Below are 130,397 nucleotides of genomic sequence, written 5' to 3'. Positions count from 1 at the left end.
AGAAACAATGACCAATCCAGTAGCAATGAGCAATTCTAGTACCCATTTTCTGTTTTTTAAATACCATTTACTACTAAAAGCTTCTTAGAGAAAAGACTTCATTTCAGGTCTGAAGCAAGAAATGTACAAGGATATGTATCGAAAAGCAAAGACACTATTAGCGTCTTGTCAAAAAATTTAGGAGCCTAACTGAAGAGAATCTCATTGCCAAAAAAAGAAAGAAAAAGGATTTGCGCATCAATAAGAACAATAATTTAAATGAACTGAAAATCCTCAGGGGTTTAAGTCCATAATTCATAATATGTTTTTAAATTCTTTGTTCACTTTTGGAGGATGTTGAGAAACAAACTTGGACTTTTTGACCAGTTAATGAAGGGAAGAAATCAAGCATTTATCTTGCCTTTCTTTATAAAATTTACAACAGAGTAATCAAATAGTGGGTGAGAGGAATTTCTCATTATAGAAGTATTCCTGCTAATAATAAATGAAGAAGAAATGGTAGGATTAAAATACCCTAAAAAATGAATGGATCTGGCAATGTCATCAATGGCTGTTAATTAACATCACAAAAAGGACAGTAAGATAGTAGAACCTCCTGATGGAATTATACAACACCATGAAATGGTCCTTCCAAAAAAAGTTAAGCTGTGATCAAACCACTGGACTGTTGTAACTACACTTTACTGAAAATTCGGAGGACAAGGGTATGCTAGAGGGTTCCGCAAGGATGCTGTCAGCAACGGCCAGAAACCCTGCAGACAAACAACCTGATTTCTGTATGATGATATGCAAGAAGAAAGAGAGGGATGTGCATGGAAACTACAGATTAAAACAAAAACAAAAACCGTAAGATTGGGAACTCTGTGTACTATCTTATCAACTTCTAAGTGAGCCTCAAGTTATTTGAAAACAAGTGTTTTTAAAAAGAGAGACTTAAGAAACACAGGCCAACTGCAATACAGTCTGATAAACACATTGGACCTTATTTAGATCCTGATTTAAACTAAAAAACCGGACAAGATGATTGGAGAAACCTCGACACTAAGTACCTACAAAGCCAAGTATCTGACGGTTACTGTAACTGTTCAATGAGAACATGATTACCTTTTGACCTTTTTCCCAACACAGACACAAATGGAAAGAAGTTAACCTTGTTAATTTGCTGTTTTCTTGTTTAATCTGAGGGGTGACTCAAGGGTCACAAGGATTTATGAGCTTATTTTGTGGAAAAAAAAGAATGCTTTCCAGGAAGTTACCATCACCAGATAACCAGGCCTCAGCTGCAGTTGACAACCAGAAGTCTGACTGCCCAAGGGCTTAGCTGGAGTAAAAGAAACATGGATTTACCCTTTGTTTCTCTGAAACTTGTCTTCCCAAGCTCCTTAGCTCTATAAAATCCCCTGCTTTCTTTTTCTAAGGCAGATTTGAGAGAACCTATCCTCACACCTCGTTTTGACCAATTTGAATAAAGCTTTCTCTATCTCCAAGCACCAATGTCTCAGTGACTGGGTTATTGCACTTCAGGGACACAAACTTGAGATTCAGTGGTTCTGTATCACACATTTGATGAAATTAATTGTAATCTGCTTTTCTCACATGATAATGGTATAGTGGTTATAACACATTAACAAAAAATACATACATATGACAACCTAAAATTATCCTCTTATTCATGCTGAAAATTGAAGATATTTTCTGAGAGGTGCTGACACAGATTTGAGTAATGCAGAGTTAACCTGGCAGCCACTTAAGACTTCCTGAATCGAACTGATGCATTTGTAAAAACCTCTATGAACCCAAAGCTCTGTAAGTAAAAAAAAAGGAAAAAAATCTGAAGACCACAGTGAAGTTCTGGCCCCTGGAATACCCTTAAATGTTTCATTGACCTCTGTCATTGGGGTTAGGAGGGAGAACAAAGGGTCTATTCCTGCGATTCCTGAGAACTTCTGGTGTTCCATAAAGATAAAATCACCCACAAATTGCTTTTCTTAGTTCCACTCAACTCTTCCAGGCAAGTCTCCCATTTTTGATTGTCCTGTAATGAGCATGCTCTGATGCTAGAAAATGTTTATAATTAACAGAGCTCAGCCTTCGCGTTTCAATTGGCCCTACACGTGGTATCAGTTCCTTCGGGAAACGCTTATTCTGTCTGTAAAGTGCTAGGGCCGGGTAAGAGGTGGGACCGGACGGCGACGTCCGCGACACCCACTTCACACCAGCCCTCGTGCTCTCGGCGCGCCACGTGGGCCCGGGTCCCACACGCGTGCGCACTGCCGCCTCGCCCGGCCTACGTGACACGCCTCGGGACGGCAATGGCGGCGGGCCGGAGAGGCGCTGTCTCCGCCGGCCTGAACAGGGAGGGAGACGCGTGTCCGGGCCCGAGCTGACGGGCTCGAGATCCCCGGAACGACCCCGGCTCGCCCCCTTCGGGACCATCCTCTCGCTCGCTCTGCGAGGCCGGCAGATCTCCACGAAAAGCCGCCCGGCTTCCGCGGCGTCGGGACGAGGCGGTCCACGCTCCGCCCCCACGCGCTCCAATTGGCTCCGGGGCCCGGCGCGCCCCTTCTCGGTCCTCCCATTGGCCTAGGCAGAGCCGTGCAGGGTGGAGCCGCACCGCCGTCCGCGCGCTCCTATTGGCTCAGGGGTGTGGCTTGCCCGTTCGCGGCGCTCTCATTGGCCGAGGGGAGATGCTGGGGGTGGGGCCGCGCCGGGGCGACGACAACAAAGGGCGGCGGACAGCGGGCGGCGGTGACCGCGTCTCCCGTGCTTCCTTCAGCGCGCGTCCCGGTTCCCGCCCGCCCAGCTCCAGATGAAGTGTGAGCACTGCACGCGGAAGGTGAACCCCTACGTCCCAGCCGGCGCCGGGGGTCGGTCTGGCCGGGGTCGGGGCTGCTGGGGGTTCGGTCCGGCCGGGGGCCAGGGTCTGGGTCCCGGGGCTGGGGTCAGGGGTCGCGGCCGAGGTCGGGGGCTCGGGATTGCGCTGTGCCTGCCCTCGGAGCCTGGTCCCCGGAGCGCGCGGTCGAGAGCGTGGGCGGGCGCTGGGGGCGCACCGCAGTCGTGGGCCGGGTCCGCAGCTCGAGGGCCCCTCCGTCGGCACCGCTTCGCTGACCGGAAACCTCGGGGCTCTCGGACTCGGTCCTGTGTCCACCAGCGCCAGAGGCGGCTCGATGGGTGGAGGAGGGCCGCAGCGGGGTGGTCTACTCGAGACGAGCCGCGGCGCGCACGCCAGCCGCTCCTCCCGGGTGTGCGGCGCTCCTGCGGCCGGGTCACCTTTCCGGCTGCCCTCGAGCTAACGGTGTCCTCGGGTGCGGACTGGTCTTTCTACTCCTCAGTGCGCTTGTCCAGCCTTTCAAAATATTCTTGAAGCAGAAAAAAAAAGCCGGAAGAGGTAACCTATCTCTGTTACCACTCAGAGCTGTCACAGCAAACACCATTCTCCATGTGAACGCTTGATACAACGGTCAGAAAAGTTTTTGAGGGTTTTTATACTTTCCGGGAACTTACATACCTGTGGCGACAAAACAGTGCTGAAGTGTGGGAAGGCAACGGGCAGGTCCTCTCCACGCGGGTAACCGGGCTGACTGTGATAGCCTTCCACCCTTGTTTCCAGGCTGTGATGACAACCGTGTAGTGCGTGCACAGGGGGGGTTGTTTGTTTTTCCAAAAGTGGGATCATAGCATAAATATTCCATCGCTTGTTCTTTTTGTCTTAACATGGTACAGAAGATAACTTTTCAGAGCATTACATATAATTCTGGCTCACTGTGTTTTCAGTATAGATGTGTCCAGGTAGTAGAGCATTAATTTACCTGTTGATGGAAGGACACATTGCTTCTAGTTTTAACTTGCAAACAGTTCAGATATGGGGGGCGCGGGTGTCTCCACAAGTACAGGTGTTTATGTTTCTGTAGAAGTGATTCCTAGACATAGTTAATTGGTCGGAGAGTATGTACATTTTGTTAATTGAGAAAGTCAGATTAAAAGTTGTTCTTTCATGTGTTCCTTTGCCTTTTCAAGGAATGTAGTAAAAAAACAAAAACCGATGACCAAGAGAATGCATCAGTCGATGTACCGAGTCCAGCCCAGGAGAATGGAGAGGCAAGTAGATTTTTCAGTTCTGTATCAGCCCAAAGTAAATGGCTGTTACTGTTTTTCTCCTCTTTGCGGGCTCACGTCACCGTTCACATCATTGCTCTGAGAAAGAAGTGAGAGAGCAAAGGCTAAAGCAGTGCCCCTGTCAGGGGCCAGACACATGCAGGTCAGTCGGTCAAAGGCACACAACCTTCCTTCAGGGTAAGATTGGTCATTTATTAGAAATAGTGGTGTAATATTTAAACCTACAGTTTGTTTCTAATGAAAAGTCCATTCTAGCTTACTTCCTGAACTTTTAAATCCTCCTTAGCCAGCAGTGGTGGTTTTTGTTTATTGGGTACATACCTTGAACTGGGCACTAGAGCAAGTGCTTTCTACGTGTGATCTCATTTCGTGCTCAGAACAAGCATTTCAAGTCAGCCCTCCTGTTGTCCCCGTTTTACAGAGAGGAGGGTGTGGTGGGGGGAGGTTAAAGTCCCTTCTTCCCTTACCAGGCAGTAGTACTGATTTTACAAATGGGAAATTGGCAAGTCGCAAGTTTTCTCTTTGTTTTAGTCCTAATGTGACACTTAGCCTGACAGGCATTGATTGGGTTCCCTGGTGTACCGGCACTGCTCTGCGCCCTGGCAACTGCAGGGCTTAGCAAGCGAGCCACAGGGGACGAGACCAGCACCCAGGGCGACTGGGGCCTCCCATGCCTGCCTTCTGGCTGCAGCGTTTTGGCTGGACACCTAATCCTGGGAGCCCCGGGTTTCTTATCAGTGACACAGGGAGTTGGGTTACTTCCCTCCTAGGGCTGTGGTGACAGCAAGATAACGTGTGTACACTGCCTAAGTGGGCACCCTGCCAGCACAGTGGGTGGACATCCTGTTAGGATGAGCAGGTCAGGGAAGAGGCTCCTGGAGTGGGCCCTGAGGGGTGGTGAGAGTGGAGGGTGCACAGGGAGGGTTGGTGGGAGCCCCTGAGGCTGTCTGGCCAAGGAGATAGAGCAGATATATGCTTCAGGGCAGGTGACAGAGGCAGCCGGCTTAAGCTGGCTGGAGCAGGGGGAGAATGGAAGGGAACCACTTGGGAGACAGAGAGTGTTGGGGACATCTGGGGGGGCAGTCAGAGTGGCAGAAGCAGGAAAGAGGGTTCAGTGCACTTTGAGCTCCGTTGACACTGAGCTTTTCAGGGTGTCTGTCTGGAGCTTGGGAGGGAGAGAGCTCCGCTGGAAGCAGAGCTTGGAGAAGTGCTGGGGGGAGGCGGGTGGTGGCAGCCAGGCAGCTGCTCTGGGAAGTGAGGCTGATTGGAGAGAAGGGGCGGTGGGCAGGCTTTTGCAGCATGGGTGTCTGGAGGAAGCAGGAGGAGAAAGAGGAAGGAACGCGAGGGGTGAGAGCCTGCAGAAGAAAGGGCCAGGTGGTGCACAGCAGGCCTGGAGGAAGCCCAGCTGGGTGCAGCTGCACAGAGTAGATGTGGGCATTCTGCAGGGGCAGTGGAGGCAGCATTCTCAGTGCAGCGCAACAGTATCTGTTAGGCACCAGGTGTGTGCCAGGCCACGTGCTCCCGACCCTTGGAGCGGCAGCTCTGGCCCCACCTGGGAACTTGTTAGAAGGGCAGATTTGGGGGCTGGCCCATTGCCGAGTGGTTAAGTTCACGTGCTCCACTTTGGTGGCCTGAGATTTCCAGGATTTTGCAGGTTCGAATCCTGGGTGCACATGTGGCACCGCTCATCAGGCCATGCTGGCATGGCGTCCCACATAGCACAACCAGAAAGACCTATAACTAGAATATACAATTATGTACTAGCGGGCTTTGGGGAGAAGAAGAAAAAACCAAACAAAAAGAGATTGGCAACAGATGTTAGCTCAGGTGCCAGTCTTTTTTAAAAGAAAAAGAAGTGCAAATTCTTGGGCCCGATTCACATGTCCTGAAGGTGCATCTGCAATGGAGTGAGATCCCAGGGTGAGCGCTGCACAGTGACACTCTGGCATGTGGGGAGGAGGGAGGTGACAGTATGTGCTCCTGTTCAGAGGTGCTATGGACAGGAAGGCCCACCCAGAGCCACCTCTTACCAAATCATATATGAAAGAAAAACAAATGCACACCGGTCAGGAGCTTTCATCAGTTTGTTGAAATGGCTCCAGTAGGCTTCAGAATGTTCATACGTTTATCCACCAAATATTTGTTGACCACTGTCAGTATGTGGGGCCTTCTGGAGGTGCTGAGAAACAAGACAAGGATCGCACCCTCAGAGCTGGCGTTCTCTCCGAGGAGACGCCACACATAAGTGCCAGGTGGTGCCTGGTGCTGTTGCAGTAGGTGAGGGCCAAGAGGGGAGCCCAGGCATTTACTACAGAGGCCAGTGCAGCTGGAAGTGAGAGCCAGGCAGAGTGACAGGCCAAGGGCCGCAGGCTGTCGGGGACCTCTGAGCAGAGGAGGTGTGGCTTGTGTTCTGGCAGATCTCCGCCACTGAGGGAAGGTGGCTGCAGCAGGGGAGTAGGGCACAGGTGCTAGTCAGGAGAGGACAGGATGCCAAGGTTTGTAGTCTGAGTATCCACGTGAGCTGAGTCACTTTTACTGAGATGCAGGCTTGGGCATCCACAGCTCAGTTCTGGGTGGTGTGAGGACCCTGTTGCCCGTGGAGTGCCAGAACCAGTGGTGAACTAGGCCAGTTTTGAGCCTTGCGGGGAGGCCAGCTGTAGGCTTCCATGGGGAGCCATGGGACTGAGGGAGCTCATCCAGGTTGTGCTAAGCAGGCGAGAGCAGGAGCCCCCAGAGGCAACAGAGGAGGGGATGTAGGGAGGAGGAGAAGGACTGAGCCAGTTCCCAGGACACGGGAATTTGGTTTTCCTCCTACCACATGACCGTGCTGGCCTGCTTCCACCCTGCATTGTCATCTTTGTGACTACCTGATAGCGTGGACTGAAACTCACACCCTGTGTCCATCCAGCACCTGGAGTGCCAGGCCAGGCCCCCAGATCATTGCAGTTTCTTATGTAGCATTTATGCTGTTACTCCTTAAAGAAGTGCATGTTAAAGAGTTTTTGGGGGCTGGCCCCATGGCCAAGTGGTTAAGTTCACACACTCTGTTTCGGCGGCCCAGGGTTTCACTGGTTCAGATCCTGGGCGCGGACATGGCAGTGCTCATCAAGCCACGCTGAGGCAGCGTCCCACAGAGCTCAACTATAAGAACCTACAACTGTGTACGGGGCGGGGATGCTTTGGGGAGAAAGACAAAAAAGGAAGATCGGCAACAGATGTTAGCTCAGGGCCAGTCTTTAAAAAAAAAAGTTTTTGTTCAAGAATCAGGCCAAATCATCTTTCTTTTGTAGAAAGGAGAATTCCATAAGTTGGCTGATGCCAAGATATTTCTGAGCGACTGCCTGGCGTGTGACAGCTGTGTGACTGCAGAGGAAGGAGTCCAGGTTTCCCAGCAGAATGCAAAGGACTTCTTCCGCGTTCTGAACCTTAATAAGGTATGGTGGCCTGGGCGCTCGGTGGCACTGTGGCTGGGGGAGGCAGGTGGAGGTCAAGCTGAGGCACAGTAGCCTCTGCTGGGACAGCGGGTGTGCATCTTGGCCCTGGCACTGTGTCCCCTGCCAGAGTCAACCCTGCCCAGAGCCCTTCCCCATCGGAACCAGAGTCATGCTCCCTCACTGATGGGCCACGGCTTGGCTGGCACCACTGACTAGGCTCCCCTGGCTTGGGGAGGCCTCCGCCCTGCCCGAGGTCACGGGATGTTACCAGGGCTGAGCTGACACAATTCTGCCCTTGGGGCGTCCTCAGAGGCTGGGGCAAGGTTAGGCACCTTCGGCTTGTCCATGCAGACCTCCTCACAGAACTACTCAGTCTTGCATGGCTTCCAGCAACGGCTTTCCTAAAGGGAAAGAAAGGGAAGGTGAAGGCAGATGAGGCTGAAAAGCGAACCTCGGTTTGCCCTTGCTCTCTCCCCACTTTCCAGCCAGTGTCCCAAGCCCCACTCTGCACAGCGCGGCAGAGCTCTGACCCCCACAGCCTTGCAGGTGCTGCATGAAGCCCGCGTTGCTGTCTAGGTACTATGTGGTGTGCCAGGACAAGGCAGAGTCCCTGAGAGAGGCTGGTTTACGTGAGTGTCAGGATAGAACCAAGCCGTCTTCTCAGTGTTTGCCACCCACTCCTGTGGCACATTCCTGGGTACGTCATCCAGCATTTTTCTGTCAGAACTTCAGATAGAAATATGTATCTTTCTCTTGTCAGCGTTAATTGTGTCTGAGTGTGTCCTTCCTGGTGTGTGAGTAGCTGGGCGGTCCATGAGCAAGGAGCAGGATGAAAGCTGAAGCAGGAGACCCTCACCTGTCGGTCACGATTACTGTGCACACTGTGAACGCCCATCACCACCTGCTCACCCTTGTCCTCCTGGAACAAAATATTTTTAGCTGTTTTTACTAGATTCAACAAAGTCAGCTAAATTATAACACAACTTCCTACCGCAGACTTCTCATTCTGTACTGTCAATAGTTTATGCCTGAATGCCCTCAAAGTGGCTGTTTCCCTTTATACCCCCACAAGTGATGGGTGAGAATACCCGTGTCCAGCTATCCTGACCACACTTGATAATCAAATTCACAATATTTTTCCAATCTGATGGGTAGAAAGTACCTCATTTGTATTTTCCTGATTGTTAGTGAGACTGAAGCTCTTTGACGTGTTCATTGATATTTTACATTTTACGCTGCCTGTTTGTAGTCTATATTAGTTCAAAATTGCATTCAGCTGCTGGTAACAAAACCCTGGCCTTAGGCGTTTAACAACTTGGAGGGTTATTCCGTCACATGGAGCAGTCCAGGGGTAAGCTGGCCCGGGAGGCTGCCCAGGGCCTGGGCTCCTGCTGCCCTGCACAGCATCATCAGCCTCGAGCCGCACGCCCTGCAGGTATTTTCTCCCAGGCTCTCTCTTCTCTCCTAGGGTTTGTGTCTGTCGCCTGTCACACGTGAGTTATTTAATTTCGTGGAACTATGTAGAACTCCGTCTTTTCCTTAATAGTTTTTAATTTGTATTTTTAAAAGAAAGCCTTTCTTACCGTAAGACATGCAGTTTATATGTTTTATTTTAATGGTTTTAAAGTTCTGTTTTTGAACACTCTGCAGTTTCTATTTTAGTATGGTGTGAGGTTAGAATTTATTTTTTTGCATTTGAAAAAGCCAGTTATCCCAACATCTTCCACTCTTCATTGATCTGAAATGCCGCCTCTGTCATAAACCAGATTCCCAGAGACGTGACTCTATTTCTTGATTCTTTTATCTTCTCTTCGTGTTTTTTCTCTTCCTATGCTTGTACCACACTATTTTGATTGAAATTGTTCTGTATTGTGCCCTAATACCTGGTTGGGCCCATCTTTCTCTTGTTCTGCTTTTTCAAAATTTTCTTGGCTAATCTTACATTATTCTATATTAATTGTGGAATTTTGACTGGAATTGTATTTACTTTATAGGTTAACTTGGAGGGAAATTATATTTTACCATATAGAGTCTTTTTTTTTTTGGATTGGCACCTGAGCTAACAACTGTTGCCAATCTTCTTTTTATTTTTTTCCTGCTTTATCTCCCCAAATCCTCCCCATACATAGTTGTATATCTTAGTTGCAGGTCCTTCTAGTTGTGGCATGTGGGACGCCGCCTCAGCATGGCCTGGTGAGGGGTGCCATGTCCGCGCCCAGGATCCGAACCGGCGAAACCCTGGGCCGCCGCAGCGGAGCGCACAAACTTAACCACTCAGCCACGGGGCCAGCCCCCTTATAGAGTCTTTTTATCCATGAATGTGGGCTGTCTCTCTAGTTATTGTGTGTGACCTGAAGGTCTGTAATTTTCCCCATAAGTGTTTGTGTCGGGTTATTCCTCAGTTCTCTGTATCTGTCATTTGTTTTTGATGTGATTGGGATTTTATTCTTGTTCTGTTACATACATTACATTTTATTTCACTGCATTCTATAGTGTTGACTGCTGTGGGTATGCGGAGAGCTATTGATTTCCATGTCTGTTTTGCATATGGTTATTTTGTAAACTTAATATTCTAATCGTTTCCTAGATAGTCTTAGGTTTTCTAGGTTTAGTGACTGCAAATAACAAATTTTATCTCTTCCAATCTGGATACCTTTTATTTCTTTTTCTGATTATATTGTCTAGGACCTTTTAAATCAATCTCAAGTAGCAGTGGTTTCAGACTTGTTTCAGACTTCAGTGAAAATGCTTATAAAGTTTTACTATTAAATACGTGTTTGCAGAAATATCTGGTAGATACCCATATCAGTCAGCATTTCAGCTGCAGATAATGGACATCCAGCTTAAACTGGCATAAACAATAAGGAAATGGTTATTTCATGAAACTGAAAGCTTACAAGTAAGAGGTTCTGGGTTGACTGAGAGGGCTGTCGTCAGGAAGAAAGCAGTTTCTGTTTCTCTGCCCTGCCGCCCCCAGCTCTGGACTCAGGCTGGTCTCCTCCTGGTCACAAACTGGCTCCCTCAGAGCAGGTGACGTTTGAGTGAGAATGCAGTGAGGAGTGGGCCCTGGAGGCATCCCAGGCAGGGCACCAGGCAGAGGGACAGGAAGCCCTGACTCTGGCTCCCTCAGAGCAGGTGACGTTTGAGTGAGAATGCAGTGAGGAGTGGCCCTGGGCATATCCCAGGCAGGGCACCAGGCAGAGGGACAGGAAGCCCTGACTCTGGCTCAGAGCAGGTGACGTTTGAGTGAGAATGCAGTGAGGAGTGGCCCTGGGCATATCCCAGGCAGGGCCCAGGCAGAGGGACAGGAAGCCCTGACTGGCTCCTGAAGCTGGCAGCAGACCACCCTCTGCCCTACCTCTTCCGTCAGCATTTGGGACTCACACCCCTCTTCCCGCTTCCGACTTAATGTTAGGGTGCTGTCAGCCACAAATTGCGGAAGCCCTGTCCAGCTGCTGAGAGCATCATGGGGATTTGTGAGGGCCTGCTTCAGGTTGGCACCCCAATGGCATTGTCGGCCGGGGCTTCCCCAGGCATCGTGTGAAGGCAGGCTCCCGCCCAGAGGGACAGGTGGCCTCAGCATCATCTCGCTTTCCCACATCAGCCTAGGCCTGCACGTCTCAGTTGTGAGGTGGGTCTCGGTGACTGAACCAGACCAGTCCTCAGGTAGGCCGCGGTGAGACGTTGCTGCCAAATCCTGAATCCTGCTGTTCAGGTTTCCACTTGTCCTGATCGGCCAGCAGCTTCTGACCTGAAGAGCCACTGCGGGAGAATCCTGTCTTCTCTAATATCCAGGTTAGGGATTGGACACACTGTGACTGTGGCTTTCTAACGAGAATATCCTTGCTCACGTTGCTTTCCTGGGTTATGTCTCATGTGTCTGTGATGTGTCCATGCTTCTGAACTCAATTTGTTCCTGTTTTTCTAGGGGGTTCTTGAGCTGCCAGGGTCTAGTTTTGGTTTCGGGCTGTTGATAGACTTGTGGTTTCATGCTTGTTTGTGTGGTATTTTTTTACAACAGTGTATAGAAGGTGAGAACTATCCACTCCTTAAAAATTTGCTACAGTTTGCCGCTAAGTGCTGTGGGCTTGAGGCCTCTGAGGGGACAGATCTCTGGATGCCATTTCAGGATGTGTGTTTTTTTAAATTGAGATACCTATATGTATTTTTTTTATTGTTTTTGGATCATTTCAGTTATTTATGGACCAATATTGCAATTTATGTTTTTCCTTTAAAATTATCCACCTATCGATATAAAATAGTTTTTAACTATTGGGATGTCGCACTTTTTAATCCTAGTTTCTTTCTCCTTTTTCCTTAATTGTGCTTCCCAGTGTTTGTGTATTAGTTTTTCTTAGAACATCTATTTTCTTCTCTTGGTTCTGGATTTTTCATTGTCTTGCTTTCACTCATTATATGATCACCACATCTGACATTCTTCTCTATTTCTCCTAGAAATGCAATACCTCAGAGCACAAGGTACTCGCGGTGTCGGTGTGTCCTCAGTCTCTGCCTTATTTTGCTGCTAAGTTCAGCCTCAGTGTGACTGATGCATCCCGAAGACTCTGTGGCTTCCTCAAAAGTCTTGGTGAGGCATCTTTGATGTCATTGTGAATTTGTAACTGGAGTTTCTAACCGCCCTTTATCTCTAGAATTCCATTTTCAAGGGCAGAGGGTAGATAAGAACTTCCATGAGAGTCTCATGGAACATAAGAGGACCTGCCTCTGACCCAGAGTAAGCTGGTGTCACTTACCCCCTTGCCACGCAGGCAGGTGTTTTGTTACAATTGGGGCTGGCCCCTCCAGGAGCGGCAATTGACCACTTTTTGACAGGGTGGCCAGGGACACCTGGGAGACTCCTGTACTTGCTGAGCAGTGTCATGGCACCCTGGCTCATGGGGGCCATGAGGGTGTTCATGTGATGGAGAATCACGTGTGAAATGATTGGTATCTGGTTTCCTGGGAAGCTCTCTGAAGAGCAGAACAGGAAGAGAATGGGCTGTGTCCCTTGTGTGAAGAATGAACGGTAGCCGTCTAAAACACCATCAAAGGACTCAAGTGCGAATGAACACTGGCGTGACGCTGCCTCAGATAGCAGTAGGAAAGCCTCTGTATCATCTGTTGTCAGATGAAAACTGCCCCCACCCCCAGTGGAGTTCTCACAGCCTGGGCACCTGCATGCATGTCCATCAACAAGAGAGGAACTTGAGCTCTTTCCCAAATATCAGTTTTTATTTTTCCACATTGGCTTTTTAAAGACATCAATACATTGGGAATTACTAATAAAAGAAGATGACGCTTAGAATAAACATCTGCAGTACTGACCTGCCAGTCTCGCTGTTCTTTGGCGCTCATGGTGTGAAGCTGTTTCTCAGCACACAACATGCTACAGCCGAAACTAAGCTGCAGCTACAAGCCTGGACTCATTAAATTATGCTCTGTGCTTTAGCCTTACAAAGACTACGGTTGGGCTAGTTTTACCAAAGGTCAGAGTTATTAGATGCTGTATCTTCTCATGGTGAAAGGCCCTGTTTTAGGGGAAAACTTTTAAAAAATAAACAGTAGTACTTTAAGATGACACTGAAGATATTTATAATATTTCTTTTCAATGGCTGCTTTAAGATTGGCTGCAGATATTAAAGTTATTTGCTTAATTTATTTTACTGTAATTATTGAAATTGCGTTCTTTCATCTCAAGCTTATTTACCAATAAAAAAAATTTATTAAGAAAAAGATAGTTAAAAATCAACATAAAAATTGAGACCATCATATGGAGCACTCCCTAACACATTCTATGCAGCCAACATCACCCTGATCCCCAAACCTGACAAGGACAACACAAAGAAGGAGAACTACAGGCCAATATCACTGATGAACACAGATGCAAAAATCCTCAACAAAATTCTGGCTAACCGAATACAGCAATACATCAAGAAGATTATGCACCATGATCAAGTGGGATTTATACCAGGGACACAGGGATGGTTCAACATCCGCAAGTCAATCAACCTGATACACTACATCAACAAAATGAAAAACAAAAACCACATCATCATCTCAATAGATGCAGAGAAAGCATTCGACAACATCCAGCATCCATTTATGATAAAAACCCTCAATAAAATGGGTATAGAGGGGAACTACCTCAACATAATAAAGGCCATATATGACAAACCCACAGCCAACATCATACTCAATGGACAAAAACTGAAAGCCATCCCTCTGAGGACAGGAACAAGACAAGGGTGCCCACTTTCACCACTCTTATTCAACATAGCACTGGAGGTGTTGGCCAGAGCAATCCGGCAGGAAAAAGAAATAAAAGGAATCCAAATAGGCAATGAAGACGTAAAACTCTTGCTGTTTGCAGACGACATGATCTTATATGTAGAAAACCCCAAAGAAAACTATTTCCTATTTCCATAGGAAAACTATTAGAAACAATCAACAGCTACAGCAAAGTTGCAGGGTATAAAATCAACATACATAAATCAGTAGCATTTCTGTACACTAACAATGAACTAACAGAAAAAGAGCTCAAAAACTCAATCCCATTCACAATCACAACAGAAAGAATAAAATACCTTGGGATAAACTTAACCAAGGAAGTGAAAGATCTATACAACAAAAACTACAAGACTTTCTTGAAAGAAATTGATGACGACATAAAGAGATGGAGAGACATTCCATGCACATGGATTGGAAGAATAAACATAGTTAAAATGTGCGTACTACCTAAAGCAATCTACAGATTCAATGCTATCCCAATCAGAATCCCAATAACATTCTTTACAGAAATTGAACAAAGAATCCTAAAATTCATATGGGGCAACAAAAGACCCCAAATTGCTAAAGCAATCCTGAGAAAGAAGAACAAAGCTGGAGGTATCACAATCCCTGACTTCAAAACGTACTACAAAGCTACAGTAATCAAAACAGCATGGTACTGGTTCAAAAACAGGTGCACAGATCAATGGAACAGAATTGAAAGTCCAGAAATAAAACCACGCATCTATGGACAGCTAATCTTCGACAAAGGAGCTGAGGGCCTACAATGGAGAAAAGAAAGTCTCTTCAACAAATGGTGCTGGGAAAACTGGACAGCCACATGTAAAAGAATGAAAATTGACCATTCTTTTTCACCATTCACAAAAATACACTCAAAATGGATGAAAGACCTAAAGATTAGGCCTGAAACAATGTCTTCCAGATGAGAGTATAGTCAGTACACTCTTTGACATCAGTTTCAAAAGAATCTCTTCAGACACCATAACTCCTCAGACGAGGGAAACAATAGAAAGAATAAACAAATGGGACTTCATCAGACTAAAGAGCTTCTTCAAGGCAAGGGAAAACAGGATTGAAACAAAAAACAGCCCACTAACTGGGAAAAAATATTTAACAAGTTACTTATCCGACAAAGGGTTAATCTCCATAATATATAAAGAACTCACACAGCTCAAGAACAAAAAATCAACCCGATCAAAAAACAGGCAGGGGACATGAACAGACATTTCTCCAAAGAAGATATAAGGATGGCCAATAGACACATGAAAAGATGCTCATCATCACTAATCATCAGGGAAATACAAATCAAAACCACACTAAGATATCACCTTACACCTGTTAGAATGGCAAAAATATTCAAAACCAAGAGTGACAAATGTTGGAGAGGTTGTGGAGAAAAAGGAAGCCTCATACACTGTTGGTGGGAGTGCATGCTGGTGCAGCCACTATGGAAAACAGTATGGAGATTTCTTAAAAAGTTAAAAATAGAAATACCTTATGACCCAGCCATCCCACAACTGGGTATCTATCCTAAGAACCTGAAATCAGCAATTCCAAAAGTCCCATGCACCCCTATGTTCATCGCAGCACTATTTATAATAGTCAAGTTGTGGAACCAACCTAAGTGCCCATCAACTGATGATTGGGTAAAGAAGGTATGGTGTATATATATACAATGGAATACTACTCAGCCATAAAAACGACAAAATCGTCCCATTCACAACAACATGGATGGACCTTGAGGGTATTATGTTAAGTGAAATAAGCCAGATAGAGAAAGACGAACTCTGTATGACTCCACTCTTAGGTGGAAGTTAACATATAGACAAGGAGATCTGATCGGTGGTTACCAGGGGAAAGGAGGGAGTGGGGGGAGGGCACAAAGGGTGAAGTGGTGTACCTACAACATGACTAACAATAATGTACAACTGAAATTCACAAGGTTGTGAACTATCATAATCTTAATAAAAAAAAAAGTCTATTAAAAAAATTGAGACCATCATAATGGTGTGCTCAGATTATGTACTCTTTTTATTTTTTCTTTAGAAGAGATCAAGGACTGTCACAGGCTGAAATTTAATTTAGGCAGTGAACTGGAAGAGAATGCTGCTGGTAACTTAAAATATTCCACTAATTTACGTATGGAGTACTGTAAGGTGTTTGTATAAATATACACGTAGAGAGAAAAAGAGGAAGAAAGAGAGAACAAATTATTTGATGTGAAAAATGATACATACTATTGTTTGGGAAAAAAGGTCAAGTGTGCGGTCCTATACTCAGATGCAGCCATCGGTAGAGAAGTCCCGGGTGATGGAAACAGCTCCGGAGGCTGCCTGCCACATCTCTCTTTACGTGGGTCTCTTGGAGTTTTCAGACGCTGAGAGTCGGTCCCGTGACATGTGACATGAGGCTGAACACACCCCTCTTTCCTGCAGGGGTGCACTACGTCTTCGATACAACAATTGCCGCGGACTTCAGCATCCTGGAGAGTCAGAGAGAGTTTGTGCGTCGCTACCACCAGCACAGCGAGGGGGAGCCGGCCTTACCCATGCTGACCTCCGCCTGTCCCGGTGAGCACCCAGGGCGAGCGCCGCCTCCTTAGCCTGAGGCACCCTTTCCCAGGAACTGCATTTGGGGGCAAGCTGGGCTGTGGATGAGGTCAGAGGTCAGTGGGCCTCACAGACCAGGAGGGAGAAGTTTGGGCCTGATACACAGTTTTATGTCGACCAACATGTTCACTAATTCTGGGTAGTTTGGTGAGGGAGACCTGACAGCTGAGTGTTAATTTCTTATCTTCGTTTATCCGTGTTTATAAAGTTTCTGAGACAATCATATTATGTGTTAAGAAAAGTAAATCTATGCGCCAGCCCAGTGGCACAGCGGTTAAGTGCGTATGTTCCACTTTGGCGGCCCGGGGTTTGCCGGTTCGGATCCCGGGTGCGGACATGGCACAACTTGGCAAGCCATGCTGTGGCAGGCGTCTCATGTATAAAGTAGGGCAAGATGGGCACTGATGTTAGCTCAGGACCAGTCTTCCTCAGCAAAAAGAGGAGGATTGGCAGCAGATGTTAGCTCAGGGCTAATCTTCCTCAAAAAAAAAAAAAGTAAATCTATTTTCTATTAAAAATATGACATATTTCAGACATCCAAATATGGCAATACTATTTTGCCAACTTAAAAATCACAAAATTAAAACATGTCTTTAAATTGATACTCAGATTCCATCCAGGAGCACTTTTTAAACCAGTCTTAATTGGTTTTAGTTTAAAGCGTCTCGTGCCTGAGGTATAGGGAAGATTTATCACAGGCTTTTTAATTCTTGACAAATAGAAAATTTCGGAATGAGAAAATGTTTAAAGATCCTGCATAAGGGAACAAGGAAGGAAGTGCTATACTTGTAAAGGACATTTAGTGAAAATTTATTTCTAAATACATCAGGTCTGTGAGAGCGTAGGAAAGCTACACTGTCCAAACTGGGTGTGGGCTACATAAAGTTTTTAGGTTTTTGTTCATGTTTCTATTCTGAGTTTATCCCCCCACCTCCTTCCCTCACCATGGTTCTAAATTTTTCTAGCATTTTGCATGTCACCCATCAATCATTAGGATTATGCTGTAATAAAATAGAATGTTGACATTATGGTTGCTTAGAATTTGGAAATACTTTTCATCCACTTATAAAACCATGAAGAGGAAATTCGCCATCTGTCCAAGAGGCCGCATGGGTTGACTCATTAACTGAGCCGTGTCATTCAGCCCACAGCCTCGCAGAATGTGCTTCACTTCAGATGGGACTTGTTTCCAGCATATGGTTTGTTCTCCTAGAAAAATGACTCACAAATGGATGCTCCCAACTCTGCTGGGCTTGGTAGGCAGTTTCTATATACAAGGTCTAAGTATAAACTGACTCTACATGCAGATTTGCTGTGGTGTCCGCTTCAGGATTTATGTCATTGTAGGTGTTTGTGCAGGTGCCAGCGGGTAAATGTGCACAGCTGAGGGCTCGGGGAACTGCCTGGTTCTCTCAGTGACCTTCGGAAGTGTACCTGGTGTTTGTGTAGTGGCCCTGCCTCTGGGGTCCCAGCACCAGGTCTGAGTGCTCTCCTGTGGGGCCCATCACTTGATGCCACACAGCCAGTCACTGTGGCTCAGTCCTGCCCAGCCAAGGAAGAGGCAATGTAAAATGACCCAAACTAGACCTGTGCCCCTGGAGCAGGGTTTCTCTGGTTTTCTGCCCATGTTCCTGGAAGCAGGATGGAGAGGAATTCCTGTGCTCTCTTGATACTGATGAGCAGATAGCGATGGACGCATTGTGTGGGAGGCCCTGTTGAGATGGAACCTCAGAGGAAAGCCTCCACTAGCTGATAGGAACTCACCCACTGATGTGGGTAACAAGCAGGTGGTTGATTCCCACGGAAACCAGCAAGTCCTCTGCCCGCAGAGCGATCGCAGTGCTGGTGGAGAGCCCAGGAGGTCGGTCCCAGAGCCGTATCCTCACTCAGTTCCATCTTCTGCTTCAGACCAGCTCCTCCTGTGTGATCCAGCCTGGTATTTGCTGTGTTCAGTGTCTCTTTGAGCTCTTCAGGGCTGTTTACAGTAGTCCCCACTTATCCACGGGGGACACCTTCCAAGACCCCAGTGGATGCCTGAAACCACAGGTAGTAATGAGCCCTAGATGTACTGTGTTATTTCCTATACGTTCATACCTATGATAAAGTTCAGTTTATAAATTAGACACAATAAGAGATTGATAATAGTAATAATAGGACCATTATAGCAATATACTGTAATAAAAGTTACCGTAGATCTTAGCAACCTCAGCATACAATTTTTTTTCTTTCCTTATTAAGTCAAGAACTGTCACCTTTTTACTTAAAGGAAGCACTTTACAGCTTCTCTTGGTGTATCCAAATTGCCAGCATCACTACTCTTGTACGTTGGGGCCATTATTAAGTAAAGTAAGTGTTACTTGAACACAAGCACTGCAATGCCACTACAGTCGATCTGATAACTGAGACGGCTACTAAGTGACTAATGGATGGGTAGTGTATATGGTGTGGATCTGCTGGACAAAGAGATGATTCATGTCCCAGGGGGGATGCTCAAGATTTCATCATGCTGCTCAGAACAGCATGCCATCTAAAACTTGTGAATTATTTCTGGAACTTTCCATTTAATATTTTGAGCCCAAGGTTGACCACAGGTAACTAAAACCTTGGAAAATGAGACCGTGGATAAGGGGGGACTACTGTACTTATAGGTTTGGAGCTTCTAGAACGTTCTTCCTAGGTAATGATGTATTTTCCTCCTGCGCTCTTTATATCAAAGCAGGTCAAAACTAACTATTTTTAGGTTCCTGCTACCTCTCAAGGAAGATGAGGTGAGATCTGGTTCAAAATTAAGTCTTTTCTATAATTTGGCATTATCATCTTTGCTTCCTTCTGAGAACTTAAGGAGATTAAAGCAACAGCCAGGTCAGATGATTTGACTTGGCACATGAAATTGGGACCGTGGGCCCTTCTGTGCTTGCTTGTTGGCATAGATTCCTCACACAGGGTGCCTGTGTCCTGGGGTGCAGGGCCCACCACCACCTGGTGTGCTCCCTCAGACAGATTGATGGTGATGTGTCCAGGCCAGGACTGCGACATCTGGGTGGCCCTTGCTACCCCAAAACCCATGGAATGCCACCCTGCCAGTGCATCTCTGCCCAGGCCTAGCAGAGGAAAGGGACCTTTGAGCTGCTCAGCTTCTGGATGCGACTTGCAGGCCTTGAGGGGCTTTGAGAATCTCGCAGTGTTCTCCTGACCCCGCCACGAGCACTGAGCAGAATTATGGGAGGTAACCTCTTCAACCCCAGTAGGGTGTCTGGAGAGCGACTGGGCACCTCCTGCCCGTCCACTACCCTGAGCACATGACCCTCCATGCTTTCAGAGATGGTCACTGAGAAGAGGTGAGGTGGGTGGTCACATGAGAAGTGCCAGCACCCCAGATAGGATGTGGGAGCTAGAAAGGCTGACCAGGCCACAGGTCGGCGTCTTTGCCCCTGGCCAGTGCTCAGCCACAAGTTCCTGATCAGAGGTGTCCTTGGGGAAGCGCTAGCCTGTCTCACTTCAGGAGCTGGGGACCTGTGGTCCCTGGGATCCCTGTCCCTCCTCCTCGTCCTGCTCAGCCCTCTTCCACCCTGGCCAGAGGTCTCTGTGGGCCTGGGTCCTGCCGCCTGGGATTTGCCTGATCTTGTGTGGTTCCCGTGGCCTGCAAAGCCTTCACAGCAGGCAGCAAGCTCGCCCACAGCACAGAGACGCAATCTGCCTGAGAGAGTGTCAGGAGGAGCTGGCACTGCTGCTGAGACCAGGGTGGGCAGGGGCCTTACAAGGCCAGACCCGCAGTGGGAGTGGCCCTGGACCCCCAAGTGCTCCATTGTTTTTGGTGGTTTTTCTTTTGAATAAACCGTTGCGCGCACAGATGCAGAGGCTGGGGCGAGGGGACCCTCTTCTAGCAGCGCTTCTCTCAGGGCTCCCGTGGGTCAGCATGGATGTTTCCCAAGCCTGTGTAGGCCTGCATATAGTGACGGCTGTGGTGTGAGAGTTTGCCCAGATGGGATTGTCTGTCTGACTGGTGCCTGCTGCTCCTGCCTGCCAGGAATGGGCACAGGGAGGCGGCCACCCCAGGGTCTGGCCGGCAGCTTGTCGCCAGCCTTCTGCACCACCCCAGTGGGATGTGGTGGTGTGCACGCCTGTCTGTGGGGTCAGCAGGTGTCACCAGATGCTCTCCTCACCAGGCCGTGCCCAGCAGGACAAGAGAGCAGGCCATGACTCCTGTAGGTCAAGCTGCTGGTTCTGTGCTCCGCTGACCTCTCTGACCTGTGTCCACCCCTGGAAGCCACAATAGCAGCAGTGCCCCTAACAAGGCACAGTGGGAGTCGGTGACTCTGGCCAGAAATGCTTACAGCCAAGCTGGGCACGTAGTGGGCACACTGCAAATTGTGCTGTTTATAGTTAATCACTTGAGGAGTGTGCATTTCTCATGTTTCATTGCTGTAAAAAGTAGATGGTTGTTGGGTTATTAATTTCCACTAAGTGAATAAAGCTGGGTGGGTTTCATGGCTTTCAGGTCCCATCCAAGCTGTGGCCACTTGTCCTGGCTGCAAGAACAACATTGCAAGTGGTGTTGGGGAGCTTGCACCGTGCAGCCTCATAACTCCTCCTCGGAACTCCTCTCTTTTGGGAGACCTGCTGCCCCAGCTCTTACTTTCTCATATTCTGTCCTCTCTGATCCAGGGTTCCAGTCTTGCGGGATTCCCCAGCCCGAGCTGCTTGGGGGAGGGGTCTGTTGTACATTCCTGGCAAGACCTAAAGGAGAGGAGTCCCAGATTTACCCCAGGGTGAAGGGTGGGTCTGAAGAGCTCAGAATCCCTGGCATGTGCCGGGAAGTGGGAGGAAGCAGCCATGACCAGCTGACACAGGACCATTCTCTCTCCAGGTTGGGTCCGGTATGCGGAACGGGTATTGGGGCACCCCGTCACCCCCCACCTCTGCACCGCCAAGTCTCCCCAGCAGATCATGGGCTCACTAGTGAAGGATTACTTCGCCAGACGGCAGGTAAGCCACTCTCTTCCCAGAGGGCAGCATGCAGGTCAGGAAACAGGTGGTGGTGGGGAGGGAGGGCTGGGGGAGGTTCCCATCCAGCACAGCCAGGGTAGTCTCAGCCCCAGGCCAAGTGGAAGCACTGCCCACCCTGCTCCGGGGGGCCCTGGGCCTCACCCCTGGTGAGGCTGGCACCAAGGAAGTCCCATGCGGCCTCTGCCCTGGCCTCTCCCACAGACCACAGGCCCCAGGGCAAGTAGGTGTCCGGCTCCCTTAGCCGCTTCTGTCCTCAGGACAGGAAAACTCCTAGCCCGGCTCCTAAAGGCCCCATGAGTTCTCCTTTCCACGGCCCTCAGCTGCCTCAGGTCCCCTCCTTTGTGTGGCACCCTGTTTTCAGCTGGTCGCTGTGCTGTCCCTGCTTCTCTCAGTGCCCCTACTCAGACCCCCACATGCGATCTGGGGCCGCCTCTGGGAGCTCTGGCTGTGGCCAGGCCTGGTTCCTCCTAGAGTGCTCTGACCCCCCAGTGCTGCCCATGCCATGGTCCCCGTCCTGGGGTCTGTTCTCCAGTTTTGCAGCCGCGCAGCTCCCCACAGTCCTCTACACCCGATTGAAAGTCCCTCCAGGGAACAATCGTGGCTGGGTGCTGTGGGGACGAGAGGACAGCGAAAGTGGAAATCTTCCAAACACCTGAAGCCAGCTTAGAAAGGCCACATGGGCTTTTGGAACATTATCAGTTCATGCATAGGGAATGTTTCCTTTTTGCCTGGTTGAATTGTAAAATCACCACAGTTGGCAAATTATAAATGTGATGTCAGTGTGTGTGTTCAGTATGGGGGACAGAAAAAGGAACTGTGGGAACTTTGCTCTTGCTGCACCCCCACTGTTTGGGGAATCCAGGGGTTTCTCAGCCCTGAATGCTGCTGGGCAGTCCCGCAGCACTGCTGAGGGATGGTCAGGCTCGATTCTGGGCAAGCAGTGATGTGGGGCGTGTGTCCTGAGTAAGGCCTTTCCACCCAGGCCTTGCCACCACGAACGTCACTCGGCAACTGCCAGCTCCTGGTATTGCCACTGATTCTGGCTCAGCCATGGGCACAGAGGGGGCGGCACAGGAAGGTGTCACTTGAAAAGCTTCTGGAAAGTCTGTAAGTAGACTGGCCAGGCCTTCAGTAACAGGACAGCAGTGGCTTGGTCTCACCACGTCTGATCACCTTACGCATAGGTTCAGCAGGAAACAGGCTCAGCTTTCCAAGCTTCTTCCCGCGAGGTTCCAGGCTTCTGGGCCTTACGGATTCTTGGGGTGAACCTGCCTCTACACCTCACTGGTCTGGAGTGAGGCGGTGCCGTGTGTGGACCTGATGCTGCTGTTCAGTGGGCTTGTGGGGCGGGTACAGCGAGGAGCTTGGTCTGTGGGACCCAGAGCAGCCCTGGTGCCCAAGAAAGTGCCAGGGATGGGGGTGGTGCTCTCCCACCAGGCACGTTCTGGGTGCCAACGTTAAGCTGCCCTCTACTTCTCGCTGGCCCAGAACACAGATTTTCTCTTTCTCACAGAACTTGTCCCCAGACAAGATTTTCCATGTCGTTGTGGCCCCTTGCTATGACAAGAAACTGGAGGCTCTCCGAGATGATTTTCCTTCAGCTTTGCGAAGTTCACGGGGTGCTGACTGCGTATTGACCTCAGGTGAGAGGAGGGCAGGGCTGGGCACTGGGGGCCTCCAGCTGGTCGCCAGCAGGACCTCAGGAGGTGATGGGAGGCAGTGTGGGAAAGACGCACGCAACATGGAGGGTCTCCTCTGACAAGCCGACTGCGAGACTGCTCAGACGGAGCAGAGTGGGCAGCACACGCTTACTCCTTTAACACTGCCGGTGGCCCCCACGGTGGCCCTGCCGGGGCTTGTGCAGAGAGCCTGCGGCTGGTCCTCTGTTGCTGGCGTGAGCTGACTCCTGGTGTCCGAGGGCCGTTGAGAAAACGTTGCAGTCGGTCGAGGGACAGCTAAAGTCTTTGTAGAAACCCAGGGGTTTCCTTTAAACGGGCTCTGAAAACAGGGCCCCGAAAACAGGGCCCCACAGCGCTCAGGCCAGGGGCACTTGAGGCAGAGTGGCCGGCTCTGGGCAGCCTTTGAGGGCAGCAGCTCCCCTTGACCTACGGCTCCAGCACATGGATGCCATGGAATGGCCTCCACGGCGCAGGCTCCTGGGGGACAGTATGACAGGAGGGGTGAGGGGCAGGGAGGGCCCCAGCCAACTGACCCTCCACCGCTGAGGAACGGGGCAAGGGTCCCAGCTCATCTCACATGGGGGTTTCGTAAGAATCACATTGAGTCCTTTTCTGAGTGTGGAAATAGATTTTTACTCTCTTTCACAGATGTTGAGTCACCTCTGCACACCAGACGCCACGGGTTGATTTAGAGTCACTTTTGCTCTCATGGTTTTCTCAGGAGCCCGGTGTCAAGGGAAACACAGAAGGGGCTCTGATAGTCAGGGGATCACAGGCAGATAAGCGTCTTGGACATGTGGCCGGTGGGTTGCGGTCGTCTTGTCCACCAAGCTACTATACCCAGCAGCTTCCCACTTAGGAACAGAAACGTGGAGAGATTATTTGCAAAGATCTCTCATTTTAAGGGTGGAAAGAGGAATTAGACTTTTAGGTTTTATTAGCATTTTCCATCTTATTAATGTTACTTTGCACTTGCGACAGGCTTCTGCTTTCTGTGAGAGGGAGGACCTCCATGGTCACCTTAACTTAGAATTTCCTACAGAGAAGAAAATCATTGTCAGAAACGCTCTCGAGGAGGCGTGATGTCCCACTGGCCTGGGCTGTGTGTGTCCTTTGTAGCACCTTATGCCTCCTATTTGTCTGTAGGTGAAATTGTCCAGATAATGGAGCAGAGTGACGTCTCAGTGAAGGATGCTGCCGTGGACACTCTGTAAGTCGCTTTTGCAGAGAGGGGCATCTTGAGGTGAGGCCTCCTGTGTGAGCTCTACTGGGCGTACGTCCCAGGACCTCCCTACTTTATGATGAGGCCATGACACGAGCTGCACTGAAATGTGGGCATGGGGCAGCCTCTCACCCAGGGTGCCACTTCCTGTGTCATCACACAGCTCCACCACAACCATTGGCCATTTTCCCGCCTCTTGAATCAAATGTGAGCAGGACCCTGGTGTGGGATGCCATTCACCAGGGCTGAGGGCAGTCAGGTTTCCAGGGTCTGATATAGGGGCCATCCACTTACGTACCAGCATCCTCCCATTCTGAATTTCATCTGCTCCCCACGTTCCGAGTTTGGACCTCCCCAAGGGCAGGTCACCTCCAGGGAAACAGAGTGGCTTCCTTGGGTCCCTTTGCACTGAGAGCTGCAGGCGGGGTTTCTGCCTTTGGTGGTGACCCTCACTGATGACCAGCGCTCCTGCTGCATCCAGTGCCCTCGGCCCTCCAAGAGCACGCCTCGTCCATTTGTGGGTCCTCCTAGGAGTGACATCAGGACTGCCTGTGGCCCTTTAGGGGAAGGCCAGCTGAGGTTCACAAGATGTCAGCAACTCAAGTGCCCTGGCCAAACCCTGCGCTGGGGCCCGGGCTGACCGAGCATCCTCGTCCCAGCCGTGGTGCAGACCAGCGGGCTCCCAAGTGGCCCTCAGGCTCCTAGTCTTGTCCCCAGTCATGAGGTTCAGAGGGGCACCTTGGTACACATGCAGCAGAGGAAAGGAATGACTTGTGAGCACTGCCAAGTGTAACTCCACCTGCTGTCTTGGACTGGGCCACAAAGGGTGTTTCGTGTTGATCAGTAAAGCTCAATGAGAAGATCTTTGGGGCCAAGCCCGGTGGCGCAGCCATTGAGTTCCCATGCTCTGCCTTGGCGGCCCGGGGTTCGCTGGTTTGAATCCCATGTGTGGACCTACGCACTGCTTGGCAAGCCATGCTGTGGTGGGCGTCTCACATAAAGTAGAGGAAGATGGGCACGGACGTTAGCTCAGGGCCAGTCTTCCTCAGCAAAAAGAGGAGGATTGGCTGTGGATGTTAGCTCAGGGCAAATCTTCCTCAAAAAAAGAAAAAGAATGAGATCTTTGTCCAAAATTTAAATATTTGTAAAGGATTTCATTGTTCATGTGGCAACCTCGAGTCCTAAAACTGGAAACCTGATTTACTTTTTGCTGTCATTTTTCTCTGCTGGTGAGGTTTGGAGACTGCAAGGAGGAGGAGGTGAGACGCCACGGCGGAGCCAGCTCGGATGGGTGCCTGGTACATGTCTTCAGACACGCAGCCAAGGAGCTGTTCAACGAGGATGTGGGGGAGGTCACCTACCGCACCCTAAGGTGTGCAGGATGGGCAGCCGTCTGTCTCCTTGTGTGGGCAGCGCCGCCCTTCAGGGCGGATCACTCCAAGCCCGCCACGTGTGTCTGTGTGCATGTGCATGTTGGGGGAGACTGTCCTATTTATGGAGTTTACACTAGTCAAGACCAAAAGGCCTTTTCTGTGTTTATTCACAGACTTTTTATTTCTGCTGACTTCCAAACTTAGATTAGAAAAATGTTCTCCAGCCACAGAGGAAGGACTCTATAGATCAGATCCATTTTGTTCATTTTATAGGAACAAAGACTTCCAGGAGGTCACCCTTGAAAAGAATGGGGAGGTTCTGTTACGCTTTGCTGCTGCGTACGGCTTTCGAAACATCCAGAATGTGATCCTGAAACTGAAGAAGGGCAAGTCCCCGTACCACTTTGTGGAGGTCCTCGCCTGTGCCGGGGGTGAGACATGGGGCTGGGCTGAGTAGACCCCTCCACAGCCCTGTGGGAAATGGGCCCTTCTTGGCCACCCTAAGCCTCGCTCAGCTCCAGCAGCTGTGTGGGAGCATGGACACTGCCATAGCAGTTGTAACATGACAGTCCTGCTTCTTCCCTCACACCCATGTGGTAGACAAGGGCAGGCAGTCAGGTGTCCCCTTGGAAATCCCTTGGGGACGTGGCCCTAGAGAAGAGGCACTGCTTAGGCAGTACCAGGTGAGGGCTGGCTCGTGTGGCAGCTGGTACGTGAGAGTTGAGGCACGCAGGACCTGAGGCTGGCCCAGGGGGCTCGAATGGCCACCACGCCCTCCAGCCAGGTTCTGTCCCTCAGTGACAAGGAGGACCATGTGAGAGATGGAGGCCAATGAGAGGGGCCGGGGTGGGGGTGCCCCAGAAGGACTTGCTGGTGGAGTAAGTGTGGGTGTCAGGGAGGAATGCAGCTTGTGGCCCCTGGTGGTCCATCCAGGCCCCCCAGGTGGCAATGGAGCCGACTCAGAGTGGATCAGGGACATGCCACTCTGCGTAGTGGGTGCCCAAGAGATACTCAGGTGGAAATACCAGGTGGGCAGTTCCAGGAGCTCGAGGAGATGAGGCTGCAGTGGAGGGAGGAGCGTAGGTAGAGAGGAACGGCTTATGAGCTTTTGGGGATGGTGGGTGTAGGGCACTGAAAGTAAAGAGCTGAGCGCTGGCTTTGGGGGAACACGCAGCCTTGGAGACCTCGCTGCAGGGGCCAGGGGCGCAGAGGGCAGAGTCTGGCCTGAGCAGAAGAGCGGACAGGAGGTGAGACGGGCCGAGGAGTCCACGCAGGGCATCCAGGGTGGGGGGTATCTGCATCAGCATGCCAGTCGGGGTGGGGGCTAGGTGGGAAGCCCCTGTGCCCTGTGGTTAGAGCATCCACTGGGGATCCAGGGCTGGGGTTCTTAGGAGAGAGGCAGACCAGGGAGCAGCGGGCTCACTGGGAAAGTGGGCAGAGTCCTCTGCACGGCTGCGTGTCGCTGAGACATGAGGTCAGAAGTGCAGCTCTTGGGTGCTGCTGAGGGACAAGTGGAGACAGGCTTGGCCAGGGTGGACATTTGGTCCCATTTACTTTAAATGAAGTTTTATCATATAATCATGACATCATCTAACATCTGAGGGTAAGTAGCACCAATACGTAGGAGGCATATTCTTTATTCAAGCCGCAGTGTGTGGGTGTACGGGCTCCTGGGTCTGCATCCTCCCTGGTGCCCCAGTGCAGCCCAATGGCGGCCGGCGCTCTAAGGCGTTATGCAGACGCCAGTAGTTTAGCTGGTCATTAACAGTTTCTGTGCTCTTCTGGTTTTGATAAATTTTAAGAGAAACAAATCCAGGTTTGCATAATAGCTACCTAGTTTTAAAAGGTTGGCAAGCTATTTCAGTTTTAGGTGAAAACATTTAATGGGTGATATAAATAGGTGAGAATAGGAAGCACTCGTGACGGTGGGCCTGTGACTGGGGTTCTTGAGGCCTCAGGGGGCATGAGAGTTCAGGGCCCAGCTCCAGGCTCTGGCCACACGATGTCATGCACCACTGTCATTCCTTTCCTGTTCCAGAACCATCTTCTCTTTAAGACGAAAGGAGAGAAAGAGTAAGCTCCCTGCATGTCTTTCAGGATGCTTAAATGGCAGAGGCCAAGCCCAGACCGAGGATGGGCGCGCGGACAAGGCCCTGCTGCGGCAGATGGAAGGTATCTATGCAGATGTCCCCGTGCGGGCCCCGGAAGCCAGCGCCCGAGTGCAGGAGCTGTACCAGGAGTGGCTGGACGGAGCTGACTCCCCCAGGGTCCAGGAAGCCCTGCACACTGCGTACCAGGGCCCGGGGCACCCCGCTAACAGCCGAGACATCAAGTGGTGAAGGTCAAGAAGGCTGGGAGGCAGGCCCCGTCAGCTGCCCGAAGAGGGAGGAGCCACTGAGTGTGGGCATCAGAGACTTGATACCCACCTGAAGAAAACAGCTCGGCTTTTCTTCTGTTACTTGGTGTTTCAGAATTCTCTGCTGTCCCCATTGTTGGCAGCTCCCTCACTCAGCTTGATGTGGTGCTATCTTTAAATATGTGTGTGATCGGAATATTTTAACATGAGAGAAGGATTTTCCCAGTTCGAGTAGCCTTTTATCCTAAGACTGAAAAAATCCCAAAGAGCAAGAATGGAGACAGACTACTGTCTTTTAGGCTTAAAAAAAAATCCAAAAACTGTCCTGTGAAGAGCTAAGACCCCAGAAGTTCTGATTCACGTGCCTCAGAGATTTGATGTGGAAATAAAGACAGGAAGCAGGCAGGCTGCGGGTTTGTGAGGCTGCAGTCCATGTTCTGCCCGCTTGGCTCTTATTTTTACCTACTTGTGTTGTTCTTGAAAATGTTTTTGCCAGAACATGTATAACCTGCAAACTTTTGGAATCAGGGGGCTCATACAAATCTGAATTTCCAACTTTTCTTGAAAAAAATCTGTTCTGGCAACAGTGGGCCACATTCCTCACTGCTGGAGTGGCCAGAGTGCAGCAGCAGCCACCCCCCTGGGACCAGACCCTCTAACTTGGGGCCCTGTGGGCACTAGGGACTTCGGCCCCAAACTCGCACTTTGACGTTGTCTTTAAGTTGAACTCACCTTGGGGCGGGGGAGGCCCAACAAGGGTGATGGGTAGTACAGATGAAGGATGGAGAATGGAGAGGCAGGCCACCCACTCAGGCCAGGCTGTGTGATCAGTCCCCGCTGGGTGGGGCCAGGCAGGAGAAGGTGGGTAAGACAGCTTCCTGATGGCCCAGCATCCCCCCAGCTCCTTCCCGTGGTCCTTTGCCCTCACAGTGGGCCTAGTTGCCCATCTGGGCTCCGTGAAGCCCTCTGTGCTCTGTGATGGGACCCTTCGCCCTGCTCATACTGTTCGTGTGAGCTTGCCTTAAAGAAAGAAGAGAGCAGTTTGCCCACAAATAGTTAAATGGAAAGGGCTAGCAGATGACCGAAAAGCTGCAGGATCGTGGAACTCCCCTTCAGGGCTCAGCGTGTGAAATGAAGCATCTGTGAATAGGCCTCGAGTGGGTTTTTCAAAGCACTTGGATTTTGTTATCATGAGTGATGACGCTCATCTTGAACCCCTCGATGCTGTAAAGCCTCAGCATGTTAGGTTTCCTTCATCGTATCGTATTGTACCTATCTGGGTTGATAACTGGATATATTGTGTGAAATTGTGTATTTTTTGCTTTCAATCTGTATACGCTTGTGTTTCCATCCTCTATGGTAACTGATCATGGAATAAACAGTTGAAGAGTGTGTCTGATTGTGGAGAGCTGCGTTGAGCCAGATGCAGTTCTCCTCAGCCAGGGGCTGTTGTGTGCTCTGAGACTGGATCGTCAGTATAACTTGGGCATACGAGCAGTCGGAATGAGGGGGCCTGGTGGTCAGGCTGGTAACATACACGGAGAGAGTGTCTGCTGGTGAGCGGTGCTGGGCGAGCCAGAGTGGGAGGGAGACAGAGTAAGTCCAGATTCACACCGCACCTGGCAGCTCTCTCCAGGAAGGCTGTCAGCCGAGTTCCAGTGCTGCTCGCGCCTCCAGCAGGTCATGAGCACATCCAGGTGTGTGTGTGTGTTGGCCATCTTGATGATGGCTCTGCTCTCCAGTGCCTGTTCCTTGTACCGTATCACAGCCCAGATTTCTCTATTCCATTTCCGCCTGACCTGAGAGCCTGGGCCGGTTCCAGCCGTTGTAGACACCGGTCCTTCCTTCCCAGCTTTGCCAGATGGGGTTGCAGCTCATCCACTGCCTGCACCGTCAGTCTGACACCAGCCCAGGGTGTGGAGCGAGGGCACTGCCCGTCTGCAGGCTCTTATCTTATGCCACTGACTCGAGGCTGTTCCCTGGCCCAAGGCTGAGCAGCAGGGGCTTCTGGACACCCCCTGCAGCGGGAAGACTTAGACCTTCACACCCCAGTCTAGGTCACGTGAGGGGAGCTGCTGCCCAGGCGTGCAGCTCACTTGCCCAAGGCCACGTGGCCACCAGACATGGCCTCCCTCACCTCAGGGGCCAAACCTTGGTATTTACATTGCACTTCCTTCCACACACATGTTAGCTTCGCTCCCGGTCAGGAATGGCAGGCGCTGTCTAAAGCAGTGAGCCCTCAACTCAGGCCCAGGGAAGTGGAGGGCACAGTGTCATTTTCAGACAGAGGCTGGACCCTGTACTTGAGAATAAGAAAAAAGCTGTATGTTTTGAAAACAAGGAGGGCAGGTGCCAGAACCGAAGTCTTATTTTAAAATTGAAATGCAAATTGTATATGTACACATACACACATGCAGATAAGCATATAGTTACAAATTGGTTTAGGTTTTGCTCAGTAGATGGGCAAATGACCTATAAAGTGTTGGTGTTGATGAGAAGAGTGGGCACACCTGCAGGCAGTTTTACTCTTGGACCCTTCCCCACCATAGGACCACCTCGGGCCCGTGGCGAGCCCCGGAAGGCATCCTTTAGCAGGTTTGCGGCAAGAGTCAACAGTGCGGCACCTAAGACAGAGCGCCTGTGAGCGCGGTTAAGTAATGCTATATGCAGACGGGATTTGCAGCGGTTGAAACACAGACTCGATTCCTACATTGACAGGGAGATCTCAGAACCATACATGTAGTATGAGCCCCTGTTGGTCTCCTTTTTTAAAAGCCAAACTAGAGAGAAAAAATGGACATTAAAAAGAACAAAGAGAGGAGGAAATTCCAAACGTGCTTCCTCCTAGGGAGGGAGCTGCAGAGCTGGGTCCTCACCTGGAGAGGCAGTGGGAGGGCAGGGGGCTGGGAGGGGCGGGTCTCTGTTCTTCAAAAGACCAGGCTCCACAGCCCTCCCTATAGGGGCTGGGACTGTCCCAGTGAGGGGGTCACAAAAGGCTGCAGGGCAGACAGGTTCTAGCCAAGACTTGAACTCGGATCACTGGATTCAAAGTCCAGGGTGCTGACCATTACACCATAGAACTAAGCATCACTGGAGTTATTGTGGGGCCACCCTTGGCCTGAGCATGCAGGACACAGACACACACGTAAAAGGGGGCAAAGTCAGGGGACAAAAGGAGCTCACAGATCCCACCAAGGCTTGAACTCAGGTCACAGCATTCAGAGTCCAGAGTGCTCACTATTACACCATGGAACTTGCTGCTGCTGTGTTTCCTGCATGCCCTGATGAGAACATGGGGACTGGAAGGTCTGGAGGCCAAGCCCTGCCCACTTTGCTCCTCAGGGCCCAAAAGCAGAAAAGTTAAGCTCATAGCAGAGGATGGTCTCGATCCATCGACCTCTGGGTTATGGGCCCAGCACGCTCCCGCTGCGCCACTCTGCTGCACTTTGTGGTGTTTGCCTGACTCTGATTGAGGCAGGTCCAGTGGCCTCCCTTGGGGAGGGCAAGCTGCTGTAGGGGCCCAAATGAGGTGCCTGTTTACGAGTAGAGCAGACGTTTGCTTTCCCTTGCTCAACTTCTTTCAGAGAGAAACCTCTGGATTCATGTTCTTTTCTGCTGTTAAAAACTCAAGAACTACAACCTTCATAGCCCAGAGTGTGTGTGTCCCTGGACAATGGCAACAGGTTCTGTACTGCAGTGGTGGTGGTTGGATTTGAAAGAGAACAAAAACATTTCTCCCCGGCATTTGAAAATGACTCCTAATTTGCTCAATTATGAATAAACTCTCCTTTTAATTCTTTGCTTCTCTTGACCTATTTCTTCCCAGTCGCCAAGGAAGGCATTTCTTCCACATAAAACTGTTTAAAATTAGTGTTAAGGAATCTTGCTGTTCACCTTTATAAATTGAAGAAAAACATAAATAAAACCCTACGATTTCAAAGAGGTAGAAACTGTTCCCCCAAGAACATTCTGGATATAAATCCTTTCGGGAAAAAATATTTTTGAATTCATGTTGAACCTTTTCACGTATAAAGCATCCATGGAACTTGCCACTGCAGATAGTAGGGTGTCTCCTCTTTCAAGGCAACAGAAGCACCAGGAAAAGCAGCACAGAGACTGAAACTTCAGGGGTCAAACTATGAGTATCAGCCAGGAAACTCAAGGACATGGCTGCAGGCCGTTTACTGAGCCATTTGTATGAGCAGGGTTAGAGGAAGCCAATGGGGCAGTGAGCACTCCAATACTAGCTACAGCACTGAGCGGTCAGAATTTGGAGGCCTGGGAATAGTTCCTGGACCCTTGAGAGCTGAAACTGATGGAGTGGGCACCAAACAGAAGCTGTGGCTTTCCTTAGTGGAGCATCAACCCACAGCCAGGAATGAAAGAGCTGAGGAATACCCCAGCCTTTCTCCCCTCCACCTCTAATCTCCTTGCCAGTGCCTCCCATTGGCTACAGTCACTCTGCTCTCTAGCTTCCTGTTGATCTTGGGGAAGAGCAAGATACAGGTGGATGGATTTGGAGGGCAAAGAAGTCATTCAGAACTACAGGAGATGACTATAACCCCAGATGTATGACCACAACTGCCAAGGGCATTGAAAGGAGGGTGAGGATGGTAGAGGACCTGAAGTGAAGGCCTGGGCAAAGCCAGCTGGCAGGCATTAGTGACACAGCCAGCAGGGCACAAGGGGCAGCCCGTGGCTCAGAACAGCAAGACAGACTGGTAGCTGCCGTGGAAGGTGAGGCTCCCTTAAATGCACCCATAGGGCTGCACTGTGAGCCTGAATCTCCACCACAGGGTCTAAAGGATTGTTGCTGTGCCTGATAAATCCAGGCAGACAGGCACAGTTAGAGGCAAAAATGTGACCACCAGGAGAAGACAGTGGAAACCCCTCTGAGCAGCACATCTCTTCAATGCCCCAGTGCAGGGACTTGATAAGACCAGACTGGAGGATTGGTGTCAACGAGCCTTGCTGATGAGGTGTGTAGATGGACTTCTTGGAACAGGCCCAGAATTTGAGAAGATTCACCTTCCTCGTGAAAGCTCATCAGAAGGTCTCCCCTGAGGGAAAGGCTCAATCAGGTGGACAAGGGAATCTATACATGTCCGTCACACTCTTTCTCCAGCCAACCTAGTGATGCTTGCTTAACCCTCCAACCAAAATGGCTGTGGAGACAGGGAAGGAAACTATGCCCAGGCTCAACAACATGGATTCCTTTTTTCCCCCAGAGGCTGCCCTGGTTATGACCTCTGCTTACACATTTTAGTGGCCAACTGAATTCCTATACTGGTTGTGGGGGAGAGAGAGCAGCCAGCCACCTGAGTGCAGGTGACTTCACTGATCCTTTCCCTGTAGGAGCCATGCAAGGCCACAGTGGAATAGACCTCAATTCTGGACCTGGGCTTATTTGCTTTCCCTTGGGGATCCCCACTGTCACTGAGAGGCTGAGTACCTGAGGGCACTGTAAATGTTCAATAAGAACATGACTACCCTTTGACCTTGTTCCCAACACAGACACAGATGAAAAGTTAATCTTGTTAATTTGCTATTTTCTTGTTCAACCCTTGGGGTGACTCAAGGGTCACAAGGACTTATAAGCTTGTTTTGCAGAAGAAAAAGAACGCCTTCAAGGACATTATGATCACCAGATAACTAGCCCTTAGGGGCTGTTGAAGCCCAAAAGTCTGATTGCCCAATGGCTTACCTGGAGTGAAATAAACACGGACTTCCGTTTTCTTTCTCTGAAACTCCTCCTCCCAAGCCCCTTAGCTCTACAAAAACCCCTGCTTTCTTCTTTTTGCGAATGCAGCTTGGAGAGAAAGTATCCTCCCACCTTCTCGTTTGGGCCAATTCCAATAGACCTTTCTCCATCTGCAAGCACCAGCGTCTCAGTGATTAGCTTACTGTGCATCGAGCACTCCAATTTGAGATTAAGAGGTCTGGTATCAATTGCACCCTACACAACACCGCTCCTGGCCAACTCAGGCGCGCCTTACAGTAACAGCAACAGGCAATGGGCCCCTCACTCCGGAAACTATTTTTCTCTTCAGTACCTCACCATCCAGAGGCAGTGGCCCTACAAAGGAGTGTCAGAGCCTATTTCCTCAACACAGTCTTAGAAGTGAGGTTACAGAAGCAAAGAAAACGAGCACTTTTTGCTCGCTTCTGACAGACACGGCCCCATTGCTCGTGATGAGCACGTCCGCATTTCCAGCTTTCAGTCCCGTCAACCTCGCAGGCAGGAGCCGGTGAGGCACCCGCATCCCCAGAGCCTCGCAGCCCCCTGTGCCCGTCGCGAAGACAGCAGCAGAGTCCCCACCCCCGCGACCTCGGCTCCGCCCTTCCCGCTTAGGGCAGCGAGTTCTTCCAACCGCGCGCGGCCGCCGTCCCCCGACACCGGCCACGTGGGCGACCAGTCACGTGGGCCTCAAGTCACATGCTCGTGCGTCCTTCCTGTCGCAGCGTCGGCACGCCGCCGCCCCGCCCCTCGCTAGTGGGCGCACGTTCGCGCGTGCGTACCTGGCGCCGCGGGACGCGGGGCGTGTCCAAACCCCAAGTGGTCGGTTCCAGGGAAGCGGACGAGCCGGCGGGGTCGAGGGGCGCGGCGGGGTCGAGGGGCGCGGCGGGGTCGAGGGGCGCGGCGGGGTCGAGGGGCGCGGCGGGGTCGAGGGGCGCGGCGGGGTCGAGGGGCGCGGCGGGGTCGGCGTCAGAGATGGCGCCACAGTGTCAGGGGGCGTGGCGGGTCGGGGAACGGGGCGCCATCAGGGTGCCCCCTCCGCGGCCCTGCTGATTTCCTTCCGGCTTTCCCCCCCGGGACAGCGTAGCCTCCGCGCACCCCGCAGGCCCGGGTCAGGCTCCGGGTCGGGGCGGCCCGGCTCCGGGGCAGGTGGGTGGGGTCTCAAGCCTGTGCACTTCGGAGCACCGTTTTTAGGAAGAAAAGGAAAATAGGTATGAAGTGAGTGTTGATCAGAACCAGAGAAGCAGCGCGAGCGGCTGCAAGGCCTACGGAGCTGATAACTCCCGATGAACACCAGTAACTCTCGATGAACCCAAATAACTTCCGATGAACCCCAGTAACTCCCGATGAACCCCAGTAACTACGGATCAACACCAATAATTACCGATGAACACCAGTAACTCCCCATCAACACCAATAACTACCGATGAACACCAGTAACTCCCCATCAACACCAATAACTACCGGTAAATACCAATGGACACTGATAAATACTGATGAACACCAGCAAATACCAATAAACACCAATAATTACCAACAAATACTGATGAACACCGAGAAATACTGATGAATGCCAGCAAATACCAATGAACACTGAGAAATGGTGATGAACGCCAGCAAATAGCCATGAACACCGATAAATGCTAGTAAATATTGATGAACACCGATAACCACGGATGAACACTGATGAATACCAGTGAGCACTAACTCCCAGTAAAGACGATGAACACTGATAAACACCACAGCGTCAGTCACATTTCCCTTCTGATCGTTAACAGTTCAGAGAGGCTGTCAGCCTTGCCTTCTTACTGGCACACACACTCTGAGGGTCACTCTTAGGTTGGGCTGAACCCCAATGGGCTGCAGGATTCTAGGTGTCAGAGGGCTCTGTCCTCAGCGGGACCTCAGGGTGCCCCTGGACCTGGGTCACATCAGCCGCGGCCTCCTGTCAGCTCAGGACAGAGTGGAGGCCACCCTGCGTGGAGCCTCTGAGGAGCTGTGTCTGCAGTGTGTGACCTGGCACCCTCATTCCCTCTGGGGAGGCCTCGTGGCTCCTGAGGGTTCTGAAGATGCTCATGACAGGAGTCTGTCTGTCTGGACAAAAGCCCTGGACTGGCAGTGCTTAGTCTCGGGGCAGACAACACCGGGTAGCAGTTTTCCTGTTAAAAATGATCCTTCCACCATGTTTCCAGAAGCTTCTCTTTTGTCTGCTGTACGTTTCAGTTGGTTGTCTGCACACAGGATCACAACTTTGAACAGCCCCATTTTTCATTAACCAGGGTGGGCGTTGTGTTCATGGGAACAGGCATCCTGCAGCACCGCAAGCCACAGCTAGGTCACCATCACAGCATCGGTGGTCCGGGCCCACCACCGTGTCCTGCCTGTCACACCGTGTCCTTCTCTGTGCCTTGCTGTTTAGGGATGGCCCAGGTCTCACGTCCTTCGTTTGACGCTCATTTTCATCATCCTGTTTTCCTGGGTCTCACGATTCTTCTCCCATGTGGTCTTGACCATTAGTCTTTTCACTTTCCGTCGTGTATGCTTTTGATATTTTGAAGTTTCTACCAAACTTTTTCTTTCAATTTTCTTTTTTTTTGTTCCTTCCATAAGATACTTCCTTCTGGTCGTGTTTGAATTTTGATGTGATCAATAATTCTAAAAAGTATGCGAAGTTAATCTGAATTAGAGCAGACACAAGTGCCATTCAGATGCATTTAAAATTGCCCCTGTGTTGTATTGACCTCCCTGCTTGTGTGGTAAGTTATTGTGCACCACTGACAGTGACTTACTGGGGGATGTGTCACTGGAACACGCGTTTCTTCATGCCCTTTTGCTCTGTCATTACCAAATTGAGTGTTATTCCTTCTGAAACTTCCAGATCGTCAGGACAAGGTGCTTTGGATATGCTAAGACTTGATCTGAAATGTCCGCTACGAGGATGTGACTTCTTGCACTTCATGCTTACTAGTGATGCTGTGCAGGTGTGTGCCCTGCCAGCACAGGCCTTCTGAGGAACTGTAATAAGGGGGAAAGTTTGCTGCAAGGATAGGGCTACTTGTGTGGAATACGTTCCTCCATGAGATGACTCCCGTCCCACCAGCATTCCAGGGGACAGGTCCTTCTCTCGGCTGGGATGTCTGATGTTGGGGGGATGTTGCACAGACTGGGTGCCGACTCACAGTATTTCAAAGCTCGTTTTCCCCGACCCGGTGTGCTCCTGGTGTGTGGGGCTGGAGGACAGCACCATCAGCCAGGCAAGTGCTCAGGCAGCTAGCCACAGCACAGCTGGGCTGAAGGGACTGCAGACCCCAACCTGCACCCCTACACCCTCCTCCACGTATCCCCAGGTCCACTCCAGTGCCTGCACTTCCCGGAGGGAAGGTGGATGGGAGGTGGACATAGCCCTGCCCTTGGGGCCCCAGGGTTGGGCCTTGGACCTGCCCAGCCAGCCCCCCTCAGCCAGGGGTCCAACCCCAACTGGGTGACCCCCAGCCCCAGGCTTCATCTCCCACCATGAGGGTCATCGAGTCACCGGGGGTGGCTGGGGGATTGATGTGTCAGCGCATGTGAAGTGCCCAGCACAGCATCTGGTACCATAAGAAATTAAAAAGGATGACCAAAGTGGCCTAGTGTTAGTAGGAGCAGCAGTAGCAGTAAGAGCCATAGTCTTGATCTCGCAATCTCAGCTCTTGCCATTGGAGACCCAGCTCCTCCCTCCACACCCTCCACTCCCCGTGGGAGGCAGAGACCTTGACCCCCTCACATGTCCAACCTTCCCCCTCAGCACATACGCATACATTTCTCTGATCCTGAAAACAACACCAGTGACCAAGAGACCCTTGCTTTCATCGTGGGCAGCCCAGCATCATTAGCCACTGGGGAAATGCAACCCCCTCTGGAGTGGCTGTGCTCGAAAAAGCTGACCTCACCAAGTGTCGAGAGTGTGGGGCGACTGGAACCCTCACACACGCCTGGTGGGAATGTAGGATGGTGTGGCCACTTCACAAAACAGTCTGGCAGTTTCTTAATGTTTCTCCAAGACACCTTGGTTCTTTTATTGGGGAATGGTGTTAGAAACAAGATCTGGGTGTGCTCGTGGCTACCGGCGTGTCCCTGATTCTAAGCCATCTCAGGGTACAGAGCTAGGAAACATGGATGTGTACCCTGACCAATCTTAGTTGTTTCTGTATCTATATGAAGGTTGAGATGAGTTCATACTGATGTCTCCAACTCCAGTCCAGAACCACATGGTTTCTTCCAGCCTCTCCTTGCTTATCTGTAATTTACTCTCCAGCATGAGAAACCTTTGCCCACTTCTAAAATTGTGGCATGTGTCTTTTTGTTACTCGCTTTTAGAGGCAAGACCCCTGTTTTCTCATCTTCGTGTTTGCTAAATGAAGCAGCGTCTCCTATGGATGTAGCTCTGAAATGGATTTACACTGAACAGAGTTTTGTTTAAAGCTATTTTGGGTTGTTTCCATAGCTAGTCTCTCGGATGGCTGGCTGGCAGGTCAAGGCCGTTTACATTTTTACAGCTTTGCTGGTTACCATCAGAGTCTTCTCCAGAACAGTTGCCTGTCATGCGCATGTTCCAACTGTCTGCTTTCTCCTCTTGTCCCTATCCCTAACCCGGGGACCCCCCCAGGATGAGGAGGGTTTTCATCTTGATCCTCGGAGCTTCACATAAGCTCAGAAAAGGTTTCTGCATGAGCCAACAAACAGCCACGATTGGAATAATCATTCATACATTATGTCACTTTCCCAAACTTACTCTGCATCAGGCAGATGTGAAGGCTGACCAGGCGCTTGACCTCAGGGCTGAGTCCTGGCAGGAGAACACGTGTGTGCACGATGGTTGTTCCAGACTGCAAGCTGGGAGGGAGGAGGCAGGCAGCACAGCCGCTCTGAGGAAGGAGCAATCCTCGAGGCATGGCAGGCAGTCACGGTGGCTGGTGGAGGTGCCACAGGAGCAGGGTCTTGCACACAGAGGGCTGGCATGCATGTGAGGGGCAGGAGGCCCGGGGAAGGGGGCTGGCCCTGTGTGGGGAATCTGGGCTCCATCCTACACATCCTATGTTAGACACCATTTGTAAGTAATGGGTCCCCAGGATGCACACATTTCTGTCCGACTTGGCTACAAATCAGGGGTTCCCACAACCCCCCTCCTCAGGTTCAATAATTTGCTAGAATGGCTTGCAAAACTCAGGGAAATATTTAATTATGTTGACTGGTTTGTTATAAAGGATATTCTAAAGGATACAGATGAACAGCCAGATGAGGAGACACATAGGGTGAGGTCCACAAGTGTCCCGAGTGCAGGAGCTTCTGTCCCTGTGGGGTTGGGCTGCACCACCTTCCCAGCATATGGATGTGTTCACTAAGCTGGGAGCTCTCTGAACCCCAGAGTTTAGAGATTTTTATGGGAGTTTCATCACATAATCATGATCAATTATTAACACAAACTCCAGCCCCTCTCCTCGAGGGTGGGGGATGGGGCTGAAAGTTCCAACTTCTAATCATGGCTTCATCTTTCTGGTGACGAGCCTCCATCCCCGAGCGCACCCAGAGTCACCTCCTTAGAACGAAACATGCTCCTGTCACTCAGGAAATTCCAAGGGCTTTAGGAGCTCGGTGTCAGGAACTGGGAGCAGAGACCAACTACGGATTGATTACGTCACACTTCCCTTTCCCCAGTGAATAACTTTGGCACCTTTGTTGAAAATCAGTTGATTGTATCATGGAAATCTATTTCTGGACTTTTATTCCGTTTCGCTGAGTTGTCTATTCTTTTTTTTTTTTTTCTTCTCTGTACTTTTTTTTTTTAATTAAGATTATGATAGATTACAGCCTTGTGAGATTTCAGTTGTACATTATTGTTAGTCTTGTTGTGGGTACACCACTTCCCCCTTTGTGCCCTCTCCCCACCCCCCCTTTTCCCTGGTAACCACCGATCAGATCTCCTTGTCTATATGTTATCTTCCACCTATGAGTGGAGTCATATAGAGTTCGTCTTTCTCTGTCTGGCTTATTTCACTTAACATAATACCCTCGAGGTCCATCCATGTTGCTGTGAATGGACCAATTTTGTCGTTTTTATGGCTGAGTAGTATTCCATTGTGTATATGTACCATATCTTCTTTATCCAATCATCAGTTTCTGGGCATTTAGGTTGGTTCCACGTCTTGGCTATTGTAAATAATGCTGCGATGAACATAGGGGTGCAACGGACTCTTGGGATTTCTGATTTCAGGTTCTTTGGATAGATACCCAGTAGTGGGATGGCTGGGTCATAAGGTATTTCTATTTTTAACTTTTTGAGAAATCTCCATACTGTTTTCCATAGTGGCTGCACTATGAGTTGTCTATTCTTACACCACACAATTTTGATTACGATAGCTTTATTAGCTATGGTTTATAGCTATAGATTACTATATTTTATTAGCTTCCCTTTAAAAGCTGAATTAGAGAAAGCATCTTATATTCATTTGATTACTATAGCTTTCTATTAATTTATATTCATATAGCTGTAAATCCTTCAACTCAGTTCTTTTTGGAGATCGTTTTGACTATCCGAGGTCCTTTGTATTTCCATAGGAATATTAGAATCAGCTTGTCAATTCCTACAAAAAGGCCACCTGGTGTTTTGATTGGGATGATATTGACTCTATAGATCAGTCGGCATATAATACCAACTTAGCAAATCAATATTCAAGAATATGTTACTTTTGTTTAGTTATCTATACCAACATAGTTAATTAACCCAGTTGGGGTGAACTCTATATTGACAGGTACTTCTCTGCATATACCCTGACAGTGAAAAAAATGGTATTTGTAATTATGACTATGGGCACCTCGAGACCCTGCGGTGCCTCCTGAATTGTCAGGAAGAGGAACTCGCGTCAGTAAAGTTTTAACGTCAGTTTGTTCTGACTGTATTACTATTTGAAACTTCATAATCATATGATAAATTTGGGTTTCTTTATCAAGCAGACTTCAATTCAGTTCAGTGATTTGACAAATATATTAAATACCTACAACCTGCCTGGTACTGTGGGGCTGTTGTGGTAGGAACACAAGTACAGCCATGTTCCCGCTTCAGAGACTAGGAGGTTTGACCAAATAGAGCATTTCATTCTTCTCAGAATCCTGCGTAGCAGAAAGGTTATGGTAGTATGATCCTTTTAATACTGTAGTATTTGTGTTTCTGTAAAGAAGAAAACAAGGAATGTGAAATTTATTTATTTAATATAGTGCTTACATCCATGATAATACTTTGTGAATTTATGGTACTGATTATCAGGAGGGCCATATTTTAATGACTACCTTATATTTTCTCTGAAAGCTTGGTCAAAATAAGAATATTGTCTCCTTGTCTTCCGTGCAATTGAAACTGCTACTTCCATCTCTTCCAAATGGGCAGGGTACCCACAGCAAAGGACAGAGGTGAAGCAGCACCTGACAGTCCTGAGTCAGATGAATGGAGTCACATGATTTCACGAGACACCTACGTACTGAGCGTCTATTATGGGCATGGCATTGTGAGTGATTCAAATGTATAACTCAAGGTTTCTGCTGTCAGTGTGTTTACTCATAATAGAGGCAGGGAGATGAGACATACATGTGTGAAAAGTAACAGTACAGAAAGTAAATAACAATGCAAGGAAGGCAACAAGAAACATCACAAGGCGATGCATTATTAAGTGTCAAATAACTGTTACATACACAAGTTAGGAAGTCCTGGGTCCTGGAGAGAGAGTGAGCAGAGTTGCCACAACAGGGAATACTTTGTGCAGGAAGAGGGAATGGATAGGTGGGGAAGAAGGTACCTGGGTGTAGGCAGGAGTGCTACGAACAAAGGTGGAATGCGGGAACAATGGGGCAGGTGGTGCTTGGGGTGGAGGTGGCACAGGTAAGCAGAGGGCACAGCCAAGTGGCTGGGCAGGCACAGGTCATGCACACCACTCGGGAGCAGTGGGGAGAAGCAGGGAACACTGGGGAGGAGCTGGACGGGGAGGACCCCTGTTTGCACGAAATGCACACTGCTGGGTCTGGCTTTCCTCTGGTGTATGACTATGAGCCTCTGAGGGGTTTTGAGTAGGGAAAATTATGAAACATGGTGTTATATTCTCAAGACCACAGGACTTTTAACCACAAGTTGTTCATAGTGTTTTGTTAAGTGAAACCAGTTGCAGTGCTGGATTTCATGCTGAAGTTTCTTAAAGAATATCAAAATTCACAATTATTATAACAATAATAAGCACCCCTTTTTATTGTGAGTGGCACTCAGAGGAAGCCTTATTTTTGCCTCTCCTAGTGAAGTGGTGAAGAGCAGTACTGGCTGTACTGATGCAGGCAAGTTAGTTAACCTCTCTGTGCCTCCCGCTGTAGGCAGTCAGAGCATCTATCAACTAGAGGTGTCTAGTGAGGACAGCCTGAGTCAATATCCAGAAAATCCTTAAAGCAGTGGCTGGCATGCAGAGAATGCTGCACAAGGGTTTGTTAACTGAATAACAAACAATTCTGATAACACTGTCCCCAATCAGGACAGCTCTGGCACAAACACTTATCAACTTAAAAAGCAAGTTTGCCTGTTATTTATTTCAAAATGAGTTTATTCAGGAATAGTCAAAAGAATTGCAATTTGGGATGTGCGTGCCATGGGGAACCACAGGCAGATCAAGACAACAAAGGAGGAGGTGCTTTTACAGAGGAAACGGGGGAGGGGAGGGGCTGCTCTGGAGGAAAGTCCATTGGGGGAGAGTGACAGTTCAGGGCGGCAATGCTTCTCATTGGCTGAGCTCCGATGTTTCTCATTGGTTAGGCTGTGGCATTTCTCATTGGCTGAGCTGCAGCATTTCTCATTGGCTGGGCTGTGGCGTTTCTCATTGGCTGGGCTGTGGTGTTTCTCATTGGCTGGGCTGTTGCCGGGTAGGGAGAGAAATCTTCCTTCAGTCCTAAAGTAGTTGTACTTCCTGAGAAAGATGCCACTGTCCTCTCTTCCTGTTTGGCGTCCTTGACCATGTGTGACTGGGGTGGGAGCTCCCCCTGCAGCCCTTCCCCACTCCAGTTTAGTGAAGGTTCTTTATTAATTTCCACACACTGAAGAGGTCAGGCCTTGTTTGAATCTTGTTTTCTTCTAGAAAGTGTTCTCAAATGGGGTAGCATCGCGGGCTAGCCCCCAGAGCCTCCTCAGAATGGAGGGTTGGAGCAGAAGGGCCTTCCGAGCGCAAACAGAGCTAGGGCTGTTCCCGCAGGGGAGGAAACTGAGGTGCAGCCCAGATGGTGGGGCCTCAGGCCACATCCCCAGTAGTTAGTGGAAAGACCAAGGTGGAAGCCTGAGACTCCTCCTCAGTTCCTTTTTCCTTCCTGTTCTGCCAACATATGATGCAGCAGGACTGCCAGAGAGCTGTGGTGAGGAGAGCAGGTAGCCATTTCCACGGAGCATAACCGGCTGAGTTAGTTAATAACACTGTTCAAATCCAGAGCCCTGCTGACTTTTTTGCCTGCTTGTTCTGCTAATTACATAGTGAAGTGTTAAAATCTCCACCTATATTTGTGGGTTCTTTTAGGTCTGTCAAATTTTGCTTCCAACATTTGGAAGTTACGTTCTTCAATACACTTAGGACTCTTGCGTTTTGATGAGTTGACCTTTGCACCATTATGGGCTGCTCCTCTTGTGACAGTCCTTAACTTGAGGTCTCCTTGCCTGATGTTAACGTGGCCAACTTTCTCATGACTCGTATTTGGGTGACATCTCTTTTTCTATCCTTGTACTTTCAGCTTGTCTCAGTCTTTAGATTTAAAGTGTGTGTTTTGTAAACTCATAAGTTAGGTGGTTTTTTTTTTGCCTCAAAGACTCCGACTTCCAATTGCAGTGTTCTATACACTTACATTTAATGTAGTAATTGACACAGTTGGGTGTGAAGCCACCTCCTTGCTATTCTATATTTGTTCCATCTGCTTTATTCCTTCTTTCTTGCCTTCTATTGGATTACTCACCTATTTTTAAAATTCCAGTTTATCTTTTCCACTGTATTTTTTGATATATGTATATTGTATATAACAATATATGTAATATATATTTATACTTATTTATGTTAGTGGTTGATGTAGAAATTATATATAATTTATATATATAATTTATATATAATTATAGGAATTCTATACCCTTCACTTATTCACAAAGTCCACTTTGAAATAATATTGTATCATTTCATCGACGATGTAAGAACCTTAAAACAGTGAAAAACATTGCCTCCCCTCCTACTCTGTTCTCTTCTTGTCATGTTTGTTATTTCTACAGGTCGCAGTGTCCAATTTGGTAGCCACTAGCCACATGTGGCTGTTTAAATATAAAGTTATGCTACAACTAGAAGGACCCACAACTAAAAAATATATACAACTATGTACCAGGGGGCTTTGGGGAGAAAAAGGAAAAAAAATCTTTAAATATAAAGTTAAATTAATTATAATTAAGTATAACGTTAAAATTCAGCTCCTTGGCTACACTAGCCACATCTGAAGTGCAGAAGAGCATCATGAGGTGGTGGCTTCTGTACCGGACAGACGCCGTAAGAGAACATTTCCATTATGGCAGGAAATTGAATTGGACAGCGCTGCTCTAAACCCACAAGGTGTTATTTTAAAATTTGCTTCAGGCATTCATTCAATAATCTTTTAAAGAAATTATTTAAATATCTCACAGTTACCCCACAGCCACCTTTTCAGGTATTCTTTACTCCTTGGTACAGATCTGGTACTGCACATGGGACCATTTTCCTCCGGCCTGAAGAACTTCGTGTAGTATTTTTTTGAAGGTCAGGTCTTCTGGTGACAGTATTTTTCAGCTTTGGTTTACCTGAAAATGTCTTTCCTTACTCTTCCTTTTCGAAGGACATTTTTGTTAGTTATTGAATTCTGGTCTCAATGACTTTTGTTTAACTTTTAGAATTTTATAGATGTCATTTCTTTGTCTTCTTGCTTTCATTGCTTTCTTTCTTTTTTTTTTCGTGATGGTTGGCCCTGAGCTCACATCTGTGCCAATCTTCCTTTATTTTGTATGTGGGACAGCACCACACCATGGCTGCTGCTGAGTGGTGTAGGTCTGCACCCAGGAACCAAATCTGGGCTGCCCAAGTGGAGCACATTGAACATAACCACTAGGCCATGGGGCTGGCCCTCGCTTCCATTGATTTTAACAAGAAGTCAGCTGTCATTCTTATTGATGTTTCCCTGAATGTAATGTATCTTCTTTTTTTTTTTTGGTCTCCTTTTAGGAATTTTTATCTTTGTTTTTCAGCAATTGGACTATGATTTGTCTCCATGTGTTCTTCTTTGAATTTGTCCTCTTTGGGGTTTGCTAAACCTTTTGGATCTGTGGATTGGTGAATTCTCACCAATTCGTAAAACTCTTATACCTCTTCTCTTTCAATATTTCTTCTCCATTTTCTTTTCCTTTCCTTTTGGGAATCCAGCTTTATGTACGTGAGACTATTCGATCTTGTCTCCAGGTTTCTAATATTCCTTTCTGTTATCCTTTTTCTTATTTTCATTTTTTCTCTCTGTGTTTTGATTCAGGCAACTTCTATTGATGTGACCTTGAGTTGAAAAGTCCTCTCTTCAGCTGTATCCAGTCTGGTGCTCAGCAAATTCAACAAGTTCTTCATTTCAGATACTTTAGTTTTTCCTCTACCCCTGGTGTGTAGCCCTTACTCCTGGGGTGTGGCCTTTCTGGAATCTCAACTAATTGCTTGGGCTGCACCAAGATCTCCTGTCTCTGCTCCAGCATCTCCCAGTCCTGCGAGGCCTCTGCAGTCTCTGTTCTGCTGTCATGTAGCACCTGCAATCAGAAGAGGTTCAAAGAATAGGGTTAGGTTGCTACAATTAAACTTCCTCTAGTTCTGTTTATTTATGTTATACATTTACGAAAAAACAGGGATATCAATTGATTCTGTACCTTGCTTCGTTCTAGTAATTCTCATCAGTGGATATATGAACTAATTGTCAAGTGGGGAAAAAGCCCCAGAGATATTATTTAGAGATAGATATCCAATATAACTGAACATTTTAGTCTTAATCAAAACTTGTATATATTTAAACTGCTTTGATCAATTATGTGTTAACAATAGTCGTAATACTAATTCAATGTTTTTAACATGAATTTCAAATGTTTTTAACATGAGACTTATGTTCACAGGAAATTGCAAGATAAATATATGTATGTATATATGTATGTCTCTCTGTTTCTCTCCAGGGATAAAAAATAAGGGTCATTAATAATTACATTCAAGCATAAACATTTATTGTATTCAGAATAAAATTTGTGGGGGAATTTGAAGGGAAATGAATTTAGGAGAAAAGGATTTAATAAAACTCCTTATTGTTAACCACGAGATTGTTTATAAAACGTATGATAGTGGGTTTCAAATCACAATGGCATTCAGGGTCCATGTGATACATTTAAGAAGTGATGTCATGGCTTTATTTTATTGAGTTAATGATAGGTTACAAACTTGTAAAATTTCAGTTGTACATTATTGATTGTCAGTCGTGTTGCAGGTGCACCACTCCACCCCCTGTGCCCACCCCCCACCCCACCTCTCCCCTGGTAGCCACCAATGTGTTCTCTCTGTCTACATGTTTAAATTCCTCATATGAGTGGAGTCATACAGAGATTGCCCTTCTCTAACTGGCTTATTTCACTTAACATAATTCCCTCAAGGTCCATCCATGTTGTTGCAAATGGGACGATTTTGTTCTTTTTTACGGCTGAGTAGTATTCATTGTATATATACACCACACCTTCTTTATCCAATCATCTTTTGATGGGCACTTAGGTTGCTTCCACATCTTGACTATTGTAAATAATGCTGCAATAAACATTGGGGTGCATAGGACTTTAGGAATTGCTGACTTCAAGCTCTCTGGATAGACACCCAGTAGGGGAATAGCTGGGTCATATGGTAGTTCTATTTTTAATTTTTTGAGGAATCTCCATACTGTTTTCCATAGCGGCTGCACCAGTTTGCATTCCCACCAGCAGTGTACGAGGGTTCCTTTTTCTCCACAACCTCTCCAACATTTGTTACTATTTGTTTTAGTTATTTTTGTCATTCTAATGGGTGTAAGGTAATATCTTGGTGTAGTTTTGATTTGCATTTCCCTGATGATCAGCGATGATGAACATCTTTTCATGTGCCTATTGGCCATCTGTATATCTTGTTTGGAGAAATGTCTGTTCATGTCTCCAGACCATTTTTTGATCGGGTTGTTTGATTTTTTGTTGTTGAGTTGTGTGAATTCTTTATATATTATGGATATTAAGCCTTTGTCAGATATATGACTTGCAAATATTTTTTCCCAGTTAGTGGGTTGTTTTTTGGTTTCAATCCTGTTTTCCTTGCCTTGAAGAAGCTCTTTAGTCTGATGAAGTCCCATTTGTTTATTCTTTCTATTGTTTCCCTTCTCTGAGAAGACATGGTGTCCGAAAAAATCCTTTTAATACTGATGTCAAAGAGTTTACTGCCTACGTTTTCTTCTAGAAGCCTTATGGTTTCAGGTCTCACCTTTAGGTCTTTGATCCATTTTGAGTTTATTTTGGTGAATGGTGAGAAAGCATGGTCAATTTTCATTCTTTTACATGTGGCTTTCCAGTTTTCCCAGCACCATTTGTTGAAAAGACTTTCTTTTCTCCATTGTAGGCCCTCAGCTCCTTTGTCAAAGATAAGCTGTCCATAGATGTGTGGTTTTATTTCTGGGCTTTCAATTTTGTTCCATTGATCTGTGCACCTGGTTTTGTACCAGTACCGTGCTGTTTTGATTACTGTAGCTTTGTAGTATGTTTTGAAGTCAGGGATTGTGATGCCTCCGGCTTTGTTCTTCTTTCTCAGGATTGCTTTAGCAATTCGGGGTCATTTGTTGCTCCATATGAATTTTAGGATTCTTTGTTCTATTTCTGTAAAGAATGTCATTGGGATTCTGATTGGGATGGTGTTGAATCTGTAGACTGCTTTAGGTAGTATGGACATTTTAACTATGTTTATTCTTCCAATCCATGTGTGTGGAATGTCTTTCCATCTCTTTATGTCGTCATCCATTTCTTTCAGAAAAGCCTTGTAATTATCATTGTATAGGTCTTTCACTTCCTTAGTTAAATTCACCCCGAGATATTTTATTCTTTTAGTTGCTATTGTGAATGATATTGTGTTCTTGAGTTCTTTTTTTTTTTTTTCCTTTCTCTCTCCAAGCCCCCCAGTACATAGTTGTATATTCTTCGTTGTGGGTCCTTCTAGTTGAGATATGTGGGACGCTGCCTCAGCGTGGTTTGATGAGCAGTGCCATGTCCATGCCCAAGATTCGAACCAATGAAACACTGCGCCGCCTGCAGCAGAGTGCGCGAACTTAACCACTTGGCCACGGGGCCAGCCCCTTGAGTTCTTTTTCTGTTAGTTCATTATTAGAGTATAGAAATGCTACTGATTTATGTAAATTGATTTTATATCCTGCAACTTTGCTGTAGTTGTTGATTACTTCTAAAAGTTTTCCAATGGATTCTTTGGGGTTTTCTATATGTAAGATCATGTCGTCTGCAAACAGCAAGAGTTTCACTTCTTCCCTCCCTGTTTGGATTCCTTTTATTCCTTTTTCTTGCCTGATTGCTCTGGGTCATGGCTTTATTTTAAATCAGTATTTATAATATTTGGGAAATTACACCCATTGCAACTATTTAAACATGATGGAAAACTTGGCTATTATCTTAGAGGTGGGGGCTTACAAGTTTTCACAAAATTAGTTTATTGGGTACATATGTAAAAAGCTCTGAGGACAGTGGGTCCAGCTACCTTTTCTGTAGCCTGACTCATCACAAGAGACACAAATGGACCTGTTTTCAATTTTGTCCCATATAGCAAATAGGTTGATTTCTTTTTTAAGATTTTATTTTTTTCCTTTTTCTCCCCAAAGCCCCCTGATACATAGTTGTATATTCTTCGTTGTGGGTCCTTCTAGTTGTGGCAAGTGGGACGCTGTCTCAGCGTGGTCTGATGAGCAGTGTCATGTCCGCGCCCAGGATTCGAACCAATGAAACACTGGGCTACCTGCAGCAGAGCGTGCAAACTTAACCACTTGGCCATGAGGCCCGCCCCACGTTGATTTTTTTTTAAAGTTAAATCGGATCATGTTATGCTGCTTGAAATGCCCAGTGGTTTCCCATTTCACTTAACGCGGAGCCCAGCAGGTAGCAAGCCCTGTGCAACACTCCCTAGCTGTTTTTCCTCCCCTCATTCACCGGCTCACGGCTCTGACACACCAAGCATCTCCCTGCCTCAGGGCTGTTGCCCTTGTGTGTTGCCCAGAGGTCACTGTGGCCTCCAGCGCATGTTCTTCAGGTGTCAGGTCAGACGTCTCTTCCTTTGGCCTTCCTGCCCATCTCTTGGTCCCTTCACTCCGCTTTACAGCACGTGCCGCTCTTCGGTACTAATTCACAGGTGTGCTGTGGGTCTTCCCGCCAGATCATAAGCACCACGAGGCAGGGGCCCCTTGGTCGTACTCTCAGCTGTCTTCCTGCACCCGTGTCCAGCATGTACTAGATGTTTGGCACACCTCTCCCAGATGAAAGAACTATCCTTTGTAAAGCCTGGGTCTCGGTGTGTCTCTTCCATCTCTGCCTTCGCTCCTGATGTAAAGAGCAGCGACACTGCCTACCTCGTGAGCATCTTCTGGTGCTGCTTCTCCCCTCAGTCATGACGGGGCTCGCCTGCTTGTTTCTTTCTTTTACACACGCTGATGGGACATGGTGCTTGGTTTGCTCACTGCTGTTTGTCCAGCCCCGGCCTATGCGTGGTGGACATGGATGCTTACTGGGCATTCGGAATGGATGGAAGGCCTGGTGCAACCCTGCCTCTGCTCTGGAGCCTTTTCCGACTGTCCCAGTGCTCAGTGACTGCTTCCCTTCTCAGAACTACGTGGTCCTTACTATTTCTACTTGCACACAGCCTGGCATTGCCCATCTTTTTTCAAGGTGCCTGTGTCTACATAGTAGGGACATAATGGAGAGAGATCAGTGCGATGCTACAAGCTCATCCTCTTTACATCTGCAGGCCTGAGTTCCGTGCACAGGGTGGACACTCAGTATTGATGAAAACATGTGAAAAGGAAGTGAGCCTTCCCAGGAGCCCTGTATAAATTTGGTAAGAGCTCACAGCACGTACTCCACACGCCAACCACCTCGTCACAAGGAAGCTCCCGAAAGCCAGGTAGAGTGGTGGATGTCCTGGATTGTGTGCGCTCAGCACAAGGCGAGGGCACAGAGCACCGGGACGGCACATCCCACAGTCACTCTGTCAACAGTGACTTGAAACACTGGTTGTACTTGATCACAAGCTCCTTCTTTTGATCGACTGTGTTTTGTTTTTAAATGAGAGGTTTCCCTACTTAGCATTTCCATACCTGTCCCAACACCACCTCAAAATCTCTCCAATATATAAATGAATATTTAATGAGACGATTTTGTGTCTGTCTAGGACACGCCGGCATACCCACGATTCAAAGCAGTTTAAACAGCAGGAACTTGCACTGTCAATGCAAACACATCTAGGGGAAATAAAACATGGAAACGCACGTTCAGAGGGACACACGAGTTTCCACTTCTTTAGAGTGAGTCTCCACACAGGGGCGGCCCACGTGGCTCCCGCCCGGGCCCTCCGCCGCGGCCGCCCCGCGCTCCACTCCGCCGGCGCCCGAGCCGCACGGGCGGCTCCCTCGGCGCTTCCCTAGGGTCGGCGGGCCGCGCCGGGACCCCGCCGCCTTCCCTCCTCCCGCGGCCCGCATCCCTCTCCTTCCCGCTCCCGCCCGCTCCCCGCCTCCCGGCCGCGGCCCACCACGCGCGTGCGCATCCCGGGAGGCCGCGCGCTCTCGCGATGGTCAGGCTCCGGGGCCGCCGACACCCTGGCTCGGGGTCTCCCAATGGCTTAGCTGAGCTGCAGCGCGCACAGCGTGTCGGCTGTGTGCGTGCGGGCCCGGAGACACTGACTACGCCTGGCGGGGGCAGGTCCAGCTCCGCGCGAGGCTGTGCGGGGTCCGCGGGCTCGCCCTGCCCGCCGGCCCAGCCGCCCCGCGGGGACCGAGGGCGCAGCACCCCCCACCCGCCACGGCCGCTCGGCGGCTCCGCGGCCGGCCGCGCTCCGCCCCGGGTTTTCCTGGCCGCCGGGAGCCGCGCCTGCGTCGGGCGCCGCGGCCGGACGTGCGGCGCTGGGCCGGCGCGCCTCGCCATTGGCCGCCGCCGGTAGCCCCACTGCCGTGCGCCGCCCCCATTGGCGGGCGCCGCCGTCCGTCAGCGGCCCGGCGCCGGCTCGCGCCGCGCCGCGCGTGTCCCGCCCCTCGCCGCCGCTCGTCGCTCGCCGGCCGGCGGCCTCGCTCGGCCCTCAGCTCCGTGGCGGCGGCGGCGGCGGCGGCGGAAGGCGGCCGGGCCTCGCAGGCCCATGGCGGCGGCCGCGGCGCTCCCGGGCGCGGGCGGGCCTCCCGCGGGCGGCGGGGCCGGGGGCGGCGGGGGCGCGGGCGGCGGGTCCCCGGCGGGCGGCTGGGCCGTGGCCCGCCTCGAGGGCCGCGAGTTCGAGTACCTGATGAAGAAGCGCTCGGTGACCATCGGGCGTAACTCGTCGCAGGGCTCGGTGGACGTGAGCATGGGCCACTCGAGCTTCATCTCGCGGCGCCACCTCGAGATCTTCACGCCCCCGGGCGGCGGCCATGGCGGGGCGGCCCCCGAGCCCTCGGCGCAGCCCGGGCCCGACGCCGGCGGCGACTTCTACCTGCGCTGCCTCGGCAAGAACGGCGTGTTCGTGGACGGCGTGTTCCAGAGGCGCGGGGCGCCGCCGCTGCAGCTGCCGCGCGTGTGAGTGGGGCCGGCCGGGCGCGCGGGCGGGCGGGGGCTGCGGCCTGGCCGGGGACCCGGAACCCCGACCCGCCCCGGGACCAGGACCACGACCCCTCACCCGAACGCAGGCCCAGACCCTGGCCCGCCACCCCGACCTACCCAGACCCAGGACCCAGACCGGCGCCGACCCACGGCCCGGAGGACCGAGGCCGGGGCCCGGTGCCGGGAGTCAGACGCAGTTGGTGACCACCCCCCCGGTCGACTGCCGGGCCCCAGACCCGCCGCCCACGAACCACCGGGACCCCACCGTGATCTCTGACCCCCAGCCAGAACCCATCCCCCGGCCCGTGACTCCCAGCCTCGGTCCTGCCCGCAAGTAGGACTCAGATCGGGACCCAAACTCGGGACCCCAGCCGGACCTTGAACCGTGGCCTTGTCCATCCTTCCCACAACCAGCATCTAGGCCACGACCCCTGGCCTCATCCCTCTGACCGGACCCCGACCCATCATCCTGGCCAGATCCCAGCCCACTAACCCCAGTCTCCAGCCCTCACGTCCCTGACCCACGCCAGGATTCCTGCCCGCGACCCCCTACCCTCACCTTCCCAAAGCTGGAGGCTCGGGCGGCCGTGCACGTGGCCAGGTTTTCTGGAGTCGTCTGTGCGCTCTGGGAGTTTGCATGTATTTTTCCTAAGCGGCGTGTTGGTGGTACAGAACAGGCGCTGAAGTCTAGCCCTTGGAGCTATCCGAGACTAAAATCTGTATCTTCTTGACTGGTGATGGAGTGTCTCTTATTTCCTTTTTGTTCTATACGTTTTCAATAATGAGTTATTTCAAGAGTGCATTTTTTAAGCTACAAGGACTTCTTTTCCCCCGTTGTATTTTTGGTAACGTAAAAGTTGAAAACTCTTCAAGCATGATGAATTTTTAAATCTGTGCTCTGAGCCTTAAAATTTTGGGAAAACTGGATACTTATAACTTTTTTTTAGAAGTCAGTTGATTATTTAGAAGTTATTGTAAGGTCATATAGAGTGTTAATTGAGTCTCGTGGGGAACTGTCAAGTCTGTTACAAAACGATTCAGCTTAGTTCTATGGTTTTATGGCGTTATCGTTTACTCGGCTTGAAAAACACACTTGCTCTCTAGGAAATGCTAATTATTCCTCGGGGCTCCTTTCTAGATCATTGCAAGTAGAGCCGTTGTCCACAAAATGGGGTTTTTAACTGCTTTCCGTAGTTGGAGATGCTAAGAGCTGTTGCGTTTCTTAATCCTTGATCGTTGTCCCCGTGTGCTGTACTGTTGCGTAGACGGCTGCAAAGCTGCACCAGCTAGTTCCTTCAGCCTTGATGGGAGCATTGCAAAGAATGTTGTTTTCAAGCCGAAACGCTGTTGATGTGTGTTTATGGTGTAGACTACATAAAATTGATGGTAGGGCCCTGACAGTTGCTTTTTAATCTGGTGGTTTGTTGTTTACAAATAACTTTTAATGTCCACAACAAAAGATGTTATATCTTTACTCAGGATTTTGAAGTTTAAAGAAAATTTTCTTATTACCATTCAGCCAAAACCATTTGTGTTGAGGTGTTAAACATGGAAATAAGTTGACCTTTCGGGAGGGAGCAATATTCAGACTTTTTGAGGGGTAGAGTGAGCCTTGTGGAAGAGATGAGTAAGAAAGACAGTGGGGTGGAGGCTGGGCCTCTGACCTTCACCTCTAGCTTGTGCACGGGAAGAGTCCCTGGGCCCGCAAGGCTGCCACGAGCCCCCGACTTCTCATGGGCCTGGGAGCTTCTGCCTGAACTGGCAGAGGGGCGTGGTTTTTTCCACAGAAGGGCTTTTGGCGTTTTTACAGTGTGAAGTAAGTGGGTAACTAGTAGGACTTTGCAGCACCGCCTTCTTGCAGGGCATCATTACACAAATATTTGGTGTAGGGTGGTAATAGATACAGGTTAACAGAATAAACTCTGTAGAGCTAAAGGTAGATAAATTGTTTTAGAAATCTTTTTCTTGAAATTAAACTCAGTGTTATGTTACAAGTTCTTTTAAGTTAAAAAAACAAGTTGTATACCTTTGAAAGTGCATGTAATTTAGAGCACTTATGCGGAGGTTGAAATATTGCTTATTTCAGATTTGCCTACTGAATTGAAAATCACTGTAGAGTTAAAAAAATGTGACGATCCATGGTTGGTCTCTTATTTGAATGACAGTGGTTTTATTCTAATTCCAACTGTAAAGTGAGTTTACATTTTGTAGTTAGTATTAAAAGTTTACAAAAAGAGAATTTGGAAGAGTACATAAGTAATTTAGGCTTAAGGTGTAGTTCATCATTTTGTTAATACTAAATAATGTATTAATTTGGGGGAATAGGGAAAGATGAGGACTGTAATGCTGTACGTTGGCTGTCGTGAGTATTGTAAGTGGTTTGGGTAAGATCTGAATACAAGTGCCTTTTCCACAGTGGTTGGTGAGCCCCATGCCCAGTGTGGACTGGTGTGTAGAGGGGTGCTGTGTATGCACAAGAGTATCAGGGTGTGTGGTTTTCCAGAAGACAAGTGATTTCCACAAATCGTTGATTTTTGGCCAAATATGCAGGGCTTTGTGTACAGAAATGCAATTTTTTCCTCTCTGGGAGTGTCTGACTTGTTGGAAGCACAGGTGTTATTGGGACTAGGGTGGGGCTTCTGTGGGGTAGGCTCGGTGGGAGAGCCCTGGGCCACCTGGATGGGGCTCCTGGAAGTGGGCAGGTGGAGGTAGCTTTGTGGGTGTGGTTGAGCCGGCAACCCGGCCCTGTAGAAGCTGAAATTCAGGCTGGAAGGGACCTTGGGGTGGGTTGTGGAGCATGAGGTTTGGACCTGGTAGGGGAGCATTTCCACAGTGGTCAGCAATAGAGTGAAGAATGTCCAGTTGGAGGACAGGGTCCTCATGAGGACCTGGTCTGGGGCCTGAGTGAGCAGTAAAGTGTTTTAGGAAGATCTTGGTGCCGTGGTAGCAAACTAGGTATAATTTATAAGTAAAAATAAACAACTCTTTAACAGCTGTTTATACTTGGAAACGTGGAGTGAATCTGACAAGATTTGATCAGTAAGATCCTGGAATACTAATACACCAACATAAATAGAAGAAGTTGAATGTACTATTGCCCAAAACTAGTTAACATGCAGAACTGCAATTGTGTTTATTTAGAAAAGTAATCTTGTTCCTGTGCTAAATTAACTGCCTATCACTTAGTGATACAGCAACATCACCTTTTTTTGTGTGGGATATTTTCACTTGCAGATTAAGTTCAGTAATGTCACATTTGAAGACTGTTTCGTTAAATCAGACACAGCATCCTCTGAGGTGAGAGCTGGAGAGGGGCAAGCAGACAGTGGCTTCAGGAGCTTTCCATGTGGAGACTCCAAGAAAAGAACTGAAGGAACTTGCAGTGACTTGGTTCTGCTCAGAAATGGAGACGGGCCAGAACTGAGGTTCTCAAAGAATAGCAGTAACATAAAGAGAGGAATGAGGAGAGTGCCAAAAGAGGAGAAGGCCACCTGCAGTGTCACATTCATGGGGATGGAGGGCAGTGAACAGGACCATTGGGAGGATGAGGAAGGAGGCCGGGTGTGGGGCTGGAGAGCAGGGAGGGAGTGGGGGTATAAGAAGTGTTTGTGTGGGGGCCGGCCTGGGGGCACAGTGCTTAGGTTCACACGGTCTACTTTGGCGGCCGGGGGTTTGCCAGTTCAGATCCCGGGTGCGGGCATGGCACCACTTGGCAAGCCATGCTGTGGTAGGCGTCCCACATATGAGGTAGAGGAAGATGGGCATGGATGTTGGCTCAGGGCCAGTCTTCCTCAGCAGAAAGAGGAGGATTGGCAACAGTTAGCTCAGGGCTAATCTTCCTCCAAAAAAAAAAAGTGTTTGTGGGGTGGAGGGTGGGTATTATAAGGCGGGCGGAGGTGAGAGCAGGATTAGGAGGAATGGAAATGCTGTTTATCACCAGGGTGAGATGGCTGAAGAAACCACTGAGAGATGTGTCCGAGGCCCAGTGCCCAAAGAGCAGCTCCGGATGAGATGTGAAGGAGGATAGAGCTGCCAGTAGGAGAAGATAAAACAGAGATGTCTTGTTTGAAGACCTGAGCAGAGCCACTAGTGAGGTCTGGCGTGTTTTCTAGTCCCAGGGCCACAGAGTTGTGCTGAAACGCCTTCTGAGCCTCTGAGCACTTGTCAGCAGAGCTAAGAACCAGGGTCTAGGGTGGCTGGATTCCAGGACCCAGGAGTGGGGGACGTGTAATGGCAGATCCATAGCAGAGGGGTGGAAGCGCTTTGCACTTCGAAAAGTGCTCAGCCTACAAATTAATAACTTTTAATGTCCGCTATGTGTTTTTCTTTAAAAACTACAATGTGCATTCCTTTGGTAAATTGAGATACATTTTTATCACTGATTTGTAGACATTGAGAACACAGTGCAGCTGTTTTACCGTAATGGTTACTTTATTAAGTTAAAAATAACCCAACAACCAGCTTACTTCTGCTTCACCTAGTGTGTAGTAGTTCTTGCAGTGGTAAAACTCAAGTCGTTCACTTTAATCTTTAGTTAGCGAGTAGTTTAAGATGGTTTAGATTTAAAATAGTTGGAATTTTAACACATTTTGAGAAACAAGCCTACGTGATGGGAGCTGTCACCTGCAGCAGTCATTTGTGTGCCAACCAACTGTATCAGGAGATGGCGAGGATGAGCTCTGGGAGCTGGACAGACTGGGGCCAGATTCCAGCTCTGCCACTTAACCGGTCTGAGTTTTAGTTCCCTCACTTGTAACACCAGGATGATAGCTGTCTGACATTATGTGACACAGCACCATGCCTGTGACCCTGCCGGACATCAGGGGCCTCATGTGTTCTGTCCATCGCAGTGGCCTGGTATAGAGGGGCCTATGAGGATCTAATGTGACAGAAAGTGTGACAAGAGGATGGAAATGTCGCAAGGGCCAGCACTCTTCACCTTGCTCATAGGTCCACACACGCAGTAAGTTGATCAAGAGTCACGTTTGAAGTTCCTTTAGCCCTGAGAAGTTGCCCCCTCCCCTCAAGGACCTGAGGATAAAGACAGACCATGGGACAGGTCTGTGTTGTTCAGCAGGAGGGGCTGGGAGAGGTCCATCTGCGACTGCCCTCCCCCCTGAAGCCTCCATTCTGCTTCTGCTTCTGCTTCGTTCTGACATGTCAGCTTCACCACAAACCTTCCTTGTTTTAGGGGAAAAAGAAAAGTGCCTCTGCCTTGGGTACAAAGTCAGGAAAGGGAACTAGTTAAAAGTCATGTCCTTTTGTGGTCTGATTTGAAGGATACTTGTTCATTAATGCCATCAGCAAGGCTATTGTTTCGGAAATTAATGATGGCTTCTCTGTCTAATCGAAGAACTTTGCAGTTCACAATATACAGGCCTGCTTCAGAGATATTGTGGGTTCAGTTCCAGACCACTGCAATAAAATGAATGTCACAATAAAGCGAGTCACATGAATTTTTTGGTTTCCCAGTGCATATAAAAGTTATGTTTATATAGTAGTCTATTAAGTGTGCAATAACATTATGTCTAAAAAACAATGTACATACCTTAATTTAAAAATACTTATTGCTAAAAAATGCTGACCATCATCTGAGCCTTGAGCAAGTCCTAATCTTTTTACTAGTGAAGGGTCTTGCCTCAGCGTTGATGCCTGCTGACTGGTCAGGGTGGTGGTTGATGAAGAGTGGGATGGCTGTGTCAATTTCCTGAAATTACAGTAATGAAGTTTGCTGCATAGATTGACTCTTCCTTTCGCGAGCGATTTCTCTGTAGGCTATGTTGCTGTTTGATAGCATTTTACCCACAGTAGAACTTCTTTCAAACTTGGAGTCAATCCTTTCAAACCCCATTGCTGCTTTATCAACTAAGTTTATGTCATATTCTAAACCCTTTGTTGTCATCTCAGCAGTCTTCACACTATTTTCACAGGAGTAGATTCCATCTCAAGAAACCACTTTGTTTGCTCATGCATGAGAAGCAGCTCCTCATCTGTTGAAGTCTTGTCGTGAAATTGTAGCCGTTCAGTCACATCTTCAGGCTCCATTTCTAATTCTAGTTCTCTTACTGTTTCCACCACGTCTGCGCTTACTTCCTCCACTGAAGTCTTGAACACCTCAAACTTGTCCATTTTAGGACTGATAGACCTGCTGTCAAGCAGGATTGCCCCAAACCTTCAATTTGTAAAAAATGCAGTATTTGTGAAGCACAGTAAAACGAGGTATGCTTGTACTGTTTTTCTTTTTAAACTGCTGTTTTATTGAAGTGTAACGAACCACATATACTTTTGAGTGGTCTCTTTCTGGAGACACTTGAGGACCTGAAGCTGGGCTTCCCTGCGGTCCTTGAATGTCACCTGGACGCCTTCCAGGGGGCACGGGCGCTCAGGACCCCTAGGAGTGGTAGGTCGTGGAGCCTGTTCTCAGGACTAGCCTGTCAGCAGCCCCTTCTGCTGTCAGGCTCTGGGAGGCAAAATGTTCCCTCCTCATCCTCTTATGCTGTAAATTCATCTTGTTGCTCGACTTTCTCCCGCACTGGTCTCCTAAGGTGGGGACCAGGTCCTGTATGTGTTTGTATCCCCTGGAAATGGCCCAGAGCCATCATCACTTGGTACATACCCAAAATATACGTACGCGTTGACTGCTGGTTTAGGACAGTACTGTTATGTGAACATTCTCAAGTGCTGATCACCTAGTGATGGGATTCTAGTCAGACGTGGCCCCTCCGATTATGGTCCCCTGTTTACCAGCAGGTCCCATCTAGATCCACAGTTTCAGAAGTACAGCATAGTTTCATGCATAATTGGTGGAAATACTCCAGAAGATGAAGCTATTATAGTAACAGAGCAGATTTTTCCATTGTGAAAATACAACAATTCTTAGTTTGCTGAGGAGAAAGTTATTTTTGGAAAATGAAGAAAAGAGGGTTTCTAAAATAAGGAAGCTTTTAATGAAAACAGTTATCATTTTGGATAGTATTCATATCTGTTTAGCATTTTTGTGGAACTCATGTTTTCTTTTATGTTTGGGTTTTGGAGCAGTTTACAATATCTTAAATAATGATAATGTAGTAAGTCAGCTCCCACATTTCTGATCCCAGTTTTCAACGAGGATTTTTTGAATTTGCTAATGAAACACAATACACCAGGGCATGTTTAAGGGACACATTGCCATTTCTATGATTTGAAGCGGTTTGAGCACCGTCACGAGGTCTTATGACTGTCCTAGGAAGCCCCTTTTAGAAAACTGTCTTTCTCAGCATACGTCAGTTTCTAGAGTGTGTGTTTGGTCTCGAGTCTCAGCCGCTTTGATAGGAATAGGGAGGGTGCTCTGCTGAGGATTCTGGAGGGATTTTAGACACTATTTGGCTTTTGCTGCAGTTTGTCTTTTGGGGCAGAATGCTTGTGTGTCTTATCCAGTGAAAGGTATCGGAGTGCAACTGTGGTTCTCACTGGGGTGCACTCTCCCACCCCTTGACGTTTGGCTATATCTAGAGACATGTTAGGTTGGCGCAGCTAGGAGGGGGGTGCTACTGGCATCTAGTGGGCCAGGACCAGGGATGCTGCTAAAAATCCTAGATGCACAGAACAGCCCCTCCCACAATGGAGAATGAGCCAATCCTAAATGTCAATAGTGGGGAAGTAGAGACCCCCTGGAGCACAGTACTCTAGCAGTTGATAACAATGGGATGTGACTCTTAGTCCTATCAGTGGTGAATTTTAATAACTTCTTATAAGTGGTGCCTGCTTAAAACCTTTAAACTACCAAAGCATTTGTTTCAAATTCAGGGGCGGGCACCTTTCTAAAACAAAGCCTGAGGTGGAGAGGCCTGGTGTGGAATCACTCCCTTTGCAGCTTTGGAAGGGCACTCACAGAACATGATCCTAAACCTTCCCTGGTTGTAAGATCAGTCTCAGTGCTTTGAGGGGTAGCCTAACAATCTCCCCTTTGGAGTGTGTGCTCTCGTGCATGTCCATTGGCTTTAGTTAGGTTGATAAAATTACTCTGAACCCATTTATGGTTAATGGGAAAAAAGACGTTGAGTTGTTGTAGTAGAGTTGTTCCCGTTTTTTGTGGTTTGGTTCCCCTGGAGAGTGAACTGATGATGTGCGGGAATATGCCATTAGTGTCACCACAACCACACGGTAAAAGACTGCTGCCAGATGCTGTTTTCTCACGGTGTTTAGTCACTCATAATGGGCCGTACGAAACTCATCTTTTGACTCTTACTTGAACAGATGGGATATAGAAAACCCTAAACAAGAAAATTGGAGACTTACTGGTGGGTTTTTTGATTTTTTTTTTTTTTTTTTGTCTTTTTCAGAGTATAATTGCATTTTGTGTGCATAGGTGATTTTTTTTTTTTAAAGATTGGCACCTCAGCTAACAGCTGTTGCCAATCTTTTTTTTTTTTCTGCTTTTTTCTCCCCAAATCTCCCCAGTACATAGTTGTATATTTTAGTTGTGGGTCCTTCTAGTTGTGGCATGTGGGAGGCCGCCTCAAGATGGCCTAATGAGCGGTGCCATGTCTGCACCCAGAATCTGAACACTGGGCTGCCGAAGTGGAGCGTGTGAACTTAACCACTCAGCCCCATCCGGCCCCCATAGGTGATCTTTTAAAAATATTACATTTTTGGGCCGGCCTGGTGGTGCAGCGTGTAAGTTCGCCCGTTCCGCTTCTCGGCAGCCCGGGGTTCGCTGGTTCGGATCCTGGGTGCGGACATGGCACCACTTGGCACGCCATGCTGTGGTAGGCGTCCCATGTATAAAAAGTAGAGGAAGGTGGGCACAACGTTAGCTCAGGGCGAGGCTTCCTCAGCAAAAAGAGGAGGACTGGCAGTAGTTAGCTCAGGGCTAATCTTCCTCTAAATAAATAAATAAATACAAATATTACATTTTTGCCATTTTTAAACTGTTGGAAGATATTAGGATTATGAGCACCAGTTTTACAGCTGTTTGAGCTGGGTAGAGGAGGATGTCGCTTAAATGGAGTAGACTGCCCATTTCCGGTTCCTCGTTGAGTCTTCTGTTTCCACTTTGCCCAGTCTCCCTCTGAGCTTGCCCACATGTGTAGTCAAACACCACTCACATCCTGTACCGTGGCACTTAAGTGTTGCGTAGGCTGGGCTGGTTCATCCTCTAGTTGTGCACTTTGTGGGACTGTGGCCCAAGACCCCTCGATGACCTTGAGTAGTGCCAGTACTTGTTAAGACTCAAATGTGTGCTGGTGTATTTGTTTGACGTAGGCTGCGAGGTTTGGATTTGGTAGATATTGCACCAAAGGAAACAGTTTAAAATGGTTTTAAATAAAATTAACTTCACTCTTCGATTCTACAATTCCCCCTACTTTTCTTCTTGTTTGTATTGATGGTAGACTATCCTAAGTGGCCTTTTTATCTTTGTATTATGACTTTTTAAAAAATTTAATGATGACTCATAACATGGAGAGGGAGCAGGGCAAGCCTGGGTACATGAGAACAGAATTTCCTGTAGTTGAATTAAATGTCCTGATAACGTGCATCAGGCTACATAACTGCTGTCATGCTGGATGTCAGACCGCTATAGGTCTGTCCTGGAGCAGTTCTCTTTTCTTTAGTGTTGCTTGATGCTAGACAAGGTGGGTCTGGTCTTGGCTGTGTCCCTGCAGGTGTGCTGCTCATCTTCGCTTCTCCCACACAGCATCTGCACAGGCGCTGGCACATGTGGCTCCTGGTGGTCCTTCTGGCTGAGGACTTTTGCAGCTGTCTGGGGTGACCCTCCTGGATTGCCCAAACTGGAGCACATCCTTGTCCCTAACGAAGTCGTTCAACTCTAACCCTTTCTCCCACCCCCGTCCTGATTTGACTTCAGTGACCTGACAGCATTCACTTCCCCTCCCTGTCTCCTCTTATAGAATGTTATCAAACTAGTTGAAAATAGCACCCCCAAAAGCAATACTTTATTTTCCATTGATCTTTTCTTTTGTTCTCTCTCAAAAGTTGTTTTTCAGAGTGTGCATTTTCTTATTGACATAAATTTACCTGTTGGTCACAGTTCTGAAAAATATCTAGTTCTTTATAAAATCTGTGGGTTTCCAGTAACCAGGCATTCAGTGTTTGGGGTTTCTTTTCCTGTGTATCTCTAATGAGAAGAGCTTTGCTTTCATAAATGGTTTTTAAAAATGACTTTAGTATTTGGCACTGGTGATTAATTCATCACTTTTATTTGCTAAATGAATAGCTTCTACATGTATGCCATTATATGTTAGAGTATAGTGCTCCAAGCCTTGGTTGTAGTTGTTGGGAGACACCTCAGGCCATTGGAACTGCATCCTGGCTTGGCTGCTGACTGATTTTTGGTGGCTGACAAACCTTTGTGAGTTGTCGCATTGTCTGTAGGTCAAGGCGAAGCTTGACTGAGAAAGCTGGTTGAGTGTCTCTCAGCTCCGGGTGTCCAGTAGGTGCTAGGTCAATCTTAGATCCCCTCTCTGTTCTGTGGAGGCCAACTTTCCAGGGGCTTCACTTAAGAACTACATCCTAGAGGTTGCTTGTTATTCTCCTCGGTGTGTTATTCTTCACAAACCTCTCCACATAGAAAAGGTTGAGAGTGGGCTGAGAATGAGCAGTGTAGGCCCTGTATGCTCATCAAGCTACTGGAACAGTGTTACAGCACCACCTGGGCCAAGGGGAGGTGAGAGCCCCTCCCCTTGTGACCACACTGTTTAATCTCTTAACCCCAGGGTCCTCCTCTGTAAACAAGGATATTACCGAACTGACTTTGTGGGGTTGTTGTATGGATTCCCTTTTGCTTGACACAGAAGAGTTGCTGAATAAATGTTAATATTCTTTCTTTAAAGAAAAAGATTTTAGGGGCCGGCCCTGTGGCCAAGTGGGTAAATTCGCATGCTCCGCTTTGGCGGCCCAGGGTTTCGCTGGTTCAGATCCTGGGCGCGGATATGGCACCGCTCATCAAGCCATGCTGAGGCGGTGTCCCACATGCCACAGCAAGAAGGACCTAGAACTAGAATATACAACTATGTACTGGGGGGGCTTTGGGGAGAAGAAAAAAGAAAAGGAAAAAAATTTTAAATTTCTTGTCTTAAGTATTTTGATTGGAGAGTTTAATCCATTTACATTTAAAGTAATTACTGATAACGAGAGACTTGTGCTATTTTGCTATTTGTTTTCTTTATATCTTACAGCTTTTTTGTTTTTCATTTCCTCCCTAACTTCCTTCTTTTATGTCTAGTTGATTTTTTGTAGTGAACTGTTCTGAATTCTCTTCTCATTCCCTTTTGTGTATATTTTTAAGATATGATCTGTGTGGTTACCATGGGGATTACATTTAACATCGTATACATTTAACATCCTGTTTTTAAAATGATCTATTTTGAATTGATATCAACTTTAGAAATATACAAAAATGCTCCTTCTATACATCTCCTTTCTCCTCCCTTTTATGTCGTCACAAATTTCTTCATTATGCTTTGTGTGCCAAATAACAGATTTATAATTATTTTTATGCATTTGTCTTTTGACTCTTGTAGGAAACCCAAAATTACAATACTAACTTTCATATTTTCTCATGTATTTACCTTTACTGGAGATCTTTATTTCCTCACTGTTTATTGATTTTTCATTATTGATCTTTCATTTCAGCCTAACGGACTCTGGCAGGTCTAGTGTAAATGAACTCCCTCATCTTTTGTTTATTGAGGAATGTCTTAATTTCTCCCTTGTTTTTGAAGGATGCCTTTGCCAGATATAGTTCTTGATTGATATGGTTTTTTCTTTTGGCACTTCAAATGTAATCCCACTGTCTTCTGGCCTGCGTGGTTTCTGATGAGAAATCAGTTGTTAACCTTATTGAGAGTCCTTGGATGTGACAAGTTACTTCTCTCTTGCTGCTTGGCAAGATTCTCTCTCTGTCTTTCAGTCGTTTGATTTTAATGTCTCAATGTGAGTCCCTTGAGTTTATCCTACTTGGAGTTTGTTGAGCTCTTCCTTGTCTTTCATCAAATTTGGGGTAATTTTCAGCCATTATTTTTTCAAGCAGTCTTTCTGTTCTTTCCCTCTACTTCCTTTGGGACTCCCTTATGTTGGTCTGCTTGTTGATGTCCCTTAAGTCCTTTAGGCTCTCTTCATTCTTCTTCATTTTCTTTCTGCTCTTCGGACTTTATAATTTCAATTAGCCTATTTTAAGTTTGCTGATTCTTTTCTTTTGTCTGCTCACATACGCTGTTGGACCCCTGTAGTGAATTTTTCATTTCACTTGCTGAAATTTGCAGCTCTAGGATTTCTGTTTCATTCCTTCTTATAATTTTATATCTTTGTTGACCTTCCTGTTGCATTCATACATCATTTTCCTGGTTTCCTTTAGATCTTTGTGTTTTCCTTTAGATAATTTGAACATATTTAAATAGTTATTTTAAAGTCTTTGTCTGGCAAGTCTTCTGTCTCACCATCTTCAGAGATGGTTTCTGTTAATTTATTTTGTTCCTCTGACTGAGTGATACTTTGTTTCTTTGTGTGCCTTGTGATTTTGTTGTTGAAAACTGGATGTTTGACTATTGTAATATAGTAGCTCTGGAAATGAGATTCTCCTCCTGCCTGAGGATTTGCTGTTTTTTATTTGTTGACGGCTGTAGGAGTCCTTTTTGCCTAGTGACTTTCCCATACTATTATTGCAGAGACTTGACAGTGTGGTCCCTGAAGTCCTGTTTTATAGCTTGTGTTCAGCTGGTGTTTTGACAGATTTCCTTGAACACCAGGAGATCTCTCATCTCCCAGTCTTTGCATGTTGGCTCTGTGCCTGGGCCCTCCTTCAGCTCTTGATCAGACTTGCACTGTGCTTAGGGATTGGCCCAAGGTGAGAGCCCAGGGTCTTCTCAGGTCTTGTATGAGCATGCGTCTTGGCCTGACCATGTATGTGACTTTCTGAATTTCCTGGTATGCGCTGTTAGTTTTGAATGTCCTAATTTCCCAGAGAAACTCTCCCCAGCTTTTGCCTTAGGTACTGTATTGCATGTTTGGAATGTAATCTTTTGCTAAAGGCTCTGAGGATTGCTAATTGGACTTGCAGTGTTTTTGAGCCTTTTCAGCCTGGGTTCTGAGTTAGGTGAGACACAGAGGAGTGCCTGTGTCGTTCTTCAGGTAGCCCCCAGACAGGTTAGAACAGGCGTACGTGATGAGTTCTGAATAAAGTCTACTCTGCTCCCTAGAACCAGGGATACAGTTGCATGTTGCAACCCAGGCTGCCACCACTTTAAGACCATTTATGCTTTAAGACCAAGGCCTACTACTGCCCTGCTGGAGGGAGTGGGGCAAGGGCAGCAGCATCTAAAGCCTCCCTACCCTTCCGTGGTATCTCTTTCCTGATTGAGCAGTTGGTGGTTGCAGACTTCTGACTGCTTTGCATAGTTTTCACAAATTGGCTCTGACTGTTTCTGCTTGTTTTCCAATGTTTGTGTGTGTGCTGGGGGGAATGAGAGCTTGGAGCTTCCTCCTGAGCCATTTTGCTCATGTCCCTCCCCATGACCAGTTCCTTTGAGTGAAAATTCAGATTCTTTTATCATTTTTCACTGAGTATGAAATAATAGCAGTTCTTTTTCATGGATTTAGTGATGTAACAACATTTGAATAAAGTCAAATTTTTGTCCCATTTTTTTAAAGTGAGAGTTTGAAAAAAATTTCTAAATTGCCTTGAGTGGAAAATAACATGAAAGTCAGACTCTCATTCATTCTCAGTAAGTCCATCTTGGCTATTCTTAGTATTTGTTAGGGTCTATTCTTTGAATAAAGAAATATGAAATTCTTTAGTGGTCTTATCCTGTGTGAAGTGTTGATTTCTCTTTCTTTACAATGTCTCAGCAAAAAGCCAAGACCATAATAGTGATTTTGTTAAGGAAACCTTTGTTGATACCTGCAGTCTTAGGAAGGACGTTTTGCTTTAAGATAAAGTAAGAAATAATTTTACATTTAGATTATTACACATGTTTTAAGATGTTGCCATGGGGCCGGCCCAGTGGTGCAGCGGTTAAGTTCACACGTTTCGCTTCGGTGGCCCGGGGTTTGCTGGTTCGGGTCCTGGGGTTGGACATGGCACTGCTTGGCATGCCATGCAGTGGTAGGTGTCCCACATATAAAGTAGAGGAAGATGGGCGCGGATGTTAGCTCAGGGCCAGTCTTCCTCAGCAAAAAGAGGAGGATTGGCAGCAGATGTTAGCTCAGGGCTACTCTTCCTCAAAAAAAAACACGACTCTCTAAAATGTTGCCATGTGTATGGCTTGCCAGTGGGGAGGGTGAAATTCTTCCCTATAGGTGGTGATGAGGATGGGACAGCAGTGCCCTGTTGGGGCGTGCTCACTTACCTGCTCCTGCTCTCATTTGCCCTGTGAATTCTGTTGAATTGATTTTTATCCCTATTCTAGGTGAGATGGAGGCTTGGAGGGTGTTAATTCAAAGTTACACAGCTTGGAAATGGTGGAACTAAGGTTCGAACCCACGTCCAGCTTTCTTGCCATTGTTTTTAGCCACTAAACTCTACTTAAGGTCAAGAAGAAGCGATTAATTGGAGGACGGGAAAAATCTGCAGGTGAAACTGAAATAAATTTTTGTTGTTATTTTTCTGGTTTTTTTTTTTTTTTTTTTTTTTGAGGAAGATTAACCCTGAGCTAATGTCTGCTGCTAATCCTCCACTTTTTGCTGAGGAAGACTGGCCCTGAGTGAACATCTGTGCCTATCTTCCTCTACTTTTTATATGTGGGACGCCTACCACAGCATGGTGTGCCAAGCAGGACCGTGTCCGCACCCGGGATCTGAACTGGCGAAACCCGGGCTGCCGAAGCGGAACTTGTGAACTTAAATGCTACGCCTCTGGGCTGGCCCCAAAATAAATTTTTAATTGCACTGATTTATCTAATCTGTTTTTGGCTTTTAGATTATGTAAATTACTCTACTTGAGGAAATACCATATAACTATTATAATGTATTTATTTACATGGAAGAAAGTTCCCATATTTGTGGGAAAAGTTAAAGAACAGTGTGTGTAATCCCGCTGTTTAGAAATGTAAGTATATGTGTGTGGCATACCTGATGCATCTCTACATTTAAAACACCACTAAGATGGTAGGAATGCCTGTCTCCAAATGGGCGTCATGGGCTGACTTTCTATTTTCCTTTTTAAAAAGTTTCTTTAATGTGCATATACTTCTGTTTAATAAGAAAACGTTACATCTGAGAGTTGACTGTCCTAATGTAGACCAGTCTATTCTTTAGGCATATTAGTTACTCGTATTCTGTAGCAAGTGAAGTGCACTCTGTGGCTTCTAGACCTGGTGGCACTGCCTTGTGGCTGTGAAGCAGACTGTGTACGTCGTGTAGTAGGCTGAAGAGCTGTGGTGACACGTGGGTGGTTTCTTACTTTGTATTACATTTTGGACATGGGATATCAGTTAGTCTTCTCTTGAAATGCTGTGTGTGTCTTGTCCCTAGGATAGGCTGTGTCCACATATTGTGGCAACTGCACCTGTCAGTAACATCACCATGTGTCAGTTCGTAGGAATGAATATTTTAAAAATAATTTCTGATTCTCAAAAATCTGTGGATTGCTCTTCTACCCTAAAGGAGGAGTGAGAAGTAATGTGGAGTCAATTATTGGCATAAATACCGCATGTCCCCTGCATGTGGAGGTTTCTGTGTTCTGTTTGAATTGCCCTCATAGGGCAATCTGATGAAAATTTTATGCCTTAGTTCTGTGACTTTCTGATTAGCAAGGAAAATTGGATTCATCAAAAATAAATTGTTCAGTTATTGGGCTTATGGTAAAATATTTATCTGTGGACACAGGCAAAGAAAGCTTTTTCTTTTCCTTTTTGAAAAAAGAAGGGGTTGCCTTTCCTAATTATGCCCTAGACCATCCTGTCTGTTGTTGGCATCCATGCTTTGAACAGTTCAAGGTTACTCTTCTCCCAGCCTGCAGTAACTGTCTTTTTCAGATTTCTGGGCACCTGTCCTTGTTCTGGTTGGGGTGGGCCCAAGGGGACTTCAGATGGGGGGGGCAGGGCTGAAGGGCACCTCTCTTGTTTAGAGAGGTCAGTACCTTAAATTATAATATAAATGTTATCTCCTCCTGATCTCAAGTCTCTCCTTCACAGTGAACATGAGTATATGAAGAAACTCTTTCTCTTTTTGAGAGTCCAGTGGTTGAGCTCCTTCATGCAGGGCTGTGGTGCCAGAGTCAAGGAAATGTGGCCCTGCCTTGGGGGGAGGCAGAAATGTTGATGTGGTCACTGTGGGAGGGGGCGGGTGGGGGCAGGGAGGCTGGGGGGAGTTGGAGTAAGGCGCAGTCTAGAAAGCTGCGTATGTGGACAGATGGGCAGGGGACCCAAGGCTGGGGAACACCCTGCCTGGCAGGGAGTTTGACTTTACCAGCCAAGGAGCTCTGGCCATCTGAGCAGGAGGGCTATCCCATGACCACACGAGGGGCTTGTGCCTGAGGACAGGGAGGCTGGAGATGGATTGTGGAGTCAGGCCTGGGTCTCACTACTCACAACCAAACACAGAAACTGTCAGGGCTTAACCAGGAGGCAGGCCTCCGGGAGTCTTACGCAGACCCATGGGGCAGAGATCTTTTGGAATTATGAATGCTTTGGGATTGTAGAAGGGTGACTCAGTGATTATGTACAACTCAGCCCCTGGCATCCCTCGCAAAAGCTGGACAGTGCTACCCATCAGATACCTCCTGTTTCTACAGAGAAACATGCACATTCCCACGGTCAGATCAGACTTTGTGGTCAGCCGTATAACAGTAAAACTAGGCTTTGGGGCTTTCAGAATTGTGGGTAAGGGATTGTGGACCTATAGAAATGTATTTCTCTCTCTCTCTCTCTCTCTTTCTCTTTCTTTTTTTGCTGAGGAAGACTGGCCCTGAGCTAACATCCGTGCCCATCTTCCTCTACTATATATGTGGGATGCCTGCCACAGCATGGCTTGCCAAGTGGTGTCATCTCTGCACCTGGGATCTGAACTGGTGAACCCAGGGCCGCCGAAGTGGAACATGCACACTTAACCACTGTGCCACCGGGCAGGCGCCTATTTCTCTCTCATTTTAAAAATACATAGTTACTCTGGCTCTTGTCTGCATGGTCCTGGTGGCCACCAGAGCCCCAGCCATTACCTCTACATTCCAGGTAGCAGGATGGGCACTTCCTGGAGTCCTGGGTGCTTCCTGTGCATTTTCTCTCCTGGCACTGGGATTCATGGCCATACCTGGCTGCAGGGGAGTGTGGGTGAGCAGGCACCTGTAGGTGCTCTTGCAAGGAGGGAGCAGGATGGTGTGGTGGGCAGATTAAGGGGTGAGGGAAGTGTGGGAATGAGGTGGACTTCTAGGTTCTAGTTGATGGTTCTTGTGGATGCTGTTGGCATAATCTGAGCAGAGCAAATGCTAAGCCCTGTTGGAGAGGATAGTGGGATCTTTGGACTTGCATGAATGCTTTTTATGTTTTCCTTCTGGCATTAATATTTTAGTCTTGTGTTTTTTCTGTTTTTGCCCTTTATTTTTCACTGCACCTTCTTCGTTCTGAGTATTTCTTGTTGTGGGCCCCTTTTGACCTGTAGAGTGCTGGAATTCTGCTTCAGCAGAAGCTCCTCCACCATGGGGGAGTATAGACTGAGGTGGTCTCAGGCGCTTCTCAGGGTCTGTGATGTCCCATCCCCATCTGCCGTCAGCAGTGATGTCCTTAGTCTCTCTTCCTGAAGACATGGATTTCCTCCTGGCTGGCGGGAAGGGTAAGGGAGGAGGGAAAGGATCTCAGCTTGCCCTCCCGGAAGTCACCAATTTCAGAATGTAAGAAGAGGTGGAAGCACGCCAGTTGGTTATGCTTGGGCCACGGGCCACAGTGGATAGGGTACTGAGACTGCAGCCTCGTCAGGACCACGAGAGTGAGGAGTGGTACCAAGTCCTTGTTAGAAGGCAGCATGTGGCACTCAGGGAGGCCTTGGGAGTAAACCCATGCCTTATAGCTGCCCTAACCCACAGAAAGTGGGTGGATTTCATTTTGGATGTGTTGAATTTGAAGCAATGGTAAATCCCCCAGGATTTTGTTAAAGCATCGATTTCTTTGGTTTTTCCAGTTTTGACATCAGCTGAAAGCACAGCTTTTTGGGTGGTAAACCTAGTAAGGAGCAGGTAGAATATGCTGACAGAAGTTGTCTCAGACTTGTGGGACCTGTTGTCAAGGTGCCTCTGCCCAGGTTTAGGATTCTCTTTCCTTTACACTCCACTCCCACTTCACTCCCTCTCCTCAGGAAGAGTGGAAGGCACAGGATTGTGTCTGCCTTGCATCCCCTTGTTGGCTTCATTACTGTCATGTTAGTGATGTGTTGGCCCTCACATCTCAGTGCTTCGAGCCCCAATAAGCCCCACTTGTGGTGAGCCTGAGGCAGTCAGTAACCAGCAGGCTCCGTGGGGTGAAGTCAGAGCCCTGGTTGGCTCAGGCCCTCACTGGATGGTCTGTGAAGTGGATGTCAAGGGCCCAGGTTGGTTTGTTCCAACCTTTGGTTCTTAATCAGGGGTGGGCATCACTGTCACATGGAGAGTTTTTAAAAAAAATCCTGGGCTTAGGCCTCTCTCTCCCTTCAGAGACTGGTTAACTGGGGTAGGGGGCCGTGTAGGGGGGTGTACATCTGCTTGTGTGTGGGCATATGTGTGTGTGTTTTGAAAAACCTCTCCAGCAGCTTCTGGTAGGCACTCTAGCACTGTTTAGGAAAAAGAATGTAAAACTTAGCAGTTGGTTGCAGAAGATTCTTCGCGCTGGAGTGCATCAGGCTCTGGGCATTTGGTTGAGGGCTGACTGCCAGCTGACTGTTGAGTGGGACTGTGGGCTAGAGTTTTTGGTACCAAGTTAGGAAAGTTATTTTCAAGAAATTCAGATACTTGTTGAATTGAATTGGTGTCATGCTGGTAGTCTTTTTTTTTTTTTTGAGGAAGATTAGCCCTGAGCTAACATCTGCTGCTAATCCTTTTCTTTTTGCTGAGAAAGACTGGCCCTGAGCTAACATCCGTGCCCATCTTCCTCTACTTTATATGTGGGACACCTGCCACAGCATGGCTTGCCAGGCGGTGCCTTGTCTGCCCCCTGGGATCCAAACTGGGGCACCCTGGGCCACTGAAGCAGAACGTGCAAACTTAACCACTGCGCCACCGGGCTGGCCCTGCTGGTAGTCTTTTTTTAAATGATCAAATAAGGCTTGTTTAAAAATACTGTAATGTTCATTGCAGCATTATTTACAATAGCCAAGACGTGGAAGCAACCTAAGTGCCCATCAACAGATGATTGGATAAAGAAGATGTGGTGTATATGTACAGTGGAATACTACTCAGCCATATAAAAGAACAAAATCATCACATTTGCAACAACATGGATGGACCTTGAGGGAATTGTGTTAAGTGAAATAAGTCAGATAGAGAACGACAATCTCTGTATGACTCCACTCATATGAGGAATTTAAACCTGTGGACAAAGAGAACAGATTAGTGGCTACCAGGGGAAAGGTGGGATGGGGGGGTCGGCACAAAGGTTGAAGGGGAGCACTTACAACATGACTGACAGTCAATAATGTACAACTGAAATTTCACAAGATTGTAACCTATCAACTAAAAAAAAATAAATAAAATGAAAATACTATAAAGTTTAAAATAATATAAAATAATGCCACGATAGAACATTTGGAACTATCAAAATGGATAGGAAAAATTACCGTAATCCCACCATCCACAGCCAGCCACTGTTAACACCAAACATATGCATTATTCTATAAATAGGTTTGAATTTTTTTTTAAATAGTAGAGATCCCTATTATAGGTAGGATTTTGTCTCCTTTTTTCAATTGACCTTATTCTTTTTCATGGTATTTAACTCTTTCTAAACATTCATTGTAATTGGTTGCATGAACTTCCCTCTGTTGGACGTGCTGTGAATTACTTTACTATCTACTATTGTTCGACATCTAGATTAACCATTTTTTGGTATTGTAAACAATACTGTAATTGAATTTTGAATTGCTAGATTCTTAGAAATGATGTTCCTTTGTCAAATGCATGTTTCCAGTTTTATATGTTCTCTGCTTCTTTTGTTAAAAGTATTAGAAGACATGTAGCACCATTAAATTCATTTTGCAAAACGAAAGATCCCCCGGAGTCTTCCGTCCTACCGGTTATCTTCATTCTCCCAGAACCCATTTCTCATCCCATCCTCTGCACGAGGACACAGCATGTGTGATGTGTGAAAGGCAGCAAGCTGCTCTCTGGGCTGCTGCTGTAGGGGGCTCTTCTGTGTATCATGCTGTGGTAGAAAATAAAAGAGCAAAGTGTTCTGCACCCTGTTTTATGTGGGGCTGGCCCTGTGGTGTAGTGGTTAAGTTCAGCGTGCTCTGCCTCAGCAGCCCAGGTTTGCGAGTCTGGATTCCAGGCTTGGACCTCTACCACTCATCAGCCATGCTGTGGCAGCGACCCACAGATAAACTGGAGGAAGATGGGCACAGCTGTTACCTCAGGGCTAATCTTCCTCAGCAAACGAAAAATGAAAACAGCCGTCCACCAGACTTAGGATATTTTCTCCCTGAGCCAGGCTCAGCCACGGACAGCCCAGTGAAAGGACTTGTCCCCCTAGCTCAGGAGGGTCTCACAGCCCACCCAGCCCATGGTAATGCTGAGTCCTGGAGAATCTTCATTTTCTTTCCTTTCCTGGTTTATTTTGTGGTGGAGAGAGGAAAACACTTTTTTTAAACTGGGAGGCTATGGGATTTCTTTTTGAAGTGGAAAGCTTGATGTGAGTGTGGGAGGGAGAAATGGAGAAGCATTGAAGCTTTTACAGCTATAAAACTGACTGAATTTTGGATCACATATCTATATTTAAATTTGGTTTATTTGATATTATTATTATTTTAAATTTGCAACTACAGCTTGAATAAGTTATTAATTGGATATAAATTTAAATGTTGAATTTTTAAATTTAGTTACATTGAGATGAACTGCAGAGAGTCACCCTTTTTTTGCTTGTGCATAGAAGTATAGAGAGGACAGCAGGACTTGAGTAAAGTCAAATCATGGTTTTGGATGTAATGCCGTTTATTTTATCATGTGGGTCATTTATCCTACTGAGAAGAGGTTTAGAGGAGGAACATCATAGATTCATGGAATGCACCTATAAAAGGTCTCATTTGCTGAAATCTCATTCCAAGCAGCACTCTTTCTTTTAATCCTACCTCCTTTTTAACATATTCATAGACTACTGAAGGGTAGATGCTTGCCCTGGCGTAAGACATTTTCCTTTTGTATTTTTTCCTGGGTTATTTTAGAGTTATTAGTAATATCAGAGAGCGCTCCTTTCTCATCCTTTCCCCCTCTGTCTCTCAAAGAAGAATTCGAAACAATCAGCGGAAAGGCAAAGATCTTTATGGGAGAATGTGCTTGGTAGAATCCCTTTCTGGCCCAGACTTCTGAAGATGTTTTATACTATGTAACTGTAAAATATTAGTAAAGATTATCAATTTCTATTTATAGAAGTAACTAATGTTTATTATGGAAAATTCAGAAAGGGTAGCAGGAAAAACTATATGTACTTGTTAAAATTTTAATTAACGTTCTAAATGTATCTTTTTTCAGTATTCATTTTACTAGAATTTATTTTGAAATAATATTAAACTTACAGAAAGTTACAAGAATAATAGAGATCTCCTACATATCCTTTATGTATATTGATCAATTTTTAATATTTTGCCACTTTTGTTTTCTCTCTCCCTTTATGTATTCTCTTCCGTTTTTCTGAACCATTTGAGAGTAGGTAGCATTTATTAGCTACTTTTACTACCCCTAATAGTACTGAGAGTATTTTCTAAATGAAGGATATCCTCTTATGTAACTACAGTGCAGTTACAAAATTCAGGAGAAGTGACATTGATATGACACTTGTATTTAGTCCACGTGCCCCATCTGCTGTTTTCATTTGCCCCACTACTGCCTCTCCTGGTCCCAAGTCCCCTCCAGGACAAGACTAGGTCAGCTGTCTCACCCCTTAGTACTCAGAGCCTTAGGTTCCTTAATCAGCCTTTATTTGTCTCAGATGATGTTGACAGTTTTGAAAGACACAGGGAAGCTGTTTTGTAGATTGTGCCTTAGTTTGAGTTTGTGTGAGCTTTCTCTGTGATCTATGGTGACGTGGCCTGTGTGGGTCCTTCTCAGGGTCTCGTGTGCCCTGGCGCGTATGGCCCTCAGCACAGTGTTAATCTGGCCAGCAGGTCCAGGAGCTGCCCTTGCTCTGTGTGACCCCACTTTGCTGCTGCGGACACTGGCTCTCCCAGGGATGCTCAACTGGCAGCGCATGTAGATGTCGTTACTGTGCAATATACTTGCCTTAGCGTCCTGGGTCCAGTAGGTTCGCAGTGTCTTGACTGGGCCAAAGGCGCAAGGCACTGGTTCTTAATAGCCTTTTCTGTAGATAGCCCACCATGATTTTACTGATTTGGCAGGGACTGGGTCACAGGCGCAGGCTCTAGGGCCTGTGGGCAGCAGGAGAGGGCATTTGCACCCTTCTGCTGCTGTACTGGGAGGTGGACCCCGACAGTGCTTATCCTGGGGAGTCCCTCAAACAGGAAAGGTGTTTGGATGGTGGGTTGCTCAGGTGACCTGTGTTTAACATATGGAAGCATGACTGTAGACTCTTTAGGATCTGCTCAGGAACACTAAAGGTGGTACATGGCAGGGAAGGTTGAATCTTGGAAAGATGACTCAGGAAATAACCGTATCTAGCTAATAGCAAAGTACAGAACTGACCGTGTTCCCTTTTGGAATGGGCTAGACCACTTGAAACAGTTTTGAGAATTGGAGGTAAGACATTGCAGTTTGATTTTAACTTTCATGTCTTCTCTCCAAGCCTTCCCCTTGTTTTTGTTGTTCTGCTGTAAGCGTGTGTCCCTCTGCAGCAAATCCAGGCGAAGCCTTCCTGCTCTCCTCAGCTTGCCCATACCAGAGGAATATGGTTATTCCTGTAACTGAGTCCCATGCCTCTCCCCAGGGGTGGCGCTCTCTAGTCCCAGAACCTGCCCAGGATCCCCCCTGACCTTATCCTCTCCAACCAGGACCAGCCATGAGGGTTCCAGCCAAAATCCTTTCTTTTATCTCTTTCTCCATGGCACCTTAGGGAGGGAATCCACATTTTCCAAAATAATTACCAAATTAGCACTTCATTCTGTCTTATATTCTGTCATTGTTTTATGCTGACCAACAAGAGTGACAGCAGAGGACACATATCAATAGAAGAGCAGCGAATGGCTTTCCTGGCACTTGGCGCCTGGGCTTGCTGAGTGGAAAGGCCTTTAGTTTTTAATACTATGTTGGCTGGAGTACAGCAGCCCCTTCGAGGGCTGACATGTGATCTTCTGAGGTGGTGGGTCCACGCTGGGGTGCATGTGCAGCTCTGCAGCATCTGTGGCTCCCCGATGGTCCCTGCTCTCAGTGGAGTTTGCAGTGGGTGGGCCAGCCTCTGTGGTAGGGAGAAGGGTTAAGGGTGTGTTCTGAAGAAATCGTCAAGAAAGTACTCCTGAAATAAACAATTTTATGGAGTTAGGATTTTAAAAAGTAGTTGTAGAGTCTGCATGCCTGACAATTTAAATTTTTTATTTATTGAATTACACCTGTATGTTACAAATTGGCAACCTGTGTGACAACCAGATATGACACTCAAAATCTTCTGGAAAATGGTCTTATCTTGTTTAACTTACTATCTAAACTGCATTGTGTCTTAAAGCTCATGTGGGCTCTGAGGAGGTGAGGAGGGTGAGAAATGGAAAAGGAGCCTGCATGCGGGGGGCTGAGGGGCTGTGTGGCCAGGGGTTGTCAGCCAGTGTAGAGACTGTGCCTGGTTTGTTGTGTGTGGTTTATTTTTTCCTACTTATTCCTTTTAAAACTGTCTTTGGCCACTCTAGGTTATTTACCTGGGAAGGACATGTGGAATCAGTTTAACTTCTTGAGAGGATTTAAAAGACATAATGTTGCCAATGTGGACCCTCATGCCTGTGGGTACCTGTGGTCTGGCTGCAGCGAGGCCTCCTTGGCTCATTCTCCCTAGGAGCCACAAGTCAGAGGTCATTTCCTATCATGCAGTGGTTCAGTATTTTCTAAATTTATGTCCCTCTTCAACTATTTGGAAATGCTAGCTAAATAAAACTGGACATTCTATCAGAATAAATATTTTTTCTTTTTTTTTTTTTTTTTGAGGAAGATTGACCCTGAGCTAACATCTGTTGTCGTCTTCCTTTTTATTTTTTCCTCCCCAAAGCCTCAGTACATAGTTGTATATCCTAGTTGTAGGTCATTCTGATTCTTCTATGTGGGATGCTGCCACAGCTGGCTTCACGAGCAGTGTGTAGGTCCACGCCCAGGGTCCAAACCAGTGAACCCCAGGCCGCTGAAGTGGAGTGCACAAACTTAACCACTCAGCGACGGGGCTAGCCCCCAGAATAATATTTTGAAATGTCTTATTTTTGGTAATAGATGTTTTTTATTTTTAGAGCAGTTTTAAATTCACAGCAAAATTGAGTGAACGGTACAGAGATTTGCCATATACCCCCAGCCCCCAAACATACACAGCCTCCCCTACTGTCAAGAGCTCCCAACAGAGTGGTGTGTTTGTTACAGTCGATGAAACATACATCCATGGGTCCTAATCACCCAACGTCCATAGTTTACATTGCAGTTCACTCTTGGTGTTGTGTTGGTTTGGACAGATGTATAATGACATGTATCTACATTTATGATATCATAGAGAATAGTTTCACGGCCCTAAAAATCCTCTGTGCTCCATCTGTTTATCCTTCGCTTCACTCCTGGCAACCACTGATCTTTTTACTGTCTCCATAACTTTGCCTATTCAAGAATGGCATGTAATTGGAATCATACAGTATGGAGCCTTTTCACATTGGCTTCTTTCACTTAGTAATATGGATTTAAGGTTTCTCCGTGTCTTTTCATGGCTTGAAAGCTCATTTCTTTTTAGTGCTGGTTATATAATATTCAATTGTCTGGATGTACTACAGTTTATCCATTTACCTACTGAAGGACACCTTGGTTGCTTCCAAATTTTAACAATTATGAATAAAGTTGCTGTAAAAATCTGTGTGCAGGTTTTTGTACAGAATGTATTTTCAGCTCCTTTGGGTAAATACCAAGGAGCTTGATTGCTGGATAGTATGGTAAGAGTATGTTTAGTTTTGTAAGAAACTGACAAATGTCTTCCAAAGTGGCTGAACCATTTTCCATTCCCACCATGAGTAAGCTGTTGGTGTTGCTCCACATTCTCACCAGCATTTGGTGGTGTTAGTGTCCAGCATTTTAGCCATCCTGATAGTGTGTAGTGGTATCTCATTGTTTTAATTTGCGTTTCCCTAATGACATCTGTGGACCATCTTTTCATGTGCTTATTTGCCATCTGTATATCTTCACTGGTGAGGTGCATATTCAGGCCTTTGGCATATTTTTTAATATGGTTCATTACAGGTTGAGGTTTTAGAGTTCTTTGTGTATTTTAGAGTTCTTTGTATATCTTGTCTGTTATCAGGTGTGTCTTTGGCAAATATTTTCTCCCAGTCTGCCTTGTCCTCTTACTTCTTGATGAAACGTCTTTAAAAGAAAAAAAAAGAGGGCTAGCCCGGTGGCCTAGCGGTTAAAGTTCAGCACACTCTGCTTTGACAACCTGGGTTCAGTTCCTGGGCATGGACCTATACCACTTGGCAGTGGCCATGCTGTGGCAGCGACCCACATATAAAAATAGAGGAAGATTGGCACAGATGTTAGCTCAGGGCAAATCTTCCTCAGCAAAAAAAAAAGAAAGAAAGAAATTAACAATAGCTAAGATTTATTGAGTGCTTACTGTGTTCCAGACACACTTGTAAGTGCCCTTAAAAAAATTTATTGTAAAATACACATAAAATTTACCATCCGTACCATTTTTAAACCGTTTTTCAGTCATATTAAGCACATTACATTGTTGTGCAAACGTCATCACCATCCGTCTCCAAAACCTTTTTCTTCTTGTAAAACTGAAACTCTGTCCCCATTAAACAGTAACTCCACATGCTCCCACCTCCATCCCCAGCAACTACCAATCTGCTTTCTGTCTATGAATTTGACTGCTCTAGGGACCTCATATGGAATCATATAGTGTATTTGTACTTTTGTGTCTGGATTATTTCGCTTAGCATAATGTCCTCAAGATTCATCCATGTTGTAGCATGTGTCAGAATTTCTTGATGAAGTATTTTTTTATTTTTTTGGTGAGGAGGCTTGTCCCTGAGCTAACATCTGTGCCTGTTTTCCTCTATTGTATGTAGGACGCCACCACAGCATGGCTTAACAAATGGTGCATCAGTCCACGCCCAGGATCCAAACCTGTGAACCCCAGGCTGCTGAAGCAGAGTGAGTGAACTTAACCACTATGCCACTGGGCTGGCCCCCTGAAGTATCTTTTTAAAAAGAAAAAAACATTGCGGGCTTGCCCGGTGGTGCAGTGGTTAAGTGCGCATGTTCCGCTACTTGGTGGCCTGGGGTTTGCAGGTTCGAATCCCAGGTGCGGACATTGCGCCGCTTGGCAAAATCCATGATTTGGTAGGCGTCCCACGTATAAAGTAGAGGAAGATGGGTATGGATGTTAGCTCAGGGCCGGTCTTCCTCAGCAAAAAGAGGAGGATTGGCAGTGGTTAGCTCAGGACTGATCTTCCTCAAAATACATAAATAAATAAGATTTAAAAAACACATTGCAATTTGGTCATTTATGGAGGAGGATCAGATTATTAAGGGTCAAACATGACCCATAAGTGGGATTCTAGTTACCAGGGAGGCAGTAGATGAAAAGAGCTTTTTGCATGTAGACAAATGCTTCTTTTAAGGGTGCTTTGTGACTGGCTCCTGTGGGGGCACCACACTGGGGAGCTGGAGAAATGGCGGTGAGCAGAGAGTCAGACACTGCTTGAATTTTATACCATGTGCATTTATTGCCTGTTAATGACAACAACAATAATACTAATTGATACTCTACTCTGGACAGTAGTTTAATGGATTTATTCTTTTTGATGTAAGCCATCCGATTTTCCCTTAAACAAATCAGAATATTTCTGGAGAAATTCTTAGGGAAATGGCACCATTCCTAGGTCAGCAGGCAGTACATCCACAGATCCCACCCAAACCCCGTGGAGGCAGAGGTGTTTCAGAGTCAGAGTAGTTTGGATTTTAGAAAAATAGTACAATGTGTGTAATGTATATTATTTCACAATCCCAGAACCCTCTAATCCAACACATTAGAATTTCTTTTGGAAAACACATAAATATTCTAAGTGGGATAATTAAAGGCTCCAATCAGCTCCTTCTCAATTTAGGTCAGAATTGACTGCCAGACGATTTCAGGTCAGGTTTTTTGGAGCTGTTTGCTTTTTAAAATTTGTGAGCAAGGGATTGTAGACCTGTATTGGCATAGAGGCGACTTGAAGGTCGGTCACTGTGGTGGGGATATGAGGAGCATTATGCTCGCGGGTGGCTTCCCTCAGCGGCTTTGAACCTCCAGCTCAGAATCTGCAGTCTTGCTGTTTCTGTCTGCTTCAAGTGTCCTCCTCCCCTCCTGTGAGCTGATGTTGTCCGTCCAGGACCATGGACTCACCCTCTCCTCAGTCTCCTCTGCTTCTCTGAATGTGTGGAATTATTTACCTGTCCTGTTCATGCCACTTGAGCGTTTCTCAAATCTGTCCCTTACCCGTCCTTCTTCTACATAGCTCTTAACTTAGTGATTTCTCAGCTGGACTTCTGGAATAGTTTCTCACTTGGTCTCTAATGTTGTCACCCTCCACAATTTTTTGTTTGTTTTCAGTGTAATTTACACACAGGAAAGTGCACGGATAGATCCTAAGTTGGAAGCTGGATGAGAACCCATGGTATAATCTGCCCCTAGATAAGAAACATTGCATTATCAGCGCCCCAGAAGCTTTCCCCTCCCCCTTGTGTCCCTCCCAGCTACAGGACCACTCTCCTAAATTCTAAACCGTAGATTGTGGTGTTTGCTTTTGAACTTCATATACATGGAATCATACAGAATAGTCTTCAGGAGGTGGTGTTAGCTTTTCACTGAATAAAATGTACGTGAGGTTAGCCCGTATTTTTGTACTTAGCTGTGGATCATTCGTTCTCATTGCTGTAAAGTGTTCAGTAATGTGAATATACCACAATTTGATATTCTGCTATAGATGGACATTTAGGTAGTTTTATTTTGGGCTATTACAATGGATAATGCTATGAGTATTTCATAGATTTTAAGTTGGAAGACTTTTTTAGTTGAAAATTTTATTGAGATTCCTGTCGCCATGTTTTGATGTGGGTGTGCTCCTTGACTCTGTGGCTCTGCTGGCTCACATGATATGTGTATGTTCAGCTTTCATAGGTGCAACCACTTTGGAAAACACTTGGTACAGTTTATACTCCATCGACACTGTAAGATAAGTTCAGGCGGCTTCACAGCTTTGTCAACATTAACGTTTTCTTTCTTTTATTTTAGGTTTTCTAATGGGTATGTAGTGGTATTGTGGGTTTAGTTTGCATTTCTCTGTTGACCAGTGACATTGAGGATCTTTTCACATGCTTATTGGTCATTCAGCATAGTGTTTTAAGAAGACTTTTCCCTGCAGATTCAACAAATGTACACCTCTTGTATGCAGCTCACTTGATAAAGGAGAAGTTGAAACGTATTTGTTGCAGTGTTGGAGAGTGCCATCGTGTCAGAACTACCTGTTTCAGAAGGCAGGCCTTGAACTTTCCTTCTGGGTTATGCTTTGTTTTTCTACCCGTAAAGTGGGAATTAATCTTTTTATAAAATACCCTAAGAATGAAATGCCTTGCCCCAATGTCAAACATGTAAAAACTCACCTTTTAATAAGAAACTCAGTACTTTGTAATTGCCAGTCTTATTAACGATTTAAAAAACACAGTCTCAGGGTGGAAGAAATGAATGAAGGTGGTCAGAGGTACAGACTTCCAGTTACAAGATGAGTTCTGAGGATATAGTATACAGGGTGGTGACTGTAGCTAACAGTATTGTATTATGTACTTGAAAGTTGCTAAGAGAGTAGATTCTCACCACACACCCACAAAATTGTAACTATGTGAGGTGATGAATGTCAACTAACCTTATTGTGGTAATCATTTTGCACTATACAGACGGTCCCCGACTTAAAATGGTTCGACTGAATGATTTTTCAACTTTACGATGGTGCAAAAGTGATGTGCATTCAGTAGAAAGCATACTTCTAATTTTGAGTTTTGATCTTTTCCAGGGCTAGCAATATGCAGTACAATGCTTTCTCATGATGCTGGGCAGTGGCAGTGAGCCACAGCTCCCGGTCAGCCCGCACTCCTGACGGTAAACATCCGATACACTTGCAACCATTTTGTACCCTTACAACCATCCTTTTTTTTTTTTTTTTTTTTAGTTTCAGTACGATATGCCATAAATTACATGAGATATTCAACACTTTATTATAAAATAGGCTTTGCATTAGATGATTTTGCCCAACTGTAGGCTAATGTGAGTGTTCTGAGCACATTTAAGTTAGGCTAGGCCAAGCTATAATGTTTGGTAGATTAGTGTATTAAATGCATTTTGACTTAATGGTATTTTCAATTTATGTTGGGTTTATCAGGATGTAATCCCATCATAAGTCGAGGAAGAGCTATATACATACATCAGATCATTATGTTGTACACCTTAAACTTATACCATGTTATATCAATTATATTTCAATAAAACTGGAAAAAAACCCTCACAATCCTAGATGTTATAGTCCTTGTGTTTTGAACCTCACAGGTAAAACAAAAGTGAAATTTTCTCCAGTACATTAATCTCCAAAGTGAATGTGTGCACCCCAGAAAGAGATTGAGGTGGTCTTTTAGAGTTTAGGAAGAAAATATACGTCTGGTTATTTTTCTTATCCTGTTTGGTTGCTATTTTTCTATTTTATTACAGCAATATTTTACAGTAATATATATATATTACAGTAATATAATTTATACATATGTGAATATATTGTTGCCAGATTAAGTTTTTCTTTTTAAATAAACACTTTTTGAGGTATAGTTTACATAGGATAAAACAAGGCTATTTTAAGGATCTGTTTCAAAGAGTTTTGACAGATGTATACATCTGAGTAACCAAAATCCCAATCAAGATAATAGAATAATTCCATCTCCCCCAAAATCTTCCGCCTGCCCCTTTGCTGTCAGCCTTATCACCCCACTGAAAGACCCAGGCAATCACTGATCTGCTTTCCATCACTGTAGATTAGTTGTATCTTTTCTAGGATTTATTATGAATTGAATCATGCTGTGTATACTCTTCAGTTTGGCTTTTTTTGATTAAGATGTTTTTGAGAGTCATCCATGTTGCTTGTGTGGACAGTTTTTCGTTTGTGATTGTTGCCTGGTATTTGAGAAGTATTCTCTGGTATGGGTGTACCACCACTGGTTGAGCCATTCACCTCTTGCTGGACACTCGGGCAGTTTGCTCTTTGGGCTGTTATGAATCATGCTGCTGGGAACATTTGTAAACTAGTGTTTGTGTGAACAGATGCTCTCATTTCTCTTGGCCAAATGCGCTAGAGTGGAGTGGCTTTACTAAGAAGCTGACAGACTTTTCCAAAGCAGTCTCACCATTTGTATCCCTGCTAGCAGTGTGGGGGAGTTCTAGTTGCCCTGTGTCCTTATCAGCACTTGGTGTTCGTCAGTCTTCTTCTATTAGCCATTCTTTGGATATGTGGTGGTATCTTATTGTGGTTTTGATTTGCATCTCTCTGATCACTAATGATGTTGAGCATCTTTTCACATGCTTGTTAGCCATTCCTGTATCTTTTTGGTGGTGGTCTGTTTGACCATTTTTAATGGGTTGTGTTCTTATTATTGAATTGCAAGAGTTCTTTATATATCCTGGAAAAAGTCATTTGTGAGATAAATGTATTGTGAATATTTCTCCCATTCTGTCCCTTGCCTTTTCATTTCTTGGTGGTATATTAATTCATATACTGTATATATTCATATAGTGACTCCTGCTTAATTTTTCACTTTGATGTGTTCAATAAAAAAATAATGCTCTTTTGCATTAGCAGAAGGAATTGCTATAAACTGAGTAGAGTAAGGAGGTACTGCCCCACGGCTTCTCCTATGAATTCAGTCTGGGTGAGTATGTGTTTGTTAGAGAGACTGCTTTGGTTTCACATGAGTGTCGTTTGGGCAAGTCTAGGGTAGAGTAATCTCAAGAGCAGTCCTACCTCAGAGGAGTAATTGCTTCTCGTTGAGCACCTGCTGTAGTTCAGTGTGGTTGTCTGCTGCTACCATCGGCACCTACCATCTGCATCAAGAGGCTGTGGATGCTGTTTTGTGATCCAGAGGAGAGAGGGTTGGTGGGATCATTTCTCACCGCTAGTGGAAATCTTCGTTGGTCTAGAACACGTCCTGAATGACTGAAAATCACGTACTGAAAATTGAAGTAGAGTTTGTACTATATTTTACAAGGCTGCTGGGAGCACAAAGCATCCCAGTCAACCATACTAATACCCAGTGCCGCTGTCACGCCTGCCTGGCATCAGGATCTTGAATGGATGTGCTCTTCAGAGTCAACCTTTCCCCCACAGCAGATTGCCACACCACGTCATGGACACGGCAGCTCTTTCCCGGACTTTCATGAATGTAATTGCGGTGCAGTCAGTGGGGGGAAAGGGAACGGCAAACAAAATTCTTCTCCTAGCCGAAGAAACCTCGGAGGCAGTGGGCAGCCGCTTGTGAAGCTGCTGGTCACATGTGTTGCTGGAAAACCCAACACTGGCTCCCTGAACTGGGTCAGGAATGTTTCTGGAATCGAGGCTTTCCGGTCTGTGGATACAAAAGCAGCTCCGCCTATGGAAAAGCACCGTTTCCTAATGTTTAGTTATCTTAGGGTACAGGGTCAGCTCTGTTAACAGGTGGGGTCCAGTGCAAAGTGAAAAAGCAGATTAAGAAAGCAGGAAAAAAGCTTTTCATTTCTTCTGTGGTCTTTCTTTCAACCTGCCATGGTGTTTTTATTTGTTATTTAATGTCAAGCTTTCTTAGGCAAAGGGATACTTGTAGGGCAAGTGTAGACCTTCCCAGGCGCCCAAGGTGGCCCTGTCAGGGCTGCATGTGGGACAGAGCATGGTTGGGGGAAAGAGGATTTGGAAGTCAAGATGCATGTGAGCTGAGGCTCCAAGCCCTGGGTCAGACTCCATTTGTCCTGTTGGGCCTCACAAAACACAGATTTAAAGATAAAATTACTGTGGATTTCAAAATTGTAGCAGTACAGCGTTAAACCTCACTTGCAGACCCTCTGAGCACAGCGCCTGTGCACCTACACAAGCCACATGCCCCTGCAGCTGGCCTTGTCTGTAAGTAAAAGCTTTATTTCATAAGCTGTATAGTTTCTGAGTCATTTCGAAGTAAAACATGCAGTAGAAGAGTTTCACTCAAAGACTGGAGTCTTCAGCCACTGTCTGAGCCCGAGTTGCAGGTGTCTTATTGAAACAGGTGTTTGAGGGTCCTGTTAGAAGATTCGTGCTAAACCTAACAAACATTAAAATAACGTGGCCTGCTTTAATAAACACAGTTGTGCGAAAAGAATAAAATATCTTGGAATAAATTTAACCAAGAAAGTGAAAGGACCTCTATGATGAAAACTACAAGACTTTTCTGAAAGAAATTGATGACGACACAAAGAAATGGAAAGACATTCCATGCACATGGATTGGAAGGATAAACATAGTTAAAATGTCCATACTACCTAAAGCAATGTGCAGATTCAGTGCAATCCCAATCAGAATCCCAATGACATTTCTTCACGGAAATAGAACAGAGAATCCTAAAATTCGTATGGGGCAACCAAAGACCCTGAATTGCTAAAGCAATCCTGAGAAAAAAGAACACAGCTGGAGGCATCACAATCCCTGACTTCAAAATATACTACAAAGCTATAGTAATCAAAACAGCATGGTACTGGTACATAAACAAGCACACAGATCAATGGAATAGAACTGAAAGCGCAGAAATAAAACCGCACACTATGGACAGCTAATCTTTGATAGAGGAGCTAAGAACATGCAATGGAGAAAGGAAAGTCTCTTCAATAAATGGTGTTGGGAAAACTGGAAAGCCACAGGCAAAAGATGAAAGTAGACCATTCTCTTAATGCCATTTACAAAAATGAACCCAAAATGGATCAAAGACTTGAAGGTAAAACCTGAAACCATAAAACTTCTAGAAGAAAATGTAGGCAGCACACTCGTTGACATCAGTCTTAAAAGGATCTTTTCGGACACCATGTCTTCTCAGACCAGGGAAACAAAAGAAAAAATAAACAAGTAGGACTTCATCAGACTATAGAGCTAGAAGGCAAAGGAAACCAGGATTGAAACGAAAAGGCAACCCACCAACTGGGAAAAAATATTTGCAAATCATATCCGAGAAAAGGTTAATCTCCATAATGTATAAAGAACTCACACAACTCAAAGACAAAAAACAACCTGATCAAAGAATGGGCAGAGGATATGAACAGATATTTCTCCAAAGAAGATATACAGATGGCAAATTGGCACATGAAAATATGCTCAACATCACTAATCATCAGGGAACTGCAGATCAAGACTACTCTAAGATAATCACCTTATACCCGTTAGAATGGCTGTAATAACCAAGACAAAAAAATATCAAATGTTGGAGAGGTTGTGGAGAAAAGGGAACCCTCATACACTGCTGGTGGGAATACAAACTGGTTCAGCCGCTATGGAAAACAGTATGGGGATTTCTCAAAAAACTGAAAATAGAAATACCATATGAGCCAGCTATCCCACTACTGGGTATCTATCCAAAGAACTTGAAATCAGCAATTTAAAAAGACTTATGCACTCCTATGTTCATTGCAGCAGCATTCACTATAGCCAAGACATGGAAGCAACCTAAGTGCCCATAGACCAATGATTGGGTAAAGAAGATGTGGTATATATATACAATGGACTACTACTCAGGCATAAAAAAATGACAGAATTGTCCCATTCACAACAACATGGATGGATCTTCAGGGTTTCATGTTAAGCAAAATAAGCCAGATAGAGAAAGACAAACACTGTATGATTTCACGCATATGTAGAAGATAAACAAACACATGGACAAAGAGAACTGTTTAGTGGTTACCAGAGGGTAGCAGGGTGGGGAGTGGGCACAAAGAGTGAAAGCGCACCTGTAAGGTGATTGACAGACAATAATGTGCAACTGAAATTTCACAATGTTGTAATCTATCATAACCTCAACAACAACAAAATAAAAATAATAACACTGTTGTGTTTCATTAGTTTTCATAGAAAATTAGCATTTTGCAGCATGAGAAGTTCAAGCTGAACTGATAGGTGTTGCTTGAGGTTTATTGCTGAAGAGTGACAAAGAAAAATATGGACTATTTGTGGTTTCGGACTTCTTTTCCAGTATATTTTTTAGTGTCCTAAACTGTCTTAAACTTGGTCAAGCCTCTCCTTGTAACTTGGGCACTTTAAATCTCCACTGGCTTCTCAAAACTGCTTTCTCCTCCAAGCGGCAGCACAGCCCTTCCCGGAGCTGGGCACAGACCCCCTTCTGGGGTGAGGGGGCACCCGTCAGTCTCTCGGCTGTTGCACACCAATGATGGTGGCAGCCTCGGGCCCTCAGCTCAGAGTTGGGCTGTGAGCAGGACTGACCGGCGGTGTGGGTGTGTTGCTCCTAGTGCAATGGAAAAGGCACCATTGGGTGGGGGGTAATTTATGAGTCACTGACAAATCTGATTAATCAAGGGCTACTAGTCATGAAAGATTGTACTATGTTTCAATATTTCTTTCATAAGTTAGAGGAAGCTAGAAGAGAATGATGAAAGTATATGTGTGTGTATATATAGGCCAAAATGCCTCTTTGGTTTCAGTCCTCCTCAGGGTTTTGAAAGAAGAGGAATTTTTTTTCTATTTTTGCAGAAGATAAAAAAGAAGCAACGTGGCTTGCCGTTGTGGCAGAGTTGGGACTAGAACTTTTTTAAATGCTGTGTTAGTGTTCTTCCTTTGTGCTAATACTCCGTTGAGTCCCGAAGGCAGTTCTCTTCTGCCAGACCTGCTGACTGAGTTGCTGCTTCTCTTCCATCGCCTGGTGCACATGCCCTTTCTACACTTAGGACACTGAGGTGTGTCTATGTCCAGGCTTCGCTGAGGGCCAGTTGGACGTGCCCCTGGGGTGATGATAGGTAACAGGCACTTCACATATCCCATGTCCACTCAACTGTCACACCACAGGCCTTTTTCTCATCCACTCCATCCATCCTTATTTCAGTAATTGGTACTGATGTTCCTTTAGTCACATGAGCCGGAAACATGGACCCAGTCATCTTACAGTCTTCTCCCCTCAGTGCCCGCACTTGTCAGTGTATCATAGGGCCATTCGTTTCCTTCTCTCAAACCAGTTGATCCCCTTGCCCTCTCTCTGTCGTCACTGCCCTGTATGCTGTGAACCCCACACACCCTGGGCTCCTTGGGAACCTCCTCACTGGTTTCCTCCTTCCCAGTCTTACCTCCCAGTCCACTGTTATTGTAACTGTCCACACATTTCCCCAAATGCACATGAAGATTCTATTGCCCTCCATTTTCTTGGTGATCACTGTTGCTTATGCCAAGTCACTGATGGCCTCAGAACTCTATCTACTCTGTATAACACATTATTTTTATTAATGCAGCCTTTTCCTTTGCCAATCCTGAGATTAAACTGTCGGATTTTCTTCCTCTTCCCCTTAGATTATCTTTGTCAGCTGTCACAGGTGAACAGTTTAGAGTAGCTAGCCTCTCATTTCTTCCCTTAGAGAACAGGTCAGCAACTCAGCTTAGTGACTGTGGCTAATTGCATAGGTGAAATGATTTGAAATGATTTTGCAGACATCCTTTGGGACTGCTAACACAAGGGAAGTGGTATCATGTGGGGGAGGACCTCCTTGTGGGCCCCTCCTGCTCATTGACTGCAGGCATGACCATGGGACTTGCTCCTTCCTTCTGTCTTTTTTCTCTGTCTTGAGACCAGCAATGTCCTAAATGGGGCTGCCTCCTCAACCTGGGTGAAAGGCATGTGGAGCAGAGCAGCCTCTAACAAAGTGGGCGAATGGCAGAAGCTTGATACAAACCTTCGTCGTGACCCAGGGATCTGGGGCTGTCTGTTACTGCAGCAGCATTCAGCCTGTGCTGAGTGTGTCACTCAGTGCTGTGCTGAAGAAACATGGTTTGGGAGGTGCTGTTCTGTGTGAATATTGCTGCATTTAGGATGGGATGAATATTCTTCCAAGGGGAGGGGAAATCCAAGGTACAGAGTATGGTGTCACCACAAACCACACATTGTTGAGTTATAATTCTGAAGCCCAGTGACGGGATGATGTAGATTTAATAGACGTCAACTGTGCTGGGTGAACGAGAGTGCAGAGGCCTCAGGGTCACATGTGTGAATGTGGCCCTAACACTGTTCTGCGTACCCCGGGCTACATACAAACTGGGGTCATACTTCCGTCCTTACCCACAGGCTGCCCATTAGGGACACAGTGGCCCTGGATAAGGGTCAGGAGTAGTTGAGACTTGCAGTGAGGTGACATTTCATAACTGTGTCAGGTGTCTCACAGAGTTGTCCTTAGAATATGATGGGATTCCTTTTTTTTCTTTTTGAGTAAGATTAGCCCTGAGCTAACATCCACCACCAATCATCCTCTTTTTGCTGGGGAAAATTGGCCCTGAGTTAACATCTGTGCCCATCTTCCTCTGTTTTGTATGTGGGATGCCTGCCACAGCATGGCTTGATAAGTGGTATGTGGGTCCGAGCCCAGGATCTGGTGCACCCTGGGCCACTGAAGTGGAACATGTGAACCGCTATGCTACCAGGCCGCCCCATTGATGGGGTTCTGAAATGCCATAGACTTCCACGGAAGAGAGATGATGATGAGAGTGTGTTCCAGAGCAAAGCTCTCAGACTGTCCCTGGTGAAGGTCTGGTCTGTCATGGACCGGTACTTCTGTAAAATATAAACAGATGGACACCGGAAGAGAAAAATGGTTTCCAAACAGTGTGTCTGTGCTCACCTCATCATAGCTGATGACACATAGCTCCCAGCCTGGCCCAGGCCCAGCCACATCCAGAGTGGCACGGCCTAGGTCATCGAGCTTTGCGCTGGGTGTTTTGAAAGTTTCCTCATTTTTTTCTTTTTCTTTGAAATTACTTCAGACTTATAGAAAAGTTGCAAAAATAAAACAGACGATTCCCATTTTCCCGGATTCCCCAAATATTAACATTTACCACACTTGGTTTATCTATTTTTTTTCTGAAATGTTTTTTTATCCCCAAATCCCCCCCAGCACATAGTTGTATATTTTTAGTTGTGGGTCCTTCTAGTTGTGGCATGTGGGACGCCACCTCAACGTGGCCTGATGAGCAGTGCCATGTCTGCGCCCAGGATCTAAATCAGCAAAACCCTGGGCCGCTGAAGCGGAGCACACGAACTCAACCACTCGGCCATGGGGCTGGCCCCCTAAAAATTTTGAAAGTAAATTGCATACATGATGCATTTTTACCAGTAAAATATTTCCACGTTATTTCCTAAAAAAACTCTGTACCATAACCTCAGCACATGTACCAACACCAAGTAGTGTTGACATAACACTGGGATCTAACCTGCTGACCTTATTTAGAGTTCAGCGATCCGTTACTGATGCCCTTCATCACAAAAGAAAAACAAGACCTTTTTCTGGAGTAGGCTCACGCTGCATCAAACGCTCCTTTCCTTTGTGACCGTTCCTCAGCCTTTCGCTGTCTTCCGTGACATTGATGTTTTTGAAGAGGACTGGCCAGTTATTTTGTAGAATCCCCTCAATTTGGATTTGTCTGATGTTTCCTCTTGGTGAGATCTGGGTTACTTATTTTTAGCAGGAAACCCAGGGGTGAGGTTGTATCCTCTTAGCGCCCCACAGTGGAGACACTGCTGCCACTTTGTGCTGTGACCGTAAGGGAAGTGTCTGCGGGTCTCTCCCCTGCACCATTGCAGTTACTCTGATTCCCTCTAGAGTGGTCTCCTCGTCTGCAGGGCACCAGACTGAGTAGGTGCTGTGTAGGTCCCTGAGTTAGGTAAAATAACAAATTGTAAAGAGTTTGTTAAATTTTCTGAAATACTCTTAAAAAACTGAGCAACTCCAGAGTTATCCTGATGACTCTGATTTGTATTTGTTTTCTTTCTTCCTTTCTTTTTTTTTTTTTGAGGAAGATTAGCCCTGAGCTAACTGATGCCAATCCTCCTCTTTTTGCTGAGAAAGACGGGCCCTGAGCTAACATCCGTGCCGTCTTCCTCTACTTTATATGTGGGATGCCTGCCACAGCATGGCATGCCAAGCAGTGCCATGTCTGCACCTGGGATCTGAACCAGCAAGCCCCGGGCCGCCGGAGCGGAACGTGCGCACTAAACCACTGTGCCACCGGGCCAGCCCCTCTGATTTGTATTCAGATGTGTTTTTTTGAGTAGGCAGAAATGGAGCCCCATCATGGGGAGATTTTTCCAACTCAGGGAGTACGTCTGTCTGAGTAAGCTGTGCCGGGGGAGAGAAGGATGTCAGGAGGCTGGGGGATGCTATGCGCTGGCTGTCCTCCACAGTCCATGGGTGCCAAGGCCGAAGGCAGCTCTGCTGCACTTAGGTTTCAGAGTGGCACTGTGGGGGCCGGACCTGCCTCTCCCCTCCTTAGTTCCTGGCCTCATCTCCTCATCTCTAGGGTGAAGGGCACATGAACCAACCTCTTCTTGAGGCCAGCTGCACCTCTGAAGTGGCCTGATTCCACAGTGGGTGGCTTCGGTTATCCAGGTTTCTGGCAGACATTATTGCTTGATGCCTCCAGGTCCGTGACCTCATGTGTGAAACAAGGGGTCTGCCTGTAGGTCTCCATTTATGAGGTCCAGATTCTTGGGTATGGGTGTGAAGAGGCTGGACTTGTTTGCCTCCCAACCTCAGAATGTGTAATGAGCTCTTGAAAAGTGCACACGCCATTGGCATTGCTTAAAGAAGCTCCTGTAGTCAAGAGCCTGTTCTGGAAAGGGGCATTTACCCTATCATGTTGGTAGGTTATGTGTAGTGAGCAGCTCTGATACACTTTTTTGAAAACTGGTTGTAGGGAATGCAGGAATTTGACTAATCGGTTAATTGGTGAACTTATTTTGCATACACACGTCACTAAATTTAACTTTCTATTTGGTTAGAGACATTTAAATATGGCTTGTTTCTGCATGGCTGTGTGATGTTAAAGTTTGCAGCAAGGCTTGGCTCTGTACATAACAGGTCTTCAGAGTCCTTACAGCTTCTTAGGAATCTGTAAATTCAAAGCTTTAGACCCAAGCTGTTGGTGTGCAGGTCTCATGTGTAAGAGTTTCCATTCCAACAAGAAAACTGTCTTTCACCAAGTGCAGGAGAATCAGAGAGAGGTGAGAGAAGGATATTTGCAGCTCTGAATCTGTATTAAAATTGTTAACATTTGTTTAGGTAAAGGAAACGTAATTTTTATCAGGGTCCTTCACGTAAGTTTGAAACCATCAACAGTGGTGTTACCACCCTCAGTTTTGATTTGGGGTTAGAGGTGCACGCTTTCTCAGGTGCTCAGCACCCTAGGCTGTTCTCTTGTGAGTCACATTTCTGGTTATTTTGTACTTAGGGATTTGCAATTCCAGTTTCTGCTGTCTGGCTTGCTTTTCTTAATCTTAATCTTTACCTTTCCTTTTTTATTTTGTCGTATTTCTCATAGTCTCATAAATAGATTCATACTCTTATACTGAGCTTCATTAAGAACACACCATGTTAGGTATTGTGATGATAAGAAGTGTGAACATGGCAGCATGCCATTCCTTTTGCACATTAGTCCAGTATCTTCCAGGCACTCACATCCTCACCCTGACCTGAAGTGCTCCGTGGGAGTCAGTTGCTGGGCTAGGGAAGAGGCCACCTTGGGCTTTGGCCAGCTTGGAGCTGGTGCAGGCAAGTGGACCAGTGTACAGACATGATGGGTCTTCCAGCCCTGCAATCCAGGCTTCTTGGCGGTGGTATCAGGAACTCAGAGGTCCGAGGAGGATCCGTTCACCTGGGTTTGTCTTCAGCTTCGTGTTTTGCTGCTCTTTTTAGTTTCATGAGACAACTAATCAAAATTATCGCACTGTTTCTTATTTCTAACTTAGAAAAGTTAAGCAGCAGTCACTCACTCACCCTAAAGAGGAACAAGGGTTTTTTTAGCTACCTGGACTCTGCAGAGAATTTGGAAACAGTTTTGTTTTGGTTCTTTTTAAAGATTTTATTTTTCCTTTTTCTCCCCAAAGCCCCCCGGTACACGGTTGTGTATTTTTAGTTGTGGGTCCTTCTAGTTGTGGCATGTGGGACGCCGCCTCAGCGTGACCTGACGAGCAGTGCCATGTCCGCGCCCAGGATTTGAACTGGTGAAACCCTGGGCCGCCGCAGTGGAGCGCGCAAACTTAACTACTCGGCCACGGGGCCGGCCCCTGAGAACAGTTTTAATGTATTTTGCTTTGAACATAACCTACATAGAAAAGTCAGTTATAATTATAACATAGGTACCCATGTAATCACAATCCAGGTAAAGAAATGGGCCATTGTTAGCACAAAAGTATAGAAAATGACTCTGTGAACCCTCTGTCACATTATTGACATTTTGCTAATTTCTATATCCATCTACACAGATGGCTTTTTTAATCAAAACAAACCCCTCTGTATTGAAGTATACTATATGTGCACAAAAGTGCATATGTCATACATGTATACCTCAATGAATTTTCACAAACAGGAACACACTGATGTAATCAGAACCCAGATTAAAAAAGTAGAAAGTTACCAAGATACCTGGGTAGCTTTTAATTGTTTCATGGCTCATACATGTACGAGAAGATGTTGACTCTTAGATAAAAACACAGAGATCCCATTTTTACCTGTCCAGGGGGTGGAGTTGGTGGCAGCAGTGTCCAGTGATGGCCAGGACACAGGACAGGATGCTCTCGCACACTGTATTTCAGAGGCTGTCAGCAGGGGGCCTCACAGCACCTTGCCTCATGTTAGACGCCACGTGTGCCTTTGGAGCTCAAGGTTTACAGATGCTGCGTGTGCTGTGGAGGTGACCATGTGACAGCATCGATGGTTGTCTTTAATTAGAAATGTTGAGAATCAGGCACAAAGGAAGGATGCCCTCCATGTGGTGGTGCCCTGCCCCAAAGGCAGCAGTCTGCTGGGTTTTGTGTACCCAGACTCTGACATTTGGGGAAAGTGCAAGCTGAGAACCAGCTTGGAGAGTGTGGTCCTATTTTGTGAAACGCAAAAATAAATACCGGGAGACAGAAGAGCTCACCTTTCTCCTGTTCCCCTCTTGGAATTGTGCACAGTGCTGTGTGTTGCTTCTGCAGCGCTTGGAGGACGGGCAGGGGTGTGTGCTGTTCCTCTGGTTGAGGCTGGGCTTTCTGTAAGTTCTCAGGGTGGCAGTGGAACAAACAGCACAGCTGGCAACAGATGCCCATCCATAGGAAAAGTCAGTATTGACATCTTGAATTGGGACTGAAGTTCCTATTTTAATAAACATCTGAATGTTTGATAAATATATTTGAAGTAATCCTCAGGACATGCTTAAGAGGGAGATGCTGTCATCTCTGTTTTGTGGATGAGGAAACAGACACAGAGAGGTCACTGCTCTGCAGGATTGGAGGCCCGCGTGCCAGGTGACACAGCTTGTTCTGACGGCCCAGGCTTCCTGGTGAAGTGGGTGATGACAGAGGCTTGGGAGCTGTCAGAGGTGTCATAGGGACCGGGGGCCTGACAGACAATGTCTTGGGGATGACAACCCAGTCTCCTGGCATGTCCTCTAACAGTTTTGCTTCCATTCAGATTTGATAAACACCTTTTGTCCCAAATTGCTTGTATGTGGTTAAAAAAATCATTGCCAAGGGTGTTACAGATAATCTTAACTCAAGGTTCACTGGTTTAATTTTATTTTTTACTTTTACTTTGTGTGGTTTTTCACCTCTATGGCAAAGTAGTACCATATCAATTTGATTTAATAAGTATCTTTAGCATCAACATTGATAAATACTGATGATCTAGTGGGTAGGATCCTGTGCTCTCATCGCTGCAGCCCAGCTTCATTTCCTGGTCAGGGAACCACACTACCCATCTGTTGGTTGTCATGCTGTGTGCCTTTTGCTGTGATGTTGAAAGCTATGCCACTGGTATTTCAAATACCAGCAGAGTCACTCATGGTGGACAGGTTTCGCTGGAGCTTCCAGGCTAGGAAGAAGGACTTGACCACCCACTTCCAAAAAAATTGACGGTGAAAACCCTATGACTAGCAGTGGAGCGTTGTCTCATAGAGCGCTGGAAGGTGAGAGGATGGTGCCAAAAGACCAGGGAGGGTTCCGCCCTGCTGTCCACAGGGTCGCCGGGAGTTAGGATCAACCCAAAGGCACTAACAACAAGTTGATAAGTACAGTTTTTCAGCAAGTTTTGATTTCCGTAAGTTACGCTCTTGATGCTTATTCTTGTTCATCTTTCCTTCTCTCTCAGTTACTTGCTTCCAAAACTCTACTGGCTCACAAGGCCCTGTCTTTCTGTCTTACTGGGCTCCTTGGCTCCCAAAGGGCACCCATTGGCCCGTGATCCTAAGTTATGTCTTCTCGTTGTGTCTAAAGAGTCTATCAAGGAGAGCAGAGCCATGCTGGCCTTGCTTAGGGTCTACACACAGGGCAGGGCCCCCTTGTGATAATGAGAAAGAGAGCGTTGCCGATGTCCCACCTGGTTTCTGCCCCTGGGTCCACTGTTATGCCACCGTAACAGATTGGTGTTAATTGTGTTTGGTTGGTTCCCTGCGAGGAGGACCCAGGAGATGATTTGCTTGAGTCCTGGCTGGAGCCTTGGGTGGCTCACAGATCCTGGTAGAACCCTATTTCCAGGCCAGCCTTCCTGCCACTGTCTCAGAGGTGACTGCCACCATATGTACTGGGCAGTTTGTGTCCTGATGCAGTGGATGAGTCTGTAAGTAACTTTTGTCTGGAGCTAGGGGGTCAGATTGAGTGGGATGGAAACACCTGGCAGCAGACCCATTTTCTTTGAAAACAAACATTGAATGCCACTTAACACAAATTGTTTCTGATCTTTGCTCTTGGCAGACTTTGGATAGCTTTTTTGACCTTGGCGTTGTGTTTTTAGTGGAGACACAGTAATCTCCTGAATTGTTGCTGCATGTTGTGGGTCCCAGCATGACACCACTGCTTTTTAATTAAGGCTTTCAACAGTATTGTTTGTGGTGCAGCTTGAAGCATTTTGGCATCTTTTGTTTTACTGGTTCTTTCTTTTTCTTTGCTCCTTCTTTTGTTTCCTTTCGCTTAAACACCAGTGGAGGTTTCTCTTTCACTCCTGGTTTTAGTTGGTTCAGTTAATAACTTGCAAGGATGTAGAATAGACCTTGTTATACATAAGAGGATCAGTGTCTATATTACATTATTTTCAAACCCAAGAAGGTGTAGAAGGTGCCCAGGCCACGTGGATTTTCCCACGTCTGTTCATCACTGTGACCCAGGCCTTGCTGGTGTCCCATCTTTCCCATGGTGCAATTCAGGACGGGCAAGCCCCTGGGCTCTACCTCCCTTCCTGGCCTTCACCTCCCTTCCTGGCTTTCTCAGGAACAGATTGAGTTCCCATTTGACACAGCAGCTTGCTCAGGAATGTTAAGTGGAGTTTTTGTGGGCATAGAACATTGGATAATCCAAACAAAAACTGCCGTCTACCTAGGAGGGAAAAGGAGGAAACTTATCCTTACTCCTATGGTTTTCATATATGTTGTGCTAAAAATTTATTGGCCAGTGCGGTTCTTAATTGCCTTCTTTTCTAGGCCTAGAGTTGATTATTCAAATCTTGTGCTAGTGATGAGGCAGTTGCAAGGTGTTCAGTTGTGGGCTTCTCATTTGTTTTATTCATGTGATTTGCTTATTTTAATTACCTTTTTAATATATGAAACTGGGCCCTGTTTTATTAACTCAGCAAGTGTCTGTTGAGGGCCTACTCTGTATATATACCAGGGACTCTTCTGGGCTCCAGGTTATGTCAGTGACCCCAGCAGGGAAGGGCTTTGATCTAATGGAGCTTGCATGCCGTTGAGGGTGACAGTAAGCAAATGCAGGTCACATGGCCACAGTGAAATGAAGAACAAGGCAGAGCGGTCAGGGAAGGCTTCTGGATAGGTGGGTAAGGTGTGGGAGGGGAACCATATGCAGCAAGCAAGGGGAGGAAGGGACAAGACGTGAGGGCATGGGGTCTGACCCACCCAGAGTTGGGTGGGAGCCTCTGGGGAGTTGGGAGCAGAGGAAGGACGGCACTCAGGGGACCTTATAAAGGAAGGGGCTGTGCCTGAGGGCAGGAGGGATGGCCCTTTTGTATCATTGAACACCACCTGCAGATCTTGCTGTTTAGAAACTCAACTCTGGTTCCTGGGTGCAAACAGACTAGGTGGGAACCTGAGAGAAGGACTGGGCAGGAGGTGTTGGGACATGCCTGGGGCATCTCCTCTCTGTGGTGGGGCTGTCCATGCGCAGTGGGGTGTAACAAAGAAAAATGGTAAACAATAGGATATATTGGAGTAGATGAGGAAGCCATTTGGTGTAAACCTAATTCAGCCTGACTTTGTTTTTCCGAAAGGGCCTGACATGGCTGTTGAGCATGCGTTGTACATCTGCTTTAAGCATTTGCTATGTCCCAAAGACAAGAACAGATGGCCTTAAGATAAAGGTGCAACTTCCCCCACATTGGCATTTCCTTAAGGGTAAGCATTTTTGTCTAGGCTAGGAACTGATTGCTGCACTCACCTGTGACCACCCAGCTCCAGACAGCAGACCTGCCACCCGATGTATCCATCAGTCGCTGTGCCAACAGAGCAGTCTTGTGACTGTTGCAAAAGGGACATTCAGTAAGCTGTCAAACATGTTCTTTGAGGGTATATAACCACTCTGTACACCCCACTTCTTTGGTGCCCTTCCTTCCTCGGGGAGGGAAGGCCCCAGGCTATATGGTCCTCATATTTGACTCAGAATAAACCCACCCCAATTTTCATTTATAGATTGGTTATGGATATTTTGTCGACAGGTGTTGGTGTCATCCCTGCCTGGCCTCCACCCACTTGATGCCAGTGTGTCTTCAGACACTGCCCAGTGTCCCTGGGGGCTGAGAACCACTGCGGAGGAGCAGACTGAGGTGGAGGTGTGGGAACTAGTGGTTTGGGACTATAGAGATAATGGGTTTTCCCACTGTTTTCTGCATGCATTGGGTTTTGGTGTGTCTTTGTCATTCTGTGACATGTTGTCACATGTACAGGTCTGTGCAACCGTATTATGGTAAACATGCAGACATGTACATGTGACAACATGTCACAGAACCATATTATGGTAGAGATTGATGGTAGAGATCCATCATACAGAGGACTCCCTGGGGCAGCCTCTTTGGGGCCACACACCCTTCCCCCAACCCCTGACCACCACCTGGCTGCTCTCCAAGTCTGTGATTGTCATTTCAAGGATGTTATGTAAATGGGATCATACAGGATGTAACTTTTGGGGACTGGCTCTTTTCATTCAGGACGATACCCTGTAAAGTGGTTGTTGTATCAATAGTTCGTTCCCCTTTTCTGCTGAGTTATGTTCCCACATGTGGATGAACCACAGTTTGTTAGCTGTTCTCTCGTTGAAGGATATTGGATTGATTTCCAGTGTTTGCCTGTTATGAATAAAGCTGCTTCAAACACTCGTGTGCAGGTTTCTGTGTGAATGTAGGTGTTCATTTCTCCTGGGTAAATACCCAGGAATGCAGTTGTTTGGTTGTATGATACGTGTATGTTTAACTTATGAGAAACTGCCAAACTGATTTCCTGGTGACTGTATAGTTTTACCTTCCCACTAGCACTGTGAGAGAGATGTATTTCTCTACATCCTCACGATTGCTTGGTGTTGTCAGTCTTTTAAATTTTACCCATTTTAATAGATATTTAGTGGTGTCTCATGGCAGCTTTAATTGTGTTGCCCTAACGACTAGTGATGTGGAATGTCTTTTTTTATGTGTTTACTTGCCATCTGTATATTCTTGGTGAAGTATTTTTCAAGTCTTTTGCCCATTTTCTAAGTGGATTGTTTGTTTTCTTACTTTTGTCTTTAGTTAGATCTTCTTTACAGTCTGGATACGACTTCTTTGTGGGATTTGTGATTTGTAAAAGTTTTCTCCTAGAAGGTAAACAAGGTGAGAAGGTGGCTTGTCTTTTCAGTATCTTAGTAGGGTGTCTGGCAGAGCGGATGTTTTCAGTTCTGATTATGGGCGTGTTTTGAAGGTGAGAGCTGATGATACCAGCAGGTAGATGGGACGAGTATTGGTTTCTGGCCTGAGCACCTGGATGATGCCACTCACTGCCAGACAGGGTGCTAGGGAGGAGCCAGTACCAGGTCTAGGCCCGTGCACAGGGAGGCATGGAGAAAGCAGTGGGAGATGTGTTCCAGAGTACAGGAAATGTGGATTTTGGAGTCATTCAGGTGTGTCTGGAATTGAAGATCACAGTCCTGGATGAGCTTGTCCAGGGAGTGAATGAGGATGGAGAAGCCCAGAAGCTGTAATCTCAGCCTGGGACATTGGGTGTTGGGAGTGTAAAGGAGGAGAGTTCAGTATAGGATTGAGAAGGAGCCCCTAGAGGTGGAACAGGGAAGGGTGTGGGTGCCGGACCTCAGGAAGGAGGTGGTGGCTTGTCAGGTTCTGCTCTGTCCACTGAGACTGTGGAGGACTAACTGGCTGTGCCTTACAGGGAAGTAAAGGGGCAGGGAACCTGCTGGCAGTGCATTCAAAGGAGAGAGAGTGGGGGAGCGGGGATGCCAGGCAGCCAGTGTTAAAACCCTGCCGAGTGGCATCCTTTCTTGCCCCAGTTAAAGTGTTAGGAAATATCACCTTAAAGATGTTACTGGAACTGGGAGGAACGTGTTACCTCCACGTGCTGGACCCTTCATTCGTGGGCACCTAAGGAGGACAGAGCTGACCACTGTATGGGTGTTCCAGAGTGGCCACACTGAGGTCAGCTGAGCACCATGGCAGGTTGTTTGGCCCTTTATATATACACAAATCAGGAAGTGTTTAACTGGGTGTGAAATTTCAACTCAGAGACCATGAGTCTACAGAGCTTTTTTTAAAATTTTACTCTTTGAAGGTGTTTGCCTTGCAGTACTTTTTTTTTTTTTAATAAATATACTTAAGTCATGTCAAACAAGCTACATTAAAGGTGAACCAGAGTGTTAAATTCTAAATCTTTTCCCCTGACATTTATTATCTCTGGCTCTTGTTTGCTCAGTGAATAAGGTGATAGGATTTTTGTAAAAGAAAAGGAATGATTTTTCTTTCTTAAATAAGAAATAGCTGCAAAATTGTCTGCTGCTTACTGACTCAGATATATTTATATATTTATTTTGAAAGGAATGATGCATACTAAGTGGTTTTAAATCTACTGTATGACCTAAAACATATTTGTATAATTATTTTAAAAGGAGTAATGCACATTAAGTGGTATTTGAATCTTTTTTGAGTCTACTCTACTTTTGTTTTCTTATTTGGCTGGTCTAAGTATTTTTGTTTACTAATATTTTAAAGTCATAAAATGCCACGTTTGTGGTTTCATTCATTAAGCGACTCGTAACGTGAGATGAGCTTAAAGTGGACTTCTGGAGGACTCTTCCACACAAGACAAGGCTTCAGTGCATCTGGGGACACGAGGGCTCTGCTTCCTGCTCTAGGTGGGACACCTAGTCCTCTGGTCCAGAAGATGGGCACTGACAGTTGACTTTTCTTTTGCAGGTGCACGTTCAGGTTCCCGAGCACAAACATCAAGATAACGTTCACTGCCCTGTCCAGCGAGAAGAGGGAGAAGCAGGAGGCACCCGAGTCCCCGGTGAAGCCCGTGCAGGCTCACATCTCGCCCCTGACCATCAACATTCCAGACACCATGGCCCACCTCATCAGCCCCCTCCCCTCCCCCACGGGAACCATCAGGTATGGCAGCTTCTGTGGTGGGTGGGAGTCACTGTGGGGTTGGGGGACATGCATGCTGTGATGTACATGACCATGTCCAAATTTCAGCCATTCTGCCTGGGTACTTTTAGAAGTCGTCATAAGTAACAGTGACAGTCAGGAGCACACAGCAGCGCCTTCTCCATTCTCTGGGGCTGGATGTACTTGGAGAAGGAGACACTGAGGGCACTTAAAATACCATTTAGGGGGCCGACCCCGTGGCCGAGTGGTTAAGTTCGTGTGCTTCGCTTGGGTGGCCCAGGGTTTCCCTGGTTCGGATCCTGGGCGCGGACATGGCACCACTTATTAGGCCATGCTGAGGCGGCATCCCACATGCCACAACTAGAAGGACCCACAACTAAAATATACAACTATGTACTAGGGGGGTTTGGGGAGAAAAAGCAGGAAAAAAATACCATTCAGTTTCCAAGCACTGTCTGCTCTCAGTTTCTTGTGTTATGAAACACAGTTCCCAAATGTTCCTGGTTTTTACTTATGGACTCTTTTTATTTGAGTATAAGTTGAAGGGGCAGATAATTTGTCATATTGATCTAAAGTCTGAGATAGGTTTTCATTTTCATACCAAAAAAATTTTGTTTTTTTTAATATGCTACAATTTCATGTAAATTTGGATGATTTGTATTTTGGATTGATGAGTTTGACCACAGTGAAGTGACACACTTATGTTTGTCGTGATATCCTAAGAGAAATTGGGTGCCTCAGGAAGCAGAGGAGGTGGCTTCTACAGCGGAACCTGGAGCCAGCGCATGACGGTCAGGTTGTGCCAAGCTCTCAGGACAGGAGCGGAGGGTCGGGTGAAGAACAGTCCTGGGACCCTGCAGTGTTCTTGGTGTGGGTTAGATTGCGGCCTGTGGTTGAAGCAGAGCTCCACTGTGACCACGGGGCCTCTGTGACCGTGGGGCAAGGCTCAGATGGATCAATCCTTTTATGTTCTGTTGACTCCTAGAAGAGTGGCTGTGTATTTGGGCGTCTTCTTAGCTGTAAGTAATGTTAGACTTAGGCTTGACGTGAACACATTTGCTTCTCTCTGGAGTCAGGCTCTTGCTGTCCAGGTCTATGCACAGGGTGAGGCTTGGAGGTGGGAAGGGTTTGTCTTGTCCTCCCAAGTTGCCCCTGTGTAAGGCAGAGCGAAGTGAGGGCATAAAGAGAACTCTGGCAGCTCTGGATTATGCCTTTAATATTGTATTGGTACTTCTGTTTCTTATCTTAAAAACCAGCATCAGTAGTAGGCCTTCTGGAAAGGTGTCTGTCTTGCGTTTATTGGTTAAATGGAGGTAGTGGCCTGCTGGGCTCTGGCTACTGTCCTCTACTTGGCGCTGTGGGCATGCAGCTGCTGTTGACATCAGGCCCCTTCTCCTGTGGCTGCTCTGCTGGGGAAGCTGCCTCTGTCTCTCTCACTTGGTTGAAGTCGTCTGCATGTGACTAAATGGACCAGATAGTAAGAATGCCAGTGGGTAGGCAAGAGCCAGCAATGCCACAGCAAGGTTTTTATTCAGCGCTTTGTGGAAAGTATGCGGAATTCACAGAGGAGCTCAAAAGCCCATGTTTAGCAAGTGGGATAGCAGTTCATAATAGGAGCAGCAACCTTGGAGGTGGGTTTACCGAGGCACTGGACAAGCAGCGTGGAGACAGAAAGTTCCCTCGGCATTCAGGGAGTGGGGTTGGTGGTTGGAAACTGTAGTTTGGATCAGCTCCTGACACAGCCTCTCCTCACCCTCTGTTCCTTTTTCACCCTATTTTCCTTGCTTGTCCCCCCACCACACCCCTTGACATTCTTGTTATTGGCAGTGTTGACAAATGTAACACCTCTGCTGGGTGAGATGGCAGAGTGGAGGCCTGACTGTGAGCAGTGGGTGGTGCACACTTGCCTTTCCAAAGCCATCCTCCAGCCAGCAGGTCACTCACCTTCCCCAGGTTGACACTTTTTAAATATTAGTTAGTTTTTAAGATCCTAAAGCATGAGGTCCGTGAGTGCAGTCCTGCTGTCTTTCTCATTCCTGTCTCTCTCCATTGCTTTAAGAGTTGTTCCTGGCATGCAGTAAACACTTGTTTAATGGGTGAGTGTGTATACTGATGGTGCATATTCATGGTAGGGAGTCTAAGAGGTGCTATAGAGGGTTCAGGGCCCTCCCTCTCCACCTCCTGGGCCCCTCCTTCCAGTTCAGGTTTTGGAAGTAACTACTGTTTCTTAGATATTTTTTCCAGAAATTTTGTATACATTTGTAATACTTGTCTTTTTTTCCCTCAGATACAAATGAGTTGTGACTATACGTATTGTTCTATAACTTACGGGATTTTTATGCATTCTTATCCTGGTATCCTTCCATTTCAATAGTTCATTCTCTTTTTTAAAGTATGATGCAGGCCAACCTCAAAGATATTGTAAGTTTGGTTCCACACCACCACAATCAAGCAAATATTGCAATAAAGCAAGTCATGAAAATTTTTTGGTTTCCCAGAGCACATAAAAACTATGTTCGTACTATACTGTAGTCTAAGTGTGCAGTAGCATTATGTCTTAAAAAACAGTGTACATACCTTAATTTGAAAATACTTTATTGCTTAAAAATGCTAACTATCATCTGAGCCTTCAGTGAATTGTAATCTTTTTGCTGGTGGGGTGTCTTGTAAAAGATGCAGTATCTGCGAAGCTCAGTAAAACGAGATGTGCCTGTACTGTTGAGAAAAGGGAACGTAAACTGAGTGTATAACTCAGTGAATTATCACAAATGAACATGGCCTGTAATCACAGAATCAAGAATCAGAACATTCCTAGCGCCCCGGCCCTACATTCTGAAAAAAAGCTGTGTGTTTAAAAATGGGTTCCTCCTTCTGTTTTCTGGGTGCTGCCTTACTGATCTGATGCATGTGTTCCCAGTGGCTCATTGCAGCTTGTATGTGTGTCTGTGCCCAAGGCCTCATCCCCTTTCCACACGACCTGTTCTCAGTCTGGCTGCCCTCCCCCTCTCTCCATACTCTCCCTGACATTTCTGGTGTAGCTGGAGGCCACATCCTTTGTCACAGCCTGTCCTCAGCTCCCCAGTGGGGAGGGGATGAGCAGATCATGTGCTCTGTGTCCTTGGTAAGTTCTGGAACCCTCCTGAGCCTCAGTTTCCTCACTGGTGAAACAAGTGAGCCACCAACTCCTTTGAGAGTTTGTTTTATGATTACGTGAGATGATACATGGAAACAAATAGCGAATTTCCACGTGTTTCTTGAGGTGGTCTTAAATTTCACAGAGTATGAGTGAGTCCATTTTTCCATAGATGATACTGATAGTCTCTTCTTAAATTTGATTTCCCTGAAATTCGAGCCAGTTATTGAAGCACAGTGTGATGTATACACTATAATAGACTGATAGGAACAACCTTTCCTCATCCACAGTGCTGCAAACTCCTGCCCATCCAGCCCCCGGGGAGCGGGGTCTTCGGGATACAAAATGGGCCGTGTGATACCATCTGACCTCAATTTAATGGCCGACAGCTCACAGCCAGAAAATGAAAAGGAAGCTTCAGGTGGAGACAGCCCAAAGGTAAATGTTTTTATAGCCTTGAAACAGAACCGGGGGGCTGTGATGTAGCCAGGTGTCCTCACTTCGTTGTGTGCATGTCTAGTAACATCAGCACCAGGGCCTTTTGAGAAGTGCACAGCTGAACAGATGTGGTCTGGTTGTGGGGTCACTGTAGACCATGTTCTTAGTGTTGGGGTCTTGTAAATGCATTCTTTCCGTCATTTAGCACTGGGCTCTCCCCAGTGGCGGCTATGGGCCAAACTGCTGAGAGCGGAGCAGACACTGGAGTACATGAGAACCTCTTGGTCCTCATGGGATGACCTGCATTGTGTCCCAGGAAACCTTTCCTGGAGTTTAGTTCTGCTGTCCCAAATGCTGAAAGTTGTGCACGCAAAGGTGGTTGAACGCACATGTGCACACACACACACCCCCCCCCCTTAAGGGGCGCATTAGTGCCCTTCTTGGACAGTAGTTGTTGATGGTCCACACTGTGACCCTGCATACTTTTATTCTTTGACCCAGTAATTCCCCTTCTAGGACTTTGTCTAAAGGAAATGGATGAAAGTCTCAAACAAAAGTTTATAAAACAAAATTGAAAGCAACCTAAGTGCTCCACAAGGGAAGAATGATTAAATAAGGGAATATTATGCAACGTATTTACTGATATGGATATGCTCTGAATTTAATGCTAAGTGAAAAAAGAGAACAAAACTATGCATGGTATTACTTTACATATTTATAAAAAGTGATATATTCACGCTGTAGAACATGGTACAGCCATGGGAATGACTAAGTCATAGCCATGCACCATCTGCCAACAGCAGCTAGGAGCCTTGCACACAGGGTGGTGGGCAAGGGGCACAGGCACAAAGGGGCACCTGCTGTAGGAGTCCACCTTTGTCCATTTTCCTGTTTAAAATCAGGCAAAACTAAATTGTATTGTTTCAGAATGCATTCCTAGATGGTAAAACTTTTAATAAATCATAGCAAGATTGTGATTACTGTAAAATGTCAGGAATAATGGTGGCCTCTCTGGGAGGTATAGGCTGTGGGCCAGTGGGGCATATAGGAGCTTCTGGGATATAGGCTGTATTCTCTTGACCCAGTGTTGACTGTAGTGATGTTTACTTTACAAAAATTCGTTTTCTTCTGATGCAGGTGTATTAGGGGCTTTCCTGGCTGTGTTATGTTTTTCAATAAAAAAAAGTTTTTAGAAATGTATAGAAGAAAGAGAACAAGGATACACATCAAACAGCACAAGCCCAATGAGGAAAGCTTTGTGCTCTGCCCTTGGCACAGACTCCAGCTCAGCCACTCCACCGGCCCTTTCCTGTAACTCAGAGTGTGCCCACTCGTGGGGCAAACAGGGCAGAGCCTGGCCTACGTGCTTGGGGAATATTAGCTCTTTAAAAGTGAGGTGCTGGGATTGTAGGTGATTCAGCATTTCTATACAGAGCATGTACTCATCACAGGCTGTCAGGACTAAGCATGACCTGTGCAGTTGAAGCCTGCGTTCTTTTCCTCGGCACGTCTGCCTTTCTTCCTTATCCATCCATCAATACTCTGCCTGTCTATTGTTTTACTCCATTTGTATCTTTCCCTGAACAGTTTCTAAATTGTTCATTTTTAAACCTCATGTGAGGAGTATCACCTTAAGTGTATTCTTCTGCAGTTTACTATTTGCATTTGACGTTACCTTTTGCCCCTTTTGCCATTCATCCGTGTTGATACATGCATTTCTCAGTTCACAACCAGAGGTACACCCCCTAGTGGGCTTTGTGCACATGTGTGTGGGGTTCTGAGGCATCACAATGGAAGGAGCCACTGGTGGCCTTGAGTGTGCTGGGACCAGGGGTGCTAGCCTGCTTTGGTGTGCACAGCAGCCCTGCACACTAGAACAGTACCTACCCAAGGGCCCCAGACCCTGGTGTAGGAACCCTGCGTCTGGCTGGTGCTCACCTCTGGATGCGGTTTCCTTCTGTGAGGAGCTCCTCTGTTGGTGGACATTGGTGGTTCTGGGTGATCATCACTTTGACCCTGCAGTGCGGAGCACTCTTGCCCGTCTCCTTGTACACACAAGGACCCCACCAGGGCCTGGGAGGGAGCGTCAACTCACTCCATCACTCACCATCACTGGCCTTGCCCAACTCTTCAGTTTACCGTTAGATCCATGGGACGGGCCTCTGGCCGTGGTTTAATGAGTGTTGCCCTGGACTCTGCTGAGGTCAAACAACTTTGCTCTTTTTCTTAGTTTTTTCAACTTTGCCATTGGATTTTCTCCTTACGTGGTTTTTAATACTCTTTTTCACACCACTATACGTTTTTTCCTCTTTCTTCGTCCAGATTTTCCAAATGCTCTCCAGTCAAATTATACTTAAGGTAAATTAAGCATTATCACAGGAATACTTAAAAACACTAAGAATCCTGAATTTTAGTAAAAATTTTGATAACTTCAGTGCTCTCTTTTTTTTTTAACTTAAATACAGGATGATTCAAAGCCACCTTATTCCTATGCACAATTAATCGTACAAGCAATTACGATGGCTCCTGATAAACAACTCACCCTAAATGGAATTTATACGCACATCACTAAAAATTATCCGTACTACAGGACTGCGGACAAGGGCTGGCAGGTAAATACATTTCAGTTTCTTGTTAAGTATTTCTATTACATGTCTTACAGATGCTGATTGACAACTGAGAGGAAAATAAGCTGCTGTTTTATTTAACTTGGGGACAGGTTAAGAAGGTAGAATGAGATGAGTGGGATTCTCTTTTGCTAAGAGATGAACAAGTGTTAGAGGCCTGCTGTTGCTAGGCTTGTTCTGACCTCCTTAGTGCAAAGCGGAAGGAATAGTGGTTCTAGAAGAAAATCTCAATCTGCATTTTTTACTGTCGTGGTCTCCATGGAGGGAAGGCATGACTTGGGGTGAGATTTTCCTCTTCAACCAGTGCTGTTCATTTCATACATCTGAAATGAAGGAGAGTTAAAAACCCATCCCATCCTTTACTTCAGCATTTTTCTATCTTCCTTCTCTACATCTGATGATGTACGTAGAGTTTTGAAGCTTGCACACAGCTTTCTTCAAAAGCCATCTTCTCCAGTTGGCCACTGTATAAAATAGATGAGTGCAGTGCTGCCCTGTTTAAACTGGGGAGCCTTCCAAGCTGTCCAGCTGGGCTTCAGCCCGTCCCAGACTGTCTAGGGAACCCGTGCCTCCTCAGGGGACACTTTTAAATCAGTGCATAATATTTCCATTGTTTAACTTTTTCATTTAGTTTAATTTTTAAACCTTTACACTGTGTAGATTTTTTCTTGTTCTGTGTATCTGTGTTATACGTGGCCATTTACTGGATGTCCAGTAGAGCCTCACTAATTCAGACAGTACATAAAAGGCAAGTTTGAAATATTAAGTATTGAAAGCATAACAAATGAGAGGAGAAATGTACATTTATAAATTTTGAATTCATTAAGTAATCAGGAATGGCTACAGGATTCCTTTGAGGCTTAGTGAGTAAAATGAAAAATGTTTCTGTTGAACTATAACCATTATCAATTGTTATGGGGGTGGGAGTAAAAACTTTTTTCTTCTACCTGCAGATGTGTAAACATGTAATAAAAACAGTCTACCAATCACATCCTGAATATTTCCTTTGTAAGGAGTCTTTAGTCGCATAAGAGTCTTTAGTTGTGGAAGGTACAGAATAAGACCCAGCCTCCCTCCTGGCCTGGAATGTGTGCACCTGCCCTGCCTACCTCCCTGTTCACAGCAAGGCAGCATTTCTTAGTTGGCACTGAGGAAGATGCTGGATTTGAAGAGAACTTCCAAAACCAGCTGTCAGGCAGGTCTCTTAACACTTTGTACAATAAATCCTAGTGGTATTTACCATATTTTAATTTATAACAGTGAGGTTGTGCTTCAAAGAAAATGTAAAACAAAAGAAGCAGAACCGAATGATACGGTCTCAAGAGTATTCTATTGAGGAGTGCGGTGGAATTAAGTGCAGCTCAGTGTGTGCAGAATTCTGATGATTTGAAATGCCACTTCACTGGGCGTTATGGGAATGAGTATTTCTGAAAAGCCTGGCGACTTTCAGTGGCCTGCTTCCCTTCTGGTCACATTTCCTGTGTTTGCCAACATCCGTTTATTTGAGAACTGCTTCCAGGCACCTCAAGGCTTTCTTGCTAAAGAAGTCTGGAGGCTGAAGGCCAGCCTTAGGGACCACCTCCATCTAGCCTCGTCTGCTGGAGAGTTAGGTCAGCAGGGGCCACGGTCACAGAGAGCAACACTCAGACATGACCCCCACGTGCACTGATTTCTCCTGGCTCCTGGAAGTGACTTCATAGCCCACTCAGCAGAGAGTTACAGATGTAACTGCAAGTCAAGCACACCTCTCTGTTGAACTATCATTAACACTTGATTTTATTGAAACATCTTCCTTTCTGTTTAGATCAGGATCCATAAGAGTGACTCTGCACCTCTTGCTCGCCTAAGGCCACTCCTGGGACATTTCACACCTGGCTGCAGCTTTTTTAGCGGGAAAGGGATTTCCTGCTCCAGCCCTCCCTTTAATTTATGGACATGCACTCTCGATTTCTTTCTGTCCTCAGCAGTCCTTAGCTGTCCCCAGTACTGACCTGCATGTCCCCTTTTTCTGTCATGAGATTCTCTGAGCTGCGCTTCCCAAAGTGACTGCATTTAATGTCTCTGTGTGTGTAAGACCTTATTCCCATTTCCTCAGAGAGGAAAAAAAAACTCTTAACTAGAACAGCCCTTTCTTTCTTTTTTTTTTTTTTTTAAAATTTATTTCTCCTTCTTCTCCCAAAGCCCCCTAGTACATAGTTGTATATTCTAGTTGTAGGTCCTTCTAGTTGTGGCATGTGGGATGCCGCCTCAGCATGACCTGACAAGCAGTGCCATATCCGTGCCCAGGACCCAAACCAGCGAAACCCCAGGCCACCAAAGCAGAGCGTGTAAACTTAACCACTTGGCCGGCCCCCAAAACAGCCTGTGAGGTGGGAGAGGCCGCAGCAGTGGGGCAGGGCTGCTCAGAGCACGAGGCCCAGGGTGCCTGAGCCTGGGCTCTGCATCAGGTCCCAGGAGCACGTGTGTTGACTCCCACCACACCTTTTCTAAGCACTAGATGGAAGTCTGCAGCTGCCCTTCAGGCTGACTTCTGGTGATTTACACTATTTCCCCATGGCAGAGCTTTTGATTAATCCAGAGGAAATTCTAGGATAAAACAAGAGGATCTGAGTAGCCCTATCTGGAAAGATGGCCTGTTTCTTTCCTTTGGTTGTATATTTATGCTCAAATGTCTTCTTTTCTTATGATTTATCATTTATAATTTTACCTAGCCCAGAAGTGAGGTATTTATTCTGACTGTGAAAAGTTTGAGAATTCTGGGGCTCTCGGCCTCTGGGAGGACCAGAGCTGGTTTCTTAATATAGAGGAGGTGCTCTCCACCCACCATGGGTTCTACTTCTGGAAGATACTTGACATGTTTCCTTCTCATAAATTTCTTTACAAGTCCTTACTCTGCAAAATATACACTCTAGAGTGCTCAGTGCTGAGTGGGATTAACAGACAGAGCAGGGAGGACAGCACAGAACAAGCACACGTGACCAGCTTTGCATCTTTCCCCTTCCTCAGCTGAGGGGGCTGAGCTGCAGTCAGTCTTCAGGGACGGGAGAGGGGAGGGGCTGGTGCTTAGCAATGGCAGATTCTGGAACACAGCCACAATTGGGGGAATTAGGGGAAAGAGAAAGTACTCAGTATTGTAGATTCTTTTTTTCATATTTAGTTTTAAAGAGTAATAACCCATCTTTTCTGTGAATGCTTTATAATTTTTGAATCACTGGAGTCTGAATCACTGTGGTTTTAATATATGTAGCTAGATTTGATCAAATTACAAAGGCCTTAAATTACCTTAGAAATATAGTTACTTCATTCTGTTTGTGTCTGCATTAACTGTCTCTTATTACTTCCTCATATTTTCTAGAGTCTTGTTGGCTGGAAAATCAAAGATGACCATTTATAAATTGGGCCTCTCTGCCCTTGGGACTGTCGCTAGAGTGTAGAAGAGGTTAGACCCAATTATGATGGCACAGACTGGGTTCTGTTACGTTTTCAGAACAGAAAACAGCAATCCCTGATCTAAGAACTTTACAGCTTGTCGGTGGTGTAAGGGGTAATGGAACAGCAACGTTGCTGACCCTGCTCTTGTCCCTCTTTATCAGTGGGTAGAAATCCTAGTGCCCTGTCCCCTGAAACAGCACTTCCTGCCTCCAGATTCCCACTGTGCTGACTTCCCTTTTTCCTCCTGACAACATGTACACGAACCTACTCTACCTCAGTCTTCACGCAGGGACTCGTCACCTCCCTCCTCAGACATTGTCTTGCACTGCGGTTTCGTGGTCACTCCTGAGCTCCTGCAGGGTAGCCAGGGCCCCACAGCACAGTGAGAGGAGATCTTGACCCTCATGTGCCATTGTAAGGCTTGCCTTGCTCACAGTGGGAGTGTCCTGTGGTGTCATTGTCTGACTTTGCTTTTCGCAGTCCCCAGTGTTGGAGTCTACCTTCTACTTCGAACTTAAAAAGGTCTGAGTGCAGTTGGAGGAGGATTGTCTTCTCTTTCTTGGACGGGGCACCAATAACAGGCAAATTTGATTTTCTGGAGGAATTGATAGAACGGTATTGGTTGGTTATCAGCCAAACTCTATGATGAAACATCATAACAAGTATCTGTGGTTGTTAAAACATTCTAAATCTCGTATAATACACTTATTTATAAATAATTTCACAAACCACAGACACAAGCTAGCCAGCCCCTTCATGTTGCCAATGAAGTAACTGACGTCCACAGGTGTTAACAGTGCTGATTGTGGCCTGTGACTGGTGTGGCACTTGAACAGGCACTTGGATTGGGTGTAAAGTAGTATTTGACCTGGTTTGATTTCTGAGCTACCTCTGGCAATTCAGCGTTTCTGACTGTGGCTAGCAGTTCTATTAGAAGGTTAATTTGGGAACTTAGAAATGATTTTTGGATAGCCCAAAATTTCACCTTGAGTTATTACCATTTTGAAACTTTAATAGTTTAATTTATGAATTCTAAATTTAAACATTAACTTAAGTGCATGAAATAATCTGAACACATGACTTTTATCTAGCTTTTCCTGACCTCTCGGGGGGGGTGTCTCAGGATCAGGTTTGCCCCCAACAGTTATTCAGGTTGCAGTGGGGAGCTTTCCTCAAATCGTCTATAAACCCTGAACTGAGCTTTTTGTAATAGAAGAATGGAGTGGGAGTTGAGAGAGAAATTTTCTCTGTGTGCCTAGACATTATTGTGAGGATCAAATAAAAATTGTTCATAGAAGTATTTTGCAAAGTGCTCTATTACCAGAAGATAATGTCAGTATTACTTCTCAATCTTTGGCTCATTTTTCTGTTTCGTTGGTTTGCAAAATACTTTATACTGGATTAATTTGTTTAAATGGCCATGACCGATTCTGTAAGCTAATTCTGTAAGCTAATTCTGTGTTCAAAAAAGTATTTTAAAGGATTGGCTTATCTTGACTCTGTTAATCTCCAAACAGGGAGAGGTCGAATGACCAGTGATAGTCTTTGGTTTCCTACCTGGAAAAAGGATGGAAGTTGACATTTTTCCTGTTGGAAATAGCCTCTTTCCCTGTGGTGTGGATTTCTCACCCCTCCCCTTCCCCAGTTCCCTTCCTGGCCCCCTGGAACCTCCTCCCATGTTATTCACAGTGCCTCTGTCCTTGTGTCCTTTCCTCCATAGAAGCCATGTGGCCACCTCTGGTTCCCTCCTGTGGAGGGGTCACAGCCCAAGAGCTCCTCCACCCCCCGGGGGAGAGGGCTGCTTCCTTCCAGCCAGCGCAGTGGTCCTTTTAAACCTCTGCCCTCTGCAGGAGCCCAACACCTAGGTTTCTGCTTTGCAGGGCACTAAAACTGGGGCACATTTTTATTTCTCAGCAAAGAAATATATGAATTCTACGTATTTTTTTATGTTTCATAGAATTCAATTCGCCACAATCTCTCTCTGAATCGTTATTTCATCAAAGTACCACGTTCCCAGGAAGAACCAGGCAAAGGCTCATTCTGGAGGATAGATCCTGCCTCTGAAAGCAAATTAATAGAGCAGGCTTTTAGGAAAAGACGGCCTAGGGGCGTGCCTTGCTTTAGAACCCCTCTGGGACCGCTCTCATCTAGGTAAGGAAAAAAGACAAACAAAAAGACCTCACTTAATGGTCAGTCAATTTACCTGTGATGTATTGGTAAATTTTCCTTTTGAAAATGAAGAAACTACCAAATGCATTATGATTAAATGTTGGGATGGGGATTTGAAAAAAGTCTTGGATGCTACACATGTATTTTTGTTTCTAGTGGTCCAAAACAATTCAGGTTGTTTTTGAAGTTTTACTTTAAACTCCATTCCCATGTGCCAACTGTTACTTTGTTGAACTCGTTGCATATTGCTAATATGATGAGTCGGCAATGTAACACTACCACATTGATGAAGAGTGTTTTTTCCTTTCCCTTCACATTTGAAAAGTTTTTTAAAGCTAACTTTTAGCTGCTTAAATTCAAGATTGATTTATACAATATTAATTGCCTGATTTTAAAATTACACATTTTTAGCTTCATTAATAGAAACTGTTTTTAAACAAAAAAAAGAAATGACCGTAACATAAGTCTTAAGCCTCACCGACTCGCACACTGCCAGCTCCTGCTGCCTGACTGTGGACGGGAGCTACTTAGAGAGGGCAGCCAGTCCAGCTCCGTGGCTGTGCGGCCTGCGCTGGGCGTGGAGCAGCGGTGCCCCGGCGCATGGTGGCTTTGTCACAGCTGAGCAAATCTTGCTGCCTGTCCGTCTCAGGTGACAGGCATTCTCTGAGAAAATAAGACTTATGGAACTGTAGTTGGTTGGCAGAAGACAAATTACACCCCTTTTTGCAAAATACGCTTATTAAAACGACGAAGCAGCTTTGTGAGTGCTTTACCTGTGTAAATCCACTGTCTTCTTTTTGGTAACACAGAAGTGCCCCAGCCTCTCCCAATCACGCTGGAGTGCTGTCTGCTCACTCCAGTGGCGCCCAGACCCCTGAGAGCCTGTCGAGGGAAGGTTCACCGGCCCCCCTGGAGCCCGAGCCTGGCGCCTCACAGCCCAAACTGGCCGTCATCCAGGAGGCTCGGTTTGCCCAGAGCGCACCAGGTGAGACGCCAGAGGGCGAGTGTGTGGGCGAGGGGCAGTCAGGGGCGCGTGAGCGGGGCATGTCAGAAACGAAACAGCAAGAGGCCTTGTTCCTTCATACCTTGTACCTGAAATTTCTGCTCAGTACCTGAGTGTTTAGGCTCTGAAAAAGTAATAGCACTGTGAGTGTTTAAGAAAATCAGTGAACATTCTTTTATGTGACAGTGTGTAGATACCTGAAATAATTTAGAATTAACATGTTTTTCATTTAGTTGCTTTATCATTGAAAAATCCATGACAAAGACTTCTCCCAAAAAGAGATAAGATAAATTAGGTAAACTAGACATTGATTGGCGGCAAAAATAATGTCCATTTAATGAATAGATGAGCATTTCACAGTTTACTTATAAAGTCACAATGTGGAATAAAAATGTGTGCCCTGGGGAGTTTCTTTTAAAAATATGTAGTGTGAAAATGTATCCAAAGTAATTCTATTATGGCTCCTAGTTGGTTGGCAAAATGTGCTTTTTGATATGTTGGAATTCCTGGCCATGCTAGCCAACCCCCCAGCCCCGCCCTGTCTGTAGCTCCTGCCATTGGTGTGTCTTCCTTACTCCAAGCCCAAACGAAAAAGAGTAGAGGTTGGTTGGCAGAGCTTTTAAAGGCCCAACTCTGTCTCTGAACTTTCCAGGTCTCTTGCACCCATTGCAAGATGAACACTGATCCCAGGGGAGTGTGGCCCCCTCGTTTGAGCCTCCGTGGGCAGCTTGTTCCCATATCCTATGTTGACGTTTTCTTTTTCATGAGGAAAGAACTGTGGGAAGAGGTACTGTAAGAGATCTGATGGAGCAGATGGCATTTTTAGCCTTTTACAAATTAAATAGCCCCATTAAAATACATTTCTCTCATCATGAGTGACTTTACCATTACAAGGTGGCAGGGGACTGTGTCCTGTTTTGTTAAACTAGCCTGTGTGTGGTTGGTGAGTGTTTGTAGCTATTTGGTTCAGGGAAACTCTGGTTGGAGGAACATGGGACTCGAGGCCTCATCTCTGCTCCCCTCCTCCTCATCCTTGGCAGGCTCACCTCTGTCTAGTCAGCCCGTTTTAATCGCTGTGCAACGGCAGCTGCCTCCGACGATCAAGCCCGTCACCTACGCTGTTGCCGCCCCTGTGACCACCTCGACCTCCCAGCAGCCCGTCGTGCAGACAGTTCACGTCGTCCACCAGATCCCAGCAGTGTCTGTCACCAGCGTGGGCGGACTGGCCCCAGCAAACACATACACTGTTGCCGGGCAGACCGTGGTCACTCAGGCAGCTGTGCTGGCCCCTCCTAAGGCAGAGCCGCAAGAGAATGGAGATCACAGAGAAGTAAAAGGTGAGCAGCGGAAGCACGTGCTTCAGGCGGCTTTTCAAGCTCTTAGAAACCCAGCAGACCTGTTCATCCCAACTCCTCCCTAACATGTTACTTAGCCTGGTTTTAGAGCAGATCTGTTAGCCACCCGATTATTTTATTTTAAACTGGTGAGATTTCTATAAGCTTTCTAGTAATATTAGGTGGTGTCATTTCTTCTTTTTTACTTTTTTTTTAATTTCAGTGAAAGTAGAACCTATTCCTGCGATTAGCCATGCCACGCTAGGTGCTGCTAGCCGGATCATTCAGACATCACAGGCCACCCCTGTCCAGACGGTCACCATAGTGCAGCAGGCACCTCTAGGTCAGCACCAGCTACCCATAAAAACTGTCACGCAGAACGGGACTCATGTGGTGCCCATCCCCGCCGCCATCCACGGCCAGGTGAACAGTGGTAAGCAGTGTCCTCACGGGTAACTGGGCGCTCGTACTGAGAGCCAAGATCCTTGGCTCCCCTTTTTATGAAGGGTGGTGTTCAGTGTTTTGATTCCGATTGTTACAATTTTAATTTTTTGTCTGAGGGAATGTTTGTATTTCTCAGCTGTAGGACACCGAGGAAGCGGTTGTGGGAATGGGCTCTCCTGGGGTTCCCATTAGAGGAGCCATCTGGAAAGAGATAAGCATTTCTAAATACCTAGAGAGAGACAAATATCCCTGCCTTTTATAGATACCTGGGTGTGGCCTAAAGCAACCTGAGGTTTGGGTGGTGGAACCTGATTTCTGAAATGTCCCCTAGGAATGGTGTCACAGCTGACCCATCCCGTGACGGTGCTCTCCCCTGGGAGTGGTGGTGTGCTCGAGAGTGTGTCTGACGGTGGAAGGAGAGAAAACTGCTCTTCCGTGCTCTTCGCTCTGAAAGTCCTTTGGAGCCCTGTGCACGTAGCTCTCCACGAATGTTCTGATGTAGATGAGTAGAGAAGATGGAACAGATTGAGGGAGCTTGGCTTTTAGACAAACGGAGAGAACCTCCCCTGCCCAGCCCTGTGAAGCAGTGTGAGCAGGAGAGTCCTGGCTGGCTGTGCAGTCAGCTCGAGTGTGTGGGTCCTGGGGCTGGCATCCAGTCGTTTTAGCTGAGGGCCCCCGCCCCGGCCTCTGGAGTGATGTTGTCCGCATGTGTGGGCCATCGCGATGCTGCATTGGCCCAATCCCAGGACCTGCAGGGCCTCAAGCAGTAAAATCAGAAGCTGCCGGCCAAAACCAGCTCTCTGGCATCAATCCTTTCTTTGAAAGAGGGTAGGGAACAGAAGACTTCATTCCGTTGACTTCCAAATCCTCACTGAGCTGTTTAAGGAATGGGGGTCCGCAAGACGTGCATTACCTCGTGTGATTCAGGCTCCCACCCTGCCACTCCCCAAATTTAATGGCAGAGCAAGATTTGGATCTTCTTTTGGGGAAGACTAACTTCCTGAGAGTTTTTTGTTTTTAAGTAATAGCTAACACACACCAACGTGTGGCTAAATTGAGAAATTTGCAGTCAGTTGCCCATTTAAAATGCTTTGCTCCTCAAGCCCTGTGTCTCCTAAGCAAGTACGAGTAGTGTGGGCCTTGTTCTCCTTTTGTGTCTGAACCACTTCGTCATCGTGGATGGTCTTGATACGTGCGGCTGGAAGCAGGTGGCACTGAGAGATGGATGGTCCGTTTCTGGTCAGTGTCGTTCTTCCTAGTCTTAAGCCATGGTGTGGGCCAGTGATTCCCAGATGTCATATGCCTCAGAATCACTCGAGGGCTCCCTCTCAGAATCCCTGACTGAGCAGGTCTGGCCTGGGGCCCAAGAATGTGCATTTCTGACACATTCCAGGTAGTCTGAGAACCGCTGGTGCAGGTCAGGGGCCTTTTATGTCTACCTGTCTGTTGGAAAGAGTTTGAAAAAATCTGTATCCCTTTCACATGTTTAAGTTGCTATCTGAAATTTTTCATGATAAATTTAATAAACAAGGGATTAAATTTTCCCCTACTAAAAATATTGATGTCTTACAATTAAAAAAAAAACAAAACTTTTACTTCATTCTTTTGCACGTGCTACTGGCTCTGAATACTGCCCTAGTTTGATGCTCTTACCCACGTATAAACACGCAGACAGACAGGCTGTCCTGCCGTTGTAGTTCAGTCTCACACATTCCTACCTCCTGCTGATTTCATACTAATGCCATAGACTTATTCTTGGAAGTCTTACTGAGCATGTTTTTTTCTGCAACAAAAAAAATTAAAATATTACAGATTTAATTGTTTGTGACTATAAGGATTGATTTATCAGTTGTTGTTACTACAGAATTGAGCAAAAGCAAAAATGTAATATTAAAAATCAAATATTAAAATTGTATTAAAGATGCATTTCCTAATATTTCAGGGCTTTAAAGAAAACCACACAAATTATCTGTTATCCTTGAAATCACTGCTGTAGGCATTACTGCGTCAGCCCTCAGACCTTGTTCCTACCTAGAAGGGAGACTGGAAGAAATGCTGAAAGTCCTAGTTGCAGTCACCTTTTAGCAAAAACTATTTTAAATTATCTGTTAGTGGGAAATTTGATTGGTTTTCCTTCAACTTGATTGCAGTCTTTTACTTAGAAATCACTTGGCTTGGAAAAGGATTTATTATCCAGTCAGTGATAACTCAGGGTCACGTCACTGGCCATTGCAGCTGTTCCAGTGTTCCGTGCTCTATCCCAGTGTTTTCATCCCCAAAGGCAGCGCCCAGCTGAGTGGGTGAGAGAGGCTGTGGAGAAAGAGGAGGAGATGGCAGGTGAGCTTTAAGAAAGATGACGTGGCAAGTGGAGGCTCTGGACATGGTTTTCCTGGAAACAGTGTCAGGTGGTGCTGGGATGCTGCATGACCTAACTCTGACCTCCGTCACCCTTGAAAGTCACTCTTGAGAAAGGAAAGCAGTACCTGTTATATTAATGAACTTTGAAAATCAGAAGCTTTAATATTTTTGTTGTAAATTGAAAATATCAGACATTCTGGAAATTAACTCACAGCCAGTCTTATTCCGTTTTTCTCCATCTCCTCCCCATCCAGATCCAGACATAACGTTACTTCATCTGTTAATATTTCAGCATGCACCTCTAGGAGATAAGGACTCTCTTTTAATATATAAGCACAGTACCATTATTATCATACCATACCATATTAATTTTTAAAATTAACAATAATTCTTTTTTTTTTTTTTTTTTTTTGAGGAAGATTAGCCCTGAGCTAATATCTGCGGCCAATCCTCCTCTTTTTGCTGAGGAAGACTGTGCATCTGTGCCCATCTTCCTCTACTTTGTATGTGGGACGCCTGCCACAGCATGGCTTGCCAAGTGGTGCCATGTCCACACCCGGGATCCAAACCGGTGAACCCTGGGCTGCCAAAGCGGAACATGTGCACTTAACCGCTGCACCACCAGGCCAGCCCCAACAATAATTCTTTTATACTCACTGTCTCCTTAGGGTTCAAATAGTTTGTTCTGCTTTTTTCTTTTTTTTGTGTGTGTGTGGTGAAATCTACATAAAGGTTACTATTTTAAAATAGTACAATCTAGTGGCATTAAGTACATTCACAATGTTTTGAAAAACATCACCTCTAACTAGTTCAAAAGCATTCTCATCACCCCAAAAGGAAGCCTCGTACCTGTTAGCAGTCACTCCCCACTTACCCTAACCCGTTAACGACTGATCTGCTTTCTGTCTCAGTGGATTTAGCTATACGGCGTATTTCCTATAAACGGAATTATATGATATATATGTGGCCTTTCATATCTACCCTCTTTTGCTTAGCATTATGTTTCAAGGTTCATCCATGTTGTAGTGTGTCAGTACATCATTTCTTTTCATGGCTGAATATGTTTCCTTTTTTTCCCCCCGTGCTTTATCTCCCCAAATCTCCCCTGTACATAGTTGTGTATCTTAGTTGTGGGTCCTTCTAGTTGTGGCATGTGGGACGCCGCCTCAACATGGCCTGATGAGCGGTGCCATGTCCATGCCCAGGATCCGAACTGGCAAAACCCTGGGCCGCTGCAGCAGAGCACTCAAACTTAACCACTTGGCTACGGGGCCGGCCCCTATGTTTCCGTTTTGTTTATTCATTCATTAATTGGTTGATGGACATTCGGGTTGTTTGTGCTTTCTGGCTATTGTGAATAGTGCTGCTGTGAACATTCGTGTACAAGTATTTGTTCGAGTCTTTGTTTTCATTTCTTTTAGGTATATACCTAGAAATGAAATTGCTGAGTCATATGGTAATTCAGTGTTTAATTTATTGAGGAACCACTGAACTGTTTTCCACAGTGGCTGCAACATTTTATGTTCCCACCAATGATCTATGAGAGTTCTGAGTTATCCACATCCTCACCTACACTTATTTTCCAGGTTTTTTTTGATCGTGGCCATCTTAATGGGTGTGAAATGATAACTTACTCTGGTTTTGATTTTCATTTCCCTCATGACTAATAGTGTTGAATGTTTTTTTCATGTGTATATTGGCTATTTGTGTATCTTCTTTGAAGAAATGTCTATTTAAGTCCTTTGTCTATTTTTTAATTAGGTCATTTGTCTTTTTGTTGTTGAGTTGTAGGAACTCTTTATATATTCTGGATACTGGGTCCTGATCAGATACATGATTTGTAAATATTTTCTCCCATTCAGTAGGTTTGTCTTTTCACTTTCTTGATAGTGTCTTTAATTCACAAAAATTTTTAACTTTGATGAAGTTCAGTTTACCTGTTTTCCCTTTTGTTTTTTATGCTTTGGTGTCATGTCTAAGAATCCATTGCCAAACCTGAAGTCATGAAGACTTACCCCTATGTTTCTTTTACTAAGAGTTTTAGAGTTTTAGCTCTTATGTTTAGGTCTTTGATCCATTTTGAGTTAATTGTTGTGTATAATGTGATGTCAGGGCCTGACTTCGTCCTTTTGCGTGTGGATATCCAATTATCCTGCCACCATGTGTTGAGGAGACTGTTCTTTCCACATTGAATGGTCTTGGCATCTTTGTTGGAAACCACTTGACCTCTGTTGGATTTATTTCTCTCAGTTCTGTTTCATTGATCTTCACGTCTGTTCTCATACCAAAACCGCACTATTTTGATTACTGTAGCTTTGTAGGAAGTTTTGATTCCAAGAAGTGTGAGTCCTCCAACTATGTTCCTCTTTTTAAAGATTGTTTTGGCTATTCTGTATACCTTGCAACTCCATGTGACTTTTAGAGTCAGCTTTCCCGTTTCTGCAAAAAGGCGTTTGGGGCTTTGGTAGAGGTCGCAGCCGTCTGTGGGCCCCGTCTTAACCGTGTGAAGTCTCCTGACCTGTGAGCGTGGGATGTCTTCCTGTTTACTTAGGTCTTCGTTAAATTCTTTCAACACTGCTTTATAGTTTTCACTATATAGATCTTGAAGCATTTAAGTCTTGGTCATATTTCTTTCTATTTTATTCTTCTTTCTAAATGGAATTATTTTCTTACCTTCCTTTTTACATTGTTCATTTCTGTTGTATAGAAATGCAACTGATTTTTGCGTGTTGATCTTGTCCCCTGCAACTTTGCTGAATTCATTTATTATGGTTTGGGCATTTTTGTATGTGGATTTATCAGGATTTCCTCTCTATAAGAAACATGCCATCTACCAGCAGAGTCTCGCTTCCGTCCCCATGTGGGTGCCTTCCATGGCAAGGCCCGCCAATGCGGAGTCCAGTAGCAGTGGGGAGAGCAGGCGTCCTCGTCTTGTTCTCCGTCTGAGGGGGAAGCAGCCAGTCTTTCACTTGAGGCTGATGTGAGCTGTGAGCTTGTCAGAGATGGACTTTGTTATATGTTGAGGCATTTTCCTTCTTTCCTGGTTTGGTGAGTAGGTTTTTTTTTACGGATTTTATTTTTTTCCTTTTTCTCCCCAAAGCCCACCAGTACATAATTGTATATTCTTAGTTGTGGGTCCTTCTAGTTGTGGCACATGGGACGCCGCCTCAGTGTGGCTCAGAGCAATGCCATGTCCGTGCCCAGGATTCGAACCGACGAAACACTGGGCCGCCTGCAGCGGAGCGGGCGAACTTAACCACTCGGCCACGGGGCCGGCCCCTGGTGAGTAGTTTTATCATGAAAGGGTGTTGAATTGTGTTGGATGCTTTTTTTCTGGGTTAAGGAGGCAAAAGGATTTTGTGGGGCTGGATGTGACAGTTGGGGGTGGCCCACATCTTCGTACCTGCATGGGGTGCTCTGTTGACTTAGCCCAACATTCCTGTTTACACCCCAACCTCCTTCAGGAATCAGTTGCAGGGCTGTAGTTGGAGCAAGCAGAGCACCCACTTGACCAGCACAGCCTTTTGCGCTGTGCATCCCCGGGGCTGGTGTGCAGGGAGTTGCTACTGGGAACTTCCAGGGGCTCGGCTCAGGCTCACATGGGTTCACCAAGTAAGGCAGAACCATCTGTTCTGAGGGGGTGCTGTCGTTATCCCACCCCTGCCCCAGGGCTTCATTCTGCCTCCACCCACTGCTGCTGTGTAGCCTTGGGCAGCTCTGCATCTGTGGCACCTACCCATCTGAGGCTGACATTCTGTGGGACTTCTGGGAGCTGATCTTACACAGTTGATCCTCAGTATTTGTGGATTCTTTATATTTGCAAGTTTCGCCTGCTCACTGAAATTTATTTGTAACTCCCAAATCAGTACTCTGCGTTTTCCCAGTCATTTGTGGGCATGTGCAGAGCAACAAAATGTTTGAGTTGGACCTGCTGCTTCCCAGCTGAGGTGGGACACAGGGATGTTCCTCCTCCTAGTTTCAGCTCTTGTACTGTGAACACGCATCCTTTTCTCAGTCTGTCACTGCTACTTTTTCATGTTTTGTGCTGTTTGTTGGTGATTTTGCCATTTAAAATGACCCCCAAGCATAGTACTGCAAAGCCTTAGTGCTCAGGCACAGGAGGCTGTGAAGTGTCATCTGGGAAGACTTGACTGTTAGCTGAGCTTCCTGCAGGCATGAGTTCAGTGTTAATGAAGCACTAGTATAGAGGAAATAAGTTGTCTTTAACCAGAAACACACATAAACCAAGGTGTGTCTTGATCGGTTAGGGAACCCCACCCTGTCTTTCCCCTGGGACAGAGGCTCGGCCCTCCTAAGCTGGTCTCCTGTCTCACGTTGCCCAGCTCTGGGCACTGAGTCACTCATGTCTGTGTCAGGCATTTCTTAGGAGCAGGTGGTGCTGGGCCGTAGCAGGAAATGTGTCCATGTGTTGTTCCCAGATGGGAGCAGAGTCCCCTGCCCTCGTGGAGAGCGTATCACAGGACACAGATAGGAAACTGAACAGGACAGTCAGTTGGCTAGGAGAAGTGCAGGGCCAGGGGCCAGTGATGTGGGAGATGTGGCAAGCGAGTGGCATCAGAGACCAGTGAGCATCTGAGCACAAGATGACCATTGCAGGGATGTTCACAGCCGTGAGGAGGCTGCTGTGGGACGCAGGGGCCTGTGAGCCATGGTGGAGGATGCACTGGGAGAGGGCAGGGAGTAACATGCTTCAGGCAAAGGAAGGACCCTGCCTGTGCATGTAGACCACGCTGGTGCATGGGTGGGGGGTGAGAGGAGTCAGGACAGCTCTGGCATACCCTTGGAAGGTGCCTCTGCAGTTGCATCTGCCTGCTGACGCACTGTGTGTCTGAGGGCTGAGCATCCTGATGGAGAAGACTGTGCCCTCTTCTGCTTCCCCAGGAGCCTGCTTGGCCTTCCCAGGGGGCTTTGTGTGGTTTCTTAGAGGGCTGCATGGAGCAGCGTGCACACGTCACCACAACCGCCCTCTCACTTTTGGGAAAGGAAGTCTGTTGCCCCAGGCATGCACCCAGCTTATGCTCAGGACAGCGCTGCCCTGAGCTGCAGGTACTGCTGCCTCCAGTGTGGGGAGGGCATGGGCCGCTTCTGTTTAAAAGGTACACGGAAGAAAGTCCGGCATTTTGGGTGACCCTTCTATGGCCCTCGGCCCCCAGTGCTCACGGGGAATGGAGAGGTGGAAGGAGTCCAGCTGCAGGGTGGCTCTCAGCTCTGGCTTCTTGGTCACAGATCTGGCTGCTTTCCGCTTCCAAGACTCATGCACACGTCTGGTTCACTAGCATGCTTATGGTTATGTGACCTTTTTAAACTGCTTTCTGTCATTTGATAGCATTTGGAATTTTGGGCCAACACTGTGCTTAGCCAGTGTCCCATCTGCTCCATGTGGCCTGGAGCGTCCTCTCAGCTGCATTTGCCACCTCTTCATGCTGAAACCTGTCCTGCTCCGCATCTTCCTTCCTGCCCTGGTTGTTTCATTTTCTTTCTGTCTCCTTCCTTAAGGGTTTGCACGTCACCGTTAGCGGGAGACAGTGCTCAGCATGGCTGAGGAACCAAAGTGATGCTTTATTTGCTGGAGCGTAGCCTTGTCCCCAGATCCTTCCTCCTGGACAGGCAGGTACTACTCTCTGCTGCCCTGTCCCCACCATGCTGTCCCATTCTTCCATTCAGACCGGTTTTCAGGCTTTGATCCTTTGCCCCCGGCCGACTGTTAACCTTCACATTCTGCTCTGACTCTACAACAGCTTCACAGCCTGAAGTAACATTGATGTAAGCCAGAATTTTGTGAGGCGTCTCCTCCAACTAGGCCATGGTTCTCTGTGTATCTCCGCCATGTGCCACAGGGCTGAGAGAGTATAATCAGAAGTGTGGTGTGTCTGTCCGGCTGGAAGAACGCAGGCTCCATGTCAGCACTGCCCCAGCACCCACACAGGCCCTTATTCATAAAGGGGACACAGCACTTACTCTTCAGTGAATGAATGAAGGAACAGATGAGTGAACACACAGTGGAGATGGAATCATCAGCCCCACGTTAACCAGGGTCCAGCCACGGGTCCCCTTGTTCCTTGAAGGCATGGCTGTGCGCAGAGCCACATTAGGTCAGGGGACCTGTCCTTTCACGGCTGGAAGCTTAACAGCTCTCCGGGGTATCTGGCATCAGCGCTTGGGCTGGTCTTATGTTTGGGAGGACCTTGGCCTCCAAAGCCCCCTTCAGGCCTGGCTGCCCAAAAGGATGTTCTCTCCGACCCCTTGTGTCTCGCATGAGGGGCCTCAGTGAGTATGAAGCCAGTGTCAGGACAGGCCTGGTAGATGAAGCAGATGAAGTCAAGGCCACTCCTTTGTGGTCACCCAGGTGGCCAGGATCTGAAAGGTCTCTCCTGTCCATAGCTAGTCCAGTGAGAATCAAGTTGGACAGGTGTTGTCTCATGACTGTGCAACATGGCAGCGATGCCTGAGGTCCCTGTGAGTGTGGGAAAGAGCAGATGGAAAGTGGTCCAAAGAGTCCCACAACTTGATGTTTTTCAGAGTCATGGCACAGGAAAGGTTGGTCTAAGTTGCAGAATTCCTTCCTGGGCTGGTGGCTCATCCTGGTGGCCCCACGCCATTGCATTAGCCGAGCAGGGTGTGCAGCGGCCACTGCGTATCCTCACAGGCGGGGCACTGGGAAGGAGCTCTTCAGGGGGTGACACCCTCTCCCCATCCCAGCTCCGTGCTCCTCTGCACCTTCCTGGAGGCACTGAGTCACCAGTCACTAAGGGGTAGCCCTGATTTTCTTCAGGCTGGGTTGAAAGGTCAGTCGGGTTGTGCAGCCCTGGGGTTGTGTTGCCAGCTTGTCTTCTAGAGCTTGACTCCTTTTTCATGCCCTCTCTCCCTACTTACTAGGGCAGCCATGGTGGCTCCATCCTTCTGTCTTGCCTCTTCATCAGCTCTGCTTCCCTGGCCGTGTTTCCCATATTTGGTTTGGGGAAGGCTTGACGATGAAATCAGGACTTGGGTGCCCCGCCTCAGGGCACTGATAGGACTGGCAGTTCTCCTCCTTCCCAAGGGACGTCCTTGCTGGGTCTCATAGCCACTGGGAACCCAAGAGGCCAGCAGCCCCTCCTGCCAGGTTCTAGGTAGAGACAGAGAACAGAAGGACCTGCATGGAGAGTGAGGCCTGGAGCAGGAGAGAGCATAATCCCTTTGTCACTTTCTTAGCTTTTTCTTCATGTCTACCCACTTTGTTCTTTAATTTATTTCCAGTGGACAAATGCTCTCACTTCTCTTGGGTAAATATCTAAGAGTAGAATGGCTGAGTCATATGGTAGATACAGAATTTTTTAAGAAACTGAAAAATCATTTTTCAGTGGTTATACCGTTTTCCATTCTCACCAGCCGTGGACGAAAGCTCCAGTGGTGCCATATCCTCCCCAGCATTTGGTGTGGCCAGTCTTTGTTTAGCTTTTCTAGTTTTTTTTATTGGCTTCAATTTGTATTTTCTTAATGATTCCTGATATTGAGCATCCTACTGTGTGCTTATTTTACATCTGAATGTCTTTGCTGAAATGTCTGTTCAGATCTTTTGCCCATTTTAAAAATTGAGTTGTTGAGCCAGCCCTGATGGCCTTAGTGGTTGAAGTTCGGTACTCACCACTTCGGCAGCCCAGGTGCCCTTCCTGGTGGAGGAGCCACACCACCTGTCTCGGTAGCTGTGCTGTGGTGGCGGCTCACAGAGAAGTAGTAGGACAGCTTACAACTAGCACATGCAGTCATGTACTGGGGCTTTGGGGAAGAAAAAAAAAGAGTTGTTTCCTTTTGACTGAGTTATGAGTTCTTTCATATTCTAGATACAAGTCTTCTGTCAGATGTATAGTTTGCAAATATTTTCTCCCAGTCTGTGGATGGCTTTTTGTTTTCATTAATAATGCCTTTTGAAGAGCAAAATATTTACATTTTTATTAAGTGTAGTTTGTCAATTTTTTCTATAGAGTTTCTGCCCCTTTTCCTCCCCATAGTTTACGTAAAAGATCTTTCTCAAACCCAAGGTCACTAAGATTTTATCCTTTGTTTTAGGAATTTTACAGTTTTAGCTCTTAGATTTAGGTCTGTGACCCATTTTGAGTGAAATTTTGTATAAAGTAAGTAAGGACCAAGGTTCTTTTTTCTTTAATTGGTGTTCAGTTGTTCCAGCCCCAGTTGTGGAAAAGACTCCCCTCTCTCCACTGAATTCCCCTGACACTTGAGTCCAAAGTCACTTGATCATAGACAGACGGTCTGTTCCCAGTGCTTCTTTCTCTTCCCTGAATCTGTGTGCCATCCGTGACAGCGCCTCACGTCCTTGTTGCTGTGCCTTTATAAAAAGCCTTGAGGTCAGGCTGTGTCCGTCCTGCATTCGGTTCTTTTCTATAAACTGTTGTGGCCATTCTAGGTCCTTTGCATTGCCATGCGATTTTTCGTTCAGCTTTAGTGAGGTGTAATTGAGCCACGTGAATTTTAGGTCCCTGCACAAAAGCGTGCTGGGACTCTGGGCTGGCGTTGAATCTGGAGATGAGGATGGAGGCACTGGCCTCGTAGCAGGATTGGAGCTCAGAGGGTGTCTCGTGACTTCACGTTTCTCTCATTTTGCATACCCTGCGTCATCTCTTTACTTAGCTTCAAGTTCCATTTCTTGGGAGGAAATTCTGCAGTTCCCTTGTGGCAGCCAAAGCAGTGTATTAAAATGAAAATACCTAGAGTTGTAAAGCTTGGTGTAAACTCATGCTGAAAACTCTTAGGCAGCACACAAAGCAAACCTATTTATGACTTCCACCAGCAACAGCATTAACATCTAATTTAGTAAGATCAGTGTGGCGGGACAGCGTCTGTGTCAGACCAAGGGACTCAGGCATGTTCAGGAGACAAGGGTTGCTGTTCCAGGCTTCTTTTGTGCACATACATCTTTCTCTGTGGGTAAGACTCCCATCAGGCCATCTCTTGCCTTGGTCCTAAACCTCCCTCAGGGCACGAGGGGATGGGATGGGAGCACACAGTCTCCCTGGATAGGATGCAGCTTCTCCAGGTCATGTGGGCGGGTTATGTAGCATGCTGTGCCTCCTAGGACCCCTCTCCTTGAGCCTGTGTGGAGTGGCTCCAGGCCTCCTCTCCAGCCTACTCCTGCCTTCTCACTTTGAGGAAGTGGCACTATCTTGATGTAGTCTGACCCTTCTTTTGTTCATCTCCTGGAATTTGCCTGGTTGTGCAGAACATGGGACAGGTGAAGGTGGGAGTGGTAGAGGCCCTTGTGCCCAGCTGGTAAAGTCCCACGTAAGCCCACAAGGAGGGAGGGTCCCTCCATGATGAAGACCTGAGAGAGGAAGGGTTTGGCAGGGGAGATGGGGCCAAAGAGAAGCCAGGAAGCCAGCCCAGGGGCTCGTGGGCACATATCTGCTTGTAAACTCCATAGAGAGAAACAGGCGCAGACAAGCTCTTGTTGCAGTTCGTGGTTAGCCCGAGCCGTGTGCCCTGCTCCCCTCCTCTTGTGTGAGGTGATCCGAGAGCATCAGCATGGAAGTCAGGGGTGAGGGGCCACTGCATGGGGGAGAACGCTGGTGGCAGCCCCTTTGCCTCATCAGTAAAGCCGTCGGCTGTCTATGCCCCCTTTCCCTGACCCTGAGGCTCAGTTTCCACTGGGGTTCTGTCAAGATAGCACAACATTTGAACTAAGAAAAAAGATGCCAACTGTTAATCAAAACACCCAGTGATCACACAGTTAACTTGCTGCAAGGTGTCTTGTCTCCAGGGGCCCAATCCAGGCCCTGGTGCCCTTGGCCACTGTAGGCCATGCAGGGTCACACAGAGAAGCTGGCCCTCTGGGCAGAGCGTGGAGCCAGTGGGGGCCTGACAGGGGACGAGGGTTCACCCTGGAGTCTGGGGTCTGACTCACTGTCTCTCTGCAGCAGCGGCAAGTCCCCTGCACATGCTGGCGACACACGCGTCGGCGTCGGCCTCTCTGCCCACAAAGCGCCAGAATGGTGACCAGTCAGAGCAGCCGGAGCTGAAGCGAGTCAAGACTGAGGATGGCGAAAGCATTGTCATTGCCCTGAGTGTGGACACACCGCCGGCAGCCGTGAGGGAGAAGGGCATCCAGAACTAGTGACCAGGAGAGCTTGTCTTACCTTAATATCAACTCTGTGGTGCCAAAAGGAGACACTGTCTCTCACCGAGGCTCAGAGCGCATTCTCGGTGGGCAGAGGGCCCTGCGGTTGGACTTCACCTCAGCACTGAAAACACAAAACCCAGGCGGCCTTAAAACTCCTTAATTTAAAGACAGAAATCAGACCCAAACAGAACACACGCAACAAAACCTGGTTCTGGCAGTGTCTCCCCACCTGCGCTCAGCTTTTAACTCCGAGTAAAGACTCACGGTCCTTGAGTGAGGACGGCACCTGGTGCGAAGCGGATCTGCCGGGATGGGGCCCCCACGAGGGGATGGGGCAGGAGCCCCCGCCGCCCTCAGAGGACCCGAGGGGCTGGCGCTGGTAGATGAGACAGTATTTTGTTGTTCACATGTGGAATTAGAATATTTTGAGGTGTACTTTCTTTCTTTACAAAATAATGGGGTCTTTGACATTTCAGATCACTCCATTTCTACTCTGGAAATTTTGGAATCACACAGGACCGTTGGTGTGATTTCATTTGGGGAAAAGAAACAACGTAGTTTTGTTTGTTTTTGTTGTTTGTTTTCAGCCTATGGAATGATTTACTTTTGTCTGTCCTGTTAAAGTTCAGATGGAGCTACTTGGTGACATGCGCATTGTCCCTGTTAGAGCAGGTGCCAGATGAATTTAATCCACCTCCATTTCAGTGTGACGGACGGTGACAGACAGATACCCGCGGGCTGCACAGAAGCACGATGGAAAGGACTCCGGACTCCTGCTGGCCTCGCGGCTTGTGGAGCTGCACTTAACTGGTTCTCTTTCTTGCTCCTTTTTGTTGTTTGTTCTTTGTGTTGACTCTAAGTAAAGCAAGTCTCCCGACAGAACTACGACTCTTTCGTCTGGAAAAAGATTCAGTCTTTTATCACACACCCTTTCAAACCAATGTCACAGGTCTCTGGGGCACGTCTGTTGTTTTAGGTGCCCTCACCAGCTCTCGGCATCGCCCGACCAGCTGTCTACACTGCGTTTGCCCCACTGATGGTGAGAGCAGCTGCTGGGGTGGAGCAGAAGCTGCGTGTTAACACAAGGGGCTCGGAAGCAAGTGCCCTCTGTTAAGCATTGGAACCATCTGGGTCGTTTTCTGATTTGTAATAGGAAATTCCCTTCACCCTTTCAGAACTGAATCCCATACTAAGGCTGACTTCTCTCCTACAAAAAATAAAAGCGAGAGGAAAGGAAACAAAGGTGAGACAAGGAGAAGCGGGAGGCCCACAGGCCTTAGCCCACGCTCCTCCAGAAGAATACCACTCACCTTCCAGAGTGTTCCAGGGGTCAGGGCTGAGCAGCCGTGCAAACAGAAAGAGGGCTTTGGCCTTATTGTGAATTTTTAAATGTCATCATCATAACGTTATTTATTTAAATGTAGTTATTTTGGTATTTAATTTTTTTTAAAAGAGGGAAAAAACCCTGTATTTTCCTGGTGGAATGAAACAGCTCAGAATGGTATATTTAGGCAATTTTAAAACATTTATTATTTACCTAAAGACCAAATATGATAAATCTGTTCTAAGTATTGTGTGTCAATCCACAGTATGGAGCTGTCACAATGTTATTGCAGATAATGCATATTAAAAATTATGAAATTACTGCACACTAGCTGGATTTATAACTCAGCCATTTAAAAAATAAAAATGAAACCATCATGTGAATGAGACCGTTTGTGTGACAGTAGCAAAATCTAGGTCGCAGACTGAAGCACGGATGGATCAGAGCACTTCAGGGCAGCAATCTCCATCTTCCAGGCACTTTACGGATACCTTGGAATGTATATTTTTATTTGTCTTTTTACTCAAAAGGTTTGCAGTTTGCAAATAATTCAGATTGTGCTGTGTCCTGTGTGGGGGGTCAGGTCACTCCGCTGAGTGGTGCGGACCTGTTGGTCATGACTGCCGCGAGCCCCTGCCCATGAGCTCTAGGTAGGTGAATGGACCAGACAACCCCAGTGGGAACGCGCTGTGCATCCTCCTGGAGACATGTCCACACAGCAGGGAACCTTCACCATTCAGAGACTCGAGGAGATGCTCCCACGTAAGCCCAGTCCGTCAGTTCATTACTTCTGAGCCTGAAACTTAGACTTTATGGGTCTGGAGGGATTTCTGCTGGGATGATAGAGAAGAAAAATACCCAGTTCTCAAATTTTAAAGAGGAGGAAAGAATAGTTTTTTGCTGTCAGCAGCTGGAGTGTGCCTTTTTCACAGGTGAGGGTGTCTCTTTCCTTTTCCCTTCTCACTGCCTTATTCAGTTGGCGCATTCATTGGCACATAGAAATTTAAGAATATCAAGGAGATGGCAGGAAAAAACCATGGATTAGCAAGCTATCACTTTTTTAAGTTTTTTCAATTCAGCTGTGAATTCCCAAAGGCGCTCCACACACCAGGAGTCACTGAGCTCGTGTCCCTGCCTCCTGCCTGATGCCTGGTGCTACGTCAGCAGGCGTGTTGCCCTGGACCCCCTCCCAGCAGTCCACTGGCAGCTCCCAAGTGTCTTCTTCCAAGGAGTCTCTGCTTGGACCTTCGCCAAACTTCTGAGCACCCCGAGGGACTAGAAACTTCATTTCAGCAGCTTTGCCCTGAAGCAAACAAAAATACAAAAGGTAAACTCACATACGACCCACGTGACATGGTGCATTCCAAGATGTCTGTGCATGGTTTGGGGATGACCCTCCTCTCGCATCAGTAGCTCCTTCGATACGCCCGTCGCTAGAACAACAGAGCAGACGGCAGTCACAGAAGGGGTGGGGCGGGGCCAGGATTTGGGATTTCTATGCTATGTGACACAAGGTGATAAGTGACAATCTTCAAGTCCTAACCTCCACTATTCTAGAAAGTATAGTGGTGATTTGTGTGCAACAATTTGAAATTTTAAAAGTACCAAGACCTGAAATTCAATAAAATATTTTTATTAATTTTAATTGAATACAGAGTATCATTGTCATTTTGATAAATGTAAGCAGGCATTTCTTTTTTGCTCTTTTATCGTGTGCTCTTTTCTGAGCACGCCAAAGGCCTGGAGCACAGAGTGGATGTACGAAGAGGCTGCCATCATGACAGCAGAGTAGGTTCCACCACTGGAAAGGATGGGGTTGCAGGCGGTGGTAACAAAGTCTTGCTGATTTTTATCTCTGACACTGGAGTTTCAATACTTACTTTGAGGTTGTGGTTGTCACTACCATTTCTTCTGCAGACTTGCCCCTCAACCTAAGAATCAAGATCATTGCAGACAACTTGAGACACATCCTCCTGTGAGACGGAAATCTTGTCTGAAGAGGCACATGGCTGCTCAAGTTCCCACCCTGCAGCGCTGCTTGTCCACCCGCGAAAGTCTGGTCTGGACTGCTGAAGTCCTGAGGCTG

The 130,397-nt window shown here is 46.6% G+C and overlaps 2 protein-coding genes and 1 long non-coding RNA gene across 4 annotated transcripts; 2 read left to right on the top strand and 1 right to left on the bottom strand.

The window, feature by feature from the left end:
* Positions 1–2,235: 2,235 nt before the first annotated feature.
* Positions 2,236–29,476, top strand: NARF (nuclear prelamin A recognition factor). Of its 2 annotated transcripts, none has more exons than XM_008537267.2 (11): positions 2,236–2,836; positions 4,018–4,098; positions 7,407–7,550; positions 12,006–12,138; positions 16,274–16,408; positions 21,315–21,433; positions 22,968–23,097; positions 24,280–24,343; positions 25,590–25,727; positions 26,002–26,159; positions 27,826–29,476. In XM_008537267.2, the coding sequence occupies exons 1-11, from the start codon at positions 2,810–2,812 to the stop codon at positions 28,065–28,067; spliced, it is 1,371 nt and encodes a 456-aa protein (XP_008535489.2). In that variant the 5' UTR covers positions 2,236–2,809; the 3' UTR covers positions 28,068–29,476. The 2 variants fall into 2 exon arrangements, with proteins under 2 accessions (XP_008535489.2, XP_070415696.1); XM_070559595.1 differs by having other exon boundaries at positions 2,268–2,836; positions 27,767–29,476.
* Positions 29,477–45,265: 15,789 nt separating this feature from the next.
* On the bottom strand, positions 45,266–50,561 carry LOC139073985 (uncharacterized). The gene is made up of 2 exons (XR_011523238.1): positions 50,440–50,561; positions 45,266–45,660 (listed from the first exon to the last, which is right to left on the bottom strand). It is a non-coding gene; the product is annotated as an uncharacterized lncRNA (long non-coding RNA).
* A 646-nt stretch (positions 50,562–51,207) lies between these two features.
* FOXK2 (forkhead box K2) lies at positions 51,208–129,956 on the top strand. Its single transcript, XM_070561296.1, has 9 exons — positions 51,208–51,708; positions 99,723–99,917; positions 103,341–103,488; positions 105,954–106,100; positions 111,505–111,698; positions 112,526–112,701; positions 113,760–114,056; positions 114,277–114,486; positions 126,785–129,956. The coding sequence occupies exons 1-9, from the start codon at positions 51,299–51,301 to the stop codon at positions 126,979–126,981; spliced, it is 1,974 nt and encodes a 657-aa protein (XP_070417397.1). The 5' UTR covers positions 51,208–51,298; the 3' UTR covers positions 126,982–129,956.
* Positions 129,957–130,397: the final 441 nt, after the last annotated feature.

The sequence above is a fragment of the Equus przewalskii genome, chromosome 10 (genome assembly GCF_037783145.1).
Source record: "Equus przewalskii isolate Varuska chromosome 10, EquPr2, whole genome shotgun sequence".
In the NCBI taxonomy this organism is placed as follows: Eukaryota; Metazoa; Chordata; class Mammalia; order Perissodactyla; family Equidae; genus Equus; species Equus przewalskii.
This window is presented reverse-complemented; position numbering and strand designations above follow the sequence as displayed.

Bases quoted from the DNA above. Each gene is read 5' to 3' on its own strand.
- NARF (XM_008537267.2), top strand. From the start codon at position 2,810: ATGAAGTGTGAGCACTGCACGCGGAAG. The intron at 4,099-7,406 runs GCAAGTAGATTT...TTTCTTTTGTAG, and splicing joins CAGCCCAGGAGAATGGAGAG to AAAGGAGAATTCCATAAGTT. The intron at 24,344-25,589 runs GTAAGTCGCTTT...TCTGCTGGTGAG, and splicing joins GATGCTGCCGTGGACACTCT to GTTTGGAGACTGCAAGGAGG.
- FOXK2 (XM_070561296.1), top strand. From the start codon at position 51,299: ATGGCGGCGGCCGCGGCGCTCCCGGGCGCGGGCGGGCCTCCCGCGGGC. The intron at 99,918-103,340 runs GTATGGCAGCTT...CCTCATCCACAG, and splicing joins TCCCCCACGGGAACCATCAG to TGCTGCAAACTCCTGCCCAT. The intron at 112,702-113,759 runs GTGAGACGCCAG...CATCCTTGGCAG, and splicing joins GTTTGCCCAGAGCGCACCAG to GCTCACCTCTGTCTAGTCAG.